Genomic DNA, 113,717 nt, shown 5'->3' with positions numbered 1-113,717 from the left:
TTACACATCATTTCCCTTAGGACAACAGCTACAAGTCAATCGCTTTGTGAATGATCCCTGTGCCTTTACACCAGTGACCCTGCCCAACAGGCCGTTCCAAGCATTTATTATTCTCAGAATAGAAGAGCACTTCCCTATGCCCGGGCTGCATTTGGCTTTTAACTCATGATTGTGGCCCGCAAGGTCTAGATTCACGAGGCTCTGGGCCGCAGCTCGGTGCTGCGGGGAGCGGTGCTTTCTGCTCCTGTCTGAGTCCGGGCAGAGCAGGTTTGCAAGTCCCACGACGAAGTTTGAGCACAGATAGCTGGATTCCAATTATTTCCAATTTCATTTGCTCTCTCCAGTTTCTGAGGCAGTTGTGTTTTATTTAAAACCTTTTGGGATCTTTGTGCTTGAAATAATTGAGCAAGGGAACAAACGGGGTAGAAGCTGTCTGCAAATAAATCCAGTTTGGTTTGGAAATAAAAAGGATTCTAACCATAAGAGAGAGGTTTCGAAACTGCCTTCTGATACAAAGCGTGTGGGGGAGAGGAGGAGGAGGGAAGCCATCCAACTAGTTTTAAAATAGAGTTTGGTCATTTTATGAATGAGGTTATCTGACACAGTTGCCTGCAAAAGCAAGGGAGTTTGATGACCTAGAAAATCCTGTTTGTGGAAGGAACTATTGTTGTTGTAAGACTATAAATACAAAGCTTAGGGAGGGTTTGGGATCCCACTTACACTCGGGGCACAGAAACACCGATACTTCAGAAAGCCAGAGAGACGGCGCCTGGCGCGAGGGCTCAGAGGCAAACGACCCTCCGGCATGTCGAGGGCAGAGCGCTGGTGCCCGCGGCACCGGGCAGCCCTGAGCTCCTTCTCTGGGAGTCACTGCTAAGGTGCTCCCTCAGGTCAGCCCTTAAGGGAGGAAATCAGATGGTCTTAGAAAATGAGCTAATGGTCCCAGGTCTGGCTCAAGCCAGACCAAAACGTGCTCTCCCCAGCAGCAGCTTTACCAGCTGTGCCCAGGCAGGGTGTAAGAAAGCCTGCAGTGATGCACAGGGATCACTCTGCCCCTGTTTGCACAATCAACAGGCTGTTTGTTCCATGGAATCATCTAACGTCTACCGATGCAAACACCTGGGGGAAATAGCCACCATCAGTAATCACACTGCTTACCTCATGGCGTATTATATATCTAAGCAATTAAATTATCTTTTCCCTTTCAGTTGCACTAAGAGGGGCTCTGATCTCAAACTGACGTGAAGTTGAGCCGTGAATCATTTAAACAACTGCTACATTTATCTTCATAGGTGGCTATATTTCAGCAGAAGAGTAAGTAACAGTACCACTGCAAAAAAGAGTCAGTCAAATGCATGAAGTACTGGGAGATTTCTAGGGATAAAAGACATTGCAAAAGGCAAGACTTCTCATTTGATTGAAATATAAAAGAAGGAATCTATTATATACGTGCCAGATTTTTTCTTCAGGTTCATAACAACTTTCTATTGGTAATAGAAAATGTCCAAATTAGATAATTTTATAGATAAGAACAGCTTTGAAGGAATCGGTTAGCGGAATAACTATCTTGTGGTAGTTACATAAAAAAGCCCATCTAATTATATATATATATTTAGATGGCTCAAAGAAGTTAGTAGGATGAGTTAGATAAATAAGGAACATTTTGCGGAACAGTTTGTTTGCTTTCTTTTTGATGCAAACGAAAATGTGTGTGAATTTAAAAGAGCTGAAGTCAGAAACGGCATCTGCGATCCCGATGCAAAATTTAGGGAGATAACTCGTAATCCCATCTGAGGAGGCTGGTCCGCACCCCATCTTGCAGAACTCCCTCCCTGCTGCACGTGAAGCTTCTCACGGAATGTGCCCCTGCCGGATCGCTCACGGCAGTGAAACGCAGGATCCAGGCTGTAAGAAATAAGAGACGTGGAGGCCACCACCGGCATTTCGTTACTCTTGCTGTGCAGCCAGGAACGCAGATTTCCCAGGCGCTCCGGGTGGGAGAGGGCTTGCCTTACAGCCCTCTTTCCCAGAGGTGGGGGGGCCCTGCTGCCGCACTGGTGTTGCGATACCTTCAGACGGCTACTGCCACAATCACAGCAATCATTTTTGCTTGAAACGCAGCAATATGCCCCCGTTGGTGGCAATTCTTAGCTAGCACTGTTAGGCTCCAACCAACAGCTGGGTCACGCAGTCTCAGGTCCTTTCTAGGCCATATCTTACCCGTTAACCGCCCCCATCCTTACACGTCTGCTTATCCCTGACTTTGAAAGCAACCCATTCCATTACCTACCATTTCATCTCACAAATATATACATATAGTTAGTGCTTCCAAAAGAGCTTGGTTACATACCCTGTCAGAAGAGGTGCTGTACACACAGGGAGACAATCCTGGAAGATAAGAGCATTTAAATACGGCTCAAAAGAGCGTGTGCCTTGCCGTTTTGGAGATGGAAAACAGAGGGCTGGGCCAATGACACAATTTCAGTAAGGTCACACGGCTTGCGTAGCAAATCTCAGAACTAAACCCAGACCACCTTTAGTCCCAGCCCTGCCCTTTCACGAGAAGATCTGTCCTCTCCAGACAATAATAAATACCAAACTGATTCTTTGCAAAGTGTTTATCTTCTCTTGCATCTTAGTTTTCCTTGCTTTTTGGTGTTCTCTTCCTTGTAATTACTGCCATCAAAGGATGTTTTCTCCTGTCTGTATTCCATTCACACACTAGAGAAAAATAAAAGCAGTCATTTAAAAAGCAAGGCAAAAAAAAATCCAACCAAAAAAAAAACCCCAACCCACCTCTCTTTGAAATGTGGTGAAAGCAGAAGATTAAGACACTTCAGGTGAGAAATAATTAAGAAAAGGGAGTAATGAAGAGTGAAACTGACTTCAGAGCTCTCAGCAGCAGGTTGGTCCAAGGACTAAGGGCACAGCCGGAGAGGAGCAGATGCCGGTTCGACTGCTCTGGCTCTGACACCGGCTGACACACCTCCGAACCCGGCAGGAGCATTGCCCTTCCCCGTCTCTGCAATGGATCTCGGGAACTCCAGCCCTGGGGCCTCTGCTCGGGCTGTGACTCACGCCGGGGCAAATGAGTCTGCCTTGAAATCCCCACCAATCCATAAAGCCTCCTGTCTTCAGGGAAATGGCGTGCAGAGTTGCAAGGCCACCTTTTATCTCTCCAGCTACCAAAGGAACTGTAGATGCCCGGACTCGCTTGTCTCTCAGGGCTGGCCAGTCCACACACCAGGCTGTCTCGAGCCAGGGAACGCTTTTCTGAGCGGAGCCCTGAGCATCCTGTTGTGATTTTTCTCATTGACATGGTGCACGATATTCTCCAGCACTAATACTTGCCTGGAGAGTTAAGAAAGGAAGGCAGGGGAGCCAAAGGCTCAGGCCCAGGATGGCGTGCGTCACCCGAACAGCAAGACTTAGACCTGCTGAGAATCCAAGCCCACGTCTCTTAAGCGTATTCCAAGTGCAGAGCAGAGTCCCAGAGGGGCAGCTGAAGCAAGACGGCCATCCCAGAACACACCTTGGATGCAGACTTTGGTGCAGGATCGGAGGATCTGGTTTACTAAGAAGAAAGGGAAGCCAAGACTGGAGTCTTTCCCTGCTCCTTTGCTAATTCTGCAACGCTACTATGAGCCCTCCTGCGTGTGTGACTGACAGGGGACACCCACAGTCACGGCCATTGCAGGTGTGCCGCAGCTGCCACCTGCAACAACATGAGCAGCATAGAAGAAACGCTTCTGGGTTGGGGTTGTTTTTTTGTTGTTTGTCTGTTTCTAAGGTGGACTGATACTGTCCTGCCTCCCGTAGGCATTTTCTTTTTGCCAACTCCAGACCAGACGCAGAGCCCATCTTATGGAGAGAGACAGATGAGCAATAGCTCAGCAGTGACAGGGTTGGTTTTATTACAGCAGAATAAAGAAATTGCAGAGGAAAAAGGATGAGTTCAATATAAGATACAATTGAGGCTATTTGACTTCTACTGCATGCATCCACCAAAACGATGATGATGAATGTGTCAGAGGGGCTTTCAAAACATTGTGAACCCGTTTCTTCCAGGACAGAAGTTACCAAAAGAAAAAAAGAAAAAAAAAAGCTAAAAAAAGTCATTATTTGGAGGTGAAATACCAGATAAAGGGCATGCACAGCAGAACATCGAGTAGGCAGTTCTATAATCAAGTTCTTGTGTTGAATAGTAAACAAACACCAGAACTGCTGGAGAAAAGGGAGGGCATCTCTTCTGCTCAGTGCTGTCTAATTAGACTTTGGAGGTTTAAAAGGAGAGGGTAGAAGTAGGAGGAGCAGAAACCTCCAGCAGGATTTAAAAATGCAATGAAGACCCACAGAGAAGGGTTTAATTTCCTTCTCATCACAAAGGTCAAAGGGAAGCAGATGGAGTTATATCAACTACATCTTTATAAAACGGAAGAGAAAGTCTTCTTTCAAACTGGAGCTGACGAGAGGCCAACACAAAGCTTTCTCCTTTCCATGCCAATTCAGAACTGAGGTGTTGTTTTAGCACCAGAAGTGGGATCTGAATTGAAGCTTCAAGAGACAGAAGGAAGGAAGATGTGCTCATTAATATCCTAGCACAACAATATCCTCAGATAACATGAATTATTGCAAAACCTCCAGAGAGCTGATAGAAATGTAGATTTACTCTCCCATCCATGGAGCTCCACTTAATACAGTTTATTTAGCAGCACTGAGTAAATATCAACAAGAAGGTTAAAATATTGATCAGGGAAAATACTTCAAGCTGAATAAGCTGCAGACATCTGGAAACAAACAAACTAGTGCAAGAAAGCGGCAGAGGTATTTTGGGCATTTCATTCTGCCAAAAGCCCGACTGATGATTTGCAGCTGTAAACTCCCATCTGGGGAGAAAGAGATGCTCAGTGACTGCAGGAGCAGAAGGAAGCCCTGTCCGTTTATTGGACGTGGAGAAATGCAGGAGGGATCTGCACAGCCACCTCAGCAAGGAACCCCCTTCTCCCAGACCTGTTTTTCAAGAAGTGGTCAAGGCAGTTGATGGGGCTGGAAACCAGCTTGCAGCACGTCCAGCTCTGCAGGATGGCCCTGAAGTCTCTCGCACAGCAGCAGGAATATTTTCCTACTCTGTTGCACCTTGCGCTTTGCGGGCAGCACCACCCCGAGCTTTCCAGTGTCAAGCTGAAAGTCGTATCAAAAGTTTTGGCTGCCTGAGCCTCTCCTTCAGGAGCAACCCTGGCCCTCCTTTTTAAATCACAGGTGTATAAAAAGTTTTGCAGATTTGTGAAGCCAACACCTTAATGCAGCCATGTGCTAGATATCAATCCCATGCCGTAGCATTACACTCACGCGCTTACCGTCTAAATGTTGGATCACACTCAAAGCAAAGGCATCTGAGCTTTCACTTCGTGTGAGCTGTGCCCTGCCTGGGCCCATTTCTCTGGTGGTACATGTACCCTCACGACGATCGGACCAACTGGCAAAGAATACATGCCAGGGGCTGGACAACTTCCATTTTATGCCAACCTTCATCAATATTTTGGGAGAAGAAAAACAACAACAACAATAATCTGAAATCCCTTGACCAGTTGATAAAAAGAAAGGGCAATTTATAGAGTCTTCAGCAAATACCAAGGCCACCCTTGCCAAAAGACATTTCCTGGAACGAATAGTCATTTTTTGCCATTTGGAGTGGTGGGTGGATAGAACTGCCACCCTAATTGCTCAAAAAGACCCTGGAATCACTGGGTGTGCGAGCAGCGGCAGCAAATACCTCAGGGTGAATATCCCCAGACTGAGGTAAAGACTAGGAGACTTCACAAAAAAGCCTGGCAGATGAACGGCACAGCAGCTGCATTACAAAGGCAGCACTGTTGCATCTCAGGATCCCAAAAGATGCTGCAACTTCGACTCCAAGCTCTCTGGCCCAGAAATTGGTCTCGTAAAGTCGGTGGCACAGTGAAGTCCTCGGTCCCAGCTAGAACTGCCAGGCACTACCATGTACGATATATTCACAGATGACGTCTGCGATATTACCCACCACGTCCACGCTTCTGGGAGCTATGCTGCACGACCACAACACTTCAAATAACACGACCCAGAAAGAACACAAACACATCTGAAATAAGACTCCTTGAATCCTCTCTTGTGTCTCCCTTCCCTATCTCTGGCAGGCAGCAAGGAGAGATTAATTCCATCATGGTGTATGTGAAAGAGCCCTGAAAAGATGCAGTACGGTTCTCTCCCATCACTAGCTGGGATTCAAGGGCACAGGCTGCAGAAGACACAAAGCTCAGATTTTTCTGAGCTGTTTATTTTGAATCATTTATTTACAGCAGCGCAGTAAAGGGAATATATAAAATAACATTTAAATAGGCAAAACACGAACAGCATCATTAGGAAAGCATAATAGAGCTCAGATTACCAATTATAATAAAGTAATCTCTCAAGGAGCTACACATACATACTGCAGAAGGGGAAAGAAAAAAAAAGAAAAAAAAACAGGACTCGACATTCAGAAATATACTTGATTTGGTTTGTTTTCTGTTATGGTGCCTCTTTTTTATTCACTTTTATCAGCTTGTCTATCAGAAATGTGAGTGCATCACTTTCCAGGGAAGTCAAAAGCTAAAGATAGAAATATCACTAAATGACAGGGATTCATGTAAAGCATCCTCTGCAGATAATACAACAAAACGGAGGCCTTGGCACAAAACTCTCAGCACAGATGTTCCCTATTAAAAAATTTGCAACTTCCCTCAACAGCAAGTTTCAATTTCACTTCTCTTTCAAATTTCTATTTGATCCTAGTGGAGGGAAAAATATCCAGCAAAAGAATGGAAATAAAAAGCCTCAAGTGCTGCCGTGCACTGCTACACAAAGCAGCATATTACAGCTTCTGTGGTGGGACCGGCCCCACAGGCGCCCCATCCCTCAAGGGCCGCCAAGCACAAGGATGAAGTTTCATCTTCTAGAAACTCTTAACTCGGTAAAACAGAGCGGTCTAGAGACGAAAAACAAGCGTCTTGTTCTGCTGCACACATCACTTCACACATATGCACCGTCTTTGTGAACACTCCAGAGTCTCAAAAAGAACTTGCTGGAAGAAACCAAACTTCTTCAAAAGGTGTGAAGTTTAAAACCAAAAGACACATAGAAGGAAGAAGATTCACTTTACAGAACACAAGCAAACAATGGTTTAACCCCAATGGGCTCTGGCTATCATTTGATATAAAGCTGCAGCCTTTTAGTTGAACAGAAAACACTTGCAGTTACGCTTCAGGGGAAAAATTAGTCCAGCAAGACTTAAACGATAAAAATTTGCAAGCTTAGTATCATGTTGAAAGGCTACATACTGACAGGTCCTAACTGCCAAGACAGATTCCATTTAAAAAATAAGAATAATAAGCTTATAAGTTAATAAAATCAACTTATTTCATTTCATTGGATAACGATTCTGGTTGGATTTAAAAGTACAATGCTAGAAACTTAAAAGCAACCCCTATAGCAGGTAAAGTGCTGGAGCATGGGAACACAAAACTGACTTGAAATAGCAAGAGAAACTCACCGCTCGGATTTAATTGTCAAACATGATCAGAAGAGCCAAAGCATTAATGGTAACAGCCATGTTGGACTTTTTAAAGTGTTCATTAAATTGCTGTTAGTGACGAGACAAGTGAAATATCAGGAAACAAAAGGCATTCCAGTGAACGCACCAGTGGGTGCTGCACCCGAGTAGGAAATTCACTACAAAGGGCCAGGTTCCACTCCCAAATTACAGCAGACAATTGCAGAAACAAACAGAACGGCCACAGGCGCGCAACAAGCTGCACGAAACTCAACCAAGGCGTCACTTACCGTGGGGCACGTCCTGGAGTATCACTCGCAGCTTAGATCAAGCGGCAGATTTGTTTGCTTTCTTGTGGTTGGTGTTTTGTGCCAGTTCCTCCTTACTTGTCAACACTAAAGGGAAGACACAGGGGCATTCTTCCCTGTACAATAAAGACTGCACTTGGCAAGGAACCAAATACCACCATCCTTTAAAAGGCAGCTCCCAAACACACGCTCTTCTGCTGTTATTTTTTTTTTTTTATTTCTTTTGCCCTGGTTTAGCGTGGTACCCATTATATTACATACCATACGCAGACACCTCTGTTAGGTTATAGCCTTCATCCAAGACTGCTGTTGAGATCAACACCGAGAAGCAAAGTAGTACAAGTCCAGAATACAATGGGCACAGAAGCATTGATTACTTACTGATCTGGAACTTTAGTTCTTTCAGGAGGCACGTTTGACTTTAGAAAAGGACTAGATATTCACTAACTCGCTCTGACCAGCAGGAATTCAGTCAGGGTGCTTAAGCATCTGTGAAAGTCTGAACATGGTGCCTTCGATGTCAGAATTTTTAAGACTCGGTTAAAATTTCTTGAGATTCAGTAGGTTTTTGTGTGTTTTTTTCTTCCCGTGGGTGTTTTTCTTTTTTAAAGGATCCTCTTGGATCTCCTTTGGAGCAAACACACAAAATGAGATACACTGCTAGGAGCAGCTCTTTAAGCAGAGATGGACCAGTCCAGAAACATCCCTTTCTCGCGCTGTTTATTCAGGAGGTTAGCACAGGGATGCGATACGGATGGTTAGAGTGAACTCAGAAACTCAAACCAAAGTTGCTCAAGTGGCCCCAGCATTTCCTCTGAAACTAGCAGGAGACAGCAGAGCAGGCGGGGAAACAGTCACTGTTTGGAAGCACAGGACCCTTTTACCTCGACCAGACAAAGCAGCATTTTGGCTCACTTTACCCGTCAGCTGGGCGCAGGCAGTGCCCACAGGAGAGCTCGGCACAGGAGGGCAGGAGGCTCGCGCTGCCTCCTCAAGGAACAGCGCCTGATCAATAACAATTGCGTTAACTGGGAGAACTGGGGGTCCCACATTCGCAACAGCAACAGATTCTGAAAGGTCATTTGTACCAAATGAAAGCGTCCTTTGCTGATCAAGACGGTTTGTCCTGCCAAACGCTCCAGGCAATTACAGCAAAACAATCTCCAAAAAAATCCAGCAGACAAAACTTATTTCCTTTAAGCTTATTTAATGATATTTGAAACGCTTAAATTTTCTATTTCCCAAATCCTGAAAACAGATTTTTTTTTTTAAGTGACCAATATTTAATTCCAGAAACATACAACCTTATCAGCTAAGTCATAAAAGAGCTATTTTACAAACATACATCTGGATAATTAGAACAATAAAGTCTTTTTAGACATTCAAACATGATCAGTAAAAATACAGGATTATTAATAAAGATTTTTGTGTATTTTTTTAAAGAATACTTCCAGATTTTTTTTCTTCTCTTTAAAGTAAATCTCTGTTAAGAGTACATGATTGTATGTTGTACAAAGAAAATAAAAATATTCTAGTATGAAGAGAGCTCCACAAGACTTAATTCAAAATAAAACAGCAGTGTTTTGGCTGCAGTATCCCTTTTGCAGTACATCTGCTTGTCAGTTGGCACCTTTGGGGGACGGGGAAGGAATGAAGGGATTTCTTTGGGGAACAGAGGGAGAAAACAATACCAGATACCATCAAGCACTGAGATTATAATCAAGGGCCAGCTGCTGGAGCATCAGACCCCCCTTCTAGTAACAGGGACAGTATCTATAAATCAGAACATCTAAGTTTTATGAAAACACTGGAAATAGGCATAGTGCTGTCTGAAAGCTGACCAAAACCATCTAGATGCCTTAGCTCTTGAGGTTTACATTCCTCATCCGTCTTTCTGATCCCACCTATAGGATGTTAAAGAAATCTCCCCTCCTTACAGTCAAGGCATGTTCAAGAAACCAGAGTGATCACAGACCAGCTTAGCACTTGCTCTTCTACCCTTCTACAGAAGGAGGAAATTCCCCTTTCCAGAAAGTACCCATCTGACTTTTTCGCTTGTCTGTGAACTATGTCCCGTAACAGCAGAAGAGAAATCACTTCTCAGGAGGATATGAAAGAATGCTTGCTACACTACATCTTTGCTCCCAAGATAAGAAGCCCTTGCTCATCTTGCATTTGAGGGGGAAAAAAAAAAAAAAACAAACAATAAACAAGCCCCAACAAAACATTGGGGAGGAGGGGCTGGTGGGGCAAACAAACCAGAGAACGTTGTCCTGCTCTGCTATCCAGTTTGAATAAGGGAATGTACAATCAATCACCAACCAGGGGAAAATTAAAATGCTTCCTTACACTGGAAACTGGAATTTTAAAAAGGGGTGATCTTATGGCTTAAACAGGGAGAAAAAAAGTGAGAATCCTGAATAGTGCATTTGAGTTCCAGCTCCTTCCACGCAGCAAGACGTGGCCTGAGGTCTGCCATACAGTAGATGTGCTAGAGAGGAAAAAGGAAACCCCTGTTATTTCAGGTTACTGCTCTCAGAAGATATTGGATCCCTGACCCCACCATTATTTTTCTAGAGGAGTAATGCCCTATTTGTGAGGAAGATCAATGTAGCGTAAGGCGGCCAGCTGAAACAAAAACCGAACAGGACAGAGCACAGTGTCTCAGTCGTATTGCCCATAAAACTGGGTTCAGATGGCTTGGTCTTCTCTAACATTCCTTAAAGCTCCCTGCAGTTTCCTGCTCTGTAGACTGTTCCTTCCATTCAGCACGAAGGCTTCTCTGCCATCATCATTAGCCTGGTACAAAGTGTGGATCTGTCCCCTTATACATCTTGAGACGTGACAGGGACAGAATTGCACCTGACCTCCCAGTGGATTGTGTCCAAGGTAGCATTAGGGGACAGTGGGGAAAATTCCACTCCAGCAGCTCCACAGGCAGAAACGTAAAGATGACATGGCAACACCAATACTCTGCATTCCCAGCTTTTTCACTGCTGCTACATCCATTAGAGATGATGTTACAAAATGCTTATGCAAAGGTGAACAAGTCAGAGGCAGCAGGGGCAGACTGCTCCCCCATGGCCCATCTGAACAGCTACATACTTCTCGTGCAGTATGTTGCTCACCATGAACCTTGAAGTTCATGCAACTTGTAGAAAACCAGAGAACCAAGGAGTTTGTCTTCAGTCACAAGGAAAGAGTATTAAGCAACCAGGCCTCCACAGGTCCCATCTTTCCTGGTCTTCCAGCATAGTCTTGAAAAGCTAGACTAAGCTCTCTCTAATAGAGTTCAGTGGTAATTTCAAATCAACCATGGAAGCCTGCTGGAAAGCTTTTAGACAGCAATGGTCACAATAACCACTCGTGTTTCTGGAGTGCGCTGACCCAGGCAAGCAACATGCCGACTGATGAAGGGGATTTCAGGGGGAGAACAAGGGTCCTTTTATTCAAGGGAAGAAGGGCCTTAAACACCAAGTCTGGCTATAGCCCAGTTCTCTTTCTGGCAGGATCAGGTAAAAGATGCCACATCAGCATGAGGCAGCGTTCTAGTTTGGGGGCTTATCAGAGGAAGTCTAGATGTTTATAACCAAAGGAACCGTCTGGCTGAAGGTGAGGAGGGGAGATCCCACCCATGTAAAACTGGAAGTAAGAAGCTAATACTGACAGTATACTCATACAGGTGCAACAGGACAGGCCTTAGTGGGTCCCAAGAGGAAGCTCCTGGCAGCCTGGAAGAGAACACTTTGGCTTGTGTTGGCAGTGTAATGCTCCGCTGGTGACAAATGATATTTTGTGCAATGGGCTCTTGAAACAAGACCAACTACTGTACCCCCTACTCTGTAAGGGCTCATGGCTCCAACTTTCACATCAGGCCAAAATCGTCTCTGCTCAACCTCTGTTGATCTTTACATGAACTTATCCCTTGCATATTTCTAATGGGAGGAACAAGAACTGTTTTTTTCCTACGTGAGCAGACAAAGGACAGATCTGATTTCTTGCCAGCAGCTAAAGAGAAAATGTTTGTTTTAAAAGAGCAGGGATTTTTAAGCTGACCAAAGACAGATTCTCAGCACTTCTGATGCATGCAGTGATGCAAACAATGCTATAGCAGTTCTGACACGTTAATGGGATTTACAGGCTTGGCATGCAGTTCAGTTTGGGTTCATTAAATAGTTTAAAACTTGGGAAGAGGGTGCAAAAAAGACCACCTTACACACTTTGCACTAGCAGTTGTATTCACGGTGTCTGTGATACCGGGGACAGCTTGAACCACCCTACGCCAAGCAGAAAGGGCCTGTCTTAGGACCAGCTTCAGAGCAGAGGCACAGCCAGCTTAGGCTGTCCAGTGTTAGCTCTGCTGTAGCCTGCTAATTACCACCTTGTTCCCAGACTGGAAGGAATTCCAACAGCAAAACCCATTAGAACAGGCCTAAGGAAATACTAGAGAGCTGTGTCAGCCTTCTTTGTTTTGCACGTCTCTGTTTCAGTGAGAACACATTGGCACAAATCACTTTAAAAAAAAAAAAAAACAAAAACACAAACCGAAACCCAACCCAACCCTGCCCCCCCCAAAAAAAACCCCAAGCCCACCCCAAGCCCTCAGCAAGACATACTTTCAGGTACTAAAACTTACTGGCCCTATAATCAGCAGTACCTGTGGCTAACTCAAATGGCAGCCCTTATTCATTCAGTAGTGAATCGGGGCAGATCTGCCCCACATCTTTGAAACACTTCTGGGTTTGCATTTTTTCTTTTTGATCCAGAGAAGAGTTACAAAAGTGCTGCAGGTCGAAGTATTTTTTATCATTTTACAAAGGAGACAATGATCAAAGCCAACAAAGTCAAGAAAAAAATTAAACCTATCTTTCTCCTCTCCCAGTCTAATCTTGCATGTCAACAAAAGAGACCCCTAACGGGAGAGGGGAAAAAGAAAATTTGCCCACCTGAAGTGCCTGGCTATTTAGTGCATGGAAAGTTCTTGTTAGACATGTGGTGTCATGAGCAGTTCCCATGCAACTGTTGAATACAGATAGTTCCAGCCACAAGTCTTCCTAACACCTTCATAAGTAGCTCTTCGCATGGCAGTTTGATTGCCAGCAGGGAGTGCAGAGTCCAGTCCAGTGAAGAAAAGGTACACTTGCACATAGGCGCACCCTCTCCCCTCTGACCTGACCTTTGGTTCAGGAGCAGTGGCAGGCAGGGTGTACTATATGCAGAGGGCTAGAACTGTCACTACCCAATTAAAATAGAACAAAAAAGGCAGATTAAAAAATTAAAATGTGCTTTTGATACACGGAATGAAGTCAAATAAATACATTGATTTTTTTTTTTAAATGTCTAAATACATTTTTATATCCTACACCCAAAGCTCTGTACATTTGGTTTGGTTCTTCCGTTCTGAAAAATGAATTTCTGGTAGCAAGGAGAGGAGCAGAATAGAATAGACTCCCTCACTGACAAGATAGTGCAGATGCCCCAAAGGAAAAGCACCCCGTGCCCACTTTGCTAGAGTATGGTTCACGTTCGGATGGTCCAAACTCTCTTGTCTCAGAGTCCACAAGGAAGACAGTGGGTGCTGTGTCCTGATACTCTTCATCCAATCTTCGGCCGCTCCTGGAAACATGACTAGCTCTTGTCTGAAGGAGGGAAAAAAAAAAAAGAAAAAAAGTTGGTGAGAGAGAGGGGGTACAATGAGAGATGAATGCCTATCATTTCTAAACACTATCACTAGCAGAGAGAGCGTGTTATGTGAGAGACAGCACACCCATTTAACCTTAAGACCTTTGTTAGTAATTCCAGCAATTACATCTCTAGGATGCCTAAGGCCAATTTAAAGGACCCAGGGCAACCACTTTACACAGCATCAGAGACACCCCAGAGAAAGAAAAGAAGATTGTAATCATTTTACATGTTCAAAAATCTTCCTTTGGGACTTTACATCAATCTAGCCTTCTTTGAAAGAGAAGTGGTAAATCCCAAGATATAGGTCTTTGGCAGGTAAAGGTGAGATAGGTTGCAAACAACCTTTTCAGAGGAAGGAACAAGCTCCTCTGAACATGTGAGTCTCAATGGATTCAACTGACCTTTTCTGGAATCAGCGTGGTCTCAGCCCTGTGAGAGCTGCTGAAGTAGGTGAAACCTTTTTTGTGTGCGTGAGGAACATTAATAATTGACTTTGTGCTCTTTGTTTAACGTCTGAAACTAACGTGGTATATGCTATTGATTATAGACAGTCTGGTTGCGTACCTGAGTGCTCTCCCATGGAGGCTGATCCAGCCAGCCCTTGGCGTCGGAGAATGGTGTAGTCTTCCTCAACCTCCTAAAAAACAAAAACAACCCCAAAACTCAAGTGGCTCTTTCTCTATTTACCAACTGAACAAAGGGGGCATCAAATGGGAAAAGAGAGGTTTCACTGCAGGTGAGTGGACTGGAATCGCCTGTGTTGCACAGTGACCCACGATGGATCTCAACTCCTTTATCAGCATCTTTATCAGGCCTTCCATTTGCATGCAATATTCCACTTTCTTTTCAGATTTCAGTGAAATTAAAGGCTGGCTACTGACTTAACATGTTGGTATGTCTCGTACATCAAGATGCTATAAACCTTCTACAGCAATCACTATTATGCATAGGGAATTCTCATCACATACAAAAAATCATACAGTGAGACTAAAGCTTGATATTGGTCTGCTGCAACTTAGCACCTTCATTTGACACTAGAAGCAGTATGCAACAGATTTGATAAGTCTTTTTATGTCAGAAATTCATATTCCTTAGGCCAGTAGCCCCTTCAAAACTCCACTGTTGCAGACTTGCATCAATTTTGTACTCTCCTTTAGTAATCTCTCCAAATTCAAATCAAAGCAATATGCAGACCCACTAGCTCTGGCAGAACTACTTGCCTCTTGTAACCCACAACTTAACGCAAGCAAACCAGCACAAAGTTTCTGCTTCAAAAGTTTCCAGTGATAAGAGCCAAAGACAAAAAAAGGCATGGCTGCCTTTCTTCCCGCTCAAAATTATGTTCAGGCTCTGTTCTAAAACAAAACCTAAGCAAAATGAAAGCCCTGATACTGCAAGTGGAAATATACTATACCTTTAACTTTTCAAGGTCATCCTCTATCTTCTGAATATATTGCATCATCTGCACACGTGACTCTATAGAGAAGTGAGGGCTTGCTACAAATGAGCAGGACTCTTCCACTCCCGCCCAGCGTGAGCCCATCATCTCCTCAGTAAACGGGGAGCTTCCTCCATCCGACTGGGTGTCCCGTGGGGAAAGTGGCTGCTGCTGTGCAGAGTCCAAAGAGGTGCGGCCACCTGCAGTGCACTGGAGAACTAGAGACGATACCTCCTCATCTGTGGAGCTCTCCTGCACTGTTCCATATCCATCAAGGATCAAATAATTTCCTGTTAAGAGAACAGCTTTTTACTAACACCTCCAGCTCAATAATCGCCAAGAACCACTGGACTGTAGATAGTTTAAGCAGACTTTAAGAAAGATAAGTGGTGAGAGGTCCATCTCCTTAGATATTTTAAAACGGATAAGAAAAAGCATTTATGAACACTATGCAGAACAGTGATTATATCAGATCAGACTAGTTTGGTTCTGAATTGGGCTTCAGAGATCATGGCTGGTTTTTGGACTGCAGTTTGAGAATCACATGATTAGATAAGCTAAATCACCTACCTTCCTGTTTTCCAAAATCTGTGTTTCTATTATAACATCTGAAAATCCTGCACTTGCAATAATGGTACCTGACAAATCAGACTGCTAGATATCTAACCTCTACTAACCAGCTACGGTAGTGAGGATGCTTTTAAGATGGGTTAGCTTTAAAATTTAGCTTGCTGATGATATGTTAAAAGATAAAGCAATTATAGATAGAAATGCTTTCACAACCTGCACCTAGCAATAGGATTATATTAAATAATTTCTCTACAGTATTACAGCAAAGCTAGCATGCGGAGTCAGAACTGACTAAAAACAGGTCAACCTAATTTGGATGTCCCTGCACAGTTAAGAAAGAAAACAGCGTAAGAGGTGACAAATAAATTAGATGCTTCAAGTTGTTGGTGCAGTTTTAATAATTTGAAATGTCTCAGTAATTCAGGGAAAGACAAATGATCTCCAATATGTAATTGAAGACAGCATTCAGACAGTCACAAACTGGCTTATTCACATTGATAGAATCCAATTTTTAAATAAAAGCGTATTTATGAATAAAAGATTTCAAGACTAATAGTCACATAGAATCTACCTACTAGTAGCTACTTCTACTACAACGTGCATGAGGATAAACCTCAACTTGTGTGCTAAATTTAGTGGAGTGTCACCATGTCAACTGACCAAAATCACAGGACTTTCCTAACACAAAGTGCGCAAAGTCCCATGAAAGTGCTCACAGCTGCTGTCTTAGAGCTAGTTTTCTGCTGGGTTAACAGCTCTACAGCCTTCTTGAAGGCTAGCTCTGCAACCTCCTTTGAGATGCTGCTCAGGTAACTGCCAAATATACCATATGTAGTAATAATAATGGAAATAAAAAAAATAATAAGCCTTTAAGAGCTTCAGACTGGAGTAAGGTCACAGGAGACAATTAACAGTGCAAAGCTAAACCGTAAATTTCTTTTCTGAAGCTTGATCAGGAGAAGCCAACGCAGTATCTACAAAATAGCATGAGTCATGGGGGCTTGGTGCATACAGGCTAAGGAAATGCTTTGCCTTCAGGGAAAACCTTTTTCCTACAGGTCCCAACAGTCAGTTGGGAGATAAAGGGGTCCAGTGCCAACCGCAATCAAGAGCTTGCATTGTGTCCCTGCCTCTGTAATTACAGTTTGTCACAGTGTATTAACCCCATAGTATGTCAGCTTCTCCTTTCATAAAATAGAGAATTCATTAGGTACATGTTTGCAAAGCCCTTTTCAGGGCTAAAAATGACTGTCAAGGTCTGAGAGTTAACTTGAAGTGTCCTGTACCGTATGAGCAAGAGAGGAAAACATACTGTGATTTTGTTTAGTATCTTCTATTTAAAATGGAACTCAAGTCTCTAATACTGAATCTGGCTGGACTATCATCCAGTGAGTGAATGAAATATGCTCACCTGAGATCCGTATTTGTACATCCTCTTCCTCCTTCCTTTCCATTAGTTCACTTTCAGATGGATTTTCATCACTGTGAGCTTCTCGAGCGTCAAAAAAATGCTCCCCACTATCATCAGCACCCACCCCTTCCAGCTCTGCAGTTGAAATCTCCAGATTCATACTCATGCGGTCTATTGCTAAGTTACTACTTGATCTGGGGTCTCTCATAACCAGCTGCATGGCATCCCCTGAAGCTGGCGATTCAGATGAAGTCCGGAGGCCATAACTAGCTGTGGACTCATTAGTTCCGGTTCTCGGAAGTGTTCTGTCTGTTCCAGGCTGGTGAAGTTTGTTATTGTCAGAGTGCTGTAGTCCAGGCTCACTTCCACTCTCTGTTTGGGCTTCTTGAGAAACGGTTCTAAACCTAGGAAAGCGCTGCCGGCCTTCAAAGGTCCCCTTCTCGGAAAAGCCAAGTTGCTGTACCAACAATTGTTTCAGCAAGCCCACTGCAAGCAGAGAGAACGTTCACAAGGCTTCACAGACCATAACCTCCCTAACAGCGATTAAACTAGACATAAAGACCACCTTCTCAAAAAGCTTTATCTCACAGCAGCTAGCCCTCTCATTGCTCTTGCTAGGAAAAACAGGGATAAAAATAAATAAGGTCTGAAGCCTTAGTCTGTATTTCACCTTATGAGTAAGAGCAAACATGTCAGTACAAGTTCCATCTTGCTTAGGGAAAAACAGAGAAATCATCTAATAAAATTATCCTGCAAGTGAGTTGGAGTACAGATGAGTGCCCAGGTTCTACTGATGTCCTCAAATGAGCTAAGAACTATGGCCATAATAGGGGATTCCCACCTGAGAAACAAGTATATTGAGAATATTCCACTCAACTTTGAAATGACAGATCAAAAAATTTGAAGACACGTTTTCCTGAAAATTTCATGCAAATTTATGCTTGTTTGAACTTCAACCCACATTCCTTTAGCTCTCAAATTATCCCAACCAAACACTTCATAATAAGGACACATTGTTCAAAATAAAAATATGATACTGTCAAGAGCATAAGAACACTGTTCATTCTCACCATATAATGCTCATGTACCACCCAAGATAAGCTATGATTTCACACAACAGAACAGTCACTCATCTAAGTGGAAGGCTCTTGTCAAAATCTGAGTGACCCACTGCTGCTGTTAGAGGGCTGCTCTTTTAAGTCTGAACAGTCACGAGAAGCTAGGTCACTAATACTATCTTTACACACCCCGCAGACTAAGATTAACTCATCACTGCTCTTTAAAAACGAGTACCAAGAACACTTGTACAGCATTCAGAATTAGAAAAGCACTTTGAATCCTATAAGGAGGAGAAGCATAAATGGATTCACGTTTTGGTTTCCTATGCTTTAATTTACAGCACGGAGAGAATTGGTATTTAATAGAAACGGGCTTCAGATTTTATTTTAGCTCATTGATTCAGATGGTTGACCTAAGTATTCCTATCTCTAAATCATACCCCATGAGATAACTGCCCACAGATACTCACAGTTCCTTAATGCATCCAATGCCCACTGTCCTTCTGATACGGAAGGCAAACTGGTGGTTGTGTGTTCATAGCATGCAGAAGAATCTTTCAGTGTCAGGTCTGCCTGCTGCACTTTATCAAACTGTCTTTCTGACACAAGAAGACTTTCTACCTTGGACTTTTCAGACATGATGGGTGAAGAAGACTGAGCACTCAGTATTAAAGGAGACTCGAGGCCCAAATCCTTATCTAGAAAACAGAAATCATATATCCAGATTAAACAACTATGTGAAATGTGATGACAAAGTGCAGAAAATTCTGCTTCACACAGAAATCTCTGAAAACACTAAAAAAAAAAAAAAAAAATACAGTTATTGAGCATGGGCTTCATATAAGGCCAATTCTTTCCAGGGGAAAAAAGAATCTTTCCCAGCAATTTATAAAACAGATGGAAATAGTAAGAGGTATGTTTCCAAGAGGTTCAGTATCAGTTCTCTACGTGACTTGTAATGCAGAAAAATGTCACAGCTACTAAAAGATCCCCAAGCCACAAGGAATATGGCTTGGCACACTTGCACTCCATGCAGCAAATCTACTGATACCATTTCCTGGTCCACTGTTTTACCTGGACTTTGTAGACTACTGGCAGGAATGTCATGCTGCTCTTTGAGCTTCTGCTGCTCCTCTTCTTCACGCTCTTCTCTGCAGGAAGGAAAGAACGAACACATTCTTTTAGTCACATATATCTGAACTGCTGCATGAGAATCCATACTTTGGCTGGCAATCTTTGAGCAGAAGAAGGGGTACTGGAAAAAGAAAAAACAGCCCTTCTTCCTCCAGCTACTTTTACTTACTCGCCAGGTCCTGACTGTGGTAATGGAATCACTCTTCTGGTACTCCCCATTTTTACAGTTCCTGCCATCTGAGCTATAAGGTCCTGCCATCTGCAGTAGAAACATCAAATAAAAACATGCAAGATGTGAAGCATAATGAACACTTCTCTATTTAACACGTCTTAAATCCAACTAACATTATTATATTATTACTGCGTTTCTTACTAACAGAAACATATTTATTTTTTTTTAAATTCTGTTCTATTCGATTCCTCAGTAATACCTTGCAGCCACAAATGAAGCATAATGCTCACCTCACAAGGATACTCTTCAGCAGAAGGAAATGAACGACAGGACCTTAGCAGGAGTCATCAGGTGAGGTAATTATTTTATATATAAATATATATGAAAGCATTAAGTAACATTTCACGTATTACTGAAGAGTTTAATTTATGACACACTAGAACAGTTGCTATGTGACATACAAATAAGTCAATGCCCTGCATGTACTTTAAAAGAAAACCATTTCTACCAAAAAGAAAAAAAAAAAAAAAGCGTTCAGCTAGGGAATCAAATTCATGCATTGGGGTGCTTACAATGCTAGTATCAAAGTCTGCAAAGCTAACTGGTTCTGCATGAAGATGCAGAATTACTTCAGCTACTTATCTGGCAGCAAGGGTAAATAAAAGCATTTTTGAGGTCAGAAAAGGGTCTGGAGTGAGCCAGACAGCAAGCAACAACAATAGAAACATTGAGTGTACGTATGGGGGGGCGGTTAATACATATGCGTGTATATATATACATACACATACATGCTCGCTAACATATGCACATACACCGTTCCCCTGACTTTTGTAAGTTGGGAAAGACTACCCTTGGATACTTCCTACGTAGACCAACGGAGCTATGCTTTCAGCTAAGCTTAGAGAAGGAACTCAGGTAATTCATGGACACCTGCAGAGTTACTACAGGCAAGCAGATGTAAAAGATCTCTCAAGTACAACACATCAAGCAGCAGATGGAGCTGAACCAATTACTTACACATTCTTTTCTGAAACAGTCTGTGCCACCAGCTCATAAATATGAGCGCCATTTTCTGACATGGAGATGACGAAGAAAGCTTTGTTATCTGAAGCAACACAGGGAGAGAAGAACTTAACTAGATGCCTTGTCCCACATAGCTTTTGGAAAATTAGGAAAATTGGGCATAACCCCAACGAGAAGGAATGAAAGAAGAGTTCATGAGATAACCCTCCAATGCTATAATATACAAACACTGATCTTTCCCTATGCCTATTGCTATCCCTATCCCCAAATTCCCAAAGGAAATTTGTCTGTCAGTCCTAAAAGAGAAGAGCCATTACTGCATAAACCATTTTGAAACAGATTTTTCTCCTCTTTTTCCTCCTAATAATTTCTAGAGTACCTTTCATCTAGCACAATCAGAGTACTTTTAATTTAGAAGTCTATTTAAAACTCACGCCATGCTTATTACTGATGCAAAGAAGTTAAACAGCTAATACATACAAAGCAAGATGTTGGACAACCAAGAATTAAGCCTACGCATTTTTCCATGTTCTACTCTGGAACTCTATACAAAAACATCTATCCTCAACTGATCTAATCTTAATTTTTGGCTTCCTCTTTTGCTTTTTCAATTGGTTACACTGACCTGTTGCCACCTGACGAACCAGAACGGTGTTCAATTTGATGATAGGACTGAAGGTGTGTTTACTATCAGCTGTCGATGCCAAGATTTTACTGTGACACTTCAATACCAGTTTATCATCTTGTTTCTGCAACAGCACCAGAATGTCCTCTAGAAGCAGAGTGTAGAGGTCTGCACAGAGTGCAAAAGAACGCAGAATGAGTTAAAGCCTCATAGTTTGGTATCACACCCCTGCAGAAAGAAAAAGGCTGCATTTTTGATTACTCATGCAGAGGCAGTAATCAGTGCTATGCCATTCTAGACAAAGCTTGCAAATCTTCCTCATCAAAACTACAGCAGAAAGCTACAGATGGAATCGGATCATCTCAAGACTGACTGCTGTGTCCCTGCATGGCCTTAATGATACTCCAGCACATTTCAGAATTGACAAGAATAATTTAATCAGCTCTGAGAAACACACAGGCAGTATTATAGGTGGCAGTGAGAATCGTAATTGCAAACCGCACAATTGCTTTCTCTTTCTGTCGTTCTCAGCAAACACACACAAACCCAACTAAGTCAGCTGACAGAACAGGACTCACCGATAGTTTTGTCACGATTAACCTTCCAAGTTAGAGGTCCTTCATGAAGCATTTTTCTCTTTGTTAGATCCAAGTTCTGTCACCATGGGGAAGAAAAAAAGTAGCACTATGAAATCTCTGTGGAAGCAAGTAATAGTAAAGCATGGGAATGTCAGAGGGAAGGCTAGGATAGGCACTCCAGTTTCGAGATGAGCAGCTAAACCCAGTCTGGAAAAAGAAATGTGAAGCAGGAGTAGGGTATGCTTGTAAAATCTTGTTATCACTCTTTCGCCGCTCTTTTGTGCATGCTGGGGGTCACAAGGTGGAGAACTTTCCTACTAAATCAAGCTACTAAGACATTAGGATGTCATCTGATTTCTAGGAGGAGTTTTTCCAATATCCCATATAAAGTTTGCAGTTCTAGTATTACAACTGGTTAATGCTTCAGCACTCAATTTGCAAGTCAAGTGTGCCTACAAATGATATACTGATATACAAATCATTCCAATGATCTGATGGACTTTATAATGTCAATGGATTCTTCAGTCATTCCAGTGCTTGTGACATTTAGATCTGCAGGCAAGCACAAGTGACAATTTTCACAAGTCATTCCTTCCAACTCACAGAGTCTACAATCAATGACAGCAAGATTTCATAACTGCCAGTAAGTTCTTCATTTCCTAACTAAATGCGGGCAAGTTTATTTGTGGAAGGCTAAATGATACAGTTTTATAGAGGAGTCTTCATATAAAAATTTCTTCTGACTTTGGAGAAGATAGGAGAGTGATAAATAAACAACAGAGAATCTATACAAGACACAGGAACAGACAGTGGCAAAAATCAGGAACTGGGGATAAAGTACCAAATCAGTACAAAGGTGTAGAAGCAAAGGGAGAAGAGTCCTTGTGTGGAAGCTACCTATTTGGAACACGTGTGAAAGAAGAAAGAAAAGATTTGTTTCAAGTTGCAAGCGCCTATTGGTGCTCATCATTCACTTGAAACGTGAAAATTTCATAAAGTTAGTCCTGCTGCAAGGATGCTGACAGCAAATAACCAGCTTCACTAACATAACTGCAAGAATTTACAGGGCCCTGAAGCACAGTACTTTTAGCACTGAACTTAAGATTATTTGGCTACATCTGTGGATCTCCCATACAAATCAGCCTGTGTACAAGCTCTTCTTTTAAAGCCAACTGAATCGCTACCCCTCATGGCTCTCCGAGGCCTCCCCAGTTCCAACAGCACACCTAGGACATGCGATCATGTGAGACATATAGCGATAAGAAGATTAATCATCCACCAGCTCTCTCTTATGTGATACAGATGTGCATTAGCTTGCAGACCATTAAAATTTGTTTCACAGAACTTACAAGCTTCATCAACACTTCAATGTGCAGAACCAAGTTGTTACATCCCCAGACATCCTCAGGAAAACTCAAATTTCTGAGACTAATGGTTTTAATTTTTGTATAGAAATATTTATCTCCAAAGACCATTTGATTGTGCATCAGAAGACTGTAGCAGAAAGAGCCACAAACTGAACAGGGCTGCAATCATGATTTACATAAGAGCTTGCTTCAATGTTGTCACTTACCCTGAACTCATCCATCATGGGATCCTCAGACTGCTTCAAGTAGGACAGGTCAAGACGACGCTGATAGTCTTCCAAATGCTGCAGAAAATGCAATGAAGATGGTGACTTTGATTAGCAACAGTCACTAGCATCAGAGTGCAGGCAGTCATGAATACTTCCACACATTCCCAAATGCCTGGGATTCTTCCTCTTACAGGAATATTTGTGCCACAAAACATTCTTAAGCACAATATGAAGTCACTACTACAGAGACTCCAGGTGTCTTAAACAGCTTGCTGCCCTTCAACTCTCTTCTCCCCAAGCCTTGATGATCACTCCATTCACCTCCTACCTGCTTGTTCTCAGACTCTTTGACTGCCTGGTTCACGTGGTTAAGGATCTGACGACAATGATCTGCTGCTTTCTTCACTTTCTCTTTCTCTTCAGGCAGTTCTGCAAGAGAAAAAGGAAATGTAATAATGCTTTCCTATAAAAGTTGAAGAAGTCAGAAATCTAGTGCAGTTTGCTGACCTCAAGTTTGAGAAAGAGAATATAAATTCTCAGAATACTCTATCAATAAAAGCACTGCATTTCAAATGTGAAGTGGCAAAAGTAGACTTGTGACAGGACAGAATTCGTTCTGCCTTGCACAAGACTCCAGCCTCTGATGATCACCATACACAGCACAGCACTTGTTACTCTCCCTTTTTTGAGGGGCTTGTGACAACTATTCACTCCACAAACATCAATCTGAGAAGTCTAAAAAGTTTAATAAGGCTCTGCTGTGGTACAAAGAGAGTCTCAGGGTAGATACTTAAGATCACACACAGCCAGCTAGCCAAAGTCCAGGATTCAGCAACTGACTATTGGCTTCTGCATTTCTCACAATCCTTTTTATTTATTTATTTTGGAAGAGAAAGAAAGAGACAAAGAAACATAATGCAAAATATCAAAAAAATGGGTCACACAATAACTTTTTCCATCCAGAAAACCTGTATTTATTTTAACAGCTTAGAAAAAAAAGAAGTATCTCTGGCTACATTTATGCAGCCTGATTATAAAAACAGTCTTTTATTACAGCAAGAGCAAACAAGAGTTATCTTTCCAGCCAACATCACTTGATCATATGCAGATAGACAGCAGTGAACCCCATCAATTCACACTACCACAAGCCACATTAAGAATTTAGTTAACAGGCCAATAAACAAGTACATCAAAGATAATGGAGTATCACATGCTTTCCTAATTATGATTAGATAAATGCAATATATTTTTATGAGTAATGAAATTACATTGCAGCAGGTATTCACTAGTAAACCTGAAAAGGCATTTTGTGGTATTATTAATCATATTTTCAACTGTTCTGCTGGTAATATCTTTCAGTGTAACACATCCTAGCTGAACTCCACCTGCTGCAAGAATATAAAAACACTCTGTAGTGCTTTAGAGATTAAACAGATGAGGAAGATCAAGATTCTGTTGGTGTTTATCACATAGGAAAGTATTTCTTTCCAAGTTCAATCTCCTTCAAATTCTTAATTGACATTATGTTGATAACATCCAAGATTTTTACATGAAATATCAGACCTTAGGGGTGTAGGTCAGATTGCACTCTGAGCGCACATTTTTCCCAGATATTGGCAATTTTGAACAAATAGTACAGAGGATTGATTAAAAACAAAACAAAACAAAAACACATCCCTGGTCGATAACAAGAAAACCTTGACCTTAAAAAAATCAATTTGTTCTGTATTATCTGCTTTTTGTTCTCTTCTTAAAGAAACATGTTGATTTGCCATAAGCCTTAACACTATATGATTTTTGCTTAGATTCTATCAAACCTTCCTTTTTTGCTTCCTTGCTCACAAGTATGTCCTATGTCTACCCAAGCTTATTTAAGCAATGGCATAACTTGATAGGCTTTTATTAGATTCTTCATTCTTCACATTTTTATGTTAGTAATGGACAATTAGGGAATTGTGTTATTGAAGGTCTTATTCTTTTTCTGTCTCAAATGCATCTATGTGGAAATTGGAATTCACTTAAATGTATTTTCTCTTAATAGTTTGATTTAGCTATCTTAATGTCCTGAATTCAAGAGAAAAATATGTTTATCAGAGCATATTTATTATTGAAAACCTATTCACTGAAACAAATAGTGTGCCATCTTTAGTTATTGAATTCTTTCTAGTTACTTCGTTCTTCAAGATTGTAGAAAGGAGTTAAATATATCTAGAAAATTACAGAAAGAACAGGCATGCTAATGACTATTCAAAACAATAGCACAAATGCAACCTGCCTCACAGTAAGTTACTAAAGATTTGGTTGCTAAGAGAATGTCATAAGAAAGAGTTACACGATACCCGCTCTTTTTCCTCTGTTTTTTTTTCCTTCTGAATGTAATTCCAGGTATTGACATTATCACGTACTCTTACACAATCAGAAATATAAGGGTGCAGAGAAAGTATTTTCTTCACTTCTGTTTGGTTGTCATAATCCTTAAAAACCGTTAATAACAGTGGTAGTGTAAAAGCAAGGACAGGCTAAGAACTGGAGAGTGGAGACAGGAATTCCTGGTTTCCTTCAAATACTGATTTAGTATTAGACTACTAGTTTCCTATTAAACTACTAGTTTCCTTCTAAAACTAATTGCAAATGAAGTTGTTTTGCCAGTAACTTTTATAAGCAGAATGGTTTGGTTTATCTTCAAAACTTGAGCATTCCCTTCCCCTAGCTTTTTAAAACTATATTTAAATTATTATATTGCACTCTACATAAACTACAACCCAATGCAGAATGTCATTCAATTATTTCATATTGAATGTCCTTTTTTTTTTTTTTTAATAAGAAGGAAAATGGGTTTAATTTAGAAACAAAGACTGGATTTTTTAAATTTTTTTTAACCTGCCCTCCTGTGCGGAAGACAGCAGCAAGGTCACAATGAAACCAGATAGTGATCCATAAAATTAAACTATCCTTCAACACATGTTTTGAAATCACATTTGCCTAGAAAACCTGCTGAGATGCATGCGCAAACCCTAGTGGAAAGGCTTTACCTGTGTACTTAGCAATGTTATCCAGCAGAAGGGGGTACTTAGTCAACCTCTGCATCTCTGTGGGAATGATATCCTTCAGCTGCAACCGGCGACACAGTGGATTACTCTCAGCATCCTAAAATTAAACAGCACAATAACTACATTTGTCATTTTTATTAAGGCTATAATTACCTGAACGTGTAACATCTATTCATCACATAAACGTCTATTACTTCACTTTCCAGTAATTAAATACAAGACAAGAAATGCCAAGATCTATCATTCAGACAACACATCCCCTCTCCATTTGCAATTACACATTGGAAAGGCTCATCACAAAAGCAGCGGCTTCCTTCCCTCATTACTTCACAGAGGCCTGGCACCATCTCCAATCAATCTCAGTCACCGCCATATGGGAGGACATCAGTTTGGGCTTTCACACCATAGCAAAAACCACAGTACATTTTTCAACATAACCTCCACCCTTGCATTACCAGAGTTCTTCCCAGCCTGTGGTAATGAAGATAATGTTCTCTCCTCCAAACACCACTTGTATTCAAGCCCCTTTCCTGGCAGGCAAAATAGGTGTATATCATCCGTCTTCTGCTCGTGGCACACATCAAAACTGCACTACAATAAGCAGTTTTTCCCACAGTAGTACTCATCCTTGGGAAACATCTCACCTCAAGTGAGATGGCATGTCCTGCCTGGAACAGCATGTGCTTTCCTGCATTCTATCAGGACATTCTTGTGTTCCCCAGAATTAAAGGCCCCTCCCTCCAGAAACCATTAGCAGAGATACAGTATTGGAAACGATCCCAATCTGAAGACTATGTTAGACATGATGTCATTAATTATAATAGCTTTATCTACAACCATTCATTACACTATACTGGCCACCAGCCACATCCTCAGGCAACTCAAACCCTTGCATAAAGTTCACCTGCACAAAGGTCTGGAAGCGAGAGTCCTTCTTCTGGCGGGACTTGATGACCTCTAGAGCAAAGGGCTGGTTACTGCAGAAAGTGGCAGTTGCATGTTTCAGCTTCTCCTCTGCTGGTCCGCTAAACTGTGCCAGAAAGCCAAGAAAACCAAATTTAGATAGACTGGAGTTCAGCATGTGCCAGTTTCAAGAGATATATAGTCAGGTAGCAGAACTGGTCTTGTCAGCGAAGAAAGGAATTACTGGCAAAATATGAGAAGTAACTTCCATCCTGTTTCTAAAACCTTGTCTTCCCAGACTACTGAGGAACCCCTTCACATCTCAAACTCTGCAGTTCTCCTGTCTCCACTCCTAGCACATCCAATCCTTTCCATAAACGCACTGCTGATTCAGAGGGAAAAAACAGTGCCGTGTCTCCACAGTCAAACATAAGGAGAGCAGAAAAAACTGCGCTCACATGAATGACACGGGATTATTTACCAGACTGTTGGTCAGCAAAGCCAAGACCAAAGATCATCCTGTTTCTCAGGCATGCCCATACTTACACACCAGAATATAACATAACATCTTATTTCCTAAACAAAAATATTACAAAAACATGGCTAGGGGAAATGATAGCCATGAGCAGGGCTGAGAAATGTGCCGCAGATGACAGATGGTTAATCTGTTACTGCAACTCTTCCCATTCCTGCTACCCAGTCTGTGATGCAGCATAGTAGTAACTCCTCAAAATACTCTGGAGAATGAGATCCTGTGTTTTTTTGTTTTAGCCACTTAACCAAAACACTATGCAAGGGCATATAACTACTAACTTAAGGTCGAGTTTGAACTGAAAGGGTTAGAGGTGTTTCTTTACCAGCTACATCTGATTTTCATTTTCTTCCTTTTTTTTCCTGGAATACTAGACAAACATTGGGATAATAAAAAAAAAAACAAAAAACAAACAAACAAAAACCAAACCAAAACCCACAAGAGACTTCTGCATGGAGAGCTAAAAAGAATAAGCAGATCAATCTTCAATCCTAAATTAAGTAGGCTTGAAAACAAACAACAAACTGGGAGATACCTGAGAGAGAACTATTTTTTTTTTTTTTTTAAAAGAGCCTACATCACTCCTGCTCCTGTCATTTGGATTTCAGAAAGGAAGCCTGTAACAGTGCTATAAATTTGAAAAGGTTCAGCTATGTAAACTCTTGGATTGGAAATCAGTATTTTTAGCTATCTGTTAACTGCACCACAGGCAACGTAAGATTTGTACTTCAGTGTTACTGAAATAAATTGTGTTATTACATTTTGCAAAATTCTACACTCACCTTCATGTCTCCAAAACTACCTTTCTACTCTAGTCGCATCTCACAAGGAAATTATTTTTTCTTCTTTAAATTACTCTTATGTCTAGCCAAATGAAAATCCTACGAGTTCTTTCTGCTTTCCTTCAACCCTCGATCCCTAGCTCTGTGCTGGCTCCATAGAAATTACAAGTCTAAGACCTTTAGTTCCTATTAGCTGGGAATTACCTTCACTAACCTCTGGCTCTGTTTATCATTCCATGAAACATTATTTTCAAATACAAGAAAGCAAAAAAGGATTTTACCCAGGAAAGCAAGTCTTCCCCAATTTGGCCAATAACAGAAGTCTCGTTCCTTTTTCGGACTGCTTTCATCTGATCATTCAATGCAACTTAAAAAAAAAAAAAGTAAATTTTATTAATACTGCTCAAATTACTTAGTTTTCAGCATTTATTTTAAAATAAAAGCTATTCTAGGAAAAGACTAGATTTGCAGCAATTTCAATTAAATTTAAACAATGAAGTGTCCTGCAACACAATAAATTTAGCAGAACATCTAAGAAAATCTTATATAACCCCTTCTCACTGCTGTCTCACCTGTCTTCAAATGACCCCCAAGAACCTTTCCAGTCTTATCTTTTCTGAGGCTCAATATCACTGCCCTTTTAAAAACCTAGGAATAATGCAGAATGCACTTCAAGCCACCTGCATAAAATTATACAAGTGATTATTCAGCGGCAGAGCTGAAATTCTGATTCTGAACAGTCCTTTCTCTAAACAATTAGGAAGGGTTGCCCTTCAAAACCACCTGCAAGATGTCAGTCTTTTCAGATTTGTTTTCATATTCTCTTCAACAAGAGTTGTAACATTTTGAACGGTGACCCATAAAGACCGTTCATCAAAGCATTGCTCCTTTTATCAAAGCATGAATCAGCACAAGAAAGTCTGTGTAGAGAGATAAGGAAAAGCAAGTATCTGAAACAGTGGACACATGCATTCTTTATCAAAATACCTTTGTAAATCAGAAATGGAAAAACTGTGCAAAAGAATAGTTGCAGCATTCTTTTTCATCTGAAGTGTTGTACGAGGTATTCTCTTGTTTCAGGGTCACTTGCTTAAATTTTTCAGATATTTGTATCCAGAATTCCAGTTGAGACTTTCAGACAAAGCTGAAAGGTACCTCAGCTGCTCTTACCATGAAGCCCAAGGATATCCTCCAGATTGGAAAAGATTTTCCGTTTGTCACTGGAGTTCAGGATCCCTTCCCGGGTGACACGCTGGTAGAAGACATTATGCAGAACCTTCAGCGTGCGGACATGAGCTCTCTCAGTGTAAAACAATTCTGAAGAGAGAGGGTAAAGCACAATTGTAATTCCCTACTTCAAGAGGTGTGGCAACATGGATCCAAATGTGAAGCAAACAGAAGTCAGAAGTATGAACTTACAACATTCTCCCTCACCAACACTTCCCTTGCTGGCCCATATTCCAGTTTGCTCCCAAATGGAGCTACGCTCTGTTATACTTCCATGTTTGAAAGAATGGAGAAGCCAATTGATTCATGTCTCATAATTTCCGCCAAACAGTGAGCTCTTATCAGCTCATACAGAGTGTTTGGCAGGATTGCAAGACCTAAAACTGAGATGAAGCTCTGAAGATGTGGTTTGGTAGTAGCTTTCCATTTCCATCATGTGCTTTCCAACACTCTAGACAGTGCCTCTTGCTTTCTTTTATAGAACATGATATTGCAAACTGGCCTTTCAGTGTCAAACCACTTAATATATTTCCTTTCTAAGGACTTCATTTCTTCTCTAAGGACTAGATCAGTCTCATCTCAGGATACTTTTCAGAAACAAGTATTAGATTCACACACACGACCGTGGCAAACCAAAAGTAATAGCTGGCCACTACTTTGAGCAGATCAGTGAAGAAAGTCCTAGTTTTAAAATTTAAGAACTTCAGTGCTCCAGATGACAGGTTTCAACTTTGTGCTTGGTGAGCTAGGAAAAAATATCCATCTCACCATTAATCACTTCTTGGCGCTTGATTTCATAGGGTTTCAGCCCCATCAACACTTCCCGGCTCACAAGTTGTTGCCAGTTGGGGGGGTCCATGTCCATGTCAAAATCATATAGCTCGTCCTCACTTTGTACATCTGCGAAACCAACACTGTCCATTCTAACATTTTAGGCATGGATGTAAGGAAGAAAGAAGAAAAAAAAAAATCTAAGTATTGACCCACAAAAAAAAAAAAATTAGTTGTAAAACATTATGAATATGCTCTCCATAACAACTAGACTGTAGGATGTCTGAACCTATAGGCACATTTTCTAATTTTGCCCTTTACAGAACAACTGAGATGAATATCTGTTCTTACGGTATTTCCATAACCCTCCTTCTAATGATACAGATAAAATAACTTGCTTGAAGTCAAATATCGAGTTGGTGAAAGAGCAGGTTACAATTTCTTTCCTCCATCTATCTGCAGATACAGAGCTAACAGCAATACACAGATTTAAAAAGAAAATGTGGAAATCTCAACTCCCTAACCCATCAACTCAAATCAGTATATACAAAAATCACTATACTTCACTTGCAGATCAAAAGGCTTATCTGCATATGATTCACTCCACCTTCCTATATACGGTTGCCAGTGTCTCATTTCTTATATGCGTTATTTAAGAAAAGGCAAGATCATGCAGACAACTGTACTGGCTCAGAACTATGAACGCTACTCCATTCTACTTCATAACCTATTAAAATCTAAACAAATTCAGTGAAATTCAAACATTTATAAGCATACTCACTTGCGAAAAGGCTTTGGTGTTCCCATGTCAACCACCCTGCAAAGAATGAAAGAAATTATTAGGGAAGCTTATGCAACAATTTCACCCCACTCAGACATTCAATCTAATTTCAGAGTAAAGGCCTAGCCTCCTAACTAGAACATTTTGTCCATCTGTCAGCCTCACCCTCCTGATACATAGATTTCTAGTACTACCACAGTGGCAGACACAGACCAGGATTTCCTACTTCTACCAATAATGTTTAGTACAAATGATGTCACTAATAGTTTTATAGACTAAGCTTCAACAGCCATTGTCACATTGACTCTTTTCCAAGGCTCAAGTAACCAGGTCAGCAGTTACCTCTCTGATTCTCCTTCTTCCTCCTGCAAGTTTTCCAAAGGAGATGGGAATTCAAAGGTATTATTAGGTGTGCGGGGTGTGCCATCCATACAGTCATTAGCAGGTGGAGCTTCTCCAGTCTGCTTCAAACCTAAACAGAGAGTAAGTATGAAATGTCAAGAACCGTACCAAATTAGAGTATATTAGAGAACTTCAGAGCCTCTTCACAGCCTCTTGATTCACAGCCTCATTTCAACTTAGAGCTGGAGGAACTCGATTCCAAGGTTGGTAAAAAAATCTCAGTGACAAGTGTTTCCAGATGACACTGACTTGTGCATGCACCTGAGACTGTTTTTTTTGCTGCCAGATGATCCAATGACACAGTGATAGAACCCATCCAACAACAATTTCTGGCCATGATAAGATTGCCTAATTTGAACCAGAGATTACGTCAGAAGAGATGACTAAGGCTAAGAAGATCATGTTAATGACATAAAAACATTTCCTAATTTGTCAAGTTTGTTGCATCAGAAGTGTGCTTTGCATATACCATTCACAACACACTCTTTAACCATTCCTCTTTGCTAGTATCATCTACCTGTTTCACTGTCTTTGCTTCCTTCTGGAGAGGAAAAGGGACCCATTGCCAAAGGAGACATTGGGTTGGCAGGAGGGTATGGCGCATCTGTTCCATCACTGGAGGACCCACTCTGGCGCATCTTGCTAGAATCTGGTGGCTCTGGGCTAACAGAAGATGCTGTAGGTAAGTGCTTTGGATGTCGGGGCTTCTGCATTTCCATGGCTCTGCCAACTAAACAAACACAGAGTCGTTATATTGTTGAAAGAACTTTCACCCAATTTCAGAGACGAAGAGAGGAAGCATTTCAGGACAAAATTAAGTATGTGTGTCCTCAAAAACATGTTTCAAAACCAAAAAGTTTACTGAGTCTTCTTAGCATGGATTTTTAAAAGACAGCAGAGACTTTATCCGGCTTTCAGATTAATAGTTAGGGAACATATATTTCCTTGTCTGACATACTTGCACTGCTATCATGTCGACTCGGTCTCCTTGGTGGGCCAAGAATATTAGGAAAGCCTCTTCTCTTTCCTTTTTCTTCTCCTTCTTTCTCTTTCTTGATACTTTGCTGTAGTTAATACACAACAAAGAAAAGCAAAGCAAACACATGATTCATTTCTTCAAAGTCAGTTATTTACTGACATATTGACTCATTCTTTAAAAGTGCAGGAATTTGGTACAAGAGAATTTTATTTTTAACAAGTTATCAGGAGATCAACATCCTGCAGCATCATAGGCAAAGACAGACAATGAACAGACTATGATTGGTGCACAACAGGGTTAGGAGCACACAGCCACAGCATCTTAAGAGATACATGTGTTACAAGCAAAAACTCACACATCCTGTTTTTAACTTAGCAGAACCTATAAACCACTCTCTTCTCTAGGGTAAGAGACCAATTTACAGTGACCAGTAGCACCTTGGTTCTCTAAGGCATAACATCTTGTGACTCCAAACCTCCACAAGCATACAGACTCTAATCTGGGAGGGAGAAATGCAATTTATCTTACCACTTCAGAAAGGCTGCAAACGCTTGATCTAGCCTATTAGCCCTGTCAGTGCAGAACTGACTGTAACAGTCTTAACATTTCAAAGGAAGCTGCAACACTGATGAAAATAAGTAGCTACTGTGACCAGATACACCCCCATTCGGTGGGAGACGACTGAATACACCCACAGAGATGGAGTTTTGGTGGAAAAATTCATTATGTAACTGGGGAAGTGTAGGTGGCAGGAAAGAGTAGCTTTCCTGCATCGTGAAGTATGAGGTTTTGGGCAAGTTTCTCAAAAAGAAAATTAAAGTATACAGGTCAACAGCCTGATTAGCCTTAATGAGATCTGGAGGTGATTCAAGGTTTCTCACCCAAAGTTTTAATAAGGCTTAGAACTGTGAAAAACAAGCAGTTAGAATTCAGGCATACAGATAAAGAAAGCAAGCAACTCATTTCTAATTCATGTGTCTCAAAACATATGTAGAAGCCAATTTCAACTGTCAGGTTTTCTGTGCATCTCAGTAATCCCCATCCTCTTGATGCAGCCATGAAGACTGTAAAAATCATACCAACTTCTAATGTGTCATGCAAAAGTAGATTTTGAATTCTAACGAAGCACCCAGGCTGGGTAGCTTTAAACAAACACACTCTGGCCACAACACTACTACCTTGATCTTCGGCAAGAAACCAATGCGACCACGCTTCTGCTCCAGGTTCCGAGGTTCTTTAACTTTGACTCCCAGGTGTTTCATGTAAGTAAGAATCACATACTGCATTGTGGAACTGCCAAATATATAAAAAAAAAAAGAAGATGGAGGATAAGGAGAAATGTACTGGGGAAAATACATTTTGTCAAGAAAATTAAAAAGATCAAATACAAAGGTTCTATTGAGAAATTAAAACATTTTTAGAGTAAAAGAACTTGGCATCTTTTTTTTTTTTTTTAATATGAAACAAGCTATCAGAAACAATGAGAAAGACTCAGCCAAAATCAGAATTTGTCCTCTTGCAAACAAAAGATGGAGTACAGGAGGTAAAAATAAAATTTTTATAATTACACAGAAGGTCCTAAAATGATATACTAAATATATATTTGAAGTCACATTACAGTTTTGAGTTATGGTAAAAATAAGTAACAGTAAAAGGTATGGTTGCTGTAAAAAGTATAGTAAAAACTACTCTTGTTAAGTTTGGATACATACAAACTGAACAAGACAAGTCACATACAGAAAATAAATATTAGACCAGATTGAAACAGCTACAAAACAAAACCAAAAGAAACAAACTCTCAACAACAGTAACTTTTTGAGCAACAAACTTCAGAATAAGAAGAGGTTGAGAGCAAGAGGTTGATGCTCTAAATTCAAATTAATTACGCCAGGGGATTTAGAAAATGAGCCTGTGGCTACAGCCAGCAGAGGGCTGTCTTGTTCTGCTCAGCAGAACACAGAGCCAGCAGAACAAGCATCAGCAATAGGGTTCTTCAAAGACTAAGCCCGCACAACATCCATTACCTCTTGTCTTCTTCCAAAGGCTGAGATGTCATCCTGAAAACAGAAAGAATTTAAAAACGAAACTCAAAAACCAAGTAACACCCACATTCACACACAGCATCAGCAGTTGTGGTCAAAGTGTCCTTTAGAACGTTGGAAAGTCCCAGTGGTTTCTACAACCCAAAAAAGGACTCAGATCTAATAATGCACAAGCTGACAATGGAAGCATTTCCTCTGTTATTTGAACAGTAGCCTCCTTGAAAAGATATGGATTTTTCCTAACTATTAGCTTATTTTTACCTATCATTACTCAAACATATGTTGATAGCAATCAGGGGAAGCAATGTAAATGTAGTGATGCCAAATTGCATCTAGTTCCCAATTCCTTTGCTCTGCTGCTGTCAGGTTCAGAGTAGAACCTCTTCCATCCCCGCAATTATGCTTGCTGTTACTCACAAGACTTCCTCAATTTTAGTAATAATCTGTTCTGCACATGCTCTTTCCTTCTCCACTGCATTCCGGTCACGAACTCTTTCTGCATCCAGCTTGGTTAGCTCTCCTTCTGCAAGGGTCAATCCCATACTTCGTTTCTGCCTGAAAAACAGGGAGACAGAAGCATCACTTTAAATTGAATACTGACCTGTAACAAGGAAAAGCAACCTCTTGTCATTCAGAGTGTCAAAACAGGTTTCACTATTGGTTTCTGTATGAAAATTATGAACTCATGATGTTTCTCCATAACATTTGCACTCACTATAAAACAAAGCTAAGATAGCCTTCAGAGGGATAAAGCTGTATATTTTTCAAGAGGCAGCTATTGCAAGGATCAAAAAAAAAGTAGTTACTCTTTTTGCAGCATCCCGGGCTGTATATTTGACGCATTACTTGATTTGAGACATTTTTATGTATGAAAAAGTCCATTATTGAACGCTTGTCTTGTTATGTCTCATGTTGGCACAGAGCTCTTATGACTCCCCATGTAAGGGCATATTAATTATCCAATTCTACTATGTGCCCATGACAGCTTTCTAAAGGGGATTATTTGGTGCCCAAAGGGGAGAGGGAAGGAAAAAAGGAGAAGGGAAAAAAAAATATAAGCTGATTATAAACACAATTAGTAAGAAGGATTTATATAACATCATCTAAGTAAAATATTTGAAACTGCCTCAAATAGCTTCAAGGAATGAAGAATCCAAGCTCTAAAATTGATCTTGCAATTGATTACTTGGAACAAACATTCTCAAAGTCTCAAAAAATATTCAAGGATTGGTTACAGGATGACCCTGGAGGCCCTCTCCAGTTGTATCTTCCTATTCAGTCCAAGATGAACTACTATGTCCGTCGAGTTTGGACTTTCCCTGTATTGGACATGTTGACTGAGGACAGGTACGAATTAACTGAAAATTAGAAAACATTTAGAAAACAAAATTAGAAAAAATTAGCAACAGACAACTGTTGCTACCTGAAGTCTTCCAGATTTCTTTGAACTTCTGGACAGACTTTATCTTGCATAGTTTGTATGAACTGGCGATGAAGCTCTTCAGGAAGGAGTTCTGGCCGCCTTCTTTCTGTAAATCAGAAGAGAAAAGTTAATAGATTATTCTTTTGAGAACAGTCCTTTCCACCTTAGAATAAAGTCACTCACGTGTATACTTTAACCCACCCAAGAGTGCCGTTTTGCCTTTCACTTGCTGATAATATGAACTTCAGTGCATTAAGTGTAAGTAGCTGTGGTCACATCCACTATCATATTAAAAAATGTATGTGCCTATGTGGCCAATGCTTCCCACCACTTACACATGTATCAGAGCAAACATAATGCCCTCCCCAAAAAATGCGAGAAGTATTTATTTGTCTCTCCCTGTAACACATGACACAGTATGTTTGAAGTAACCCCAAGTGCATTTCAGAAACTTGCTCAGACAGTAGAAACTGCAGAAATAGATATATGAGACAAGAGCATCCTACCTAGTTCTAAGGAGATTTCATCTGGAACTGGAACTTTTAGATTCTGTAAAGGAAAAGAAAAGCAGGGAGAACATACACAACAAACACCACCCCAATAAAACACACAATACAAAACATACAAGAAAATGCCCTCAAAAGCCAAAATCATACAACCTGAACACCTGGTGGTATTAAGTAGGAAGTCTCCCATCCTAAATATATTATATTACACAAGGATTATTTAATCTAAACATGTGGTAGTAGCCTCTGCTACACTATCTGGTAGTCCAACTCATGACAGTAAAGTTGTTTCTCAGGCTTTTCGACAGATACACAGAATGTCCCAATCCTTGAAATAGCCACGTGAATATATGCAGCAACTATTAACTAAAAGGCAATGTATAACAGCTAGAGCTTGCTTAAATATCACAAAACTATTTCTTATCAGACAATGCATTCCTTGTGATCTATTGAGTTGCCAGGCATCTGAGGCCATACATCATTCATTTTGCCGTATTCAGTGGTAACACGTAAATTAAAAAAACTTTTCATTTCTGAAGACTTAATTAACTCCTTAGTTTTTTCCAGTTCAGGAGAGTGGAGAAACGTAAAAGTCAACTTGCTAGATATGCTTGAAAATGAGGGAAATGACTGGAACCTACTGCAGCTCGGTCCAAGAAGAACTGGTAAAACTCAAGGAAGACACGCCGCGTCTCTTTGGAGTTGGTCTGCTTGTACAAGTCTGTGTAAAGGTAGCACAACTGTGGGAAACAGAAGGGGAAGAAATTAAGTGGTAACATGAGAATTCTTCCAACATCCCTAACTCCAAGTTTTCTTTCAAACATTCCAAGGAATTCAGCATTGCTGGGTTGAAACTCTTTCTAGTTACCTTTAGCCATCTAGATTGTTCAGGTAATCCCAGCGAGGCTGCTCGGTAATCAGCGGAGAAGGGAAAGGTGGAGGGGTTGTGGGCATAGCAGGAGGAAGACAGATCAGACCTTACCCAGAGACAACTAATCCCACCACCTTAGGGTGGAATGAAGTGCTTTCAAGGGCTAAATGCTTATTTTTAAACAGCTAAATGTATAGGAGACAGCTATTTTCAGCCTTCTCTTCATTTAGCTGAAATACTCTCATGCCTGCACAGGATTTGCATTTCTCTCCTTGTCAATCCAGCCATGTCATTGACAATGCTACATAAGAACAAGGAGATCCTGATACACTCTGGTTAAGGCTACCAATTTGGGCCAGGGAAACAATTCCGGAACATCTTACCAATGCTGCAGGGTCAAACTGGGACACCACATGATGCAGAAGAACAGCCAGGTGTGCTGGGCGAGATTTCAGGAGCTCAATGTTTTGGAAACAGCTGCACTGTCCATTAATCTATAGAAATACATGGAAACTATTTGAATTATTCAAGAAAGCTACAGTGAGAAAAACCAAGAAGCTTCGTTCCAACAGCTTAGCTCCTCATTTGTTTAATTAAAATAAAAACTGATCAATTCCAGTATCTTTTCAATGCCATTCTAATATCCCAGGAAGAGCTTACAATAGGAACACTTCTTTTAAATACTCTCCTGAACATTGAGTACAATATAATAAAATATAATTCAGAGCAAAGGACAGCTAAAATAACTCGGAATAAATACGTCAAAAGCCATGGCAGCTATACTGCAGTGACAATAACGCAGAAGTCAATAGAAACAAACTAAGCAAAAGACAATTAAATAAAGCAAATTAATTTCTAGAAAGCTTGAAGCTATGAGCAGAAAGAGAGAGTAACAGAAAGAATCAAAGACGAGTTATTGTCAAAACACCCTGAAATGTTTTTATTTGGCAAGATCAGCCGTAACAGGAATCACAATCTCTACTTAATTCACCACACAAGAACTGCTCAATAAAAACAAGTCATGGAGCACTTGTAATTTACACACAGAGGAACAGAATTTTGGTCGAGGGGGAAAAGGAGTGATGAGGCTGAAAGTCATTCCCACCTGCTCCTGTTCAGTGTCAAAGTCATCATCCTCTGCTCCAATGATCTGAGGCCCCACGCGGGATAAAGGACTTCCAACACTGGATTGCGAATCCTGGGGTGAGTCAGGAGCGAGGGATGAGAAGGGGAAGGAAGGGAAGGAAGAAACAGAGTGCTATTACTCTCTTGGCACAGTAAAACTTCTTTAACAAGTTAGAGATGTTACTACTGCTTTTACTCTCCTCCTCAAAACTCAATGGAAACTCATGTGTCTTTACTCAACCTTGTCTAAATTTGCAGTTGTGACATCCCCTTATGAATGCTTCTCCCAAGTTGCAAGCATTCAGAAACATTAAATCAAATGATTCAAAACCAACTGCATAATCTACAGACATGAGCACACTAGGCATGTGGCATTATGACAAATGCCATCTTAGTACAAATGGAGAAATATAACTTTGGAAACTCAAGCAGGCGAGGGGAAAAATACTTCAGAAGTCAATCTAAGGAAGACGGGAATACATTCAGATAGGTCTGCACTTTCAGCAGAATGTTTCACTTTTACCCGCTCTGGAGGCCCTCCCTGAGGCCACCCTCGTAACGACTAAATATCCTAACGACTGCTTCATTCACTGCTGGACTCAAGGAATAAAATATGTACAACTGCTCTACCAACTTTAGGTCCAGCTGTTTTACTGCTGTGTATATATTTCTTGCCTCTAAGTGGGCCTGCTCTTCAGCTCCATAAACATTTACTCAGCTAATTAACTTTCCCTGCACAATTTTAATCACATTTTATTTTCTAAAGCAAAGTTTATGCATGCTCCATCTAGAAAGCAGGAGAGAAAAACAGCAAGGTTTTAATGGGCACGTTACAGGAGATGCTGTTGTGACACTTTCTGTTTTGTACTCACAGTATCCTGAACCTCAGTCTTTTCCGGGCTCTCATCTGGATAAATCCGCTCCTTCAAGCCACTACGAGGACTCTGGGAAAGAAGGAAGTTCAGTTCTGGTAAGTACCAGCAAATCCAGGAAAATGAGAACTGCACAGTAAGTTTTTCAGCCACAACAGCCAAAACTTCTCCTTTCTCACAGAGTGAGCTGTTGAACAGCTGAGGTATGAACAAACTAAAACGTGTGACCTACACGCGCAGTTTCAAAAAAATAACCCAACCGAATGTAGAAGCAGTTTCAGTAAGAAAGCTAGTGATATTGAACAACAGCAGGGCTGTAAAATCTACTAGTGCACCTGGCCTTAGCTTTCTCTTTGTTCTCTCCACGTCTTCTGCCAGTTTATGTAGTACCCACGTTGCTAGCTCTCTGACTAGGCCCTTTTTTCAACATGCCCTCTGAAGAGGAAGCTCCAAGCAATGGGCTCAGTATTCCGGTGTAGTCGCACCAGTGCGCAGCAGAAGGGACTAGTAACTTTCCTCCACCTGCTAGCAATCCTCTTTCCCATGTACCCCAGTAGACACTTGGCTTTATTTGCCAAAAGCAAGTGCTGTTGGCTCATTTTCAGTGTGTCCACAGTAGCACCTAGGTCTTTTCAGCTAGGCTACTACTCATCCTGTTGGTTTCCAGCCTGTATTGATGCATCAAGTTATTTCACCCAGCTGTAGAACTCTGGACTTCTTGTTAAACTTCAAGAGGTCTCCATTGCCTCCAATCCTTAAGTTTCTCAGAGTCACTTTGAAAAGCTTGAATGTTTGGTGTATCAATCACCTCCAGTGATCAAATACCATCCACAATACTGACAGGATTAAGTTTATTAGGAAGATAGCTATGAATTTTCTTCTGCTTTTATTATATACAAATATGAGTGATATCTAGTCAGATTTGGAGTTGGAGGAGGAATGTTTCAAAACAGTCGTGAATGTTCACATTTTGGAGGTATATCTGACCAACTTCCTTTCACTTCCAACTGCTAGCACAAATTTGTCTCCTACATTCTTAAGTTAAACAACAAACTTAGGCCAAAACCCAAGTACAGAGTCTCAATTCCTCTGCACTAATCAGATAGTGACTTAATTAAGGATTAGGTGCTCAGGCACACCAAAAGGGAGACCAGACAAGCACACAGATTGATAACTAATGAGTGAACAGACAAAGAGCCTTTACTGTTGGCAATAATCGACGCTTATTTGGTAGAAGTAAGGCTCTTCCCCACTTTCATGGCAACTTGCCCACTGACTGGATCTGAGTCACAGCTACCGCAATTGGAACATTACCATACTCTTAAAAGATTCTCTAATTGGCATCTCTGAGTTCTGAGAAAGATGCTGGCATCCATCTTTCTTTGTCTGGTTACAGGGACCATGCCAGGAAAATCTAATACTGGATAAAAACCCCAAAACCCACACTATTTCTTTCCAGTTCCTAATAGAAGTCCAACATAGTATGCTTCCTCAGGAAAATATTTTTGGTGTGTGCTGAGAAGTCTATTCTAGTAATACACAGCATTACTGAGACATGAGTATATATGCACGATACACAGGACAACACAAACACAAAAAGTCTGCACAAGAAAACCAAATCCAAAAGGTATAGAGGCAAAGTCACAAAGCTGTTTAAGACTCACATCAGCAATGTCACTGCTTGGTCGAGAGGGGCTGTCACCACTGTAATCCAGTTTGCTCACACCATCCCCACTCTCTGCCTCCACTTCATTGATCTGCAGCGATTCCGTTGCAGACCTGGAGGACAAGACTCCATCCTGAAAAGATAAAGTGAGTTGGGAGACTGCACAGATTAAGTAGAATATTTTAAGAGGCAATCCTTAAACATTAGCTGTTTCAAAATCCAGCCAGTTCACATTACTTATAAAACTTTCTTCAGGTATCTAGAAAAGGCTGCAATACTTTTCTAAGAGAAGACAACATAAAATCGCAACAAGTTTTAAGGACTTATAACATTATAGGCAGAGGGAAAACGGGAAAAATATACCACTTACGATTTTTTTTTTCAAGAGCAAGGCTGTTTTAACCTCCCAGTTATTTGTTCTCCACTCTAAGAATGACTTCACAGGTTTCTTTTAAGTTGTATTGACAGACGGACTAATAAACACATCATAGTCTGCACTTACTGTTTTAAAGGCAGTTTTTCACAGATGGTTTGAAAGTCCATTGTAAAGTCTTCTTCATATACTGACATTGCACTGTATGGCTTGACAGCCTCTGCAAGCCTAATTACAAGTCTCAACTCTAGAGGGTGCAATTTGCCTGTACAAGCACAGAAGAGCATGGCAGGGAACTCCTGCTTGCCCAGAACACCATCATCCCCCAAGAATTTCCACCCGGAACATACCACAGAGAAGCCTGACACATTCTGTTACCTGAGCACAGCCTGTGGCTTTGGACAACTGCTCTTGCAGCTGAGGAATGTGTTTCTTCGTTTCCTGTATCTCTTTGAGCAGTCGCGTGGTGGGTGATCGGCTATACTCTTCTTGCAGAGACTGAAAAACAATTTTATGAGCTTTCACTCGGTATCTCTTCAGTATCAAAGCTTAGAACTACAACCTACTATTAAACTTCATTCCATTTAGAAATTTTAAATAATAAACAGCACACCTCCACACCTACCAAGCAGATGCTACAGAATGTCTATTTCACATAGTTCTCCACTCTCTCCTGTGCCATATGTAAATAACCACATTCTAGAGATTTACTGAAATCTCTCAGTAAGAGTGAAAGATGCTTACTTGCCCAAGGATTAGATCAGATTGACAGATATGTACATTTCCACTTAAGAAAGCTCCCACAATTCTTTTTTTTTTACTCCATCAAGGATTAAAAACTCAAGAGCCGATCAGTAAGAGTGACTAGATCTCTGATGTTAGGTCGGTATATAGAAAAGCTAAGCTGAAACACAGGCTATGCAAGGGAACGTTGAAGATGCTACTAAGTAGTGATTCAACACCCGATCTTCGTATTTACGTCATACCCTTCACCCCTCTCAAACTCGTGCAACTCCAGTATACCTGCAGCCGCTCCTGCTCCTTCTGTAGCATCTTTCTCAGAATCTCCACCTTCTGGTTGTGGACAATATTATTCTCCTCCTAGAAAATATGGAGAGATTAAGGGTCGGGTTTTTTGGTGGAGTTGGGAAGAAAGATAAGGAAAATGGATATGCCTACTTTTCATCTACTTAGTAAACACAGCCTCTGAAAAGCCCTACAAGAAGCAATTCAAGTTTCTAAATCATTTCTTTATGCATTCTTTCCTACATTTGAACACAGCTATCAACATTTAAAAAGAAAATAGCAAAAACAGACAAACAGGAAGTGTTTTCTTATTTGCTTTCCCTGCTCTTCTTTGCCACATGTCTGCATACCTCACAATCCACTTTTAATAGAAGTTACAGCATGACTGGCTTGGGCCAGACAATGTATAAACTCACATCATGCAAACTGCGGTGTATCTCAAAGACAACCTGTGAATATCTCCTCAACTGGCTTTGTATTATCTCAGATGGGACTGGATATTTTCACTTGCAAAATGTTTTTCCCCATGTGATTAAATGCCCACTGGGTGGCAGGATAAATATTCCAATTCCAATCTGTGACTCATGCAAGTACAAAATAATTCAAGAAAAAAAAACCAAAACATGACTACATTTATGTCTATGCTGGTTCTTTGGAAAGAGAGCTTTAAATCTTACCCCGACAAGCACTGGGCTAGTTATCCTTTCTGCATTTCCTGATGTGCCAGGTGAATGAGGAGATGTCATGACGGGAGACATATGCCCAAATGCTGCCAGATCTACTTCAGAATCAGCTAATGGAATCTGGGGCGACCCTGGTGGGCGCCCCTGCACAGTGAGAGCTACATAGGAACCCGCTGCAGGGAGAACAAGAATAATTAACTTTTCAGACACACGTGCAGATTTCTATGGTTGCTGTTTCTCTGGTTGCCATTTCCCCCTAGAGACAAAACTCAGACCATTCTTCACCCATTCAGTTCCACCTAAACATGAGGAGGAACTTCTTTGCTGTGAGGGTGGCAGAGCCCTGGCACAGGCTGCCCAGAGAGGTGGGGGAGTCTCCATCTCTGGAGACATTCAAACCCACCTGGACGCGTTCCTGTGCCACCTGCTCTGGGTGACCCTGCTCTGGCAGGGGGTTGGGACTAGATGATCTCCAGAGGGCCCTTCCCACCCTATGGTTCTATGATTCTTTGAAGCAGAGAACTTGAGAGCACTGTCAGCTCCGTTTTAGAGATTTCTGTTTAAATTTCAGGTAATCCAAAAAGTTTCATGATAATCATCCTTAATAAAAGCACAAGTCCAATTCCTAGTCTATCAGGTTACACTCACAGTTATATATATGCTCATGCGGCAAAATAAACCGTGCTAAGGTGAAAGGAACCACTACCATCATCTTCCTTGTAAGAATGCACTTCCCTTAGAAATGCCAGCACTTTGCAAGCATCATACAATAATCTACATTAATAGTGCCTTAATGGCTATCATATTTAAGGTGGAATCAAAAGATGGGAAGATGCGTAGGCAGGTTTGATGGTAACTTCAAACATCAAGCTAAGGAGAAGCTGCAGAAGCATGTATCAGCTCAAGTCTGAGATATCAAAATTACCCCAATTTCACTTCACTGTTTCATACCACCCTTTACCTCTCAGCATGGGACACGGTTAGACCTTGTCCTTGTCACTTGATAGCTGAATCGGTCATTGGCCCTTCAAATTATGCCTTTCATGCTTTAAAGGAGCACAGTGACAAAAATAGTAACCTGCCTTTACTTACACTTGATCAGCTTTACCACCTCCAAATGGTTTGAATGTGTTACAAGAGTGCCATTCACCTGGGGGTAGGGAGGAAGTTAACAGTGTTTAGCTACTGATTTCCAACCAAAGGTACCCACACACTTCACAATAAGCACGTAGAATGAGGAACAGTGTTTTCTTCCTCCCCGCCATCTCCATTACTATGTCTTTCAAGTCACTAACAGATAAACAATTTGTCCTTTTAACAGTTTACCTCAGTGAGCAGAGCTCTGCAGAAAGAAAACAATACACACATAACAAAGAATACCAAGCAACCAACCAAAAAAAAAAAAAGCAATCCACCTCTGACTGGGCAGAAAAAAAATAGGGTAGCTAATTTAATTCATTATTTTAAATGCCTAGTTGGAATCCCAGCTCTATCTGTGTCAGTAGCTGCTGTAGCACAACCGTCAGTTTGCAGCAATATTTTACATAGTCTTTTCAGTTACTGACTTGATTTCTAAGTTGTTTGGCTCTAAAAGAGAGCACAGATCTGGGGGCAGTTAGGGGAGAAACAATAATCCAAGAAAACTATTTATTGACAGGTGATTATTAATAACTCTCTGTTCTTTCTCTCCCCTGCCACTTATGATTTTATTGTACGTGCAATACTTGAACCTTGTAGGATGCTGAACTCATCCATAAAGTTCTGAAATAAGAGTCATCTGCACAACAAAACTAACGTTCATCAGTGACCGTTCCTCTATCCCACAGGCAAATGCAAACATCACAGCAGACATATCAATTACATTCTTCAGGGAAAGAGCTCCTTTAATACAATGGATCCATTTCTCTGATGATTTGAATGCCCTTACCTTGATAATTCTATCACCTGTTTGCACTCCAGCCCGCATGGCTGCTCCATCTAGAGAGGCAAAAAATGATTTTGTTCTGATTTCAATAGAAACACTCAAAGGAAAAATAGTTTAAGCACTTCTGTAGTTCCACGCAAAGCTACTTCCCACACTCACCCAAGCTTCCTGTCTCTATCAGATTAAAATCTCCCAGTATCTAGACTAGAGCAGTTCTGTTCTCGTTTTGCAGTGGATGCATCAAGCCACAATCCCACCACGTTCCAAGGAGTCATTTGCTTCCTCTCAGATGCACGTCATCAGTTTCCAAATAAATCACACACGGAGGAGATGCTTCACATCATTCCAAACAGCGCAATGCTCTTTGTCTTTGCACATCTATTCCGAAGCTGCAGCTATCTGACCCATGCAGAAGACAATTGGAGTTTTCTCCTCCACCTCATGCACATGTTTCTTTGATACACCTGACAACCACCTAGGCTGCCCCCTGGCTAGCACATTTAGCAAGTCTGCTTACCTTCTTTGACAGACTGCACGAAGACTGGATTGTCTCCACTGACTGTCAGCCCAAATCCGTTCTCATCCCGTTGGATAACAACACACCGTTGAACAAGACCTGCATACGAAAGGTGGGGAAAGGGCAGAAGAAAGAGAAGGAGAGAAATACAAAGAGACACAAGCTAGGCATCAATCCAAAACCTTATCCTCCTAGATAATCACAGAGTACTGAAAGAAACTGGTACGATACAACAGAGGGAAAAATATATGAGAGACAGAAACAGGGCATCAGTCCAGAAACAGATAGGAATGTCAAGACAGGTCAAGCTTATTGCTTCAGTTACACAAAACAGAGATATACAACAGCAGAGACGCAGACAGCTCTGGCACATCAGACACAACTTGAGGTAAAAGCAGCTTTTAAAGAAAAGCAGCTAGGTACACAAACAAGTACAATTTCCCTTTGTCTGTATTAATAGTTCTTCAAACTGCAGCAGAGGGCTGTCATGTTCCAGTACACCATCAAACACCAAACAACTTTTACAAGCTACTCTAAAAAAGAAGTCACTAACATCAGTGGGTTGGACTGAAACAGATTTATTGATCAGGAAAGTTCTCCCCATTCTCAGCAAAGATCTCGTCTTGGGGGCACCTTCTGTTCCAGATGAGAATACCGTGAAGAACCAGAACAGCAGCAATAAAGAAATACAAGCCACAATTACTACACTGACCAAGACTTCTGAAATCAAGACCATGCTTCCCACTGAGCTACTGAAGTACAGGGCCAAAATCCCAGGAGATGCGAGTTTGAATCTGCTCCTCCTTGAACTTGCTATGTGACATCAAAGGTAAATTATGTTGTTTCCCTGTGTTAGGATTACTCAGTATAATGTGCACATAAATACTGTTGCAGAGATAAATGTACTTAGTAGGTGCAGCATTTTGAAAAGCTGAAATGTTGTGTATGTTGGGTTTTTTTCACCTGAAAACGAAATAAGGGGAAAATGAAACAAGCCAAAGCAACAGTCCTGGCATATTCATTGCAGAGCAGTTTCCTAGGAACATCTGCAAAAAGCCTACCACAATGGAGCCCTTATCTTGAAAAGCTACTTTAGGAACTCTGCAAACTGCTTCACGGATGTTCTTTTATTTACACAGCAGAAATTACTAGCTACTAAACATCACCCTTACTTCTAACAGCTTGCTTTGCTTCTTCATTTCTAAAGCCACAGCAGGCAAAATTCTTACACCAGCATCTTGAGAAAGAATTGGAGTTCTCCACAATCAGGTACCAAAACTGTAGCAGTAGGATGGAGGGGGCAAAGCAAAATGTGAAGATGGTGCCCCAGCAAGACTGTCTTTTCTGTAATCATTTTTAAGGAATTAAATGTAACAGTCATACCCATGTCTTAAATTACTCTCTGGAATCTTGCACCACTGCAGCTCCTTTCACTTCTCTGTAGCAACTCCTAATGGAAATGAGGAGCCTCAAGTGAAAATACTGTCTGCCCAGTCAGCCCTGTTCTCCTTGAGTGTGGCATATATGAAAAATGGGTGTGGGAGTAGTGGAAAAGGTTGCATTCCAGCACTTCTGCAGCAGTCTGGTCACAGTATCATATCCCAGCAACTCCCCTTCTGTCGATAAAGTAGAAGCAAATTACGCTACACATAGTGATCTGCAGTGAACTGATGGACTGGATGCGAGGTGAAAGCAGACAAGAGGGAAAAAACCCCACCATCTTTCACACCCTCTTTATATGGTTAAGTGAAAGAACATGCCTCTCCCTTCTGCACCTCCCCTTTTTCTATACAACCTAGCTTCTTTAAGTCTCACTTCACAAGAATGATGCCCCAGGGTGGGGTGTGGGAAAGAGAACATATGCCATTTCATAAAAACAGCTCGTTTTAAACCCTGCTGCCAGACGTACAGGTTTTATGAGTAAGACACTAACTAATCTTTTGACTCACAAGAACTGTCCTTGTTTAAAGGCACAGTATAGCTCTGTGTACTCGTTGCTCTTCCACCTATTTTCTTGCTTTTCCAGAACCAATAACCCTTGGATCTACTGACAAGTTTCCTCCTTGAATGAACCTGATGCCAAAGCAGAGGCAATGCAGTAGGAGATGTAACATAAACTGACCTTACAGAGTATAATTTAAGTTCTACAAATAATCAAGTTAAACTGTTTCACAACACAAGTTTCAACTTCATCCAAGACCTCCTTTTAATTTTAGAATGGGGAGGCAACTGAAATTAGTATAACTCGAATCCAAATTGGTCCATATTTGTTCTTTTCAGACAAGAAGCAGGCACTTACCCCTTGTCCTAACACAATATAAAAGGCTGGAATGAAGTCTAGGTAGGCCAGCTGAGAGATACTGTGCTTCATTGACAGTGATGCACAGCAGCTTTATAGCTATTTTAATGAAGTTATCTGAAAGTTTCCTGCAGGTTACACTATTACCTGTAGAACTAGATCAGCTTTGATAGCACTCCCTGTCTGAACCAGGTGGACTGAAAAGAGCGGCCTTCAAGTGCTCTCTTTTACTCTGCTGTGAGGAAAAATTAGCAAAGATATCCACCAAATCTGTCATTTGCTCACTTTTGTTCTTTAAGTAAAATACATTCAATTTGAAATCTGCTTAGTGGTGGAATTTTAAAACCAGAGCAGCAATGTTTTCATAACCCACATCTTGTACCTTGAACACCTCATTAGACACTCTGGAAATGGACTGAAAGGAAAGCCACAAGCCACTGAGAGCACAATGACACGCAACATGAAGTTTTCAATAGCTGTTACTGTCACACCTAGATATCACAAGTACACACAGGAACTCTTATATTAAATTACTAACTAAACCGACTTCGCCCACTTTAATTAACTTCTTTGAGTTTGGGGCAACATTGAAGAGTCATGTTAGCAAGTGGCAATCAGCCTTTCATTCACCCTTTTTGCTCTCATGTTCCAATTCTTAGCATTCCCTGGATAGAAGTCATGAATTATTAATTTTGAAATATCTTACCACGATATTTCACTTTTTACCAGCTCATGCTTAGTGAAGACTACAAAGTCAACAGAACCCACCATTGATAGTACTCAAAATCATATCAATAATAACATTATTCCTGCATACACTTTCAAATGACAGTATCTTGATGGCATGAAATGAGGTGGCATCACTGTAACTATGCTTTTAGTACACAAAATCAGACTACATGTTCATATCTTGAGTGGATTCATAAAATTCTGTGGAGAAAAAAAATAAATCTTAAAAATCCTTTTCCATCCTCCTGCATACTATAATTCCCTGAACTCACTGGTATAACCTCAAGCCAAGAGCACAGTAAAGTAGCTAACCGTGTGCCGTAATCAAAGAGGTTTAAGATTAAAAATGAAAGCAGTTAGAAATTACCAGTCTCAGAAAAAAAGGAATTCCAAGAAAAGCTAAAACGATCACCTCTTCAGTAGGTGGCACTATTCCCTCTGCGACATAGTGGCTCAGTTCTCCAGCCCCATTACAAGTGTGCTTTTTGGATAGCAGGGAAGGGTAAAGTCCAAACTTCTCAAGGTCATGGACACACCACGGTAAAAACGATTGTCTCAAACAGTTTTCCCAGATACATTTCGATTGCCCAAGAGCTTCTCTAGTAAAGACATCATTTACCTTCTCTTCTACACTTTCTAAATATTTGTAAGTTAATAAAATAGGAGATTTAATTTCCCTAGCGGAGCACAACAAATAGAGCAGGGGTTCATTCTAAAAACCTGACTCACTAGGAAGAAGGTGACAGGAATTGCATCTCCCATAATACAATGTAGCTTTTCCTCTAATGAAACTGTGTGGGACATGGCATGGGAGGAGACTTGTGAACTGTAACCTCCCTGGAGGCATGAAGCCACAATGGGAAAATGCAATTTAATACAGTGATTTGAAATGAATCAGTCAATAAACAAAAACAAACTCCTTGGGGTTTTAAGAATGTCCAAATGTTTCACTTCATTTGGGAAGCTTTACTTCTATAAAATGTTTTCAGAAACGCTGCTCCACAAAATTAATAAAACTGTCAGTTTTTATAAAGAAAATTTCTCATAAGATGAAATTCTGAATTTCACTTAGTTTAGGTATTACCGTGATCTTCATACCAAATGCCATATTAGCAGCACTCTTCAGATTCTTCCACTAACCTGGTAACAGAAGTCACGTAAAGTCAGTGCAAAAACTATATTGTTTGAAATTAGCGCAGTGTACAGTGTCTTGATAAAACCGTTAGTAACAATGGCACCGAATACCGTACATAAAACAGGACTCGGTAACCTTTCTAGAAAAGAAGAACCATGTATTTTAACCATGATAAATAGGACTATCTGCTCCCATGGCAACGACACATTCAACCCCTGTGGTTGAGTGCCCCTTGCACTCCCAGCCCTTTCTGGCTATTATAAGGGTAGTGATGAGGGGCTCCCAAGAGTCCTTTTAAGAGTCTGGAAAAATAGTGGCCACAACATAGAGACACAAGGCCAACATGAACGGCAAGAAACAAAACAGGATGAGTAAGTTCAATTTAAAAACATCTTAACAGAGGTAAAATCTGGGCCTTCAGAACAATAACAATTTAAAAACTTATCCCAAAGTTAGAGAGAGAATATGTGAAAGAGTATATATAGAGTCTAGGCTAATATTTGGGCCAGAAACTGATCATTACTAAATATAAAGGAAGATATCTTTGGAGAGCAATCAAGTCATGGGGAAAAGGGAAGAGTAACTGATATCTCACCTACCACACCCTGAAAGCTACTTCCAATTTTAAGTTCATTTAAGAGACAAGAATTCTACTTCGAGAAACAGGTAGCAAGTATTGTGAGAGGTTATGGCACTAATTAGTAAATTACAGCATATCTGAAACTACCTTCAATTTCTCTCCTGATCATCTAAATTTCGTTGAATACACAGATAAGAGATAATTGGATTTGTGGAAGAAAATATCACACTCCAAGTTTCATATGACTATAAATCAACTTCTGTACATTAGAACAATTTCCTACATAACCACTCTGCTCCCCCCCCAAGCCACTCATATACTTCAAGAAATTCTGGCCTCTTGCTCCTTAATTAAGAATTTCAAGAGGTAAGAACAAACACATACACAAAAGCCACACCTCCTTTTTCTGTTGTCATTCAAGACTTTTCTATTATTCACTTTCCAATGGCTAGCCATGGAAAGAGCCAGCTAACATCCAGTCAGCAGCAAGAAAAATATCAGTACAGTATTTCTACTTGTAGGTTTTTAAATAGTTTGGTCCCATCCAAAGCAAACAGCAGACTTCTCTACACATACCACAGAACCTGGGAAAAGTAGAGGGTAGAGACAAAAGGCAGGGCAAGGTCCAACACAGCAAAGGCCACTGGAAAGGAAGGATGAGTGGAAACTGCTCCCACAGATACTGGACATGGATAGAGCATCTGCAGGAAATTTTGGGGGAAGTAAAGGCTTACGTTAGGAAGTCATGTTTCTTTCTGCCATACAAGAAAACCCAGAACACTGTACAGACTGAGGGAGAAGTATAAACACAGATACATTCCATCAAGCATACCAAATGTTTCCTGTAATTAACCTACAATAGTTTGACAGCACCTCCAGTATATTATGGGTAAGCAGCATTAGGCAAAAATTAATGCAGGTCCAAGACACGGGGATTTAGTCAACCTAACTTCACTGTCAGTAACCAGCATCTACCTGGCAAGAGGAAGAACTGGTCAAGGCTTCAATACAAGCTCATCAGAAGCACCATCCCAAAACATATGCTTTTCAAACAGGCCCTTTCCCTGTTCATTCTCTCTGAGCACAGGAGAAAGAGTTACAAGCTGCAGCAAGCCAGGTCTCCCTAAGACAGGTTTCCAGCTCTACTGAAGCAAATCAAGGCACTCTCAAAACCTGTTTACAGTTTCTGAGGAACAGCCTCACACCCTGAGGAACATGACTGTCATATTACTATTATTGATTTATTTTTACAGAAAAGTACGTGATTCAAAATTTCAGGGAAAGTTAAGAGATTTCATTTTCACAGAAGGAACAGATCACACCTCCCTAAACTGCACCAACTAAAAGGCTTTTGCCAATATGCCTACGTTGGTTTAGAAGGAACCCTTCAGGGTTGGTGGGTTTTGAGTTTGGGCGTTCTTTTCCTTTTATTTTTCAGCGTTCCTTAGAACCAGAGCTATGACAGCATCATTTTGTATTACATAGGTGTTTTAAGAAGTTGGATCACAGCCATTAACACCTGGCAGTTTTATTCTGGTGAAACAATAAAGCTGATGCTGGAAGAGTCATTGCATGTGTCCAAAAGCCCACAGGAGCTTATGCAGCAAGCAATTTTCTCAACAGAGTAAAATCAGAAAGTATCACAGTGTGTTTTAAATAGCAAGAAAAAAAAAAAAGAAAGGGAAAGAAAGGCAACCCATAGCTGGAGTCAAGGCAGAGCTAGACATGCACACTTAGAAACACAAAATGTAGCAGTACTGGCCAGATTCAGCCTAGGTCCAAGGGTCTTAAGGAGCTGCTAGGATCCAAAAGAGCACCCACCAATTTGTGAAAACTTATTACCTTCTGATTTCTAAGATATGAGTGCAAATACCTTTAGAGATCAGAGATTCAACAAGTCGTTAACATAAAGGTAGGATGGAGAGAGTGTCACAGCCCAAAGACTGACGTATCTGACAGAAGTTAAAGAAGGAGGATAAGCAAACAGGCTGTATTTGGTAGGTATTCCTTCTAACAGCATCCATTACAGTGTACTGACAACATAACGATGTGTGGGGCTACTCCTATCCCAAAACGTTATGTGCCAATTCATTCCACTCTACAAGCCCACAAGACAGTAGTAATACACAACACAGGACTGCCATGGAAGTTACTACCTCTTTGGAACAAAGAATGGTGACGTTCCTGTTCTTATATTTTCCCACTTCTGTGAAACATGAAAAGGTAGTGACATGAGATACTCTACAAATAATGCAAAAAGATGAACTGCTGCCTCATCCAGATTAACCTCCACAGTTAGAGCAAGACACAGACTTTTCTACAATCACAAAAACTCTTCTGGAGTCCATCATGAGCTACGTTCTCATACAATGCCAAAAATACAAGATCTCCAAGAAGGGCAGCCCCAGCAAGTTTTCCCAACTATCAACAGATAACAGGAGAATCCAGGTGACAGCCTGTTCTTGCCAGGTACATGTTAGTTTCCAGCCACTACAAAAACTACAAGCTGATAGCAACATTTAAACCCAGTTTCCCACTCCCTGCTGCAGAGCCAACCATGCGGATCATATAAAGGATAAAAGCCTTGGGTGCACAGACAGAAAGCATGGAGCAGACTGCAAAGGTGCAAGGTTGCAGCAGCTGCTTTAGCTTACCATACGTCTCGGATCTACTCTCCTCCGAACTAGACTTTGTCTTCTTGGAGGAGCTATCTGCACGAGAGCAGGAGAAAAGGAGAGAGAGATATAGAAAATATGGAGACCAAACATGAGAAAAAAACTTCATGAAAAACACAGACTGATTTATTAGGTTAAATCGTGCAAAACACAAATAAGATGTGAACAAAACATAGGTGAAACACTTGGAATAAGGGGTGAATAATACGAGCATGAAGACACAGGTAACACCACAAAGAATCTATTACAGAATCTAAGACACAATAAAAGAAGTTCTCTGCAATGAACTACAGAAAGTATTTTGGATAAAAAACAGTCCAAGCACAGAAACTCTGATAATGTTTATCTCCAGAGTCAGTGGAGACATATGCATAGTAGTTCTGCATTCTGCATTCACCCCTTAAAGAGAAAAGAATTTTATGAAGGCTACAGTACAGAGTTCATTTATCAGACCAGATCACATCGTAACAGTGGTGCCAGGTAACAGCTCTCAAAATTGGAATGACTCTCATCAAATTAAGATTAGAGGATTCCTGAAGCTTGCTTCTGAAGAAAACAAATTCTTTCTACAAAACAGGTTCATAGCCTGAGACCTCCCCTGAGCTACGCCAACCTGAAATAATTTTACGTTACTTATTCCCAAGGACAAAGGAAAAGAAGACAAGCACTAACTCAGATTTTCTCCCTTACAGGATTTTTTTTTTTTAAACCAACATTAAAAGCCCATTTTAATTTATTTTGTGCACACTAGGAAGGAGTCATGCAGATAGTAGCAGAAAGCATTAACGAACAAGATGGTTTAAAAACATCAGCTTCAAATGTCTTGTGCAAACAACACATTCTACAAGTTCTTCCACCTTCACATTCAACTCTCATGTCTTCCACAAGCCCCAGGGAAAAGACTGGACTAAACAGCAGAATGCACAGACATGAAAAATGCACATTGCATGGGGCCAGGAGGCTCAGACAAGAGCCTGTCATGCATTTCATGAACGTACACAGCAGTCGCTGGGTTAGTGTTTCAGAGAGAATGAAAAACCCCTGCATGCACCCTAATTTCCAAGACAGCACTGGACAGGCTTACCAAATTGACCCTAATTTAACCTTTTGAAATGTTAAAAAAAATAGGATAGCATATCCTTTAAAAATAGATGTTTGTCTTAGAATATATCGTGTTGGAAAGTACAAATTCACTTTATGAGTGATAGAGATGGATCACAATCCACAAAGTCTCAAAAGAAACCCCAAAAAACCAAAAACCAACAAACCCCATCAAGGAATACCAGCCCTAGTCAAGCCTATAACATCTCCAATTTCACACTTCAACTGAAACAGCCAAAAGAACTACTCACAACTAATTACAGTATTTGCCTACTGAAATTCCAGACTAACTTTTCTGAAAGAGGAAGGAGTTATAATTATTCACTGATACCACTAATCTAGGTTTATTCTTGCACAGTTAACAGCTGGTTTGTAGATGAGCATGTTTAAAAGCAAGCCCATATTCATTTTGATGCCCGCATGCTTCAAAAAGGCTTTGGAATTGCAGAACAACGCATTTCTGAAAACCACATTTGTTGACAAATTAAAATAATTTTTATTCCACTCCTCAGTACTTCTCAAATTGAAGTCTAAATTTTCACCTGTAAAATTTTAGGACTTTACCTGTCGGATCAAAGTCGTGCGTACTACTGCAGCGTTCAACCTTCTGTTTCTTGTCAGCTGGAGACTCTCTGCTCAGAATGCTGCCGTGTCTGTGTCAAAGCAAAGCAGAGGACCCTGACTACTGGACCACAGAAGCACTGCCTAACTGGCAAGGCTTTTGGAAATAACCTTAACCAGCTCTGCTCACTAACAAGGAATTTAGATTAAAATGTACGTATTAAGTTCACGTAAAAAATTTATTCCCAGACTGAATTCAAGTGGAAAAATGATCTCCCTCAGAATCTTTGGGAGTGTACCCAAGGTTCTAGGAACAGTCTCGTTAATCTTTGAAACTCTTAACAGCAAGTGCATTCTCTTTATCATTCAAGATCAGGCCATATTTTATTTCAGAAGCAAAATAAAGTTATGTTACATAAAACTGAAAAAACTCCTGAAGTCTAAACTCCACCTCCTCTCCCAGCAAATCTTAAATATCTTTGTATGCAAAAATTAAAGATTTAGAATACCCCCCACCAAAGGAAGTGCCCATACATCATGCACCAACATAGCATCACTTTCCCTGACCGTCTCAAATCTCAGGTAAGATAACCCGCCAGTGTATGTAACAGAAATGCCAATGGTAACACTATACCATGCACTTTAAGTACATCACCAACTATATTTTTGGCACCCTGTCCCAATCTGGATATTAATTTCGTCACATCTGTAATGTGTACTGCTATTTGTGTTTGTACTTTTTTTGTCTTCTTCCTTTTAAAAGCATTCCTCGTTCAAAAATGCTGTATCATAATTTGCAATAAAGATCAACAGTCAAACTGCAATAACTCACCTTGTAGGTTTTTTGAGAGGAAACCTGAAAAGAAAGAAAGAACATAAGTTTAACAAACGTTTTTGTTTCTTAATATTGATATCAACGTTAATGCTTAAATACAGTTATTTTACACTTCTGTAACACCTTCACAACAGAACAAGTCTTCTGCTTCAGCCAATTACTAGTCCATTTACAGTTGATTCAACTGGGTAAAGAATTATTTATCAATATGCTTACGGTTTCAAATAGAACTAAGAACAGAAGCAGAATCTGTGCTCTCAAATCCAGCATCCAAGTAGCTCACTCTTGCTTAGTACAGTATAGTAGCTCATGGATCATCTCCCTCCCATAAGAACTAGTTCCAGACACTAAAAATTCATGTAGCTTGACTTTTTTGTCCTGCTGACGGACTGAATACCTGGCACCTAATGAAGGTCCAAACTCTAACTGAAAATTCTCCTATAGCTGAGACATTCTGGTTGTCTCCCTTCTATGTGGGTTCTGCAGTATCCAGTAACACAGGAGCTCAGGCTGACATCTCCTCCTAACAACATCTCTGACTATTTTCATGAAACTGTGCGAGCTTGCCACCTTTGAGACAAGCTTAACAGAGTAAAGTTAAGTTGAAATTATATTAGCCATTCCAAATATTATTACTGGGACCTACAGATAACACAAACCCACAGGTTAAAGGGAGGAAGAAGCATATATACATTTTTTAAGTAAGGAAAAGATATGAAATCAGGAAATTTTTTTTCCTTGAATTAATGCAGAAAAATGACAGAGCAAGGTATACACCTTCCAGCTTAAGGCATCAACTTTTACTTTCATAAAGCAGAACTAGTTTTTTCTCAGGGCTTTTTAGAAGTTTATCTCCATTCCTACTTGTTAAATGTTTTTAGATCCTTTGGCTGGGAAGCAATACAAACATTTAGAGCTGCGTGCGTACATGTAAGAAAAGAATAGATAACTTAAGTCACTTTTTGCTCTAAATGAGGACATCTACAATTATTATAGCTGATAATTTCCCCCTACATACATAATAGTTATCCTTTTCAGTTTCTCCTTTCAGTTTCAGATTCAGTTTCTCCTTTTTTTACAAGTTTTCCAAGAAGTAATGGGTGAGGGTTAGAGGGAGGCAGAGAAGAGATTCAAGTAAAAAGAAATACAGTACCATGAAAGTTAACAGGTCATTAAACGACTTAACTTTGGGGTTTTTTTAGCTTAGTTTAAGGAGACACGATTGGTAAAGATTAATAGTCTCATGCTAAGTCTGCATTAAAAAAAGACACCACCAGTGCAGGACAGTCCCGAGGACATGGCTTCCAAACTCAGACTCAACTGAACTGTGCAATGGCCCTGTCCAACCAAACTGGTCCAACGCACTGAACCAAACCACTCTCTGAAAGCATTTCAGAGCATTACAACAAAGATTCCTTGAGCACTGCCAAGAAGGCTGCCCAAAGTGCACATCTCATGTTTCAAGCTCCTTTCTCCAAAGGAGGGGCACCTATGTCACCTATTCTCTTTTCCTCGATAACTATACATAGAGTGGCCCAGCCAGAAATAGCAGTCTTAAAGCTACAGAAACTCCCTCCCCATTACCTGAAAAACATAACTGGATACACAGAAGAAGTACGCAACTTAATCCCTCTCTTTGAGTAATAGCTATTCCATTAAACACGTATACACCCAAAGCGTTGGCCAGCTCACACATGCCAATCCCCTATGCAAGCATGTACTAATACGGCAACTCTGAAATGAACACCTCATGACACATTAGGCAAGCAAAATTAAAACGTTGTCTATTACTGAAAATAATTATACACATCAAGACATCTGCCATCTTTTAGATAAGAGCATCAAATTTAGCTGAAATACAACAGCTTTAAAATTAAGGGGATAGATCAGGCCTTTGACTGCATAAGCCTTAGGAACCTGTGGGTAAAGCAGCACAGAAGCTAATTAATTGAAGAAAAAAGGTTGCATGCAGACTCCACAAGAAGTGTTAGTCCTCTTTCCTCCTCCACCCAAAAAGCACTATTTTAATCTCACAAGTCTGGGAAATCACTCCGATTCAAATAAGGAACGTGTAGCTAATTGAGCCTCTCCTCATTCTGCTCTACCTGCAACGCCAGATCTCTTTACCATTCAGTCCTCCCATTTACAAATTTTGGCCAGTAAAAAACTACTTCGTGCAAGACAGACAACCTGAATCCCAAAGCAAACAAAAGAAAAGTCATCTCAGGCCAACTGAACCCTCTCTGAACACTATGGTAAACAGATGCAGTAGTAATCAAGTGCTTCATTCAAAAGCAGAAGAGGAGACAAAGGAATCCAGGGAAAGACAATCTATCATCCCTCCAAAGGCAGGGCAAGAGGTTTAAGATGAATTATACCACATTTTTTTCTAATGCATTTGAACTTTTGAGATGCAGAAAAAAATTGTAACACTAGTAACAAATATTTCAATGAAGCATTTAAGTGAAAACCTTTATCCCACAGTGTTTACTATCAGGTACCCAGAACTCCAGGGTTATGCTCCTGCAGCAAAAGAAACCATTAATGAACAAAATAAAGTTAGTTCACTGTTGTACCATTTTCGTTGTTTCAGAGTTATTTATTTCCTGTTCAAGGATGAATTGCAAATATTACATTTTAGAGGTCTATAAAGCTATGCAAAATCTTTCTACTTATATGTAGACTGATAACATTAATTATTTAGGAAGCCACTGTATATAAAATGGCACTGAAATAATCAGAATTCTTTCTGTGCTTTGCCGTTAACAGTAAGCACAGAAGTCCCAATGAGTGGGAGCCAAAATCCCCCAGCTTCCTAGGGGAAGGACTCACAAGGAGCTGGCTAGCTCGGAAGCATCCCCACCACACTGCTGCTGACACCTGTGGGAAAAGACGCCTGAGCCCGGGCCCAGGACGGCAGGAGTGCAGCACTCGCTTCCCTTGCCCTCCGTCCGTCCCCCCTGCACCCACAGGCTTCGGAGCAGGGCTGCGGAGCACGCTGGGAGCTGCTCCCGGAAGATCTGGAGCCCCTTGGCCGCCCGCCAGCTTCCTGCATTTCTTTCTTCTCCAAAGCAGGGAGGGAGGGAGACGGTGGGGAAGCAAGGCAGGCAGCAGGTCATCACCACAGTGAAGCCTCTTGGGCTTCGGTTCACTAGAGGCGGTGAGGCTGAGGGATCTCCAGGCCCTCTGCTGCACTTGCTTTACTTCAGAGGTATTCCCTAAGACCAATGGAGAAGAAAGGGGGTGGTCTTTATTCAGCTAGGCTGGAGGTGAAGCTCCCCAGAAAAACTCCCCCCCCGGACCTGAAACCATTCCAGGCCACTGAGTTATGAAATCACAGAAATGAGAGACGGAGGAGTCGGCTCAGCTAAGAGTACAACTGTGGTTAATGTCCTTGCTAGCCAGACTGGGGGGAATCACTCACTATAAGTTCCTCCTCTTCTCCCAGTTTCCTACCCAAATAGTACCACCTAGCACTTCTTGATTTGCAGAAGACGTTCTTCAGTTTCCAAACACTACGTCGCTCGTATACTGTAGCAGAAAGCAACTCTGCTTATATATTGTAAATGGGAAAATGGAATTTAACCAAAGAACACAGAAGAGCTCCCACAAGTTTAACCAACAACTATTTGTATTTCAGTGTACTTTATCTTTACTTTGAAATAGTATTAAGTTTGAAAGTAGTACTGAAACTCCCCTCACTGTGTTACTAGCATCCAGCACTATATGTAACATAAAATGTATTACACCTACTACTGTAAACACCATGCAAGCTGAAGGCACAGCAGGGTGCGGTTAACAGCTGGAGACTTTATTTCAAATCTAGCTGGCAAGTTTAGGCTACACGATAAAACCCTGTAGACATTTTGTCTGATAACTGATGAACATCAGCACATTTTCAAACAAGTTGTTCCACTCTCCCAAATACCAGGAACAATTAAAAGCCAAGTCACATATTGTTTTTAAAATACTAGGTCAAATAATTTAAGTAATTTAAATGCATCAAATTACTAAAAGTATGTCTTGTTAGTCATGCTGCATTAGGAAAATCTATTTACCGTAAAGTCAAGTGAGAAAAATACACCTACAACTAATAACACTGTGGATTAAAAATTATACTTCTCCAAGTTAGCTCACACATGCATGCACCATTCAGTACCAGACTGGTGCCTAACAACTGCCTTGAAGTCAAGACAGAAAAAGATAGTTCTCAGACCTAATGTGTCAAAATACACCAGAGCGAGGAAGGATTCCCAGCTTCCAACAGTACAAAGCATTCCCTTCTAGCCTGGGAGGTTGAAAATATAGCTGACCATAAATAGCACAGCATTCAGATAACCATGTTGGGGTTTTTTCCCTCCTGTACTAAAATATTACCAGAATTCAAGTATCTGCTATCTCAAAAACCGATCACAAACAAAAATATTTAGATTCAGAGAAGGGCCCCAACCTTGGAAATATTTATTCATGTGCCTAACTTTAGTTCCGTTTACTTCAGTAGGACTACTCACATGCCTGAAATTAAGCTTGTGTGTTTGCACGATGCAAGTATAAATTACTACAACTTGTGCGGAGATGAGTAAGAAATATTGTGAAACCCATACAAAAGAGAACAGCCAAAAAATGCTGGCTTGACAAAACCGATCTTTAATTAGGAGATGAACAGTTGCAAGAGAAGCTTCTTCATTGCTTTATAGTTTAATTTAAATAAGACCTTGCTTGTTACAGACAAACCCTCTTACAGAATTCTACATTTGAAAGAAAAGCAGCAAAAACACCTGACCACCCCCAACTCAGGAGAGATGAGAAATATTACAGGTTCACTCAGTCATCTTTTTTCACACATTTAGAAAAAGAAGAGGAAAACCAAAGGTTAACTCAAAGTCTGATCTGATCTGCCCGCCCGCCCCCCCCCTCCCCCCGCCAGTAAAAACTCCAAATCTTGTCTATTTAAAACGATATCATCCTACTTCAGGAGGTTTGCACCAAGTAATTAGTCAATAAGAAGTCTTTTGCCAGCACCACCTCCGTGGATTTTGGTGAAAAAGCGAGTTGTGTAACTGGCAGCTACACTTCTGGAAGGCTGAGCTGGATTGTACTCTCCTCTTGCTCATATGTACCCAAACAGATCCTACAGTTCGAAGGACCGAAGTCTGTTCTTGGGTGACTGAACAACTTAATTTCTAGTGCATACAACTCCTTCAGTACCTATTACGCTTCATTTTCAACACACTGATTGGATCTGCACTGAGAGTAGTCAGAAAATCTGTCTAAATCTAGTAGGTGTAAGTGCGTGCCTTGGAAGTAGAGTAAGCACAGATGTCTTAAACGCCATTCTGCAGATAACTCCCAGAATTTCATCTTGAAAGAGACAGGAAGAAAGAAAAAACAAAAAGAAAAAAAGAAAGTCTGTTTTCCCAGTTTGCAGATGCACATATCCACCAAAGCAGTTTTTTGCAGGGCTTAAAAGCCCTGAGAAAGGTATTATGGGAGAGTGCTGACATGACCTGAACAAAAGCAGTACCAATGTGACCTTAATATAGAGCTAAAGGCAGTCTTCTGTCACAACAAAAAGGGGTAGACTTGTTCTGTATAGAACAGCGGATGAGTAAAAAGAACTGATGAGATAGCAAATGACAGGCGGATAGAGAGAAACACAGATGCAGCAAGTGGGCAACTGTTAGCAACCAAGAAAAAACGCAGACAGAAATCTACCATTTCACTGTACTGCCCACAAACTACAGCTGTAACCACATCAGCTATTCTGTGGACAACACTGATTGAACACATCAAGTCTATTTACCTTAGCATTAACCCACTTAAAGAGCAGTTTTTGCAGTGTCATCTTTTCCCCATATCAAAGTACAGAAGCTCAGGAAACCACAGAGTTTTCTTCCTCAAAAAACCCCAGCACATACTGATGGCAACAGATTGTAATGCAAGGTGCAGAGAACCAGCCAGGCTGAAGAAGGGACCCGAACAGCTTGGATTCCTGGGAGCCATCGGAGCCTACGGACAGATCTCATGAAGTTGTAGCAAGTGCACAAGGAGGCGAAACTGAGCTAGGCAATAAAAGTTTCCATGTTATTTTTGTAAGAGTCCAAGGCAGCAACCACAGCTGACGCAATGACTCATGGAAGAATCGTTCGTGGCATTATTAGCTTTAGATTACTGACAGCTCTGTGAACAGGCGTGGCCACCGCCTTCTGAGAAGGAACATAGGGAGTTCAGTGAAGTGACTGGAGAGCCCATAGAGCTACTATCTTCTGTGTCGACTCCACACAGTTCTCCACTCCTAACCATTCCCAGCAACCTCAGTGTTGGATTTGCCCTAATAAAGCATCAATGAATACCTTCAACTCAGTCAATGTTATACTGTTTTTCTGACCCACTCAACATTACTATCCATAACTAGAACATGCCATTCAATTTTCCTTTTATGTTAGAAAATGCAAAGTACCCAAATACATCCCATCAACATAGTTCTTGATGGACGAGTATAAGGATCAATGCAAGGGACCAGCACTATGGCAACCGACAGTGACAAGTTAAGCACTTAATGCAAACTAAAACTTGATAAAAGATAAGATAAATTTGATAAAAATCAAGGAAAAAAGATTATGCCTTTTCACAAGTTTGTAAAGCTAGCAGGTTTCTGATGGTCTTTAGGAAAAGAAGGTCAGGAGTCCAAGAGGAATGTATTTCTACAGGGAAAGAGCATTCCACTCGCACCAGTGAGAGCACCTTTCCATCACACAGATGTTTCCTCTTTAAGCTTTACAAATATGCATCTATATAGACGTATCTTTCATTCTTGCAGTTAATTGGAGATGTAGTCTGTGTGAGGGTTTTGTCAAGAGGGGTAAAGAGAAGGTGGCAGCATGAGAAGAGAAAAAAAATCAGTTCAAAAAGATGAAAGAAAAACAGAATGCAAACATAAGTCTCCTTCATAAAACATATTACAAGAACATGGAGATTTTGCCTCCGCACAAGGAGGTACATGGCATTTCCTGATGATACAGGTAGTATGTCCATCCAAACGAACACTGCTCTCTCTGGGAAATACTCCTTTGCAGATAGATGTGACCAGCTGTAAAAGGAGCTTGCAATAGTGTCTATCAGACAGTCAAAAATAAATGAAAAAGAAAAAACACAAGCAGGGTACTTTGAATATATTATAGCCAACTGTGGTTCTTCCTTAGCACTCTTTCCCTCTAAAACTTTCAGATGGGAAGGGTTTATATTTCTCTATGAACAGTAACGTTTGGGAAGGGTAGAAGAAAAGCATCTCTAGAGAAGTTTCATCCACAGTTCAGTCATTCAGTCCCAGCCCAAGCAAGTGCCTCAGCTATTTTCCATGACACAAGCACTTGGATTTTTCCAAGAGCTGATGTCAGGGCTTTTCATGGAGAAAGAACTGCATTTACAGAGCAGGCAAGGAAGGAGGGCTTCCCCAGCAGCTATTCTCAATGTGGCCTTTGTGCTGCTCTGCTGCTGAAGCCAGGACCCTGCAAGAACTTTTAGTCCCCGCAGAAACTCTACGAAGGGGAGGGGACAGAGACATTTTCAGCAGCCAGTACTGTTCTTCCACTCCTGACTGACTTCCAAGGCTCAGAAGCATCAGCTTTCCATCTACAGGGCCTGAAGTTACAGCCTTTTAAGACAAGGACATTTATTGTTTAATGTCTCTACAATGGGGTAAAAGCAGACAAACAAACCAAAACTGGGGAGGAGGGCAGTGGAAAAGAACATAAATAAACCAAGTTGTTCATGTTTCCCTAACGCCGCTTTTAGATTCATCCTAAAAGCAAGAGTCGAGCAATAGGGATGTGGTTTGCCCACAGAATGTAGTTCAGAGCAGGACAGAACTCTGTTCAGAAGCTGGTGAAGAACAGAGGTTGCCAAATCACAGGTGATTTCCTACTAGTTTCCCAATGTGACTGGTTGCAAGTTACTAAATCCATCAGTTTCCACCTCTGGGAAAAAGAAATTGACAAGCTTGAAATGAAAAAAATTAAAATTAATTAAACACCAGAAATACTGAAAAAGGACAAGTAGTTTTCTAAAGAGACCTTCAGAAAATGCTACCATAACACAAATTCAAGCAAAACTCTACTGCACTGCAGAGGAGAAATGTCCATGATTTGTTCATTTGCTGCAAGCTTTTATTGCGTGACCCATGTAACAGAATTGACCAGGTACAGGAGCCTGTGATTTCCAAAGTTCAAGCCTTGTGATTTCCAAAGTTATAACCCCATTTTCTTGATTATTTTTTTATTTTTAAGTAGGCTATAGACAAATATTCCCAGGCATAGAGAGTTCAAGCTTCCCTGAAGTAAGGAAGAGCACGGTTTGGCCACAGGACTTCCAAAATAGGCCTTTTCTCCACATTTTCATATCATCTTGTCAACCTCAGCTTCAACTCTTTGAGGGGGGAAAAAAGTACAGGACACGTGCGTTCTAATTCTTTTCTCCAGTTTTCATTTCTGAAAATCGTTATAAATCTCTTTGCCCACAGACTGCTCCTCTATGAAAGAATCAAATAAAGCAAGAAGGTTTCTTGCGCAGACAGGGCGTGGCAGTCAAAATTAACCTGCCTCCCTAAACTGGAGCTAATTACGGGGAAATGAAACGTTTGCTTTGCTTGCCAATAATTGCAATACAGAACCGGCTCAATGGAAGCAGCCCTACTCCCCGCCTCCCTACCACCACTCCTCCTACACGGCGTCTGGAAAAGCTTTCTAGTTAGATGCACAAAAAATCAAAGCAAGAGACAAAGGAACAAGAGCGCTGCGCCAGACGATTTTATTTTCCTAAACCAACCACAGAAACCTAAAGCCATCAACTGCCATGGGATTTGCTTTCACCCGACGCACGCATAAGGGCTTGGAGATCACTCGTGTTGCCCCAGCGTGTCAAGCAGTTTTTGCATTTCATTAGGCACACAGCCTAGTTCTTTATTAATGCCATACCTAACTTGTGATTGTTATGAACCAGCAAAGAGACTAGTGTGGAAACAGTCCTTAAAAACAGCAAAAGACAGCAATTAGAAAGGGAGGAGAAAAAACACAGTGCACGTAACACAACTGGAAATGTAGCTTTCAAAATACTGTAACACTAACTCAAATTATCCAGCTTTAAGTTTTGCAAATATATGTACAAGGTTCAGAGCCACATTTGAATATTTGGCCCAGAGTTCACATTTCTGGTGAGTAAGTGAGTACAGTTGCCTGGCACAGAAACACCACACCGCTATAGCTTGTAACTAATAAACGTAGCTTGGATGCGAGATAGCAGTAAGAAACTATCCACATTAAGACATATTTACTATTCCTCTAACATGTCTTTCGAAAGATGTTTTAAAGAACCAAGAGGACTAAGTTGTTCTTCTGCTCCTAAGCATTATGAACTCACGTCCGACTTAGTAGCTCACTGTAGATTTACCTTGATACAGATATTACTACGACTTGAAAACATTAGCAGAAGTACACAGCTCAGCAACACCTTCACCGATGGATTTATATATTCAAAAGGTATTAGCAGTTTGTCTGACCTACTGTACAACACGAAATTTAATTAAGTTACTCCTGTGATAAATAAGTTAAGCATGACTAAAATACTTAGCTCCAAGAAAGGCACCTTGTCTTCATTTAAATTTTCCTTCAGTTCTCTTGTTAGCTTGTTTTAAAGGTTAATGAGCGTTTACTGGTCTAGAAATGTAATGCTAACACTTCAAACCCAAGACTTGCCTGCTCATCAGAACTACGAATTTATCAGTTCAAAGCTAAGCAGACACTCAACGAAAAAGCATTTTCAGCCCTGCCTTTCCTTCTCCCAACCAGTCATGAACTTTTGGTCAAACTACACCCATTCTGCATGGGATGTGCAGACAACATCCACCCTTATGACCTTTGCAAAGCTTCTAAATATTTGCCAGCTGCAATAAACTAATTTACAGCTAATATGTCTTAAACTACCCAAAGGCAAAGTGCTCCCAGTGGCCTAATTTACACCAGGGAAAAATTGGATACACACGCTATTTTACAAAGGAAAGCTGTAGCACAGAGAGGACCAAGAAATCGTTACCACACTGTTGCTTAACCTGTATAGTGTATTATTAGCTCTTAGTCCTTCACAGTTCCCAATGTAGCTAATTCTGCTGGTGAAGTTTTACTCATGTAGATGCAAAGCATCAGGGCAAGACCAAGGGCAACAGAAATCTAAACTATTTGAGACTAAATTAAAAATATGCAACCAATTGAACATTCCACCTTACTTGCTTCAACACCTCCCAAGGTTTCTATCCTAGCATTAACACGTATTTTTAAAGTATCCATGGAAAAATTCTCAACCATACATCTCGGTCTGTTAGAATTTACAAAAAAGAAAATACACGATGTAAACTGAACTATAAAGAGATTAGCAATGCCACATACTAAAATTAAAGATACCTTAGCTATTTACACCGCCTAGGAAAAATAAAGGGATTTCTGTGATATGCAAACCTATTATTTCTCCCCTGAAATGCAGGTCTCACCTATAGAACACATGACAAAACATGCACATAGCATAGACTGCATGAGAAGTGAAAAAAATTACACAAGCATTTGTGGCACGCTTTGCTCCTTCACATTTCATCTTCCCCTTCATCTAAATTACAGGATAAATTCAGAAAGACCAACTGTAAAGGACTGGAGCAGAACACAATACTAGGATTTCACAGCAACATCAAGCCCTGTTTCTTCTGCTATAAAATGGAAGAGGAAAAAAAACAGCAGTGAAGCTGTGGTACTTGGAAAATGGCTCAAGATCCTGAGAGCAGCATGTGAGTCAAATACATTGCTATTAATAGGCCTCTGAATATGTCTGTATTAGTATTCTCCTCTCAGGTCTCTTAAAATAAATAAAAATACAAGAAAGGAAAAACATTTACTCAGGAAACCTACCAGCTGCTAAGAGGTGATGGCAGCAAAAATTCCTCAAGACATGGCAGTGGTATAGAGATAACCAAGCTATCAGACATATCAATACCAGTTTTGTTTCCCCACCCCCTTCACTTACACCAGTTCTTGGTACCTCCTCCTCATACAGGCACAGTGCTGAGAACTGCCAACTCTCACCGACTTTGGCGAGAGCAGAGCTTGCAGTAACTCGCAGATTGTCACTCAGTATTTTAGAGTTACCTGTTCGTGTCAAAGCCACCTACAGTGCTGCCTTTCTGGAAAATGGGTATCTGTCCACAAAGGGAAGTAACCACTTCAGAGCATATCCACTCAGAAGAAAAAAGAAAAAAAAAGGCTTTTTACATACGTACATATATATATATGTGTATGTATATATGCAAAAACCAAATCCCCCTAGCAGTGATAAACATCTCACAGCCCTTCTACACCAAATCCTCAGACCCATACATTAGCAGAAATTATTGCAAATGGAGAGAAGTCTCTCAGTGCTCTGATGGCTGTCACTGTATTAACGCTATCTCAACTCTGCACAAACCAGACCACCATTGCGACTCTACTGATGCAAATTGCTTAATTTTTAGAACACTTCACAATAAAATCCAAAACAAAAATGAAAAGATCAATGAAAACTGTATTCAGAAAAAAAAAAAAACACCCAAAGCACTGAAAGATGATTTCTTGAGCAGCAATAGGTAATTTTTAACATCAACATGCATGAAATATCAGCTTATTAAAAATCACATTCACTTAGACTGCAAAAGCTGGGGAGAAGGTTCTGCTAGCATGCTGATATGTAATTCAGCATTGGGAAATGGAAAGAAGGTAGTACTGCCAGCATCTACATGTAAGGCACCTTTCCTAGCTGTCAAAACCTTTGTTCTAGAGATGAGACACTGAGGCACAGATTTTCACAGCAAACATATTTAGTTAGCCTTTTTCACAATGAAAATACCAAAGAGTAACTAAGGTTCCCACAGCAGATATTAACAGAGAGAAAAAAAAGAAAAAAAACAAACCAAAAACTAAACTCCACAAGAGAAAAATCTCCACACACATTCCCCCCCTGCCCCTTTTCCAATAGATATTAAAGGAAAAATCCTTTCTCTCTCCTCTGCATTCAAGGAAGCTATTTTCTCATCTTTCAGTATATTCACGTATCACAGAATAGGAACAAAGACTCTCAGATACTACCTGTTTCACAAGAGAAAATCAGCTGAACAGGGAGATCCCAAAGGCCCATTTCCAGGGGGAGTACACTGAGACCAAATCCTCTCCGAGGAGCACAGGCTACCCTTCTTGGAAGCTTTCTGGTTTTTTTACGCTTATCCGATATCCTTGAGAGGCATCTGCCTGATTGTTTCACTGACCACTTGAGGGAAGGGAAGAAACTCCACCTCTTCTCTCCCACCTCCTCCCAACCACCATCAGCTGTGGCCCAATGCTGCACTGCTAATGGACACACAGAGAACAGCATCCCTGTGCATCCCACAGAGACGGCATGCAACAAGAAAGCAGGAGCGCACTAGGATTTTAAAATTTAGCATTTCTAACTGTCCTGAGGGACAGAACAATATATATCTGTATTTATGTATATACAATATACAGATACGCACGTCTGTACGCATTTAGATATACGTATGTATATGTCTATATACATATATATATGGATGTGTGCATGCATGTCATTAAATCAGATTACTGATCAAAGAAATTGCATCACATGAGGCACGCGAACAAAGGCTCAGCATAGGGCAGCGAGATTTTTCCTTCAATCCACTTTCAGCCTTTTACAGGGTCACACTGTGCCACTGTATTTTGTTTTCAGGCATTTTGAAAACACCCGACCACCGTGGCACCTGAAAAACACACAGTCTCAGAAAAACAGAGCCTCTGTATTGTTTTAGAAAAGAAGAGGGCAGGAAAGAGGGCGAGAATGAAAGCATGCCCCTCGCTGTCATCCAGGGAAAGAAACTGGGAGGTCAAAACAGGGGGGCAATGAGCTTACTGCTCTTATAACTTATGTGACTGGTCAAGCCCTGGGGAAGAAGGATTGGAGGGTGAAGGGGCTGTTTTCTTTTTCTGCCCCAATAACCTAATTAAGTTTGTGAGCACTGCTAGCGGGATAGAAATTTCTTCACGCTACACTGTCTGTTTGTGTTTGATTAATGTAAATCTTCCCAGGGCTCTAACCATGCCCCAGGCACTGCAATGCCTGGCTCTCCATTCACAAGCATCCAAGCCGCCACGTACAGCAGACCGAGAGAGAATGCAAGGTCTCTATTTCAGCCTTTGCCATAAAACCATCTAACTCAATCCAAATAATTTTTGGTGATTTAATTTGAATTACCATTCCTAATTAAATTCCCTTTTTTTCCCAAATCATGGGGCCTATTAAAAAGATGAAACTGCAGCAAACCACTTAATATATTAATAGTAGTTACTTTCTTTTGCATTCCCTCAGTTCTTATGACCAAATGTTTTTAGACTATGCTCACCACAAGCTCTGTGCTGCCCAGTCCAATGTGTGCTGGTACCAAATATAATCTCCAAGCCACAACTGCATCAGGGCTACAATTACACAGCAGACAGGAAGCCAAAGAAATCAACTCCTATCCCTGCATCTATCTGCTCCATGGTTCTTAGCATGCAATAATTTCCCAGCCAGACCTTGTATTTTCCATGCTTCTATCTTTTCCAGTGGCATGCATTATCATTTTCTAAATAATAGTAAGCTGCATTTCATTGGTTCGTATTTTGAAACATTTGCCCAGCTCCTCATTTTCTAGGAATTTCACAAATCAGAAAAGAAAATGTCAGGTCTCAAAAATAAAATGGTAACTGGAGGAAAGCAAAAAACCCAGTATATAGCCAGCTGCTCAGATACTCACTGTCTAGCAGAGTGGCCTCTTCCTTTCAGAGGCCTGGTATATAATCCAAAGCACAGAAAAAAAAAGCCGGGGGGGGGGGGAGATAACAGTATATTTTTTTAAGCAAACATGAAATCACAAAGGGTTAAGGAAGCGAGGGAAAAGTCATTGCAAATCCCAGAGCAGATCTTCATATCCAGTTTATTCATGCCTGAGTGAGGATCACGTGCATCAAACAGCCACTGCTAAGGCACAAAGAGGGTGTCAAAACAGAGATATTTTTAAACCTGGATTACATTTTAAAAATCAAGTATTTCCTACTTCTTCTTCCTAATGCTCCTCATCATTAAGTGAGACATAGATGAAACAACGTGAGCAGGCCAATATGCCTTACTTTACTAAACTACATTTTGCTTAAAACACTGTTGCTTCCCATTTCCTTCATTGTACACTCCAACAAGCAGAGCCTGGAACTGATGGTCAGAACTAGACACCTAGTCCCAGAACTGCTCCCCTCCACAGAAAGTCCCATCCCCTGGCTGCACGCCTCAGTTTACCCTTCAATAAAACTGCATATTACCCTACTCCAGGGAAATACACATTTAAGATTTTAAAGTTGCTTTACAATCATAAGAACAAATATGTACAACTTTGTAGAGTATTATTTATTATATCCTTGCAAAACTCAAATTCCTCTGAGCAGAGTGTTTGCATTTTGAAATTTGCCTGTAATATATTTAACTTGAAACCATTCAGGTCACTGAACAAACGGAGGAATACAACAGGAATATGCTTCAAGGCTGTGTTATGCCTTTACCTCCGAAGGGACATTTTCAATGCCCTTACACATAAAACATCTCTTACTGGCATCAACACTTGGGAAAAGAAATGTGTTTGTAACATGAAACAATCTTAAATGCTTCAGAAATAGATATTGCAGCCTTGTCTTCGTTATAAAAAAGTCAAAAACACTTTGAAGAATCCAAGTGAAATTTCAGTCCATCAGGAAAAGTATCAAGTAGCAACATGATTTAAGCACAGGGCACAGACGGCTTTTTTGGAAAACTATTTGAGAATGAAATCTTGACCTCAACACTGAATTTGTTCATGCCTTGCTCTAAGGTTTCTTTTACCCTGCAAAAGCAATATAGAAGGGACTGGTGTAAGTAAACAGGGCCAGTCCTGTAGATTGTTTGTTTCCTGAAATACTGAATTTCTGGAAGAACACTGCTTTCTAAAGCACTGACTACCTTTTGGAGCCTACTATGTCCTGACTCAAAGTACCACAAAGGTGGCACGCATCATGACTTGAGACAAAGTTCTCTTTCTTACTTACGATGGGGAAGGGCATATGAATAACTGATTTTTAACAGGATTATTATCCGGTATGATCACTGCAGAACTACACAGAGCAGTCATGTAACACTTAAGTGTTGACTGTAGCTTTTTGCTTATGCACATAATAAACTTATAGTTTCACGGTATTAATTTTTATTTATATTTTATCTAAAGCTTTTGGGAAAAAGCAACACAATGCATTCCTTTCAAGTACAAACCCATGCAGCTGCCAGGAAACAGTGTAAAAACAAGAAAGATTCAGGAATGGAAGCTTATATCTTGCTTCCTACTCTGATTTCCCAGATTTCCTTCCCTCTGTACTCTCTCAGCCACAGGACATAAGAAGAAAACAATTTGGAGGAAAAAAGTAAAATAAATCTTTGACAAAAAAAAAAAAAGCGAGGGAGAGTCTGGTGCAACCAGGTTTTTAGAAGAAATTAGAGATAGCTAAGATCTGGCTGGGACTATAAATGTAGTATCACTATTTTAAATCTACAGGGATCTCTACAGTTCTGGACAACAGCAGGAAAGGAAGATAACGAAAGAAAACACAGAAAAGAGATGCCACTTTCCACATCATTAAAAAAGAAATCTCTCCTAAGACCACAGAAAGATGGTAAAAGCGTAAGTAGACAACTCTTCATATAGCCAGATTTATTTGTCCTTTTAGAAAAAGTGTAATAAAACATAAGACAATGAAGTTAAATAAGTGCTTCTGAAACATCACATTGCAAGTTACAAGCCTGTATATTTCAGGTTTCGCTTTCCAGAATTTTCAAACCTCTTTGTTCCATCATTCTTTGTCAAGTAACTGCAATCTTGGCCCCTACTGCCTCCCTTATACTCTCTATTGATTAAGGAATGTTTTACTTCCTGCCCATACAGAAACCACACGCCCTGCAAGCAACATCAGCAAAGCTCTTCTCCTTGTCCAATAACACTATTAGCAGCTCTCAGCTGGTTAGGCTGGGATATGGTAAATATTTATGCAGAATTCAGACCTTTACCCCAATGAGGAGCCAGGCATGGGAAAAGAACCGCTTCCCAGAGCTCCATACAGCGGAAGCGAAGTGGTCCCCAAGGAACAGAGTCCACACCCCTGTAAAAAAAAGATCCATGGAGCAGCAAGAAGAGCTCTACATCTGATCACTGCCACCGCCACTTGGGTTTCTACAACACAGCCTTAGGCCTCCGCACGCCAAGCGCTGAGCAGCCTGTGTGCCGTTAGCTGAAGAGGCCAAACCTCGCTCACAATTTTGGGGAAATTCAAAGAGGATGAAGGAATCTATAATTGAAAAAGGATTTATTTCAGATACTATCAGGATATGGGATAGATGGATACATGCATTTTTAATCATGAATCCCTAACACTGTAACACATCATATCAATATAGAAAAAGCTTGCGAATGCACTTCCTTAGCCCCTATCATAAATGATAGGCAGGGCTGCCCAGTTCCCCCATCAGAGTATCTAAATACTTTATAAAGTCATATGTTATGAGCACTGACCCTTATTCTCTCCCTTTCATTTGATGGGCTCAGGATGTTAATTTCTCCTATCTTTTATATAAAGCAACAAAATCCATCCCATGCATGTTAAATAAAAAGGAACTAGCAAAAAGCTGCTGTGCTCTTTTTTTTGAGAGAGAGAGAGAAAGAGAGAGAGAAATACAAAAGTACAGACAAGAAGATATGCAAGAAATCTCACATATTTCAGCAAGATACGGCAAGAACACAGAGTTCACTAGATGACCTGCACCTTTTAGTCACATTTGAGTAACATCTGAGTCTCTTCAAGTACAAAAACAGCAGGCCACTATTTAGCATGCAGATACTTACTGAGAAGTCAAAGACGTTAGCGGCATTGAACTTCACTTTAATAGTACCAAGTATGGTGAATGTCTTTTTTTTTTCTTTTAAATAAAAAGAAAAAGGTCAGAACCCTCATACTTCATCCACAACAGCACATCTTTCTTGCCACCAAAAGAACTATAAACTATAGCTTTCTTTTCTCTATGTCTATGCTGCCTTATTTTCAAGTCACATACATTTTATTTTTGATTTAGACACACCTTGGTCTTTGACCTTCTGTCTTTTCAGAACTGATATTGATCCTTCGATACAGTTTCTGACAGCAGCAGCACACAAATGTTGACCGACCTACAGCTGTTATCCACACACTTGTTCCATTGCCTACAGACGATTCCTTTCTGAACTACGCAGACTCGACACAGGCGGGGAGGGTAACTTCACCCTCTGCCTTCACAGCACAGATTGTGTTCTTTCATGAACTTTTATTGGCCTGAAACATCAACAACTCACAAGCAGCGTGCAACTAAGAAATCCTCTGTTTGGCTACCTCAGGCATGCTTTACGGAAAACAGAAGACAACTTGATGAACAAACGAGTTAATCTTTCATTTGAGTATCTGAAGTATGTTGCATTACATAATAGACAGTGGAAGTTACAGATACAGAAACTTCCTCTTGGGAATTTCTGCAAGTTGGAGGAGACAATTTAATGAGAGCTAGTGTCAGATAAAGTAATAATTTTACAAAACCTCTGCTTCACATATACGAGCCCTTTGTTATTTCAGATCCTTAGAAACATGCCTCAAATTACTGAACCTTAGTTTGAAAAATAGGAAACTGAGGTACAGAAACAGGAAATTATTTTTGCAGTAAAAAAGTAGATCAACAAATGCTGAAGTAGAAATACTATCCAGATTATTCAACCAGCACTCAGCCATTCTATCTTAAATCAATACCATAATTCCTTTTTTAAAAGATTAGTAAGAGAAGCCTGTGTGCCACCCTGTGAGGTACAGAAACCAAGTCACAGATGCTTGGCATATACAACCTATTTGGGATGGAAAGTTACACCAAGCGCTAGCAATGCACATGCAAGCAAGCCAAAAGGCCTGCAAGCTTTCACGTTTCAGAGCATTTTGATACAAAACAGTTAACAAAATGCTTTTAGGATTCTAGATACCAGATGAGAACCCCGGAAGAAATAACCCCAACTTTCTGTTAGCGGACACAGCTTCAGCAGTCACTATGTGAAACTCAAGGGACAGCATCTGCAGAATGCAAAGCAAAATTCAAATTAAAAACTGGCACAGAAGAAAGAAGAGGAGATCAAATCAAATGTAGGACAAGCTCCAGAGAAGTCCTACCCACAAAGGAAAAAGCAAGGACGATTTAGACACGAGAGAAATTGATTAACTGAGCAGGGTGGGGAAAATACAAAAGCAGGGGTAGAGGATAAGAAAATATAACAGCTCTCTATTGCTTGAGATACAACCCAATTTTTATGCATCTCACTGAATGATTCACCATACAAATCCTCTAGCTCTGCTCTGAACAAAACCCACCTTCCGGGCTCCAGCCAGCTGACTAAAAAGCACGTATCAGCACAAGTAAGGATTAGACTGGCAACCTACTTTAGAGTCAATCATTACAAGACCGAACCACATCTGTCTGTTTTTAGTGCATGGCTGCATTAACTCTGAGCAGAACACAGCACTTAAAAAATCATCTTCAAATAAGAAAACACTGAAGTCATTAAAACTTTAAGCATAATTGGTAATTGCAAGCATTTGCTAGTAATAGATATTACCAAAGTAAAGAATTTGCAAACCAAAGAAAAAATTACAGAAGGACCCATCATTTTCTACTGTGTGACACACAACATGCTACTGGACAATTTCCTACAGACAGTAATTAAAATAAGAACATTCTGGTACAAATATGGAAACTGATTTAAAAACAGCTGTAAAGTCTGCTAAAAGTACAGCGCAATTAAAAAAATCACCTATCCATAAACGCAAAAAATGAAAGATCCTTTACGAAAGAGAACCCTAATTCTTTCAGTCTCTCATTGTCTGGCCTGACTTCTGCCATAGTAAAATGGGATATATGGAGCTTCATTTAAAAGGTCATACTGCTTCCTTCCTTAATCTTTCACCATGAACAATTTTAGAAGGCATTAAACGTTTCAGAACAGCCTATCTAAACAAATTTTTGCTTATCCTGTCATTGAGTTAAGTTCAACTGATTCCAGTAATCCTGCTATGAAAAAAAAAGCCCCCCAAAAAGCTCCAAAATATGATATTTATGCCAGTCACTAAATTCAAACTTGAATCAATGCCAAAACAGCATACTAAATGAAAGAGAGAGACAAGTAATTCTTGTATAGTTGACAATCTGAAAAGAGAGAAAATGAGAACAAGGATAATCCACTTTTCTAAGACAAAATCTGTTTCGTTCATAGCAAACTGCTGAACACAGTTGCTAAAATTGTGTCATGATTCAAAGAGATAAAAACACAAGGCCAATAACATGATTTTAGCATTCAACACCTTGTTATGGTACACTCGAGAGCTGGAAGTTTTCAGCAATAAATACTCTCAGGCCTAAAAAACCTGTACCAACTGCTCACTATAAATCAACAGCTGGGGGGAGAGGGGAGCTTTACGTTGTTTCACAAGGATTTTGCAGGTCATTCTCAACTCACCACAGACCTCATCCCACCCCAGCTTTACAGGATGTGAACTGCAACAAAATGTTGACACCATAATCAAGTCAACACTGGCTTTATCATTACTGTATTCTGTCTGCATTTGTAGCCTAACACTCCCAAATTATAAAAGAAGGGGGAATAAAAAAAACAAACACACACACCCCAAACAAAATGCAAGGTAGTAATACCTGTATTCATAGCCCCAGCCTCTGAAAATGCAGAGATCCATTTTTTTCACGCACTAGAACGTACTTTCATCCTCTCATCACTTCAAGGCGACACGGAACATACAACCACCAGTATTTAGAGTTCACAGTGTTTCCAGACATTGTCTGTGAGCCAAATAGCAGTCTGTGTTACCTCCCCTAGAATTAATTTTATTTCAGAGCCTGTCCTATTGACAATTTCTCCTTCGCCCTAAAGCCAATGCATAATCAACAGTCTTTTCCAGGGCTCTCCAGCTCCCCCTTCACAGCAATTACCATGCCTAAAGCACACCACCGAAGCCATGCAAGGGGTCAGGAGATGGGCAGGGAGAAAAAGGTTTTAGATCTTCCCAGAAAGGTTTACCATTGTAACTACAACAGTGCATCTGCCTCTTACTTTGAAATCCCAAAGCAAGAGCATTCACATAGCTAGTTATACCAGTGTAATTATGACAGTACATTTCCCCAAAGAGGCAGGCCAGCGCTTTAGTGGGGCCTGGTAGCTGATTCATCTGGGTTTTTTAATATTTGCTCACAAGCCAAGTACTGCTGCAGCCTCATGAGACACTTCCTGCTTTAGCCTCTGGAGGGGCAACAGTGCTAAAACCAGGCAAATTTTAATAGTAATTGCAGCTACTGTTCAGATAAGATTTGATCATCAAATATACAAAACTAAGTGTTATCATTTCCAATTTAAGCACAGCATGGATGCAGCTTACCTACAGAAACTTTAATGTACTTATTCTTCTTATCAGCTAGATCTGAGAGACATCTATGCTTGCAATAAACCACAACTCCCTCAATGTTGAATCAAAGCATGCTCCAAATGCCAATATGCAGACCTCCCTCTCCAATTTCCACTACACTGTATTAAGTGAGCATGTTCACTACCCATCAGCAGTTGTCCACAGTCAAACATCCTCACAGGATTAAACAAAATCTTGGTTATCACCATAACTAACAGCTGAGTTTAAGTAACTGAGATGATTCAAGTTACCACATATGCAAAAAACTTGCAAACACAAAATTAAGTACTGGTCACCAGCAAAACATCAGTACTCGGTGCGTTAAATCAGTAAGGGAAATACGGTTTTCTTTAAATCTGTGAATGGCCCACAGGAAGGCAATTTCTCCTAAGGTATTTTCTGCCCAGGGTTCTGAAATGGAATATATGTAATCAGACCCACGGCAGCATGGAAACCACCAGGATGCCAGCAGAAGTGCTTTAATCTAAAGCAAACATCTCCACGTGACAGAAAAGAGAGAGGAGGGGGAGAGTAGAGGCAGCTCACTATCTTATAAGACAAAATTCATTTGCTGCTGGGCATTTCTTCCTGCCCATTATCAAGCAATTGAATTGGATTGACTGCCATTGAGAAAGAGATCCTGGGGCCACGGTGACAGCCAAAGTATTTGTCACTGACAAAGGGCTGCCTCACAGATCTGTTATTCCTGTGCCAGATTCATGCAGCCTGACATCTATATCCAGCCTGCACACAGCTGGAGAGGTAACAGAGACAAAGGGAGGATGCAGCGCTCACAGGTTCTCGGAGCATGCGACCACCTTCAGGAATGCTACTAGCTTTAGTACAGCTGAGAAAGTATGTCTTAAAATCCCACAGGAAACGAGCTTTCCATTTTTGGATCCCAGATATTTGAGCAGGCTTCTCATTGCCATACAGCTAATCATTGTATTTCAAATTTACTACCACAGCAAACCGATCCAAATACAACTTTGAGAAGACAACGAAGAGATTTCACATGAGGATTTAAATAAACAAGGTCCCTGAATAGAAGAGTCCTTGTTTGAAGTGTCCAGATTCCATTTGTGCCTGTCCTCACAATTGAGTACAAATCTCTTTTTTTTTTTTTTAAACAAACAAACAAGAAACCCAAACCTCACCTCATTATTTGTATGTTCTTTGTTATTTTTTTCCTCTTTACCTAGCTGTTGAAATGCTCTTTGGGGGCCAATTACAGCTTTGATCTAAAAGACATGTCATTTAAAAAAAAAAAAAAACAACAACAAAAACCACTAAATCCCTACATACACTTGAAATGAGCACTTATTTTTTGCAAAAATATATTCCCACCTGCCAATACAAGCAGAGTAACCAACTTATTTTGGTGGAGTAAACTTCAGGGAGTTTCTGAAGCCATTTGCTGATCCAACAAATGATCAAAATCCATCAATATTGCAAGAAGCATGTTATAGATTTGAAGGAGCCATTTTCTCCATATATGAAAAGCAACAAATGGACCAAGATTTCCAGCGCACTCTGAGGTACTGTAATGCAAGCTCACTGAAGCTGCCTCCCAGCAGCCACAGTGCCATGATGACAAAAAAATATATTAAAAAAAAAAAAAGAAAAGGGAGGGGGAAAGGGGCAGGTTCTCTCCATCTGGCTGAATTCCAGCAAGAGCATTTAGATTTGCAGGCTGCCCAGAACTCAAACCTGTTGCAAGGCTATTTCCTCTCCCCTTTCCAGCTAAGCTTAATTATCTGCTTCTGCTTTACACGTGACCAGGAGCTCTGCTGAGAGAAAGAGCCTCCTCCAGTCCGGCTGGTGGTAACTGTCAAAACAAGCCCTGATCAGCACACAGCAACTCTTCCCCTTCGCCTGGCACCCGCATGGCAGCATCACTGTATCTCACAACCAGGCGAGCACGTCTCCCACTCCCAGGATAGAAGTGTTTTTCTGGCCTAAACCGGGGACTGCTCGTCTGGATTACCAGGGCCAGCACACAGCCAGATACCCCACCTACAGAGGGGGAGTCAAAGGCAGGGGTGAACAGGTGCAGACACCAAAAAACGTAGTTAATGTCTCACTGATGAGTGCAAAACCTGATAATAACTCTACTAAAAGGAAAAGGGAGAGGAGGTCAAGGTTTGCTATGCAATACGTACAGCTGAAGTTGCACTGGTTAACAGCCAAAGTAAACAACACTCTAGCGTTTAAAGCTATCACCAACATTCCTACATCTTTCCACACTGAAAGAACAGAAAAGTACGCTTGCCTTTCCCTGTCCCGCCCCCCTCCCATTCCCACCCCCCCCCCCCCAAGTATTGCAGGCTTTTATTCTCACAACAATTTCCATAATGTGAGTGGGCTGAACATTTTACATAACTTCATAGACCTGACATATTCAAGTGTAGAACTTGGGGCTTTCAATACTACTCAAAGGCTGCAGTGCTTGGCAACATTCTACGTGCCAACTGTTGAGTATTATCAAACTCATACACCAAGGCACCCCCAACTGCTAAAGCACCAGACCAGGTACAGAGCAAAATTCTTTTAGATGAGGTACCCATTTCCGAACTATTGCAAGATATTTTCTTTTACTGCTAGAAGCCCTGTTGTAACTCAAGGGTAGAGAAGAGTCTGCAACAAAGGCATTCAATTTTACCAGTGCCCTACAGACTTCGATGCATCCTTACAACAAAGAAAATCCCACAACAATTGCGAATGGCTCTCTCCACAGCATCCCCATACCACCTTCACCACCCAAAATGATTGAGCTTGTTGGTTTGCTAAGATCAGATCTGCACCCACATGAACCACTTCCGCTACTGAAACCACAGGGACTACGCAGGGCAAACCACAACCTATCATTTTGTGTCTCTCAACACACAGCAAGAACAAATTGCCAACTTGAGAGCTGCAGTTCATAATTTTGAGATCCCTGAGCTAAGAACTTTTATTCTTGACACAGAAGTATTTCTGATAAACCATCACTTCCCCCCCTACATTTAGGGAGTTCACATCATATAAATGAATCCCCTTCTCTCTATTATACTTCCCCCTGAATATTTTATCAAAGTTGTTATGATGCTGTCTACCTACATCAGGCTAGATAGCTATACAGCAGTCTGCAGCAGTGGGGAAAATCACTCTTTTAAAACCAGAAATGATCTGAGAAGAGCAGCTTACTTATGGCTGAAGTCATTGCCTAATTTGGGATATCACATAATCGTAATTTTTCAGAAAGCGGAAAAAGCTGTCCTATCGACACAAATCAGAAAACCACATTGTTTTCTTACTTGCAAGCACCAATTCTGAAAGCCACTTAACAAAAGAACAGAAATTATTATCATCATGGCTCAAATACTGTCACAGGGGACTTACTGTCACTCAAACCAGAGTAAAATTTTGGAAGGTTTTATAATGGCTGAAATAGTTTTCTGGTCCCAGGCAGTATCCACACAGCCTCCTCAAGAAATAGATGGGTACTCCCAGACACCAAACATGTAGAAAACTCAGCACAGTTGTAGCTCTGGCCTGTCAGGGGTTTTTGCCTCACACTAGCACGTCTTATGGTTTGGTTGACATGTGCCTTCAGAACGCACTGGCAGACAGGAAACCTCTCTCCTATCTAGCAGTTGCCATCACCTCTCCCATTTCTCTCCCTCTCACTCATTTCCTATTGACTTTCACATGTCTTACATTGCAGCTTTTTCCTATTTCCTTTTTCTCCTTGCTCATTATAGCTTCCCCCCGCAATTCTTTTCTCTTTTTTCCAACACTTTTCTGGTAGCTTTGCTCTCAAGTCCCTACTCATCAGAATATTCTTTTGCAGTTGGGCACAGAGGCACGCAATGGTGCCTCTGTGCCACAGGAGTACTGAGAGAAGACGCCTTGTCTGATGTGTTGCCAGTAAGCTACACTAACAGCCACTATCATAACAGGGTAAAAAGACTTTCAAGCAGCCATCAGATACTTTAGGTAGGCCTGCAGGTTGAAGCTTGTATGTTTATGGGAGTGGTGGACTCAGAATCCTGTACCTGTCTTGGATTAGTCTGGTGCTTTATTAAATAGATGGGTCTTTTCCTCCAGACTGGGAAATGCTTGCTCAGGTCAATTCAGGTCCCACCTAAGCGTTTCAACCCCCTTCCAGCAGTACAACTCACAGAACTTCATAAAAGAGTATCTAACTCTTCTCAGGTCACTGGTTCATCTTGGGAAGTCACCCAAGCTCTTGGTAAAATGATTGCCTGTAATACCACAAACCAGGATTCACAGTCTGCAAATACCAGCTTCTCACATAAACAAGGATAGTTGTGCTGCTACTCATGGTTTCAAGGAAGAACAGCACCTGGATAAAATTAAGATTTCCACCACTATCTCTGAAGACTTCGAATACATACTTCAAGAGCTCAGGAGCAGATGGAAACCAGCTCAAGTCTTGCCCTTGCATACACATTTCTTGTGCCAACTGAGAGCAGCCAAGAACTCCCATAGCCTGGGGATCCTCCCTTAGGTTTCTAGCATCAACACTGCAACTTCTTTATAACCACCAAAAGAGTCCCTTTTGCTCAATTCACACACTTCAGTCCATCTTTTACATAGCCCTGTCCTCTGACCGTAAAAGGTTTAGTTTTTCTGAACCCAAGTGCCACTTTGAGGACAGCACACACTGTTAGCAGGCCAGACAAGGGACGCTGCCTATCTTCAGCAGAACATTTGACAGTACCCAAGTAACTAATATGACAATGATCCAGACCGATTACAACCAGATTATTTCAAGTACAGAAACTCACATGCTATGCCTTAGGATCTTTTCCACCTCATGTATTCAGCCTCAGGAAGGACACCATTCATTTGCTTTTCCAGTGCCAGAGCAATTTAATGAAGTACCTTACCAACTGACATCACAGAGCCCAGAAGTTTCAGTGTTGTCAAAACAAAGCCTAAAATAGCCACATAGATAATATTTAAGCGTTTGCCAACAAATGTAAACAGCAAGGTTTCTTATTTACCGTCAGACTTGGCTAAATGGTGCAACTATGCAAGAAAGGGCTCCTGCCCATTGGTCTTAGAAGTTAAACAGACACAATACTGAAAATACTCAAGGAAAGGATGCAGAGTAATAACAAAGCGTAAGTGATGTTTAGTAGACGATTTGTGAATGTCACAGTCTGAACATTGTTTGTTTCGTTTTTACTATTTATACTTATGCTTACATTTTAAACATAAGGACACTGCTTTTTCCTGTCATTTTTAATATATTTATTTTTACATGTTTTCTTTTAAAAGAAAAATGAGTAAACCTGGTTTCTTCCTGTCTAAGTGTGCTGTCCCTATTTTGTATGTATCCTGCTTTGTATTTTATCCCTTGTACATTCTTAATCAAACACTGCAGGTTTTACATCCCTTTTCATTTTACAAGTTACTTTGCTACTGCTTCCTCTGTCCTTATTTTGAGCCCTCTCTTCTGACGTTAAGATATTATCTACATCCAGGCTCCTGACCCTTAGTTTAATCAAGCCAAGACATGAACTACACTTCTATTCTTTAAACCTAGTAATTATCCAGAACAGGGCCACAGAACAGAATATAGCATCACCTACCAGAAAGTATGCATTCAAGTCTATTTTCTGTTAGTGCTATTGACATCTCTTACACAAGAAAGATCTAGTTATCTCAAAGTAGATAAAATATCAGGACTAGAGTGGAATAAGGGAGAGTACTTAGGCAGAGGAATATTTGTGGAGCCTTCGGAATGTTACAAAAAGCATTTTTAATAGAATCTCAGATCACCCATTCTAGAAACTCAAGGATAACACAAGTGGGATTCGTTAGTAAGTCTCCTACTGCTAATTTTTAGAGGGAAGGAAAAGGTATTCAATGAAAAACCTGGAGGACAAAGCCTTGAAAGCAAGAGACTAACTAAGCTTATCTTTCAAGCAGCACAGCCAACATACTTCCCCGGTGACCCAGAAGGACCACCTAGAGGTTTAAGTGGAGAATTCAGTCTCCAGACCAAGGAAAACACTGCTCCTCTTAGAGACATTTTGCATAACTACAAGCTATTGCACTGGGCTGGCTAGGGTGGGGGCTGACGGTTGTAATCATGAGAGGCAAACAATGCTACCCAGACACTATGGAAAAAACACTTAATGTCAAAAATCCTGTTGATTATATTCCAAATCTTCTTGGGAACTCAGAGAAACAGAAGCAGGCACTGAAGCTACTCACTGAACAGGATTCACACAAAATGCTTAAAGCATAACTTCACTAGGATACCCCACTTCTTGAAATAATCAAAAGACCTTGGGATATAGTCATAAAATATGTAAAATAACTGGTACAGGCGCCTGCACCGCTTTCCCCAGGCAAATACACAAATGCCCTACACTACTTTCAGATGGACTGCCAAATAATCTTCAATGCCTAAATCACTATTTTTACAATATGATCCAGAAAAGTTCTGTGAGTATGCAGAAGACTACTTTGATTTCCAGTAGGAAGACCGTAGTCAATGCTGCCACTCTCAAGGACCAAGAAACTCTTCTCCTATATGGGTGACACTCACTAATACAGAATTCAGTTTTATAAAGATTGGTCTGAGATCACAAATGAACACTCAAAAAGCTCACTGGTGACCTCAATAACTTCTGCTCCAAGGGTAAGATGCATGTTTCTTCTCACGCATCTCTAAACAGGACAGCAGCAGGCATTAACAAAACAGAACAGCTTTAAAGCACTCTAATGTGCAAACAATTGTCCACAGGAAGAAAGGGGAGGAGCACAAAATGGAGGAGGACAACCCACACATGATAGTCACTAGTGTCAACGCACTACCAGGACTCAAACACTACCGTGATTAAGTCAGTGTAAGAGTTCTCTGTAGAACAGACTATATCAGGCTGGAGAAATCAAAGAGGTCCCTCCATCTTGCAGCAGGGTTTATATGTTTCATGTGTACCTAGGCCTCCGTGGATATCACTTTGACAGGAACGGTATCTGAAGAGCTCAGATTATCACCAGGCCATTTCTCCAGACTTTTCATGCAATCCCTCATACCCTTTGGGCTTTCCATAATTAGCTCCGGCAAGTTTTTCTTTTGCTGCTAAATGTATCACACCCTGATTCCTGTGGACCTGGACAAGATTTTTAAAAGTCTAAAACTGAAGTAGCCTGCATCCCAGTACCATTCCTAATCTATCCATTCGAAACACTAATAAATGCCATAATAGGAAGTTATGTGCACAGGGAGAATTATACAATTGGGCTAACAGATTAAATATCATTCCTGCCTCCACCCAAATAATCATGACACCCACAGCTCTATTCAAAACTAGAAAATCAAGCTCACCTCAACTTCTGTCTCCAGTAAATACCCTAATACACTATGCAGCATGAACTGGTAGCATCTGCTTCCTAGCCAATAGTAAACATCATATACAGTACTCTCTTCTGACAGCTTCAATAAAAGCAAAATAAAAAACGAATTTATGCACAGACTATGTCAACTACTAATTTGCAAATATAGTGAAGGCACAGCAGTGGAAAGCACAAGAAGACTTGCCTCAATGACCACCACATCTTTTAGTCTACAGAAACAGACATTACGCTGCAGCCCACTTTCCATAAATATTCGGTCTTACAAACTCTACTAATTAAATAAATGCATGATAATAACATCTAGCTACTAAGTAACACTAAGGCATGACTTTCTATGGAGTTCTTACCCTTATCCTGCTGAAAAAATTAAAACTCTTTTTCCCACCATACAGTTAAAGAAGTCCCAGTTACTACTGGGACTTACAAACAGCCAAAGACAGGGAAAGTGCATCTAAGCAGATAAGAAGCAATTAGGGTCTATTTTAGTACCAAGTCAGGAGCAAATCGGCAATTAAAACCTCTCAAGGGTAATTAAGTGTAAATTCTACCTCTCCTATTTTCCAATCATAGCAACAGAAACTACAGCACTGTTATAAATAAAACTCATTTGCAAGCGACTGCATAGGAAGAGTCATCAGTTCCTCAACAAGGCACTGCAAAAGCAGCAAGAGCTTCCATTCTTTTATTGTACTTTAATAAACAGAAAGAAACTTAAAGCAAGTTCTGTAGCTGTGCAATTGCTCAACTCTGCAGCATGTTTGGAACTGTTACAGGAAGAAAAATACAGTTAACTATGAGACAAAAAAAAAGTCAATCGCATATAAATGTTTCTTTAGTGTCATAACAGGATACAGCAGAGTTCTGATCATCCGTTAGTGACCAACCAGAGCCTGCAAATGGCTGAATTTCATCCCGGCCCCAGTATGTCCTTGCAAAGAATAAACCCCTTATCTCACTCAGCCATGTGTCGCCTGCCGCAAACGGCAGAACAGAGCAACGCCCAAAACCAGCCGGCCTACCCGAGTGCGTCTGGGCCAGAAGAGCTCTGAAGCGAGCAAATGCGGGCACCCTCACGTGCAGTCTCACAGAAGTAACAGGAAAACGCCTCCTGTAACATACCCTAACCAGCCACCCGCAACACAGAGCGAGGTCCTGAACTAGCCTTAGGTGGTCACTGTAGTCCAGTCTTCCCCTTCCAAAATCCTCACGCTGACAGCCCAAAACAGCATGCAGCAACAAACATGCAACTAGCACTAGACATGAATTTGAGGAAGAACAAAAATAGAAATTTTCAGGTGAAAATGTATGGCAAATCTCACCTAAATCCAGAGCTGGATGAAGACAAGCAGGTATTTTGTCATTCGCCTGACCAATTTTAGATACCCACTTTAGGATAAGAAATGGTCCTCTAGATGTACCTGTTTTCTTCCACTAACTATAAAGGCAATCTAGAACAGCTCAGATAGAGATGTCTACCTCAAAGACTTAAGCAAGATAAATACCACCTTAGGAGGCCTCTAAACAAATACAGCACAGCTAAGAGAGGATTAAATTAAGAGGGTGTAAATGTTTACAAACATAAAGTGGCAGAGCTATAAGGCTGAAGATGAATTGTTTGATATGGTCCACTGGGCAACAAGATAATGAAAAGAAGCAGATGACAAAGTAAAAGAACATCCTGAAAGGAAGAAAGGGAAGTAGGCATCACTGGTTGAAGTTCTGACTCTCTCATACCATCAGCATCCACACAGGGTACCCTGGACCACTTTTTGCTTCTGTATTTCTAAATCTCAAGTACTACATTACAAGATAATCTTTTTTCTGCCAGCACCCTTTACACGTTTCTCCAAATGCTGAGTAGCTGACAGGGAACAGCACATGTCAGGTGCTTCTTCAGTAACTTTGCTGAATGGTCATTACACTCTTAGAAGTCTTAACATCTATTCTCTCTTTTTGTTTAATACCTGGTATTCCCCCATTCCCCCAGGCACTCACTTCCCTCCAGTCTCAAGACACTAGACAAAAAAGATGCAAGAAAATCGATGTTGCTTCATGATCCAGCTGGATAACAGAATTCAACTCAGGGATGAAGCATAACCATTACCAAAATTAACTGGGTTAAGGTTTGGTCCACAGTGACAATTATGCCAGACACACGAGATGTGAACTGGCATGACTGTATTTTCAGCATAGTCTCAGACACTAAAATCCATTGAACTTTCCTGGGAAAAAGAAGAAAACACTACAAGGAAAAAAAAGAAGAAGGAAAAAAAAAAAGCAGGGGGCTTAGTGAAAACATCATTTATAGTACTGGCTACAGAACAGCACCAGAAATGGCCATTAATACATTCCTTCTGATTTACTTTATACTTTAATGCCATACATGACATCATCAACAAGAACGCTAAAAGACATAAAACACGTAAAGGATGTGTTTTAGTGCAACCTGGACATGGAAATGTCACACAGCTATCAAAACACATGGAATGATTGCCACCTTAAGCTGACGGAAAGCGTGCTGTCTGTAGCAGGGATTTAAGCAGCTATACATATGTAAAATGCAAATATGTAAAGCTAATATGGAGAAAAATGCAGGCCCATGCCACCCTATTATACTCCTAATACCATTTGGCACAGATGCAAGCTGGGTTTTTCTGTTTTAAGGCAGATCCCAACTCGATCCCACCAAGGAAGGTCACTGATACATAGAGAGAGAATTAAACATGTCTTACGATTTATATCATGTAGATCTAATGACACTAGAAGCATCGAGTTTATTTATATTGCACCTGCTTTACATTCCAAGCTTAAGAGACAGATTTAAAGAGGCAATACAGAGCCTTCTTAAGCCAAATGGGAAAGCAAGCTTTTCACCAATGTACTGCTAGGAAAACAGTGACCGAAAAACACCCATCCAGATCCCACACAATGTTGTAGATGAAAAGGAGCAGCCTTGCTCCAGACACTAGTAGGCAAACGTCCCCACGATGAGAACATGCACCACCGCCACATCCGGTGCTCTGCTGAAAGGCTCAGCCAGGGAATGAATGGGCCACGACGACTGAACTCCCTTCGCACCCCCAGAGCTGGGGTTCCTTCAGGCCAGAGAGAATAGTAGTGGCAAGGCCAGGCCCTGCTTCCCCGCATTCCCCCAACCATCACACAACGCTGCTGCCAGAAAGCTCCAGCTGCCAGGGTTGTGGAGACAGCTCCGCACCTGACATCAAAAGTCTTTTGAACCAAAACCTTAATGGAACACCAAACAGAAACATCCTCTTGACATGACTGAAAGCAAAAGGAAATGAGACGGTTTTTGTCTCCGCTGCATTTTCAATTTGGCCATTCCAACTCAATAATGGAAAGTATTTTGTTTTACTAACAAGTCAACTAAATTCCCTGTCCTCGTGCTTTTCCTTCCCATGCACCACTCAACTGCTTCTTAGTACAAAAATCCTCTCATTCCTGTTGATATCTTGCAACCTGCCGTAAGACATACTCTCTTAAGTACCTGACAGAATTCTCACAAAACCACTGAAATGCCACCTTCCTTTTACTGTCACTGTCTTGTCTGGTACAGAAGAAAAATAACCTGCAACTCAAGAATATCTCATGCACATGCACTGCAAAAGAGAAAAAAAGTTAAGAGTTTTCTTTTGTCACCTATTCTGCTAGCGCAAATATAGTATACAATGCATTTCAAAGACTCAGTACTCTATGAACAGCACAGTCATAAATACAGACTATACGTGTTTATTAGATGTACTCACACTGCTCAGGCGCTGTACTGTCTGTTAAGACAGTGGAATCATGACGAGGCTTAAGTGGAAGTGAGAACTACACTCCCTCTCTTTCCTGCCCATCTCTGGAGTCTAAAAGGTGATCTCAGGTACCCAAATGCAGCAGCCCTCTGTCCCAGGCCCGATTTCTTGCCTGTGCCAGAACTGCTTGTATTGGTCATCAAAAGCCTAAGCAGAAAGGCCCTTGTCACACACATTCACACCTTAACCTCCAAATATGCACAATCAAGGAGAATATAATAAAATACGTAATAAAAGAGAAGTTTTTTCAGCTTAGAAGTGTCAAAAAAGATACCTCTTCCTCTCATCAAAAAAAAAAAAATGACACTCATTCCATACTTCTGTCTCAAAAGCACCAGAGGTTTCCAACTTCTTTCTCTTTTTTTCTCACAATAGAAAACATGTTTTTTTTTCCCCTGCTTCTGAAGCATCCCAGTACAAGCAAGAGAATCCCAGACTGCTAATGAAATGCACATGGCAGCACCTGCAGAGAAGCCCAGAGGCCTGAGCAGGTATCTAAAAGCAAGGAACAGATTACTGCTAAGGTAGACACCAGCAGACATTCCTGCTCATCAACTATCCCTTCCTGCCCTCACCTGAAGTGACCTCTCTCTGGAAGGCTACAATGCTTGACCTAAGGAGAAGCAAGTGCGTTCTCTCCACCATCTGAGTTCAGGCTCGAGCTGTATCGTAAACTCTTGTCACTTTTCCTGCTTTAACTTTTTGCAGAAACAGTTCCTTTTGGTGTTCCTCCCAGCACCAACCCATGCTGTAAGATGAATTACAGTCCCTGGTTCTTACAAAGTCAGCCTGGAAGGCTTGAAAGCTGTTGGACTTGAAATACTCCAGTTTCAAAGTTAACCCAGTTGCCTTGACAGTCCGCCACCCCAGGTACATACTGATTCCCAGAAACTCAGATTTAATCCTGCTTTTCTGATCCCACTTATCACGCTGTCACTGAAGTGGGAATGGAAAGTGATGAGCTCTGGGAAGAGACTAGACCAGAAAAGAAAAAAAAAAAAAAAAAAAAGAAGAAATCTCATTTTATACTGACCTGTCCGTGATTGTGGACTGTGTGCCACTCATTGGAGCCTTTGGCAAGAAGTCGTATTATCCAATTTACATTTTACTATTACTGCAGGAATATTAATGAGGCTTTGCCCCCCACATGCACTGAGGTTCAGGATCCAGCCTTGCTCCAGAAGAGGCATGCACAGAGGACAAATTCAGTTCAAGGGCAGGAAAAAAGATTTCCAAAACTCTTCTTGCAGTCACCCTGAATATCCAGGCCACGGAAGTAGGGTGTGGGGGATGTTCAAGAAAAAAACAACCAAAAACAAAAAACCAAAACAAACCGTTCCCCCAAGGAAGAGGAGAAAAGTAACGCTTGCCAAAAAGTCTTCCGAAGCAGCCAATCCTCACCGGTCCGGAGTTTCGGGGCGGAGGGGAAGCCCGGCTGTCCGCGCAGGCGGCAGGCCAGCAGGCAAAACCGGGGCCGGCTGCTGGCGGGGCTCCCTGGGGCCGCTCGCCCCCCTCCGCGGCCGGCTCTCAGTAGGAGGGGGTGCCCGCCGGCCGCGGGGTGCCCCCTCCCCACCGCTCTTCACGGCCTCTCCCCCGCGGGGGGCGGGCGGCGGGCCCCGCCGGCTGTCGCTGTCCTCAGGGCCGCCGCGCAGAGGCCCATGTCCCGCTGCCGGCCCGCCCCGACCCCCCGCCCGCCGGCTCGCCCGCAGGGGGGTCGGGAAGGGCGGCCGCCCCGCCGCTGCCGCCTTTAGGCCCGCAGGTCCATGCCCTGCCGCTCCGCCTGTCCCGCTTCGGCCCGAGCTAGAGCGGGGCGCGGCGGCCCGGCCTGCCGGCGAGGCCCCGGGCGGGCTGGGTCGCCTCAGCCGCCGAGCCCGGCCTGCGGGCAGCTCGGTGCCGGCCCGGTTCGGGGCAAAGTCCCAGCGCGGCCCGCTCCTGCCGCCACTCCCCTCCGCTCCTCCCGGCCCGGTTCCGGCCCAGCTGCGCTGCTGCGAGCCGGGGAGCGGCACGTACCCGGCGGAGCCTTCGCCGATCCCAGCCGGGCCGGGCCGGGCCGCCGCCGCGCTTTCGGGGGGCGCCCGTACCTCCGGTTCTCCTCACACCCGCCCCTCCTGCCGTATCCTTCCGCCGCGCTCCGCCCGCCCGACCCCTCCGCCGGCAGCAGGCCGCCCCTCCCTCCCTCCCTCCCACTGCCGGCCGGCCGCGGGGCGGTGCCGCCGCCTCTCCTCTTCCCCCGGGTGTGCCCTGAGTGTATAGTGCCGGGGGTCGGTCTGCTCTCCCCTTCGGCGCAGGAGGGGGTTTCCCCTCACGCCCCCCCCGGGCTCCCGGCGGCTGCCGTGCCGGACTCGGCCTGCCCCGGCCGCCGGCGGGGGAGAGGCGGGGGCCAGGCCGGGCTTCCCCGCACTCGCTGGGCCCAGCCGGGACAGCCTGGGCCTTCTCCAGGCCGGCTCCTACCATCACAACTCATGCACAGTTCCTCCTCCTCGGGCCTGCCGCGGCACTGCCGGAAAGGTTTCCCTCTCCATTTCCCCATCCCTCCATCCCGGAGCTCCATCGCCATCCTCCCCCTTCTCCCCCCTTACCCCCCACCTCCTCTGTTTTGTCTTGTTACAAGCTTTTAGGGGCAGGGAGTGTCCGTGCCTCCATCTGCACGGTATGCAGCGTGGGAAGTATGACACCAAAGAAACTTGTAACAGAAAGAAAATAAGCAGCAAATTAACACAGTGAGGTGCCAGGAGCTGCGCAGGTCTGGAGCCTCACATAGTCACCAGCTGCGCTGTTTACTCCCAGACCTTTCATAGCCCCGTATCCAATCTCATGTTCCCTCCGTTTCCACAGCACATTTCATCATGAATTCTTCTCACAGGTGAAGGTCAACAAAAATCCACAATGGGGATGAGAAGTGATCTGTGCCTGTTCATACCTCGGCCTTCCAGAAACACCACAGCCAAGGGCCTGTTCCTGCTCCCCTTCTCTTAATGCAAAACCCCCTCCAGTATGAAAAGGTGACTGTATACTACCATACCTACTAAATACAGATTATATGGACATTCAAATTTTAACACGTGTGTATTTTTCTCTCCCCAGACACAGCTCTCAACAGAAACACACCTTTGACGTACTCCCTGCCATGCACGCCACATACAACACAGCTTGAAGGAGGAGTGCCTGTCTGGACTCCACATTAACACCTGGCCTCTCGGTGCAGAGGAACTCATGGCAGAACATGAGCCTTTCCTAGCAAATGTCAACAGACCAAAATAATCTTATTAGCTAATCCCAATCAAATAGTACACCATCCCCTTACCTTGATATACTTCTTCAAATCCAGGACACTGGACTTGGAAAGAGTATGGAAAACAGGCTGCTGGAAGCTCAAATATATCATTAAGCATACAGGACATACCTTGGTTGAAGATATACTCAGGACCCTGCCACTGTATAGTTTTTACCTCCCTGCAGCGAAGTGAGCATGAATCAGGAAGCCGGGAGACTGTTGGATAGTCTGCAGAATTTGTTGTTTTGAAGAAGTTCAGTGGAAAGAGGGGAAGTGTGGGATGAAATAATTTTCTAGATTATACTTGACATATATACACAGGACATTTACACTTCCTCCTTTGGTTTCCTTTTGAGGAAGACAGAGGCTTGAAAGAAAAAAAAAAAAAGGGGGCGTGCAAGACATGCAGCCGCGATTGCCTCTCATTCTGCAGCTGTATGCGATACATTCGTCAGTGGTAATGGAGTCACAGAATACCTCTATCTAACTATATTTATTATATATCTTTTTATTCCATCTTCTCTGCAATAAACCCCTCCCTGCTTTTAACTTAGGGAACATCACGTACTGTGCTTTGAGAGAGGAAGACTCCTGGGAGACCTTCTGTTTCACGGCAGGCCCAGCATTTGCATGTTAGGCCTCGATGCTTTTTTATTACTTTAATTATATTTTATTGTGCATGACAACATAATGACAATAACAACTAGCTCGAGGAAATCCTTAAAAAAAATAGGAACAAGAAGGAAACTATCCCCTGCTGCAGTAAATTGACGTAAAATTCAGTGGAGTGACAGTGATTAACATTCGCCAAAAATTTGCTCAGTATTATCAGAAACAGCGTTACACAAAACTACACCAGTGACAAAAAGGAAGCATAAAACCCTTATGCCACACACGGCTCAGTAGATTAACTCTTGCTCATAATGTGCTGCATTCACATTTCAAGGTTTAATGCAACAATTAAAAAGAAAAAGCACTAATAAAACAATTCAAAAGTAGACTCTGAAACCATAACTGCTTTTCTTTTCTCCAAATGATTTTTTTGGTGGGAGCTGATTGCATACGTTAATATAGATGCCTATTTATGATACTTCTGCTGCTGGGGCAGTTTAACAGCATGAAATCCAGGGTCAGGGGTGGGGAAAATCAATAAGCAATTACACTGTGCAGTACCAATTAAAATAGATTTTTTTTTTTGGTAGCTATAAAGTCCTCACTTACCCTGAATTTACAGAGAGTACCATCATACAGACCTAGATGCCAGAAGTGGAAACTGCGTATTAACCTCATCAGCCCATGTCTCCAGGGCAAAGCACCAATGTCCCCAACAGTCTATTTTTTAAAGTCCTGAGCAGAGCTAAGCGGCTCAAGTAAGGAGGACCCTGAAGTGAAGAAGGTTGAGTCCTACGAAGGACAACTTCTTGCTTTGCCTTAAAGTAAAGCACGGCCCGGCACGGCACGGACAGATCCTTGGAGGCATCCTATACGGGACTCCTGAGAAGGCAGGCTTACCAAGGTTTCACTGAGGTTCTTTTTGCACAGACCCAGTTTTCCATCCCCGCACCCGAAGCTCACTGAGGAGCTGTTGCCATCTGCTGGAAAATCCTTGTGTGGCACCTCTCCTCCGAACCCGTCCCCACCGGCAGGTTAACAGCGAGGTCCCCTTTTCAAACAAGCATTTATTTCAAAGCATGCCAGGCTGTGGAGCTGTGGGGTGCTCTGCTTGCTGCACTCTCACCACCTAAGGGTTCAGGTGTGCCCGTCTGATCAGGGTTTGCACCACTCAGGGTAAACAAAGCTAGGAAATCAGCAAAGGACGGTAATTTTTTTACTCCCTGATGCCAGATGTATCACCCTGCCTTGCCTCTGATAGCAAATTTGATACTTCAAATTTAAGTATTATATCCACTATTTGTTCATACTTAAAATTTGATACTTCAAATTTTAAGTATGAACAAATAGCAAATATAATAATTTTTCTTTCAGGAAAATTTCCCTTCACATTTCAGATAGAATAATCAACTATTAGAGCAACTTACCTGTGAGTGCAATGGATCTCCTGCAGATCTCAAAGTTAAGGATTGCTTTGTAAAACTGGGTGCTGTAAGTCAGACACGATGGGCCATTAACTGAGTTTCTCTGACCTCTATCAGAAAAATTAAATGGACAAAGAGTCTTCTAACTTGCTACTTACAAGTAATCAATTTAAAACCAGTAAGAGAACGCACGGGTATTTTGTGTTGTTATTTAAGCTTACCATAAATTGCTGTGCCAACTGCTGTTCTGGAAACAAAAAAAAAAAAAAAAAGTCAGCTGCTTTAGGAAGGCAACAGCCAACCTTTGAGCCTTGCACAGCTGGAGTGGGCAGGCACAGGGGAAACGATTCCCAAGGCTGACAGAGAAGACAGCCCATTTCCCAAATGTGCATATGAATTTGTGACTCCTGAAGAACTGATAGGACCTTGACCTTGTGTCAGGACCGGGGTAAGCCTGCCTCTGCTCTCAAGCTTAGCGTAACTTAAACCTTCCTGCCCTGCTGATTTTTTGTAGTGCCCCGCAATTCCATCCAGCCAAACTCACCTAAGCACTAACAGCTGCTGCTTAGTTCAGCATCCTTCAATCCCAGGGAACTGCTCTGGCATGTAATTCTTCTGAGCCAGCTGAGAATGTGTGTGGGATTTTGTTATTTGTTGAGATCCTACTTTTGAGGGAGCTGAAGATAGTAATGATACCCTGAATCAAATCCAGACACGTGTCTATCTTGTTGCTCCTCCCCTGAATTTTCCAGCTGGCCTGGTGCTAACCAGCTTCACTGCACTGTGGCTGTAACTTGCTTCAGAAACTGATACGACTGATCCAACAGCCATGTCGGCCATCTGGATGCATCTCTAGTCTGAAAAAACCCCATGAATTTGTGCCATGCTCCACACTGCTATGCAATTTCAAGGCCTTTTACCATCTCATACCTTAAAATACCTTAAAGACAGGCAGCTTGTTCTGCATCCAGTTGACTGGAAATGCATACAGGGCCACTTTGCTTTTAAGTCCCTTGGACACAAATGTAATACTTTGCTGACTTTGTGGAGACACACATTGCCTGATCTATCAGAGCTTCTACTGTGACAGCTTATTACAGTTCCTAAACCTGGATAATCCACGCCGCAGCAAGCATTTTTATAGCACTAAGCTTTCTTTCCATATCAGCATAATTAAAGCAGCAACCTTTGTAAGGACAGATGAAGCTGCTGTACCTTCTGTCATGAGTTTCCTTCTTGCTCTCTCCTAGAATCAATGTTCTCTGATTGGAGGGAGGGGAAGAAAAAAAAAAGAGGTATCTTATTAGGGTAAAATCTAAAGAGATGGAGAATAACATTATTTCTCATCACACTTGAGGATTATCCGTTACACTGAACAGATCATAACCTTCTGACAAGACACACAATTCAAACAGCAACATAATAAAGCATTGCTGGAAACCGTACCTTGTAACATTTGAGAAGCCACGGAAACTGACACTTTCTCCTTTCCATACGAAATGAACGACTGGCAAACCCTTCTTACTTGGCAAAAGCTTTTCCATACACCTTGATCTGTCCAGTTCCTTCTTAAAGGCATTTTCTAAAGATCTCTTACATTGCCAACTTACCAGCTGCCAAACTCCCCCTGGAACTTGAGGGAAACAGGACAAAGCCAGCAAAAGCTAACACCTTCTCTTACACAGATTTACTAGAGCACATATTGAAGCTGACTTGGAAAGAGAAAAGTGCTGGTATATTGGTATAACCAAAAAAGAGTTGCTCCTTGCCCAGAAATTGCTTATGCAACACAAGGCTAACGCTGACTCTCTCTCGGTCTCTGAAATTTGGTTTCTTTGGAAATGGCAGCAGACGTGTTACTTCACTTCCAGCCAAGCTATAAAAAGCCTGCAAGTATCAGGAACATATCCACAACTTCCATGAAGCTTAAAACTTTCTCTCATCTTTTTTGTCCGCGGAACAGACTTGCTGACAGCACTGGTATTACTCTAATAGCAGATTCCAAAGACTTAAAATGCTATGCTTTTACATCAGTGCTTGGACTACTGCTGCAAGGGAATAAAGCCTTGAATATTAAAAAAAATTGCAATTTCTTCAAATACAAATGAGTTCAGCTAGAAAAAGAGGCCAGAGGCCTGAAACAGAAGATTAATTTTATAAAGTTCTACTGCAAGGCCAGCAGTAGAAGCAAAAGGCAGGCAGCAGAGAAGGAATGGCTTTAAAAGAAATAATGGGAAGACAAAAAAATGAAATAAACTGGGGGGGGGGAGCAGATTTCTCTTTGCAGTCAAAGCACATTTGCCCATTGACTTAAGGATAGATTGTGGCACGGCATTCCTGAAGATACGAAACTTGGAAGATACTTGCAGCTCTAAAGCAAAGCTTCAGAATGCTGCTGTACTTTCTTTTCTGCTTCTGGACTACCTCACAGGTTAAACAAACTCCCAGGATAAATTATCGCAGTCCCCGAGACCCCTACATCATGCAGTGAGGCTGCTTGTAGACTGTACACAGGCCAGCGTCTCTAGAGGCCTCAACACTGCACAGCTGCTCCCCAGCGCTGTAGGATTTTGAGGCAGATTTAAGGGTTACATCCAAACAACTAAATTGGCTTAACTATTTATAGAAAACAGATTTTTGTCATGCTGGACCTCTGGTAAAATGCTGTGACCGTAAGCAAGGCAGAGTAGCTATTCTTTACCAACATGACACACAAACACTACATTCAGGTCTTTCCTGAGCATGGCTTGGCTACTCACAGTTTCAGAGGTGCTGTTAACAGGCCATGCAGGGCAGGGCTTTTCTTCCCTTCTGGGTCTGTACCAGTGCCTGGCTCTCAGAAATTCTTGTTGGTGCCTAGGAATAAATTGTTGTGAAAGCATCACTGAAATAAATGCTTTCCTCTCCTCTTCTTTTAGGAGCATCCTTTGAAGCAGAGCTTTTAAAAGGATTGCACAACGTTCTAAATCATGTGACAAAGCTGTTCTGTCTGTTGGTGTCTTTCCCAGTGCTAAGCTATTGCAACACAGGCAAAAGAAGCCCCTGTGCAAACTGACCTGAGCCCTGCACAACATCCCCCTGGCAGCTCACCCCTCGCACAGCAGATCATGTGGCACAGTCAGCCCTGCCCCGGGGAGCTGCGGGGCACGAAGAGAACATGATACACACAGCTCCCAGCAGTGGTACAGCCCTGCAGTTTCTCTCTGGCTCTGAATGAAAGCAGCCCCCAGTACGTAAGCAATAACAACACAGCAGGCACATGGAGACGCAGGCTAGCACCACTCAGACCCCCGATTAAATCTGCACCTTTGCACAGTGCTGACTTTGGCTCATCTCTACAGCTGTAAGTACCCCCACACAAGGCAACATTAAATAATGCTAAAACATACTCCCTTCCTATCACACTTCGCAATGAAGCAATTCCTAGGCAACAACATTTAGTTTATGAATGAGAGGAGCTTGTATTCACAGTGTGGAAACAGAGAACTATATCCTCTAGCATATTGGCCATGGAAAACAATGGAAACATTTTGCTCCCTGAGTTGCCTGAGGATAGGTGCATGAAAAGCCTGGCAACAAACCCTAAGGAAGAAATGCACCCTGTTCAGTCAGTCAACAACATGAGAGCACCTATTAGCAAACACCAAACTAGTAAGTGCTCCTCATAACAACCTTGCAAAGAAGGGTGGTTTCTCCGCCTATTAACTCATCTAAGAAGCAATAATGGTGAAAGCTGTTATGAGTTGTTGGCTCAGTCCCTAAAAGGTACCCACCGACCATCACTTTGTTCATTTACACTAGCAAGGCCGACTCATCCAGCAACACGTGATACAACTTAAGAACTACATCCAAAGACAGAAAACAAATTCCTCATATAATTAAATAATCTTTATTTTATAAAACATAATACAAAGCATCTACACCATTCACTGGTGGAACATTAGTTGCTATTACACAGTAATTCAAACACAAGTTATTATTTCACACTAGTTCTGCAGTTTCCTTTTAACATTTTGCTCTAGCCACTATGGACTAGCCTGAGGACAGGTCCCACCATGTGCTCCATAGCTTGAAATTTATACTTCTGGGTCTGTGATTCTATGCTGGAGCCCACAATGAGGTCTTGCTCTGAGACACTGTTGCTAGCTCTACTTCATAAAGCCATTCCTAATTGCTCTTTTATTTTCTGGTGCCCTTGTTTAGCTTCCAAAGCCTCAACACTGATCACAGTGCTCTATTTCTTCCAAGCAAGTTTCCCCCCAGTTCAAAGAAGGGGACCAATCAGCCATGAAGTGCATTATCTTTAAAAACATGTTCACACAATCTGTTTCATAAATACCTGCAGTCACTAACTGACATCCTTATTCACTTGGGCAGGTATGGACTGTACAGCCCCCACAGAAGGGCTGTAAGCATGCATTATGCTGCACACCAAACCAGAGGTCAGAGTCCAAATCATCAGGACTGCTCAGGAAAGTCTTCTTGGTAGGCAAGTCAACAGCTGCGCTGAGAAATGAACAGACGGTTTTCACCTACTCCTCTTCAGGACTTGCGGCTGAAAGCCCTTATTCCCTGGGTCAGGCTGGCTGCTGAAACTCTTTTGGCTCCAGATTTACTGCAATCCTTACTAGGGAAAACCCACTACATAATACTTTCTTCAACTTGGGAGTCCACCTGAACAAGAAGCAGCAAGCCTGATCTTTACACCTGTGTCTAGCTTACTCCTTTTGACTCCTACCCACAAGCACCACTGCAAAACACCTTGGATTCCTGCTTTTGTGAGGCAAGCCAGACACTGGGAAATGCCGCGTTCAGGTGAAAAAGTACTGATGATGGGTCATAGTGAGAAGTGCTTCACTCAAAGCAACAGCATTTTGCCTTTACACAGCACATCTTGACACAGACCAAACATTTATCAAAGGTGGCTTAGTGTTAACAAATGAAAACACCCCACGAGGTAGGTAATACTGTACCCACTTAATAAAGTGGGTAAGCTGAGGCAAAAAGGCTCCTTGACACGCCCCACAGCAGCAGCAGAGCTGGGAAGGAACCAGCAAGCCCCAACTAGCTCTTCTTGTCTCCCTTCAAGGCTCAATAGTTGTATCACTGCACTGTGCTAAATAAGTCAAGTTTCCTTTTCAGGACCAGCTCACCCATCAGTTGGCTCTTAATCTGCAGTGCTTTGGGCTCTTCAGGTCTTTGGCTGCAACGGGCAAGGCTCACAGCAGAACTGGCACCTGAGCTGCACTGGAGGCCTGGTGCTGAGGCTCAACATAAACAATCATGATAATGACAGCAATAACAAAGGAACAGTGCGGAAGAACATACAGTGAAATAAACACCAGAAGCTGCCAACTGGGAGACAGTTTTTCCCAGCAAATGGGACCAGACAAGGAACGCTAATTTTTTCTCCCAGTCAGGTTCACTTTTTTGCTTAAAAAAGGCCAGATTCTGTGCCTCTTGCTTCTTTAATTATTAGGCTGTAAAATAAGTCTCTCTTACCCTATAAATGCTCACTTTTATAAAGTGACCCAGATCCAATCAGGGAGACAGAGGTGAATTCAAAGCCCAGGGATCAAGGCATCAATTCAGATGAAGGACAGCCAAGGTTAGGTCTCTAGTTTGAACAGGGCAGAGGACAGATTTGAAGATGGGTAGCTCTTCCACCTTAGCCACGGAGTTTTGAAGATGCATGTTGGCCGCTTTTCAACCAGAAATCCCAATTTGGATCTGAGGAAATGCTCTTGTCAAAACTGATATTTATGGTCCTGGGGAAAAACATCAATGCTAATTTGAAGTGTTTTTCAATCATTTTTCCATAGAGCTTCCAGACATTCACCTGCGGTACCCCACTATCCCCAAACACTGTGGCAGCCTCTGGGTTCAGATACACTGATCTGAATCTGGGATGACACTTCAAGGGCAACAGAAATACACCATCTCCACTACAAATCATCCCTTTAGACTGCCAAAAATGGCAAGTACAGATTGTGTGCAGATTGCTGCAGCAAAACATTCTGCATTTGCTGTTCTTATTTTTAATAATTACTTACAGCTTGTGGAAGGTATTTGTCTGACAATCTCAAGGCATGCCATTTGGTCTCAGGCTGGCTCCATGCTATGCCTGCGTTTAGGTCAATAAGCACAGCAGAGAGAATTTTGGCGTTCTGCAGATAAATCAGGGTTTGGTCCATCAGCCAGAAAACCATTTACTGGCAAGTCCTGATGGGGCTTCTCGTAACGGAGATTGCTGGTCACTCAGAGAGCTAAAAGCAGTATTTGGAGGGGGCGGGGGGAGTTTTAAGTCAGGGATGAAGAAGAGGGAAAAAGTCAGAAATGCATTTCGCATCAGGGGCTGTGTCTTTGGGTGTATTCACAGAGCACCTAGTCCTGCAAGGCGCCAGTGCCGATTAGAGCTTCTGGACACTACTGAAATATAAGTTATCAATGTGTTATTAAATAAGTTATTACAAGGAATTAGAAAGGGTAGGAAACAACGACCTACCTAAAATACTGTTCTTTCTAGAGTCACACTCTAGCTCAACCATCAAAATCGTTTCTCCCAAAGACAACACAGGGATAATGAACAAAGTGCAGATAACAACCATCATTTTGCATTTATATAGCACCTCTCAAGTAAAGATCTGAAAGTGCATAACACAGATGGATCAGCTCCATCACCCCCAATTCACAGATGGGGAAATTAGGCACAGAGTTAGAGTTATGTGACTTGCCCAAGGTCACATAACAAGTTGGTGGAAGAGCCAGGAATTCCACCTTTGATGAAACACTAGAACATGCTTCTTCCTAATAGTATGAAGAATCACTCTAGCTGACTAGACTGTACAGAACACTGAACATGAAGATCTAGTGTCATTTTCTCCTCTCTTCCAAGTTTCTACCAGTGCTGAAGGAGTTAGCTACTAGCGTTACTATTTACACCTCCACTGCTGGATTAGCTATGCTTAGTCTTTAAAATTAGCCCTTCTTTTGCTCATATCATTTAGTATATGCTTACATACACACTGAGCCAGCCTCTGCCAGGCCAAACACTGCAGATCCAATGAATCCATGGCATAGCTCTATGGATTCCAATGGAATTATGCCAGGGATAAATTTGGCTCCAGAATTGCTAACGTGTGTTGGCTCCTCTCCTGACAGTGGCATTTCAGGCACGATCCCCTTCTGGCCAGATTGTCAACTCAAGTCTTTACTCAGCATCCAGTCAGTGGTTTTTCAGATGTCCATTAGTTTTCAAGTATAACTCATCACTCCTCCGACTCCTCCAAGCGTGGTACTTCTTCATGCTCTTCCTCCTAGCGAAGCGACAGATGCTGACCATGAAAACCCAGGAGACAGCGTACATGATGACACCTCCCAGCTTAATGTACCACCTGGGTTTGGGAGAGGCAAGCTCACAGTACATCAGCCAGGCCCCCACTCCAATCCGCACCCCAGTGAAGAGGACCACGAAGAAGAAATCCACCACATCACCTGTGAAACTGTGGTAACATCCCACCTCCTTCAGGAACCAGCGGGCCTGCAGCAGCGGGTTAGTGATCTCACTACCAAAGATGACAGCATTGACCTCCGCAGCTGACTCCCCGAGTGCCAGTGACGCTGTGATGCCCAAGATGCTCACCAGATGGTGGGCCAGCATCAGGGCACCCTCTGTCTGGAAGTACACGCACCAACAAAGGTCGAAGAGGAAGTAGCCCAAGCTAAGGCACAGCCCATGTACCTGAAGAGTTGTGTTTGGTGATCCTGAAACACAAAAGACACCAGACAGAGCTTTAAAGCATAAAGGCAACAAGCAGGCAGGATCTCAGACAAGGAAGGGGGATTCACCTTCCGCACTGGCAGGCTGTTATCAGCTTGTACTGATCACAGCTCAGCTGAAGTCAGACAAGTCACAATGCTATAGTTGTTAGTCTAACAGCTGCACATACGTAATGGCCACACAACGTGATCACACACTCTGCCAGATTGCAGCTGGGGAGGGCCATTACACTAGCAAAATACAGTACCAGTCTCTCCATTTCTCTAATATTTCCCATCACAATGCAGCTCAGATATCTCTACAATCACAGGCTGGACACCGAGGTGATAGGAGAACCTCACTTTGTGCCATCACCCCTTGAGGGACTTGGGACCTTAACTTTCACTACTTACCTGGGTGACTCAGAGGCCAGGGACCATCAATAAAGCCAATGTAAGCAGAGAGACAGGTAGCAAGGATGCCATGCGTCAGTGTGACCAGCCTGCAGCTCCATTCATAATTCCGGTGCTTGTAGCGATGGCATAACCAAGCGTAGAGAGAGAGCCAGGCAAGCAGACTGCAGGCTACCCGCAGAGGCAGAGGGAACAGCATCCTGTCACAGGAACGAAAAGACAAATTGCATCAGAAGGTCTAGCCTTCAGCAGTGTTAGCACAACCCAGTGCAGCGTCTCACCCGTAACCATCCCAGCACTGACTGTATTGTGCTGTTTCCTGATGCTGTTGCTTGCTCCTGACAATATTTTTCTGCAGTTTCTCCAGGGAAAGGCCTACATCAAAGAAGGGTATCCCTGAGAATTAGTGCGGATTCACCATGTGGCCACCAGCAACAAAGACCCCCAACCAGTATCACCTCAGCTGTGGGAACATGCACTGAAAGCCATGACCTTGTAAGGCAGTGAATTCCTAGCCTGGTTGAACAGAAAACACCACGACTTGGTAACACACCTTGGAGGACTTCCTCAACCAGTCTACAATGCAGGATCTGCTGGGATATGATAGTGCCCATCTGCACTGCCTGAGGGACAGGCTGAGGAGTGCCACATCCAGCCATAAGACTTTGATCCAGAGCTATGCCTGCCCCTTTGTTTTTCCTCCCTGCCCATATTTCTGCATTTGGCTGGTCTGCTTGTGTTGCCCCACCTGACCTACTCGTCCTGTCAAGCTGTTTGCTAGCTTGGTTCCTCCTCTCCTGAAACAAAAAAACCAAGAAAACCCAAAAAACACAGTCACTTGTTGGGTTCACTGCTAATCAATATTCACAGTGCAGTGAAACCAACTCCAAATAAATCAAGAGAAACACAAAGGCATTGCCATCTCCTTCTGCTACTGAATTTTAACCTTTTAGCACTAACACATTTCCAGGATAATTTGAGGGGAAAAAAAAAACCCTGTAAAATCCCCTTGTCTTCCCCAGGAAAACTTACAGTGGAACAACATAGTTCAAGCTTCTTCATGAGCATGCGAGGACAAAGCTCAGATGAGAACAAAGCACACCCCAGCAAACAGTGACTGGATAAAGCGGCCCACCACCTTCGGGTACAGCCAAGCACTCCCACAGCCAGTCCCTTTCCCACCCCTGGCTGCACTCCACGAGTGCCCCCCGCCACCCCAGGCCTCCCTGGGGCAAGGCGCTGGATGCTCCCTCCTCTACAGCTTGAGAGGAGTGAGACAAGGTGAAAACCACTTAGCTCTCCTAACCGCAGACTTCATTTCCCCTTTTCTGGCACCAAGACCTCCAAATCTTTTTGATACAAAAGGATTAGAAGCTATGCCCATGAAGATTTTTTTCAGCAGTTATTTCTTTCATACACCTTCCCTTACTCACCATGCAACACAGAATCTCTCAAACAAGCAAAAGATATACTGAAAGAACAAAATTACAGTACATAAACGTCTGTGGAAGATACTGCTGTTGTTGCTAAAAGCCTCCCAAATACATAACACTCTAATATCTACATCTTGCTCATATTTATAACGCCTCTCTATAAAACATAAGATGTGTCTCATTACTCCTGAGCATTCAGGGAAGTGCATCAAAAGAAGGTGAGTCATGCTCTGGGATATGCGAGTTTCCAGTTGTGCAATAGCAAAAGCGCCGCTGGTCCTGCTGGTACCTGCTGACCGTCACGCTGGATTCACACCCAGGGCTGGGGAACACCAGAAGGACTACACGTGACGAGGAGTCACGGTTGCAGCGCCCGACCTTCCTGTTTGGCCTGTTGCAAACATCACCAGGAATGACTTGGGAGGCTGGGTAAACAAAACCATTATGGTATAATGGGCCGCGAGAACATAGGAAGATGAAATAAGGATGTGATTAACTGCTCTGACCAGGTGTTTCCATTGACATCCCTGGTACTCGAGGTCCATATGCATTCAGAGTCAGGGCAGATAAGGCTGGAAGAATTCTGACAAGACAAAAGGCACTGACCAGCTGGAGAAGGCTGGCAGAAGGAAGAGGAATGATGTTTTAAATATTTTGAGGTGTTTTCCACACCTACTCGTGAAAAAGATACTTCTCCATCGCCTGGAAAGAAAGAAAGGGGGCTATCTTCCAATTGTACATCACAGCTCAACATGTCATTAGCATATACAATACGTATTGCACCTGTGAATTAAGCCTGTCCCCGCACTCCAGAAAGGGCAATACCCTTTAAAAACCGCAGTAATTGTATTATCTTTTGTACCACCGGTAGCAACGGATGAAAACGGGCTCTGCAATAATTACGGTGCCTAAAATCCTAGTCCAGAGCAGCCCTGCTCTCCCTAAAAAACGGGACGGGCACCTCCGGCGCAGCACCGTTATTCCCGTTATCAGAAAATGGAGGAGGCCCGCACGACGCGCCCCAGCCCAGGGGCAGAGCCCGCCGGGCCGCCCCGAGCCCTCGGGCGGCCAGCAGCCCTCCTCCCGGGCGCCGATGGGTGGATGGGTAGATGGAGGCAGCCGCCCGCCCCCTGCCCTGCCCGCCGCGGCCTCCCGCCCCCGGCCCGCTCCGCTCCCTCCGAGCCGCCCGCAGCTCGGCCCCCGGGGACCGGGCCCCCCGCCGCCGCCGCCGCCGCCTTCAGGGGCGGCCGGGGAAGGCCGGAAGCCGGGCCCTTCCCCTCGGACTCACCTGCAGGGACGCGGCTGCCGGGGCCGGACCCGCCGCCACCTCCGCCGCCCGGGAAGAGGAAGCGGCGGCGGCCGAGGGGCACCTGCTGGCGGGGAGGAGGGACGGCAAGGGCCGCGGCAGCGAAGGAGGGGGGCCGCTCCCCCGCAGGCCTCGATAGCCCCCTTGCCCAGCCCTCCTAGACCCAGCCGGGAGGCCGGGGACCTCCGGGGCCACCACCGCGCGGGCTGTCCGGCCCCCCTGGCCGGGGGGAGCCGGGTTCATCACCCAACAGGCTGTCGCTGGCAGAACCAGTGGTAGGTCACGTCCCACTGGGCACACACGGAGCATCGCTTCAGCCTGCGGGTACGGAGAATTGGTCCCATGCACCCGCTTCAACCATCTCACTCATCCCAGAGAGCCCAGGGCTGCAGGCAGACACGGGCTCACTTCGCTCACACCCGGGCAGCGCCTGCTGTCAGCCCACTCGTACAGAACTCACATGACTGCATCGGTATAGCACCAGCTTCACGGCAACGTGCCCCGCGGGGTTCGTCATCCACAGAGCATGCCGCTTCAGCAGGCTGGGAAAGCACACAGCCCTGCCCTCAGCGTACCCCCTCATCCAGCGCTTATGCAGCAGTTACAGAGCCCAGCAACTTCTTCTCACTACAAGCACTCAGTGCTAAAACACATCTCTCTCCTCCCTTCACGCACAGAGTAGCCTATGCACAACACCTGAAGTAGCTTACAAAAAACCTTCCTCCAACCAACACACTTACCCCTTCTGTAAGTTGCAATCAAAACAACCTCTCACACCCAGAAATAAGGTGGGTTTTTTTCCCTTCATCCTGTCAAGTTTTACCTTTTGAAATATAGATGGTGGGAGTGCCTTGTCCCACTTCTTAGCACCTGTAATGAGCCTGTTTTCAACCGGGTATCTATCTTACCTTTCCAGTTCAGGCCAGGCACAGGTTTCTATTGCTACAAGATGCTCATTTTTCAGCTACACCAGCACGACATCCTCACTAGCATTAATAGCGCATTTGCTTCTCTGACAAATCTTAGGTCTCACCTTGCTTTCCTCCACCTTTGCTGGGCCAGGCAACCAGGCCCCCTCCAATAGCCTCAATAACAACTAAAGATGGAGCCGTTCAAATATTGAGCTTAGGATACAGAGCAGCATCAACAGACAGAAAGCTATAGGGCTAATGTTGACTCATAACACAGAAACAGAGCCACCAGGAAGAAAAATGGAGGCCACCACAGAAGAGCCCTCTGCAAGTTCTAACAAGGCAAGGTCCGCTCTACCTGGGGTAGAATATAGAGGAGGAGTTGTGGGGTTTTTTGTTCTAGATCATACAACATGCAAAATTTGCATCTAGGGAGATGCAAGGTGGCAAGTTAAATCATCTCCCAGTGGATTGTACCAGAAGTTGGGTGCAGCTTATACACTCATTTTCTTGTTTGCTTTGTGCAGAGTCAGCCATTCAAATAGGCAGGCTGAGTTGCGCTGGCTCAGTTTGCCTGCAGACAAACAGCATTCAGCAAAACAGCTCAGGACGGGAGCCTCTGCTAACAGTTATCTGCACATTGCTACCCATTTTAGTGTAGCTACACCCTCCCTCGGCAGCGCACTCTTTCTTCTTGTCTTCTTTCTGTCCCTATTCTAAGGGGGGCTTACAATGCCGAAGGGTCACAGAGTGTACCAGCTTGCCAATACTAGGAAACTTCTCCCCCAGAAATAAACTAGAAATATACAAGAACTGGAAATATACAGGAGCGCAGTAGCCTTCCCCCGTGACAGGCCAAGACTGACGCTCACTTCTTGTGACTGTAAAAGCCCTCAAAGATATTTGACAGATAAAAATCAGGCACCTGTATTAAAAATTACATTCTTTGAAGTGTTAGCAAATAAGAAATCTAATGGGATACAGACGGGCATTGGTGCTGCAGAGAAAAAAAGCCAGCCTGGGATGTAGGCCATGACCAGAATTTAGCAGTTTCCCTGTGACCTCACGTGCATCAAGAGCAAACACCTCTGTTTAATGGCCCATTCTTAACTTCCCTGCGATACTGACCGTGACTCATTGGCAAGGCAGGTTATGGGCACATTAATCACAAATCTGAGCTTCAGCTGACCTTCATCTATGCTTCACACCTCAAGCCTGAGCTCCAGAGCACATGGCTCAGTCTCCGCTTGTTTCCCCACCAGCTCACTCCGTCCTGAACTGCGTGAAGGGCATGAGCCAGAGCTTTGCCCGTGACTACTAGCCTTAGCACGCTTAGGTTACCCTCAAGCCTGTTTTCCTCAGCATTAACTTTAGCTGCCTCCTTAAGACCCAAAACAAGAGAACATTACAGCAATCGTTTCTTTTTTAAAAGAGAACATAACTTTATTAGAAGTCTCACCACTCTCAGGAGTTTTCAGAAGAGCGCAGTGACTCTCGCAAGAGTTCATACCTCACGAGGCCAGGCCCCCAGAGCCATGCTGCCAAGGAATCAGGAGTGCATAGCTCCTGTTTTTCTAAACGTATTAGCCTGCTAACTTGCCTGGATTCACAGCTGCGATGCATTCTGAGGGCATGTCAAAAATTAGGTTATTTCATGTCATTCTTTAATCTCTCCAGACACCTTATTCTAAGCCCCAGCCAAGGCAGATATCTGCCCTGAACAGTGCTGACGTTCGTGAGATAAGAGGCACGGAGGAGGCAGTGAGGCTGCATCCCCACGGCAGCGGTATTCCCACTGCTCCCCTCCGGCAGGGGTGACACCCCACTTTGGCCAGAGCCACACAGGCTGTTTCTTTAGCTCCACAAGGAAGCTCTCCCAAACAAGGTCTTTGAAAGCAGGAAGGAAAGGCAACCAGCCTTGCTAAGCTCTTAAGCTATTTTACAAGGCAGTTTGTTTCTCAGCTGTAAGCGAGGCTTTTATGGGAGAGTAAATCTGAACTGCAGCCTTAAATAGGGGGAAATTCACATTAAAAATGCAGGGGAAATGTCAGAACACAGTTCTGAGAGGTAAAGAACACAAGAGAACTGGTCCATACTCTGAGACCTGCTGGGATGGAGCAGATGTTACACCGAGATCTGCCTAAACATTACTGTCACCCCTGAAAATATAGTCACTTATTAGACTTGCTAGCCATGCATTCAGCTTAAGCGCCTTGTAAATGAGCCAACCCCAGAACGGAAAGAGCATTCAGAGAGGGCTCTTCCTAATCATCTCTCACACACAAAATGCCTGGGTTTTTTGTTTCTGGTTTGTTGGGGGGTTTTTTGTTGGTTTTTTGTTTGTTTGTTTTTTTAAAGCAATCTAAGGCTAGGGAAACACCTGCTTGCGGACTTTATTGGCACAAGTCTAATTCTTGACTCTTGTTTGCAAGGGCCTGAGTCAATCCCAGTCAAGTCACAGTGCTCTACGATCAGTATCTGCTTGAATGCAAGTATTTTAAAAAAAAAAAAAAAAAAGAAATGTATCATTAAAAACAATGAGGTAAAACAATGCCTCACCTCAAGTACCATCACTTCACACACTCAAAGGACAACTCCACTACACACCTGTAAGCACTTGAATCTTGTTCAGAGGCTTTCATCCAAGTACTTAGTGAAGCCTGTTGTCCAGCTCCAGGATTAAGGGACAGCGAGGCCCAGTAACTCTTTGCTAGGTCACACCCATACCTTGTCCCGCTGGCAGGAACATGGGATTTTTCAGATTTGATTTTCTGCCTCTACACTGTAAAAAAATTGTACCTCCAAAATGATCACAGAACATACAGATAGTGCAATCACTGATTGCAGACTGAACAGGTCTGGCATTGCCGCCCCCCTCAAGACTGTACCATTGCTGGCGAAGTCAGGGAGTCAGTTCTGTAGACGTGCCAGGTTCCTCAGATTTCCACTCAACCCCCCCTTCTGTCAGCTTTCCCATGGTCCTAGCACTGATTTATCTCCTCCAGGGGTAGCAGACTACTGCCAGTGCCAGAAAGTCAATTCCACATTGCTTTTAGGAGTTCTTTTCACAGGAATAGGCATCAGTAGCCAGGACTCTAGCGCAAGGGATTATCATCAGTGAGCTGTCAAGTGCCCATTAGTTTTCACAGGTGCATTCGTACTCCTCAGGCTTGTCCAGGAATGGTATTTTTTCAACATTTTCCTCCTGACAAAGCGGCAGATTTCAACCATGAACCCCAAAGATACAACGTACATGGCCAGGCCTCCAGCCTTGAGGAGCCAGTTGGGATCTGGGGATGTCACCATTGCATACATGATCAAAGCTCCTCCTCCGATTCGCAGCACCAGGAAGAGGAACACAAAGAAGAAATCCACCACCTCTCCCAGGAAAGTGTGGTAACACCCCATTTCCCGCAGAAACCAGCGGGTCTGGAGCAGTGGGTTGGTGATCTCGCTAACAAATACGACAGCGTTGACTTCTGTAGCAGACTTCCCCAGACCCAGCACCATGATCATGCCACAGATGCTCAGCGTGTGATGGAACAGCATTAGGTCCCCCTCTGTCTGGAAACAGAGGCACCAGCCCAGGTCAAAGATAAAGTAACCCAAGGTCAGGGACAGCACATGGATCTGAAGAGATGTGTTTGGTGAACCTGAAATGAAAGATGTACATAAGCCTGGGGTCTTATTTAAGACGTTATTCTACAATACAGAGCAATACAGTTTTTGCTCAATACAGTTTTTGAGCAGGCCCCTTTCCTCCCTAGTTTCCAGCCTTACCCTATGGACCAAGTGCCAGGCTGGACACTTGGATGTCTGGTTCCGCTCTCCCCTTACACCTCAGCCTGCCCAGCAGACCCAGGCAGGCTATCCCATCCTGACACACTTCTGCTCCTCTTTCTTTCCACCCTTTAAAAGCAGGAATGGAAAGCCTGACCCCCATCAGCAGAACTATTTGAGATTTAATGACAGAAAACAGCAAACACAACCCCACAGCCAAATGCCAGGAGTTATTACACCCTTAAAAATGTAAATAGCACTTAGTCGATTCTCAACACATTGCTACACCTAACGCTGCAATAAACTCCAGCTGCCAACCTGGAAACTTTCAGTATGTACATGGATAAAACAAAATAAAATTAAAAGATTAACAGTAAGAAGGAGTTAGGGTTGGAGAGGAAGCAGGGGAGTTAAACAAAATCCTGCCCCAAACACGCTCCAAAAGCATACACATAAGAGAACAGACAGCAGAAGCAATCAGCCCCCCACTCTGCCCATAACCAGGTGTCCACGCCACATGACAAGGACATGTGTCAGGGTAAGACTCCAAACATACCTGCATGGGTCAGAGGCCAGGGGCCATCCAAGAGAGCAACGTAAGCCGAGAGGCAAGTGACAATCAGCCCATGCAGCAGAGTGACCAAGCGACAGTTCCACTCGCAGGAACGGTGCTTGTTCCAGGAGCAGAAGCAGGCGTACAGACACAGCCAGGACACGAGGCTGCAGGTCACCTCCAGAACGATGGACACCATCCTGCTGAACACAGAGCAAGGACGTTACGAGCGCAGCAGCCCTGCAGCAAGGGGTGTTCATCCAGAACATGTGCCTCAGCAATCCCCCAGCCCATTCACGGAAACCCCAGGGGAAAGAAAAAAAAAAACACAACCAAACCCAAAACACCAAAACACACACGAGCAAACCAAGCCCAACCACCCCACCAAACACACCTCGCACCCTTCCCGTGAGCATCCAGCTCCCCCGAGACCCCCCCGAGCACCACCTCCCTGCAAGCCCCTCCTCGTTTCCCAGGCTCTAACGCGTTTGGGGAAAAACAAGATCCCAGCAGCCCCCACCGAGCCAAAGCGCCTCAGCGCTGCCCGGCGGCAGCTCGCCCTCGGGGGCCGGAGCGGGAGGGAACCGGGACAGCCCGCGGGGGAGCCCGACCCCCTTCCCCAGCACGGACCCCCTTCCCCAGCCGCCCTGCCCGCTCCTTACCCCGGCTCGCCGCTGCCGCCGGCCGCTCGCCGGCTCTGCCGCCCGGCTGCGGGCTGCGGGAGCGCCCGGGAAGGGAGGCGGTGCCGGCGCGCACCGAGAGGTTTTACTTTCCCCTCCCCGCCCCCGGCCGGGGCAGCTCCTGCCGGGGAGGGTCTTCACACGCCCCCTTCCCCACCCCAGCTCTCCGCGGCCACGGAGGATGCTCCCCATCCCCGCTTGCCCGCCCCGCAGGCGAAAAGGGATGCGAACAGCAGAGCTGCGTGCCCCGGGGCAGGAAGGGGGAAACTGGGCAGGAGAAATAAGGACGGACGTTTGGAGCGTGTCAGCAGGGCTGGTACCCCCAGCCAGCCTCAGCCCTCCCTCCTCTCAGAGTCCCATGGGGCCCACAGACTTTAATTTGGCTGAATTTTTCTCTCTGGTGAAGGAGAATAAACTGAAGAATAAAGCTGAATCAGACAAGAGAGGAGGTGCTTTTGTCCTCCTGTTGTTGTTTTAAAAAAGTGTCCTGGAGTCCCCTTTCAAGTCTTGTACTTCATTTTGAAAGCAGAGGCTGGGGTCGGGGTGCTTACGGTGCCCACCCTTGTGTTGGGGAGGCTGAGACAGGAGTCGGTGAGTGAGGGACTGCTTGGGTCCGGAGCTGGGGAGTGGTGCAGGATGCGCGGGGAGAAGGGACACAAAACACGCAGAACAGGATGAGCGAGCCAAAGAGCTGAGCTGAGGCCGAGCACGGGGGACGGGCAGAGGCAGGAGTGAGTAACCGGGAAAGGGCTGTGCTTCCTCCAAGCCCTGACAGTGAACTCAGGGTCGGTTCCACGTGATTTCTGTTTATTCAATTTCCTTTAAAAACTGTCTAAAGGAGATTGTGTGTCCCAAACCTTCCCTATAGCCAAAGAGCTTCACACTGGGAGAGAAACCAATCTCTCAGAGCATGGGAGGCCTCATCTATGGTCACTTAGGTCTGATGTGTGTGCTACACTCCATAGGATGGTTCTCTGTGTTATAAAAGCTCTGGCAACACGTTAAAATATACTTCTAGTTGGACTGTAGATTAGATGTTGTTCTTATACTTGAGCTAAATCTTCCTGATTTTCTCTCCTTTGCCAGCATTTTGGCCCCTGCTCAGAAGCAAGCTCAGACGCTGTGTGGGCAGGGACCCCCCGGCACAGAGAACGGGAGTCCCACTGCAGCTCGGGCACTAGTCCCTGCTGGCATCTGTAGAGATGAGTCTGAGTTTAAGCTCAGCTACTGAAGGCATTGTACTGGAGTGTTAGGGCATATGCTAATTCTACCAGGACTGTAAGTCCCAAGGCTGTGAGCATTGGGAATGATGAGGGCACTTGATGGGATCATTTGGACACTTAGAAATGCTCAAAGTCTCCCTTCAGGCCACAGGGAAAACTGGGAAGGGCAGGGAACAGAGCCCTGTTCTCCCAGCTTGCAGTCACTCTCCTCACAGCTGGAAAGCAGAGAAGGAAAGAAACGGGAATGAACAATAAAAGAAATTAAATACCAAGAGCAAATTGTTAATTTTTCAGCCCTTCCCAGTCTTGCTTGAACCTGAGCACTGCCAAACATCGCAGATGTATCAGGTACCCCACCTCCTACCACACCTGCACGCTCGCCTGGAGCTCTGCAGCTCCTACAGCAGTTAAGTGGAAAAGTCACCCTTGATGTCAGTCATTAACAGGAGTGCACCTCCTATATGCACTCTAGCATCTGTCAGTGCAGAGGAAAGGCAGGAGTATCTGTCCATTTTATATTCTGAGGATGCCAGTTCAGTTGTCTCTGGCTGAGAAGAGCAGGAACGAGAGAGAGAGGTCTACCTACAGACAGACCATAACTTCCAAAAGCATACTGTCTTTGAATTGATTTTGGAGCTGAGTGGGATCTGGCCTGTTTCTCCAGAGAGCTTGAGAATATCCAGGCCACAGATAAAAATAAAAGATGAATGGGGTTGCACCCCTTATACTCACAAACGATAGGGATGGGGCCCACAGAGGTGGTTTTAGACAGGGACTCAGCTGACAGCTGGCTCTTCACCCACTCCTGGTTCGCGTCACTGAGGCTTGAGTCCTAACGGTGCAGGAGCTCTTCTCAAGAAAAGAGCAGGGACAGGGAGCATGAAGACTACTCAGGCATAAAGGCTGCTTTCATAGCAGGTCAGGTTGTTCAGGAGATTATGTGAGTTCTTATAGCCACTGTGAGGCACACCTGCTTGTGAGCAATTGTGCCCTGCATTGTTTATCTATGGCTGTGGGAGGTGACTCTTAGTCTTGGAAAGCTGGAATTTCCTGCTCTGTATATTTTTAATCCCTTAGATGCTCCTGTGTGACTGGAAGTATTCCTAGAAGACAAGGGAATGAAGACCTTTCCCTTCTAACTGTAGCTTTTTGTGAAACAAACAAGCAGCTAGTGTTTGTTTTCCTATTCAGGACCAGTTTATCAATAAATCTGGGAGACTTGTTACAGTGTTTATAAACTTTTCAGTGGAGATCAAGTCTGGTGATATTTTTGCACACCACCTGGCACAGCTTGGCTTTGATCTCAGCTGCAATACTGATGTGCAGATACCGTTATTCAGCATTTAATACATTTGTAATTTCCCTCCCAGCTTTCAGAAATAATATTCCAAAATTTATGCAGTGCTGCTTTTGTGGGAGCAAATTACTTAGAGGAATTTCTGAAAATTAAATGGAATAGTCCTCGTCAGTTAAGAGCCAGATTTTGATCTTGATAGATTTTCTCTATACTATAGGAGCGTCTACATGTAAATACATTATTGTAAATAGTTGGCTGTCTTTCACAACTTTATTTTTGGTCTCTTTTGATAAAGAGGCTCACAAACCTCTGGGCCCCTTTACCAAGTGTTTAAGCAGACTGTCAACTGACTGAAATCAGTAGCCAAGTTACAGCTCAGCTACCAGGTATAGGATTAATGCAGGAATTACTGGGTAAAATTTGCAGGCTAGGGTTGTGAAGGCAATCATAATGGTCACTTCTGAGCTTTTAAATAATTGCTTATAATCTATGAAATAACTCGAGATTTTTCACAGTAGAAATGAGCTGGAAACTAGAGCTGTGCTGAGGGTCAGTGTCATAAATGTCTTCTATGGTGGCTGGCAGCAGAAGCAGCTGTAACGTTCACCATTCATGAACTATGGTATTTAGCACAAGTTGAGGACTAGGAGCGGGGAAGGGTTATCATCACCATCACCTCATGGGGATTAAGTGATTTGTCCAAGATCATGGAGGAAGTAAAATAAGATAGGGCATCCTAAAGGTACAGATTGGTGATTTAAATTCATTCTTCCTATCTGCTAATCTGTAAATATTTGTAATAGCCAAAATTTTATTAAAAAGAAAAAAGAAAGAAGTGAGAGAGAGAGAGTAATTTTCTTAGCAGCGTGCCATCGTGTGATACACTTGTTTCATTATGTAGAGTATTAATTTTAAGAAGGTCTATATCTTGGGAAGGAGAGGCTGGCACAAAATCCCTTCATGCCACTTGAACATCTTTTTCATATAGAACTGCCTTTGAATAAGGATTGTTAAATTATTGCTTAAAAAGCTGGAAGCTTCTTCAGGGGTCTTTATAATTACAGAGCAAGAGGCGGCCACTCCTCTCTTTCATCCCTAGCCAGGGCTGCTGTTTGGTCAGAATCCAAATCCTGCTGGCTTTATTCCCAGGGTTCCAGCACGCTCAGTGAACACTCACATGCAAATCACTTCTCAGGCTGGCATGAAAAACGATCACTTCATGCTCCATCCTCCTCTGGTAGCGTTGGCCAGCCCTCACAGGAGCTCGAACGAGGTGTTGCAATGAAAGGCAGCTCCTTGAGGGAGAGGTTATCACCTACACCTCTCCCTTAGGACTTCGAGCATCTCTTCTCCGCAGGCACGAGCCCACAGCGATGCACCTGGCAGGATTCAGCCGTGGCAGGTATGATTGAGTCGTCAGTGCATGCTGGCTCATCTTAGTACGCTGTGGAGTTTACGCCATCCCAGCCAGAGACAGGAGAGGAAAGTTCTCTTCCCACACATTTTATCTGCACGTGAGTACAGGTCAATGCTTTGTTTTCTGAATGGATTTTTTTTTTTTAACTATGACAGAAGGGAAATTTTAATGTAAAAGTATATTTTTGTTTTCCTAATCTTTTAGACCAGATAAGAGAGAAACACAACTCTGGAGAGGTTTCTTTCCAAGAAAACCAATAAAACACTGGCATGATTTAGTT

The 113,717-nt window shown here is 42.5% G+C and overlaps 3 protein-coding genes across 11 annotated transcripts; all 3 read right to left on the bottom strand.

Annotated features, from left to right (window-relative positions):
- Positions 1-9,072: 9,072 nt before the first annotated feature.
- Positions 9,073-89,225, bottom strand: ARHGEF12 (Rho guanine nucleotide exchange factor 12). 5 transcript variants are annotated; one of them, XR_010073617.1, is made up of 42 exons: positions 88,389-89,225; positions 55,513-55,536; positions 54,684-54,772; positions 52,998-53,054; positions 45,601-45,699; positions 45,087-45,136; positions 44,252-44,309; positions 43,154-43,332; positions 42,474-42,551; positions 41,829-41,948; positions 41,076-41,210; positions 39,412-39,483; positions 38,520-38,612; positions 37,798-37,908; positions 37,185-37,283; positions 36,544-36,586; positions 36,038-36,143; positions 35,032-35,169; positions 34,597-34,629; positions 33,748-33,865; positions 32,552-32,657; positions 32,111-32,323; positions 31,534-31,663; positions 31,192-31,227; positions 30,408-30,562; positions 29,583-29,729; positions 28,694-28,779; positions 27,100-27,225; positions 26,178-26,292; positions 23,474-23,574; positions 23,143-23,220; positions 21,570-21,645; positions 20,992-21,159; positions 20,361-20,448; positions 19,341-19,430; positions 19,112-19,188; positions 18,508-18,735; positions 16,980-17,465; positions 14,975-15,288; positions 14,125-14,197; positions 12,822-13,514; positions 9,073-10,366 (listed from the first exon to the last, which is right to left on the bottom strand). XR_010073617.1 is itself a non-coding variant. In XM_063355029.1 (41 exons), the coding sequence occupies exons 1-41, from the start codon at positions 88,418-88,420 to the stop codon at positions 13,504-13,506; spliced, it is 4,638 nt and encodes a 1,545-aa protein (XP_063211099.1). In that variant the 5' UTR covers positions 88,421-89,225; the 3' UTR covers positions 12,661-13,503. The 5 variants fall into 5 exon arrangements, 4 of the variants coding, with proteins under 4 accessions (XP_063211099.1, XP_063211100.1, XP_063211101.1 ...); XM_063355029.1 differs by lacking the exon at positions 9,073-10,366 and having other exon boundaries at positions 12,661-13,514; XM_063355030.1 differs by lacking the exon at positions 9,073-10,366 and having other exon boundaries at positions 12,661-13,514; positions 33,751-33,865.
- Positions 89,226-96,581: 7,356 nt separating this feature from the next.
- LOC134524964 (TLC domain-containing protein 5-like) lies at positions 96,582-107,493 on the bottom strand. 4 transcript variants are annotated; one of them, XM_063355316.1, is made up of 3 exons: positions 107,376-107,493; positions 100,838-101,037; positions 96,582-100,429 (listed from the first exon to the last, which is right to left on the bottom strand). In XM_063355316.1, the coding sequence occupies exons 2-3, from the start codon at positions 101,034-101,036 to the stop codon at positions 99,891-99,893; spliced, it is 738 nt and encodes a 245-aa protein (XP_063211386.1). In that variant the 5' UTR covers position 101,037; positions 107,376-107,493; the 3' UTR covers positions 96,582-99,890. The 4 variants fall into 4 exon arrangements, with proteins under 4 accessions (XP_063211386.1, XP_063211383.1, XP_063211384.1 ...); XM_063355313.1 differs by lacking the exon at positions 107,376-107,493 and adding an exon at positions 107,095-107,224; XM_063355314.1 differs by lacking the exon at positions 107,376-107,493 and adding an exon at positions 105,947-106,002.
- Positions 107,494-107,597: 104 nt separating this feature from the next.
- On the bottom strand, positions 107,598-109,604 carry LOC134524965 (TLC domain-containing protein 5-like). Of its 2 annotated transcripts, none has more exons than XM_063355317.1 (3): positions 109,483-109,604; positions 108,824-109,020; positions 107,598-108,140 (listed from the first exon to the last, which is right to left on the bottom strand). In XM_063355317.1, exons 2-3 carry the CDS (start codon positions 109,017-109,019, stop codon positions 107,602-107,604), a joined length of 735 nt encoding a protein of 244 aa, XP_063211387.1. In that variant the 5' UTR covers position 109,020; positions 109,483-109,604; the 3' UTR covers positions 107,598-107,601. The 2 variants fall into 2 exon arrangements, with proteins under 2 accessions (XP_063211387.1, XP_063211388.1); XM_063355318.1 differs by having other exon boundaries at positions 108,824-109,023; positions 109,483-109,535.
- Between the last annotated feature and the right edge of the window lie 4,113 nt (positions 109,605-113,717).

Source organism: Chroicocephalus ridibundus, chromosome 18 (genome assembly GCF_963924245.1).
Source record: "Chroicocephalus ridibundus chromosome 18, bChrRid1.1, whole genome shotgun sequence".
Classification (NCBI taxonomy): domain Eukaryota; kingdom Metazoa; phylum Chordata; class Aves; order Charadriiformes; family Laridae; genus Chroicocephalus; species Chroicocephalus ridibundus.
Note: the sequence above shows the minus strand (reverse complement) of the source record. Positions and strands in the feature narration are given on the sequence as shown.

What these genes read in the sequence shown, in the direction of transcription:
- ARHGEF12 (XM_063355029.1), bottom strand. Translation starts at nt 88,420, where the DNA reads ATGAGTGGCACACAGTCCACAATCACGGACAG. An exon ending in GGTGGTAAAGCTGATCAAGT is followed by an intron (nt 43,333 to 44,251) that starts GTAAGTAAAGGC and finishes TTCTCCCTGCAG; the next exon opens with CGGGTTCCTATGTAGCTCTC. An exon ending in TCGACATGATAGCAGTGCAA is followed by an intron (nt 32,324 to 32,551) that starts GTATGTCAGACA and finishes GTGTTTGTTTAG; the next exon opens with TTGGCAGAGCCATGGAAATG.
- LOC134524965 (XM_063355317.1), bottom strand. Translation starts at nt 109,019, where the DNA reads ATGGTGTCCATCGTTCTGGAGGTGACCTGCAGCCTCGTGTCCTGGCTG. An exon ending in CTGGCCTCTGACCCATGCAG is followed by an intron (nt 108,141 to 108,823) that starts GTATGTTTGGAG and finishes CTTTCATTTCAG; the next exon opens with GTTCACCAAACACATCTCTT.
- LOC134524964 (XM_063355313.1), bottom strand. Translation starts at nt 107,129, where the DNA reads ATGAAAGCCTCTGAACAAGATTCAAGTGCTTACAG. An exon ending in CAAGATTCAAGTGCTTACAG is followed by an intron (nt 101,038 to 107,094) that starts GTGTGTAGTGGA and finishes TTCCTGTGACAG; the next exon opens with GATGCTGTTCCCTCTGCCTC. An exon ending in CTGGCCTCTGAGTCACCCAG is followed by an intron (nt 100,430 to 100,837) that starts GTAAGTAGTGAA and finishes TTTGTGTTTCAG; the next exon opens with GATCACCAAACACAACTCTT.